We start from the raw sequence: 121,896 nt of genomic DNA, 5'->3' as shown, positions 1-121,896 counted from the left end.
TATATATATATATATATATATATATATATATATATTATAAATCACTTAATATTCAGAAAATGATGTCATAATTCTTTGAAATTTTTTTTTTTAAATTTCTGTTTAAAAAGTTTAAAATAAACATTTTCTTCAGAAAATAACGTATAAAATATATTATGCAAGCGCAGCTTTAGACTTGTTGAGGCCCTATAAGAGGCCTTATCCCTCATTAAATAAGAAGGCCTCGCACCTTTTAATTTATTAAGTTGTCGCCTAATAGCGTGAGGCCATAAGCTGTCTTTTGCCTTATTTTTGTGTAAATCAGGCCTTTCACCACATCTACATCTTATGTTAATCTATCTTTATCATTTACAAGAGCATACTCGATATTTCTAGGATTAATCCTACAGATAGTAAATATAATTTTGCTTAAAAACGAGAGATTTATCGTATGCAATTATTATAATATTGTTTTAAAAAAATAGTGATTCATTTCCTGATTAGAGAATTATCCTAAATTATGTCAATTTATCATGGCAAAACAAGAATTTTGCTTTAAAAAGATTAGGTTTATCTTCTGAACATAGAGATCAATCCTGGAATATGCAACCTTACAAAATCGAATTTGCTGTTGAAGTGATTAAGAAACCATTCTTCAATAAGATGTAAAGTGATATCTGAGTTTAAAATAACATAAAATAAGGTACTTTACCGATATTATAATTGTCTCCAATATATAAACCATACAAACACTAAAAATCTTTCAAATATACAAATTTATACGTAAAAAATGCATCAATGAGTTGTGTAACTTTCTCAGAAAAATGTTAAACTCGTATGTAGCGTCATTTGTTATGAGATTTTATTAAAAAAATTGTTTATATAATTAATTATTATAAAATAAAAAACGCTTCGTTTTGAGGTTAGAGATGAGTTTTACTATAAAAACCAAAAAGTTGTAAATGCTAATAACGAGTAAAATCGTTAAGTTCGACCCCACTCGAGATGTGGGTCCCCCTCTATCTTCCACCTTGGCTTGCAACCATCAAAATTTAATAGCGTCAATAGCCCTAATACACAAACCTTCATGTAGAATTTCAGAAATTTTCGAAGAAGGAGACAGGAGTTATTAAGCTTTAAAATGGGTGAACAAACTCGTGCCAACCCATAGACACATGCGCGCACTAACATCCATACATAAAGAAAAAATCCACAAAATCTACAACTTTTTATATTTCTCGACGTTTCAAAGCTTTGTGAGTTCAAAAATGTAAAAATATTGGAGAGGAGGGTTCATTTCTTTGACCGATTGTCATACTTTTCTGGCTGTTATGTATAACAGCGAGAAAGTAAAATCAAAGATCAATTTCAGATTGACGTTATGACTACAATTCTCTGATACGTCTCTCATTCGTTAAATCAAAATATCTAAATTCAAGTACAAATGTAGAAAATTTAAATTAAATAGCAGCATTTTAAAAAGTTTCAAATATAAACATCGTACAACATATCTTACATGTAACTTATCGTCTCAAAAAACACTATCTGATACTTAGCATTTTCCTGTACATGGCTTATTCCGGGATTAAGTCGTGGTTATAATATGAATTCACTTTCTTTCCAACAATATAATAAAATGAAAAGCTTAAATCGATAAGTTTTTTTCCAATTTTTCTATCAAACATTCGAGTCTATCTTTTGTTTTCTTTTCATCTAAAATGCTACTATATTATTAAAATTGAAATTGTACTTTCACTTGCTGCTTTTAGGTCTTACGGAAATTATACTTCTATTTTTCGAAAAATTGGGAAAGTGTATGAAAATTTTTATATTTTCTATTTCTAAATTAAGTTTTTCTTCACTGTTTAATTACTTGAAAATACCCATTTTTATATGCATATACAAGAATGGACAACAATAAATTTATGGGTCTTCTATGTAGAAAAAAATAATATTTTTGACTGGTTCGGCCTCCTTTACTTCTCACAAACTCTGTTTATATTGTGAAGATCACATCACCGTGTTTCTTTCAAGAACGCAATTGATTATGGAAATCTTCTTAAATTTATATTTTTCTTCTAAAGCTGATTTTTCTTGGATTATGATCCAACGATCAAGTCCTTCATCGATGGATCTGCTCTACAAATTGGATCTACTTCTTGCGAAGCTGATTTTCTTAGATTATTATACTTTAAGAAAATCAGCTTTACAAGAAGTAGATCCAATTTGTAGATCCAAAATTATATACAAAAGTTCTTGAAAATTGTAAACAGCACTTTAAAAAATTTTTCTTTCTTCGCTTTTTTTTCTGATTTTAATTACTTTATCGTTAATGTATATGATATATTTCAAATAAAATCCATCTTTTTATATCATATGTTACTGATTAAATTATTATAAAAGCAGATTAGGGCACAAACTGCACCCCGTTTACAGGCTGGCCGTAATTAAAGTTTCCCTACTCAGATCACTGTATAGCTGTAATCAATGAGCGGATTTACACCAAAATTTGTATACAAACTATGCAAAGGAAGCAGAAAAGAATTTTGCAAAAAATTAGTTCAAAAAACTTCCGTTAGAGGGCACTTTGACATATGTAGTTTGGAATATGACTTATCATGGAAATGTTTGAATTCTGGAAGACCTAGAGGATCATATTGCACTGCACGTGCGAAGCATCACTGAAGAGCAGTTGCGGTCAGCTTCACACTGTTCATCGCTTTCAAATTTTACATTTAAAAAATAAGGCACATATTCAATAACATTTCTTAAACATCAGCAACATTAGTAAATAGTCTCTGCAGAAGGAATTCCCTTGCGGGACGAATAAATGCGTTTTCAATGTGTTTTGTTGTTTTATTGCATATATCTTCCTGTAAAATTCCTCCTAGAAAAAGTTTTTGAACTAAATTTTATTTTCGCAAATCCTTTTCAGCATCTTTCTCATAGTCTGTATACAAATTTTAGTGCCAATCCGCTCACTGGCTACAGAATAGGCAAACTTTAATAATGGCCAAGCTGTACTTATACAGAAGATTATATTTGAAAGTTAAGTAATCAGAAAACTGTATAAAAACGTCTCATTTGTTTTCATTAAATCGAGTATGGATCGATTAAAAACTATACATACTGTAAGATGGCTAATGGGACTTTCTTAAGGCTATAGTGAAACGTATAAGAAGGATGACTAAGATTAAATTAGCGTTTCTTTGTGCTCCATAGCGCAACTTATACTCCCTTTTGAAGCTTATTTCAAACACGGATAATCTGCATGAAAATATGGTATTGCATATTTTTTTTTAAAATTACAATAGGAATAATCTTGCGACAACACATTTCCTCCCCCTGATTAACAGTAAAACCTGATTAAAATACATAAAACACAATGAATAAAGTACAATAAAGCAAAATACAAGTAAAACAAGCTATATAATTAGTCAGAAAGGTCTAGCTCCTGGCTTTTTGTATAACTCTGAGAAACCGTTGCGAATATTTCAGTTTAAATTTATTTATTCTTTATTCTTTTAAGTAATGTGCGTATATCTTAATAAATAATTTAATTCAGGGTATTTAGTTTTATATTTGTCAAAATTTCTGGGAAGGCTGTGAACAGGTCACCTTTGTGTTTATATCGCATCAGTATAGATCTGCTGGGAGTATTCTTCATACAAAACTAAATAAATAAATAAAATTTATTGAAATTTAAAGTAAATATTTGATATTTTTCTTAAATTTAAAGATGTATAAAAAAATTCGCTGTATGAAATTCGTGCTACTCTCCTCTTTCTGTATTAATTAATGTTTAAAAATGTATAAAAGCAATTTCAATAGAAGCGAAATATTTAATTTTTAATTAATGTTTAATTACGCTTATTTTTTCCTTATTTAACATAAAGCTGGGAGGAAAAAAAAAAAACAAATTCAAATACATTTTTCAAGATAAATTCTTCGGTTTGAATGCCTTTGAATAATATAATATATTTTAATTTAATATGAATAATTTTGTAAATTTTTGGATTTTTTTAAAAGTAATTAGAATTTATGTACAGCACGGAGCGCGTGACATATTCATTAAAGTGCAGTTTGTACGGCCATAATACAGTAATTGGTAGGTCTTACTTTAACTAAATTTGTCTATATTCTTCGAATTATCTTAATTAAAATATTTTATTTGTTTGTATAAGGCAAGGCGAAAGGCGAAACGTGGGCGACTTTCTATAGGAAATTGGCCCCTATTTAGGTGTTAAGCACGTGAAGAAACCCGGAAAACTCCACATGGTGAGGAGCCATTGGTGAGGAGCCAAACCACGACCAGTGTTTAGTAATTTTATTCACTCTGCCACTGGTGGGCTAAAAGTTTTTTTTTTTTTTTTAAATATTCTTAATAATTATAACCTACATTATAAAAATTTATTTAATTTTTCCTGTTTTTATAAATCATAAAACAGAAAAGTTTATATAAATCGCTATATTACAAGATTAAAAATAAGCGTAAGAATAATTTTTAAAAATTCATAAATATATTCAATACTTTTATACGATATTATAATGACAAAAATGGTTATAAAACTAAGTTCATTCTGGTGTATTTCGAATAACTTCTCATCCGAAAAAGATAAAATAAAATTATTCATCTTTATGATCCTTTAAAATAACTTATTACAGAACAACATGGAAAAAAAACAGTTTTAAACAAGGTAAAAAAATTCAGATTTATGCTTCCACCTGTCAAGATCTCATATGATAGGATTATCTTTCCCTTCCTGAAATTGATTTCTAGAAATATAACGAGAGAAAAAAATTCTGTGGTTGTCTAGCGCTTCATCTAGAATTTTTTCTTTAAATGTTTTTATCGTAGATTAAATTCACTTATTTCTTTTTAATACTAAAAATAAAAAATATATATATACACAATTTCTCGCTTCACTTATTGCTTTCCTTAATCGATTTTTTTCAACTTTTAATTAATTACGGACCGATTTTACTTTAACCATAAACAATTTTGTTTTTAATATATATTTATGAAGAAAATTTGATTACATGTACAAGATAAATTGATTAAATGCATATAACTAGATCAATATTGTGTATATAAATATATATAGGAGACAAACACATGACTATTCCTATAATATTCTGCATTATATAATTTATATATAGGAGTCATATATATCCGCTTACAGAATATATTATAGTCTATGAACTTATATCTCTAGAATATACTGTATATGAGGTAGAGGACATATTTATACATGTAACAATATATCTAATATCGCCTGTGTAGAGAAAATTGATTCTATATAGGCCTATGTATGCAGAATGTTTTATTTAGAAATCCATTTACGTTTTTCTTAGAGTGCATAGAACAATCTGTTCAACAAAAGAAAAAAAAGAAACCTTTCTTTATTAGAATCGACGATAGAATACTATCGATAAATCCCTTTGGATGAATAAAAGTTGACGTCATTCCAACAACAGATGTGAAGAAAAGAATTTTACAATAAACTCTTCTTAACAACCTCCCACCAAAAAAAAAATTTCCATTCAACTGCAATCAAATCACAGATTTAATTAACATTCGAAGCAATTTTACTTATTGAACGTTTTCTGTGAATTTTTTTATTTTTTTTATTTTATTTTACTTTATCGTCTTTCCTTTCTTGTAGTTGCTACTGAAACAGAATAATCTCTTAGTGAGAATATCATTTAAAGAATGAAAAAAGAAAGATGTACCTGACAGGAAAGTATAAATTAGTTCTAAGGATCCCCCCTGATAAGAAGTTTAAACGCTTTAATATATTCATTCTCTTTCTCCCAAGTGTATCTTAGAAAGGAAGTGATAATTAAAGTCGAAATTCTAACTGTTAATAACTTTTATAATGTAGAAAAGTCTAATTTATTTTGAAGTTTAGATTTTGTGCCGTTGTTTCTTTAAACACTTTCTGTGCTTATAAACTTTAATTATATTCGTAAATTATTTAAAATTCACAAAAAAAGAGAAGAAAATAATTAATATTTCTTAATTTAATGGCATTTTCCTCTAATTCTGAACTAAATTTTAGTACAATTCGTAATTTTTTAGTCGTGGAATTATACAAACTATAAGACACTTTAAAAGCCATAAATTTTCCTTCTGTTGATTGGCTGAAGGCGAAATATACGTAACAATGGATCAATCGCAATTGGTCGAATCTCTTTTTCAAATTCGTATCGTGATATACTTCATCCAATAAGCGGTCAGACTTTTTTTATTTTAAAAATTTCAAAATGTTTAGGTGTTTTTAACCCACCCGAATCAGAAAATTGTTGTACTCTGTGAAAGGTGACATCGAATTATATTGCATCCTGTACAAATAACTCAACATTGTCATATCTAATATAAAATTTAATCATTTCATACGACAGTTTTAAGCTATTTATAACAACAGAAAGTAACTAAATTATATTTTCCAAGTTTTATTACATCCAAGTTAACGCTTCTTGTCGTCAGTGATTAGAATTAATAAAATCTGCGATTTTTCCCACAATACAGGAAACTATTTGAAGGCTTTTAAACCACTTAAGATTGTCATTAAAATTGCAAAAATTTTAAAGAAATGTCTTGAAAAAATCCAAGAAAATTAAATTAAACGAAAATTCTAAAGTTAATTCGACTTTAGAATAATAAAATTAGTAAACTTTTCTATAATAAACTTCCATAATTTAATGATTTTTAGGAAATTTCAAAGGTAATTTTGCATATAATCAGTTAAAGATGCAATTCCTAACGATGAACCACTCACTGTTTGGAATTTTACTTGATTTACGTAGAATAATAATAGTGTAATAATATTTGGATTAATAATATTTACTGAAATCTCCATACTAAATGATCCATTTATTAACTTTTAACTTAGTTTGAATAGTCATAAATTAAAAGATAATTTTGGATTCAATCTCTACATCGAGTAGTTTAGCTTTAATATTTTATTACGCTAACAAATTTCCAAATTTTATGTTTATAAATTATATTGTTAATTAGGACTTAATTAGCAGAGAGCAATTTTATAACATAATTTTAAGGCAAAAATGATCTGGAGGAAGAGTTTTCTAACATTCGGGATTTTATGTTTCGTTAAAATTTTCATTAAACCAGAAAAATCAATATTTTCTATTGTTTTCAAGTATATTTTTCCTGTCTATTTTCGGTTTGTGAGCCTGAAATTATTTAGAATATTTACTCTATTCTCAGATGGCGATCCACTGGTTGGAAATCTACAGAAGTTTTCAAGATTTAGCTTCCACTTCAATACTATTCAGTGCTTTACGAAGCGTTAAAATTACTTTTTCATTGTAAAATCCACGTTTACTGAAATTAATTCACCTAGAATCTTATTTTCTCAGCCCATTTTCGGCTACTGAGCCTGAAAGTATTCGACAATACAATTTACTAAATTCTTGGGTTCGTGATCTACTGGTTGATAAACCGGAACATTTTTCCAGGATTAAATTCTGCTTCAGTGCTATTTAGTGCTTTATGAAGCTTTCAAAACGATTTTTTCCACTAGACAATCCACATTTTCCGAGATAAATTGGATTCTAAAGTATTGTTTCCCAACCGCTTTTTAGTTGGTGATCCCGAAACTAATAAAGCGATACTGTTTAATACACTGTAGAGCTCGCGATCTACTTATTGAGAAATTCTACTTTAACATTGATAATTTTAAACGTGATTAATTATCAAATATTACTTCCTCGTGATATTTTTCTGAAATTTTATCAGATATGATCATTTATCACGTTGTTAAAGTACAGTAAAATGAAATTAATAGTATCATAATTGCAACTAAAATGAATACTTTCGATACAGAATAATTTATTTTCAATAAAATATAATTACTTCCTTGTATAAATAAATATAGAGAGTGATAAAAACTCTTTTAGGAATTTATTTGATAAAAAATACTTCGTAAAATAAGCTTCATAAAATGTTATTATATAAAAAATTCATTATATTAAATTCCATGTCAAGTTCTCGATGCATTTTACTCATAAAATATTTCGTTCAATAAGCTACATAATACATTGTTTTATAAAATATTTACTAAGTTAATGCCGTTCCATTATATATTCTCTGTAGTAAAATATATAAAATTGTATAAAATATTTCTTGCAGTGAGTTTTATGAAATTATTACGTTGTTTTTTATTATTTTTTTATATTAATTCCCATAATATATTGTCTTTTTGTGATAAATATACTATATTTACTTTCGTGTAGGAGAAACAAGAAAAAGAAAGAGGACATCCAAGGTTATATACAACATAAAACAATGGATAGAATCTGCATCAGATAGAAAGACACGGAGAAAAAGGATCAACAAGTCTTCTGTATAGCAAATGCAACGAGGAGAAAAAGAAATTTACTTTCATAAATTTTATATTACACTATCATTATATAAAATACTCTTCTAATTAATTCATCAAATGTTGATTTTGATGGAATAAGGCAATGCAACTTGTGAGCGATCTGTCAGGAGGAAGATACAGCATTTTCTAGACTATCTGTAAAGAAGCAGGGCCATATTTAGGTGTGACACGTGAAGAAAACCTAGAAAACTCCACATGGCCAGCATGTTAGTCAGGTGCGAACCCACTACGAACTGATTAAGTCGAATGATTTTATTCACTTGGTTAGTATAATTACTACCATAAAGTGTTGTTTCTATAAAATATTCCTTATGATTAGTTCTAGAAGTATCCTAAGAATATTTTATAGAAACAGTATAATTAATAAAGTATTCATTATAATATCTTTCCTTATAATATCGTTCCTATGAAATATTAATTATAATTAATCCGTAAAATGCTGTTTCTGTGACATGTTATAATTAATCCCCTAAATGTTGTTTAATGAAAGATTTCTTACAGTTAATCCCATAATCAGCATTATGAAATGTTGATTTGTTAATATTTGCTATAATTATCTCATGGACATTACATTACATGTTTTACACAGAAAATTTCATACATCACCTATAAAAACATGATTTTAAAAAATAAATGCAATAAAATATTATTTAAATCAATATACTGGTTACATTCACCATCAGAAAATGACATTTTACAAAATATTCAATAGAGAATACTTCATAAAATCGGTGTACGAATCGACGTTTCGAATATTTTTTATATTCTAAACGTTGATTCAATCACAAAAACATTAATAATCAATCGTAAAAAATCCAGCAACGAGTTGCGTAACTTTCCCGGCAAAAAAAGTTAAAATTGCGTTAAAAGATTTTTTAAAAAAACTTTTTATATTATTAATTATTACAGAACGGTAAAAAAGCTTAACTTTGAGAGTAAAGACGAGTTGAAAAAATTGTAAATGCTAATAACGAGTAAAATTCTTAAGTCCGACCCCACTGGAGATATGATATTTGACCCCTCTACCTCCCCATATACTTAACCTTTAACCACTAAACTTTACTAGTATCAATTCCCCTGACACACAAACCTCTCTGCAAAATTTCAGAAATTTTCGACCAAAGGTACAGGAGTTATTAAGCTTCAAAAATCATGCCTTTACATAAACATCTACAAGGTGTATCAGTACAGCGGTTACAAACTTTCAGGAGAAATAGAGTACACATAGACGATGGGAAATCATATAGTAATGCATGGTCGGAAACGCTTTCCTGGCGCGGTAGTGACGACACGAAACACAAGAAAGAAAAGACATGAACAGGTTGAGAAAACATGTTTATTATTCTTAGTACAACAAAAATGCTGGGTCGTCTTTGGCTGGTGTACGCGATACGTCAAGGTACTGATGTAGGAAACTCCCGTTAACAGTGCTGAGGAACTTGTTGCACGCATCGTGACAGCTACTGGGAAAGTCCGGGACACGCCCGGTATTTTCGACAACGTTAGATCTTCAATGAACCGGAGATGTGAGGCCTGCATCACGGCCCGGGGTCGTAATTTCAAACACCTTCGTTGATTTTCGCTGTACTACGAATAATAAACATGTTTTCTCACCCTGTTCGTGTCCTTCATTTCTTGTGTTTTGTGTGGTCACTACCGCGCCAGGAAAGCGTTTCCGACCATGCATTGCTATGTGATTTTCCATCGTCTAGGTGTACTCTATCTCTCTCCTAGAAGTTTGTAACCGCTGTACTGATACACCCTGTATATACAGAAAAATCCTCGAATTTATTTGCATTTCTCGACGTTTCAAGGTCACCCGAGTGCAAAAATCTAAAAATCTGGAAGGTCATTTTTTGACAGACCATCATACCATCCCTCTGTTCTATTATATATTGTATAACAGCAGAGAAGTAAAAAATAATTTTCTGAATTGATACTTCACCTCAACACCATTATCTTTAAATCTTTCATTATTAAAATTGGAAGGAAACAAATTAAAATAAAGAAAATTGAAAAAGGATCTTCTATAATTTTCATTGATTTTTACTTTACGTAATAAAACGAAAAACAATTAGCTTACGAAAAAATATGTAGTCTTAAACTGCAATTTTACGTTATACAACATTGAAGAGTACTGCAAATACATTAGATCTTAACGAAAAATCACCGATCAATGTCATTAAAGGAGCTTCTACTGATGTCTTCTAGGAATTCCACATTTTTTTTAGCTTATACATCTTTTTTTTCAGGATTAGTTCGTCATATTGCTGAAATGGCATTCTTCCACTTCCTTTCATTCTCTAAATTTCTCTACTTTATTTAAATCCCTCTTCTCCTCCTTCTGATGCAATTTGACTAACAAGAAAGAACATATAATTTATTTCTATTTTTTAAATTAGTCTAAATTAACTGTTTAAACATCATAAAAAAACATTCGTAACGAGCTAAATCTTTAAAAAAATATTAACATTTTTTTCCCTTATAAATTGCGATTTTTTGATGTGGAAAAGTTCCTTATTTTTTTATTTGAGAAATTCTGAATCACGTGGTTCGTAGTGACAAAAATTCTTTACTTTTTTATATTTTTATTCTGATATAAAGGTGTCAGCCATGTTCATTGACATGGAAATCCACTTACACTTGCCACCGCAGTTAAGAGAAAATCGTTATGTCGAGACTTATAGTAAATAATTTCATACAATTATATTCTGCATATAATAAATCTATACTACAGCACGTATTTTACGTGTTCCGGTATACGTTTATATTATAGAATATTTATTATAATAATTCTCACAAAATGTTTTGTGAAATAACTACAGAAACATTAGATAAAATAATTTTATAACGTTACAATAAGCTTTATAAAACAATGATTCATAGGTTCTATACAGCTCTATAAAATATTGATATTAAGTTATGAAGTACTACAGTCAATCCTATAAAATATTTTATGAAATCTCATTAAAGTAAACATTATAAATCAATATTTTTAAAGCTATTCTCTACAGTAAAACATTGTTTCACCTCTAGAAAACTGTTTTTTACAGCAGTAAACGTTACTTTTTTACATTGTTTCACTTCATAAAATAATGCACCCATAAGTAAACTCTGTAAAACACTGTTTTAAACTCAGAAAACAATGATTTTAAAAATACTCTTTACAGTAAACTGTATAAAACATTATTTCACCCTACAAAACATTGATTTTTTTCAGATATATCTCCTAGTAAACTGTATGAAACATTGTTTTGTTCCCAGAAAACATTATTTTTCAAGGTACTCCTTACATTAAATTTTATAAAACAGTGTTTCATATATTTTCACTTTAAAAAACATTTTTTCATAAATCAATAAAATAAATTTTAGATGAATCGATTCATAAAATACACACTTCATCATAATGTATAAAATATTCATAAAAATATAATTTAATTGATTTTTTTTGTAAAGTACTAATTCTGTATGGTTCTATAAATATCTACGTATATATTTTTAATCGTTCTGATTTTATTTACATAACTGGAAAGAAAAATCTATGGAGAAGTCGAAGTCCATCAAAGATTTTGAAATCGATGCGAAAAGAACAAATGAAAATAGATGTTGCAGACTCATAAGCATTCAGCAAATAACTGAAAAGGTATTTCTGATTTATTCTAATGTCACGTGATAGAGATATTATTTTAAATATATATATATATATATATATATATATATATATATCATTATTAGAGCATTATCAATAGACATGTTACTGATTATGTTATTGTTTAATGATTACAAGATTCTTTCGCATCTTTATGTACAAATTTAAACGTAGAAAACTTGAAAAATACTCTAAAAGTCTCGAATAATGTCCAAGAAAGCCTTTTAAATGCTATTTTAGGACATTTTTAGTAACTGTTCTAGGAAAATTTTACAAGAATAATCAAATATTTACACAATTTTTTTTCGGTTTTACAATATAGATATAAAAGTACAGTTATAAAAACACATTCTTGACCGGTCTAATCGATTTTAATATTTTTGTAAGCCGAAAATTAGAACTTGTATTTAGCGATTGCTGCATTTCTCAATTTCATTATTATCATCAAATTATAGCTACGAATAAGTTCTAAATTTGTACTAATTTATACTACTAAAATTATTTAATTACGTTATTTATATTAATGATAGAAGCTATGTGACTCTACAGTGAAATAGCTTAAACCGAGAATAGCTCGCATAATATTTGATCAATTAATTTGTACGGTCGGAGAAATATTGGAAATTTTTACTTTTTAATTCATTTAATTGAATTTATAAATTTCTCTCTATGTAATTAAATATTCGGTAATCTTGTGTATACGTTAATAACTATGTACAGACAACCTGTAAATAACTGCCACTGACGGAAGAAAAAGCCGTTGTTCGGAGTTATCTTGTATGAATTTCAAAAAAGAAATGTTACCGAGAAAATGGCCGCCTGTTAGAGGTGGCCGTCATTGGAGGTTCGACTATTACAATGAAGAGTATCTGAAATAATGTATACAACCTTCAACCCAAACCTTATAAGTATGAAACCATTGCATGTTTCATTACTGTATTTACTCGGGTATAACTTAATGAAGAGCATGCAGCAATCCTAATGAACATTTCCACATCACATACCCAAGGATGCCAAAGACGGGTGGACACCAATCACGAGCAATTTGCATATTCAATATTCTTTGATTTAGTGCTGCCATCCGAAGCATGCTAATCAGGACTACACGAGTGTTAATTTAGTTATTTACAAAATACTGAATGTTCTATATGACGATCCATTGTTATTTTACGAGGAAAGCGCTCTATTGTGTATCACATCAACGTCCATTACTCGTTGTTAACGTTTGTATATATACACACACACCACCACCACCACCATCTTAGTAACGTTTTATGAAGCGTTTGATCGTCTTACAAATGTTTACACGAACTTATATTATACAAAGTTTTCATCTAAGTTTCGAAAATGTTTATCAACGGAATTATTCACGAGGCGACATCATCCCCGTGTGATCAAGGTGACATACTTATGACGTCACAAGATACGAAATATCCATCATAACTGTCATTTTAAGCTTAAATCGTGTTAAAATTTTGCCGAATATTTCGCTTTTATGCCTCGAATATTTTGTTTAGAAAAATATTAAAGAATTTTTCTGGATTAGAAGATAGGAAAGTGAATTCTTCTGTGAAGGATGTTGCAATACTTTCACATACAAATAATAATAATAATAATAACAACATTCGAAAAGCTTATGGTTTGATATTGTACATCGATTTTCATTATAAACGGAAGTTTAAATTGTGTAAAATGAAATATCGATTGAACCGCGAGAAGTTATAACTTCCTTCCCGTCTTTCTTTCATACATTTCGCCCAACTCTCTTAAAGCGGTGTGTTATAAAACCCGCCATTTTATCTTAAAAATTAATTAAACTTTTAAGGTAGTTTACATAAAATTAAATTACAACTACTACGCCTCATACGATTTTATAAAAAGTTTAACTTTATCTTAAATATTTTTTAATAAAAGTTTTTTTTTAATACGTTCTACGTACTAATTAGCATAGTAATTTCTAATTTGGCTTTCCGATCGATATTATAGAAAAATAAAATTATTATTTTATCTTTCGGCATATTAAAAAGAAAAATTAATTGAAATTTAATTACTTTTTTAAAATATAATAATTTTCTTAAAAGTTTCTAATTGTTGTTTCTCTTAAACGACGTCATTATAAACATTTAAACGTAATAAAAATGATAACATAATCCTTAATTTAGCAAAAGTTAAGTAATTTATATATTTACTAAAAGTAATTAACGTTATTTAAAACGTTAATTACAATTTAATGTAATCTTTATAGTTTTTAAAACTTAATGACTATAGTTTTGCTTGCTGCCATCTGGTGTTTAAAAAAGTAACTATTTCATCAAATTCTTATTTGATACTTTTTAAAAATTAATAAAGTTAATTTAATTATTAATTGCTTATAAAATCGTTAATTATATTTATATATGAGTTTATAAAATAAAACTGTAATTAAATTTCGAAAATTAATATTTTATTCAATATATTAAAAATAAAATTGCGTGTTTTCAAAATAGGAAAAATATTTACTCTAAGTAAATATTTATCAAATATTTTGAAGAATTTTATGTATTTTCTTTATTAATTATTGTATGATTACTTACAATCTTTATCGCTAGATGGCGACATAGCTTAGTAGGCGAATGTTTGAAATTTTTAACTTCGTAATTTATTTAAATAAATCATTTCGGAATTCGTTTACGTATTTTTTAAATAAAATAATTTTCTTTAATTATTCAATTAATTTTACGATAAAATATAATTTAAGTCACGTGACTTAAGTATTAATTGTTTCAATAAATCAAAATAATCGAAATTTTAAAAATAAATACAGAACTTTTTAAAAAATATTTAAATTATTCTAATACTATTTATATAATATTTACGTGAATAAATGTATAATACTACATAAAATATTATTTTTAATTATTTAATATGATGACATCACTAATTTAATTATCATCTGTCATTTAGCATATAAAATTTAATCAGTTTAAAAAAAATAACTAAAAATTCCATAATTAATATTGAAAAGATTTAATTATAATAAAAATTAAACAGTAATATTTCTCAATTATAAATCAATTAAATTAAAATTTTATCATTTAGTTTAAAAGTAAGAAAAAATATATTCTGTTATCATTTTATATTTTATATTATGATTTTATTCCAAAGAATAATTTAATTTTTAAATATTTATATTTTAATAATTTAATAAATAAAATAAATATATCTTCAATGGTTAATCAGTTTATTCTCGTGAGATCATTAATATAAATTTTCGCTAACAGATGGCGACTGATATTAAATTAAATATTAATTAAATTTTATAAATAAAACAATAATAATTATTATTATTTTACTTAATTTTTTCTAATATAAAATTTTACAAATAGTATAAATTTAACCCATTTATAACAACATAAAATTAAGACAAGCTGATTGGCTGGAACAAATTTAAATGTTCTAAATGTTCTATTTTTAACCAATCAGTAGGCGATACAGTATATTTAAATGTAATCCATTAACGATAAACCTGAATGGCATCACGTTTATTCCTAATTTTATTAATAAATTTTTAACGGGATGTATAACATTAAATCGAATTACTAGAAATGGAGGGCATAAACTTTCACATGGAAATGATCCATTAAAACTTTACGAATTTTTCAAAAAAATATATTTATTTTTCGTTTTATTAGAAAAAATGTCTTACATTTACTGTATTTCAATTATGAAATCGATCGGATTTATAAATCTATATTTACTACTAAAATTAACTTTTAATATTTATTTTTTGTAATTCTGTATAAGGTTTAGTAGAGTCATAAATCAGATATCTTAACTTGAAAAAAAAAATTATTAGATGTACAGTACATAATTTTATTTATATTTGTAAAATAACTTGGAGCATTAAACTGTGAAAATGTTGCTTTAAAAATTGCAAACTTATGAATTTTTAAAAATTTTTTGAATTATCGCTGGATGATTCAGTCGTTCAGGCATCAGACTACAGCTCTGGGGATCCGAATTCGGTCGAAAACCCCAGTAATTTTTTGGAGTTTTCGACCGGATATTTCAGGATCCGTACATCACCATTTTGGGCCTGACCGAATCCACGATGGGCACGGAAAAGGGCCTTCTTAATGCTTACAGAACAATAAAGTAAAACAAAAATCTTCTATGAGTAAGGGAAAAAAGCCTTTCAGTACTTATAAAGCAGAATGAGTAAAAAACATTGAATATTTTATTTCTTATATTTAAAAAATTGCAATTAATTAAAAAATGAACTTTTAGTAGCGTTTTTAAAACTTTTAAATTGTTATATTATAAAAAAAGGCAGCATATGATTGATTATGCTTAGAAATTATTATTATTATTAGTGTATAGAGCCTATTCAAGAGTGCAGGCTGAAGAAAGGAGGAGAGAGAGAGATGAGAAAGAGGATGAGAAAATGAGGAGAAGATCTCAGTGGGGTACTGAATAGATAGGATGAATGAACAAGTAAGAGAAAATAATGTTTAAAAGTTTTTAAAAAATTAATAAAAATTCTAAAAATTTAAAAGTTATAGCGATGTCTTCATATTAAAGAAAATTAATTAATTTTTTAAAAACATTATTTTTGAATATTTACAGTTTTTATATATTCTAGCCATTATAAATTATTTTATGTAATAAATTTTCCTATGCTTGTTTTTGTAACAATTTTATCTAAAAATAGAAGAAATAAATGCTTATAAGATGATATTAACATCATATTTAATTCGCACCCGGAGAATCTCTTTATCTACAAATACAAAATTCGTTATAAATTAAATAATTAAAATTTATTAATTATACTTCATTTTTTAAAACTTTATTCCTTAAAAATTAAAAAATAATTAATAATATTTTTAATATATATTTTCAATTTATATAAAATTTTCGCGTAAACAATTGGTATTAATTAATGTATCTTAAACGATAGGCTTTTCTTATATGAATATAAATGATTTTATGTTCTTATTTATTTAATTCAAAATCTAATAAGTTTTCTTACTAATAAATAAGTTAATTATAATAAACAGAACATTTTTAAAATTAAAACTTTAATCTTATCGCTTGTTAATTGTAACGAGGTGCTAGAGATGATGGTGATAAACTACTAGAGATTGTATATCATTAAGAATAATTATAAAATATATTTAAATGATTATCTTTTCTATCTTTTTTCTCTTGTTAAAGATTTAAAATAAGTCCATTTAGGTAATGAATTCATTAAATTCAATTTATTCAAATATCGTTGATTGCATTATTTATTATTTCCTTTGTCAATTATTACAGTAGAGCATCGATTATCCGACTTAATTGGGGACTGGGGTTGGTCGGATAACTGAAAAGTCGGATAACCGAAAAGTATGAAAAAATACATTATTAGTATAGTGTATTAGGACTGGTTTAAATACTATCCTCCCTTTCATGGTCGAGCCAGTGCTGCCAGCTAAAACATGCAAAAATTTAACAAAAATAATATTAAAGTAGCCAAGACATAACCAAATATTGTAGCGCCACATCACTGGAGGACATTTGAATTTGCCGACTAGAACGCATTCGGTTAATCGGGGGTCGGATAATCGATGCTCTACTGTATTTCAAGTAATTTTCATAAAATTTTAGCTGTAATTTTTAATAATAAAAAAAATTAAATAGTTTTTTTAGTTAATTTCCCTTCCTATCTTTAAAAAATAAAAAAATAAATAAATAAGTGAATAAGTAAGAAAAGTCATTATAAATTTAATTTAAAAATTAAATTTTTAAATTCGTTAGATTTAAAATATTCTGTTTATTTATATATCTTTAAATATTTAAATTTAATTTTATTGAAGAATCAATGTAAATAATAATTTAAATTCAAAAAATATATATATTTAAAATAATAATAATAATAATAATAATAATAATATTTTAAGGTAAAGCACGTAAAATAATCGAAACGAGTAGAAATAAAATAAATTTAAATTAAAACAAATATTTGAATATAATTTATAATAAAAAACTGAACATACATTTATTTAAGTTTTTTAAAATTTTTAAATAAAATAGATGCTTTTAAATCCATTACTTTATAAATGATATTTTCAAGTTTACGATTAAATTATTAAAATTAAATTAATTTTAAGTATACAAATGTTAATTATATATACAGAATGTACTGTAAGAACTCCGTGCTGATATTTTAGGGATAGATTCTAGGAGAGGGTCGCCCAGAGGGAAGAGCCGGGGATTGTTCTCCAGCAAAGTACAAACACTTTGAGTTGTCAACTTTTTAAAGTACTTTTATACTTTTTTTTTTAAAGTATAAAAGTACTTTAAATAGAAGAGTTTTTTTTTTAAAAAAACTCTTCTATTAGCGGATTGTGGCAAATAAATGTTGCCAAAATAGACCCTACTGTAATAAATGTAAACAAAGCTTCATCCCTTTATGATTTTGTAGTATGCCAGTAACAATGTTTGTATTCTCCCCGGATAAGGGGTATATCCTAAGTCAATAAGAATTTGGTTTGCAGTATTCATCCTCTTTACAGTAAGAAAAAATATGTAAAGCAAGAGTTTTTTCAATGTAAATTTATTTTGAATAACATTTCGTATTTTTCAAAATTAAACAGAATAATTTACAAGAACTGCTGAAAATGTCCTCTTTCTTTTCCTATTCTCTTCAATTATGATTCCGCTGGATGCGGAATCATAATTGATTTTTTGGCAGGCCAGATCTCGAAAACAAAGCCGAATTCGAAAACGTGTATACAGGATTTTTTTTTTTATTTTTCACCTTAGAATCTATTCCTAAACTATTGACACGGAGTTTAGTTACGCCGTATATAAATTTTATAATGTTAAATTATGTTTTTCTCGTGATTTCAATCGATTTTAGAAATTCACTCCATAAATATTTAAATAATAACATAAAAAAGTCATACATTTTTACTAAAAATATAAATAAAATTTCAGTGGCTTGTATCCTTTTTCTGAAGGAAAATTTCTAAAGTAAATTATTGTTACTTATATTACTACATTTATCTTCAATCATTTGTAGCAGGTGCTTTTTTCTCATTTCTTAATTGCAAAATAAATTAATCTAGAATTGTACACACATATATATATACATAAATCAGTAATTTTTTCATAAAAATTGTACCAAAGAAAGAAAGAAAAAAAAAAACACTAAATAATAGAAATAACAAATTTAGAAACTCTTCTGAAAAATACTTTTTAATTATTAATTAATATTAACTTACACATTTAAAAAAATATTTGGCTTAATTCCTTTTTTAGGAAGAAGTTTCAATAATTTTTACTTGATATTAATTATAAATAACATTAAAAACTTTTTGCGATTTATTTAATTATAACATAAATGATTTAATTACAATTAGATATTGATCGCAATAATATTTTGTAATTAAATAAAATTAATTTTAAAACGATCAGTTTCAAGTAAAGCTACAAAAAGGAAAAATTCATTGATTTCAGCTTTTGTTTAATTGAAATAAAAATTAATTGTAATTAAGAAAATTTTGCTTAATTAAAATGAAATTAAAAAAATCAACTAAAATGAAAGATTTTGTTTAACTGTATCTTAAAATTAATTACAATTAAAAATTTTGTTTAAACAAAACTTTTAATTGTAATTAATTTTAAAATACAGTTAAACAAAATTTAAAAAAATATTAATTATAATTAAAAAAGTGAAATCGATTTAAATAATTTCGAAAATGATTTAATTTAAAACATTTCCGGTTCTCGGGGAATTTAATTATTATTTCTAATGTATATTAATGAAAAAATCATGTTTTGATGCTAAATTTAGTATACTTGATCTAATTAACAGCTTATTTAATGGAGCGAATAGTCAACAACTTTTAAGAGCATTTTGTTAGCAACTTAATTAATGAAATGCTTGGTTAACCGCTTAAAATAAAGGCTATATTAAAAAAAATTAAGAAAAAAATGACGACTAAATTAACTTTTTTTTTCTATCTTTTTAACTGTATTTTCACTCTACTTAAAATATTTAATGTAAAATTTTTATTGTTGGAGGGCGGGGGAAGTATAAATTCTTGAGTTTTTAAATTAATATGCAATTAATGTTTTCTATAATATTTTTTAAAAATTCAATAAAAAATATATATATAATCAACGGCACGAATTTCTTAAAAATTATTATATTTTTTAATAGAATTTCACCGCTTTTTGAAGCGAAGCGCAGATTTTCATCCCGTCTTGATCATTAATCAAAGTAAAAAATCACACACGTTCCTAAATAATTAATAAGAAATTTATCGACATTATCAATTAATCTCCGTTATCGCCATTTTTTAACATTTTATTATTATTTTTTTCAATTAACATGAATATTTTATTTTGAAACACTTTACTCCCAGGGGGAGCGTGAAACTTAAACGTCATTATCACATGACTGAGACGTCACTCGTCACTACTTCTGAAAGCAAAGATGGCGACGGATGCTCGTCTGCTGACACACAGGAGAAGTTTTCTTTTCCTTTTAACATATTTACAACTCAAATGTGTAACGTCAGGTAAGTCGACCTTTTCTAAATACATTAGTTAGCGTTTTTAGCATATGAATAGCTTATACACGTGCTTTTAAAGCCGATTGTGTGGAAAATAATCAATTTCTTCCGGCAAAACATCGTGATGTTCGCATCTTTTGGGTGAAAATAAATAGAAATTTTTATTGTAAATATATGAAATATTAAGGAAATTTGCATTTTTTAGTATCTTTTCGAGGGGTATTATTGGAGATAATATTATTTGAGATTGAGAAAAGGTTTAAAGTTTATTATTTTTAACATATTTTCCTATTATTTTTTAAATAATATAGAATTTGAATGAATAATTCACTTTATATTATAGTTTATATTATAAACAGCATTTTTCTCCTTTTTTTTATTTATATATTAGTGCAAGTAGATCTATACAGCCTACACTTTTCCCTATAATCACGACCAATAAAATGTGTGTTTTTTTTTTTTTTAAACAGGAAAAGGCATTCAAAATTAATTTTTCTACATAATTTTAATTGCATAAAAATTAATTCTGATCTTTAATTGTTATTTTATACTTTGGTTACATTGTATGATGATTATAATCAAAATTTAATTGTAGAAATGTCTTTAAAGAATACCAAATTAAATTAGTTGCTATGACTTAATCAAATTCAGTTATGATTATAAATAAAGCTCCGATTTTATTTTAAAAAGACAATTATAATAAATAAAATAAAGTTTAAGAAGTTTTAAAATAAAACATTATCTTTAATGAAATTGTAATTAAATTACTTTCAATGAATATAAACTACAGAACAGATTTATAAGTATATTTTTATTTTTGTATAAGTTAAAACTGTATAGATTATAAATACATTTAAAAATTAAATATATAAAATAAATTTTTATAGTTTAAGTGACTAAATCAAAGTTATAAATTAATTCAAATAAAATAGGTTAAAAAAATATTAACAAATTCCATTAAGCAGATTAAATTAATCCCAAGTTTAGAAGTAAACAGTAAAGTTAAAAAATATATATATTTTATATATATATAAAAAAAGTAAAATTGTAATGCTAAATTATATAAAGTGAATGCCAAAAGATAAAATTTTTTTTCTTCTTCTGCCAAAACATAAATGACTTTACAAAATTTTATACTGTTTACTCGTAGATAAACTTTTCTGCAATGCATTATTACTTCAATTAATACAAATTATTTTTATTCATGAAGTAAAAATAATAATAATAATAATTATTATTATTGTAATTAAGACTTAAGATGATAAATAAGAATATATATTTTAAATATTCTAAACAATTGTGTATCTAGAAGATATATTTAGAGGGATTAATGCTGCTTTAATGTACTATTAATGATTTAAGAGTTAATTATTTATACAGTAATTTGAATTATACTATGGTGCATTTAGTCACTTAGTTATATATTGATTTAAATTTGTATATACATACATGCAAATAATTAAAATCTGATTTAGCATGGACTTATCTGAATCAAAATGCTTTTAAATTTGTTTATAATTAAATATATTATTATGTGGGATTATTTTAGATTAAATTATAGTGTAAGTTTTCACTATATTTATCATATAGTGTATACAATCAAATTACAGGACATTTATATCATAAACAGGGTTTTAAATTACATATTCAACTGTCAAGTAAGTAATGTTTAATATGTAAACTGTACCATTAAATTCTTGTGAAGTGTAAGATTAGGTAAATGTAGAATTGGAGTAAAAATATTTCATATGTAATAAATAAGTCATTTGTTTGTCTGAAACAAGGAAAGGGTGGCGTGAAGTTCTTCATTTACAATATCAGGAAAATAAAGAATATAAGTAGGCGTGCTTCTAATTACAAATAGTTACTGACCTTGCTGTAATCAAAAATATGTTCAAAGGAGCTTTATCGTACAGGAGAATTAAAGCATTAATGATATGGAAATTATGAGGCTTGATGAATTTCATATTTAAATGTCAACTACATCTCGAGAATTCTCTATAAATCGAGATTCCGATAAAAATGAAGCGGCTGCTGTATTATATTTTAATGTTATCTCCCGTTTTTTGGAACCTTTCCATAACAGCTGCTGCTCGTTATTAGAAAAAATAAAAGAGAAAAAATAGATATATATGAGTATCTTATAACGAATTCAGGTGCTGTTTAAGTGTAAAAAAATTGCTTTAAGTTAGAAAAAAAGTACGTTAGAAGATGAATATTAAACAATATATCGAGCCGAAGGAATATGTTTTAAAATATAATCAACTTCCTTAAAACGTAGTGGAAAAAAGGGGGCGATGGCTGGATTTCATCAATATTATTCCTTGCCCGAAGCATAACAGTTTATCAAAGTAAAAAAGCAAAAAAATAAAAAATAAATAAAAAACGATTTGGAAAAAAATCCATCGTGATGAGATAGTCGATAATTCTCATAAGGGATTTGTTTGCTTGGGTCATTAACTATTGTAGATCGGCCACCCTCCTTTGACAATGGAAATATAATCTGTTATTTTCTAAATCACACTAGTGTCCTAGAAGAGTTTGAAGCACCACACAAAAGTTTCTTCGTGAGATAAAAGAATATATACACCCGAAGTAGCTTCTTCCACGAATGCTTTCTATGAATAAACCAGTAGAAAGTTCAGAACAAAATTTTTCTGAAATAATAATCTTCCGTTTTATTTAATTAGATGCGTTAGTCGTCTCTTCCCCATATTGATCTGCTATTATAGTTGGGTGCGCGTGCCGACATTTTCCCCTACCTGCTGCATTTTTGGACATTTGTTAAATAATATTTTCCGTGTTTTGAAGAGAAAACAATGGAAAATAGCAAAAAAGACCTTTTTTCTAATCGGTTGTTTTGGTTTAATTCGGTTACTTTTACCGTGTTACGTTTGTTTCTTAATTAATATTCATTATAAATAATTCATAATAGGAGGGAATTGTTGGTTAAGTAGAAAACATTAATATTAATCCTGTCTCCAATGTTAGAAATTCAAATTAAGGGTGTATTGCAGAAAAGAAAAACAAATTTTTGTTGTAATCCTTGAGAAAATAACATTTAAAGCAGATCGAAGTTGTTTTTTTTTCCTTTTAAAACATTTTTTGAACACGTGTAACCGAAAAAGTAACATTTTTTAAAGTAGAAGAACAGCATTTTTTTATGTTTTAATGTTAATAAATTGTTTGGATTTCACCCTTTTAGAATTTGTGAATGAAATAAATACACATTTGTATAACATAATGTTTAACAATGTCTTAGTAGTGTTATCTTTTGCTTTCAGCATTGGTAATAACGGAAATGACGGAAGCACGCGAGTTAAGATCCTACAGGAGCTACCACGAAGTGGAAATGCACCATTATACCATCCCTAGTCAAATATCGTTAGCAAGTTGGGAATTCAAAGCTAATGGAACATCGTCGTGCACTTCAAAAAGTATTTTAGTGTAAGTTGCACCCTTTTTTATGATCTATTAGTTACTAAACATCGGAAAAAAACGCGACAATACAAAAAAAAAGAGCAAGAAAAGAATTCCATCATTCAAAATAAATGGAAATCCAATGGATTCGGTATTAGATTTAGCAGCTCGCGTCTGGAAATTGGTTGCATCTGTCGAAACAGAAACAAACATTCTATTATTTCTACGGAATTTTTTCGGTTTGTGTACAAGAAAGTTTGTTGCACAAACTGGCAAACCATTGATTTGCTCGATGATCTTTTATTACCAGTAGTTAAATGTCAGGATTGTGAGGACGGATAGAATTAAACCCGTGATTTATGGAGAGCTTTTCCCGTCTTTTCCTCTACGTTTCCGAATTGGTGACATTTCTCTAGTCGAAAACTCATCCTTAACAATGGGAAACACCGTAAAAGATTTGTTACCGTTTAATTTTAACAGACGTCAACGTTCTGAAATGCTAATTTATGATCCGGCAGACAATTAGCTTATTGCATTCTTTAGTGTTTTAATCTTGGAGAATTTATGCAAAGTTATTAGATTAGTTTGTAAAGAAGTCGGTTTTAAAAAAAGGGGAGGGGAAAGAACGGATAGAAAACGTGATGTTGCCTATTTATTCTGGTGTTATTGTTGAGCAGAGAAAAGCGGAACCATAAAAAATATATAACATGAAAAGGAGCCATTTTGTGTTTGCAGTTTTGTTTGGTAATAGGAAGAAAGAAAGAGGAAAAAAATGGTTGCTCGACTGAAATATGTGCTCTATCGCGTAGTTTTTTGAATAGAATTTATCGTTTTTTTTTTTTTTTGAATTTTAGAAGTGGAGAAAAATTTCATTGGTTTTTTTAGTATTATAAAAGCGCAGAGTTGTTATTTTTATATTATTATTATTAAATTCGCGGAGTAGTTTTTAAGTATTCGCGTTTGTTAGTAAGTTTTTTTTTAGATGAAATTTTTCATTTATATTACTTTTTAAGGTAAAAAATCACAAAAACGGTTAAGTAACATTAAAAAAAAACGTATTTATAGTTTTCTTTTGTGAAATTTATCTGTTTTTTGATATTTTTGACGCAATACGATCCAGGCTATGTTCAAAAAAAAGGTGTTAAATCTAAAAAGAAAAAATACTTTGAAATCTTACTCCTGCCTTTTTAAACCGGGGAGTTAATCTTTTTAGTAGACATCTCGATTGTCTTATTTTTTTAAGTTTCATAAAACAATTTAAAAACCGTTAGCGAAAGCGTTTAAGTAAGAAAAAGACAGATTAGTTAATCTATAAAATTCCTCTTTATATGCGCTACTTATTTATTCTACGTTAAATCTAGATATTAACGTCAACGCTAAAGGTTGTTAATTAGTATTTATCGGCGTATCTAACATTTAAACTTGTTGCTACGAGACGTAATCTTCTAAGTATTCTGCTGTTAAGTCTAATGCACTCAAATTGCTTTCTGCGATGTCTTTTAATGGTTTCCGTAAGGGGAAAAAAGTAAAAAAAGATTTCTAACTTCGCGAATAAATCATGAAATATTAAAAATTCAACATAAAATTAAAGGGAAAAAGAAGAAGAAGAAAAAAAAAAGGTATCGTGACAGTGCAACTGATACTGTTTGAACAAATGGTTGAAAATTTTATCGATTGTAACCAATTCTGTCGAAGTTTTTCTAGTAAGCAGTCAAGGACGTCGTTTAATTTTCTTTATATCGCGCTATCCACTCTTTGTTATGCAAATTTAGGATATAGATTTATAAATAATAAAGCTGGTGTTATTAATTAATGGCCACTGATAACAGTATCAAGTTGCTAACATAATGATGAAAATTGAAATGGTTCATTATGAATTAATTTCTTAAAATGTGTTGTAAATTTTATATTTATTTAATAAGCTGGCTTTTCCTATTTTTGTGGATATCTCTGAATCTTTTGATTGTATATACCACACCCTCTGACCTATTTTAAACATTTCAGACTTAGTACATAATACGATTATAATATGCTGGAAGGTTTTTTCTTATTCAGAAGTTGGAAATACATGTTATGAAAGGACATGACAAATCCATTAACACTTTACCATTTCTGGTTAGTGATGATTAGATTAGAAACTGAATACAAAATAATGACACAATTTTTATTACAGTGGAGAATAATAGGTACAAGAAGGCATTTATTATCCCTGAATTTTTATGCAGCAATGTCTTTTGAAATGTATTTTTATTCTTTATCTCGAGTTTGACACACCTATAAAAGAACAGATCAATGTACTTTGGGAATAGTCAATAGTTCGGAGACTATTTGTTACTATTCTGACAGGGAAATATTCAGTTTTTTCTTCTTTAAATAACATATTCTACATTAATTTAAGTATGAAGAATTTGCTAACTGAAAAATTAATATTAAAAATATTGTTGAAATTCAAATAAATTATATATATAAACTAGCAAAGGTAATCAGGCCCAGAAGAATCGTTTTGCCTGCATTCTGAATATAAATAGACTTCCAAAATTTAATTTTATGTAAATTTGTGGGTTTCTTTTTATTTAATTCATATATTTTTATGGCTTTTAGAGAGGGATGGAAACATATATTTGTGACCCAGACTTCATCTCATTTTTCTCAGTTTTCTTCATTTGATACACAAGTTTAATATATGCTTTTAACTTAGTTTTATTTATCATATAATTTATCTGTTAAGAAATTAATTTTACAGACTTGGAAAGAAATAGGATATGAAAGAAATTCTAAAGAATGCTACATTACATATTTCTATAAAATTAATTATTCACTAAATTACTTGATTATTAATTATTTGTAAATTTAAATAGAATAACTTGACATTATTGATGGATGTCTCACCAACCTTTGGTAATTTTAATGAATACATAAATTAAATGTCTAGAAAAAATAGTGCAGATCAGTATTGAAACAATTCTTGTTTAATACATGAATGTTTAGCCAATTAGGATAAAACTGTTACGAGTATATTATTTAGAAGAAAAAATATTTTTTAATGTTCAAACTGTTTGAACAATTGGAAATAATGGTTGCAAGAACAATAGTTAGAGAGGATTAAAGATAGAAGAGATGATGATAACATTCTATTACAGTTATTGCTCTAGCTTTAGTTATGTTCGTTTTATTACAATGTTTAATGAATACATTCACATTTAGAATTTAATAAATGAAAGAATGATGTTTTGTGTGGGAAGGAAATTAATTTAGCGACGAAAGATGAAAGAAAGTTCCGACTGAATTCTTCCTGTTTAGTTCATAATATTTTTTCCGTCAATTTATTTCCATACTTTTCAACAAGATTTAAATATCAAATATCCTATAATAAAAGCATAAAGTTAAAAGCTTTTTTGTGTTTGTGATGTATTTAAAAATCTGCTTATTAGTACTAGTTTGTAGCATAGCATATATATATAATTGTTATTTGTAACATAAAATCTGTGTAAGTCTTGTATTTTAACTCAAAAAGGTAAAGGTAAAATCTAGTACAGCAGTATAGTAATGTTAATGAAGTCTTGAATTAATTTTTAATTAAATCTGTTGAATAATATAATTAAACTATATTTTGTTATAGGAATTATATAAAAACTCATTGGTAACAAAGATAAAAAGAAAAATAGTTAAAGAAAGTTGTTCGAAAGAAAAGAAAGATCTTTCAAATAACTTTTCTTTACATATTCAATCACTTTTTATTGTCGTAATCTTACTGCAAAAAATCATAAAATTCACTTTTTGGGTTGTGGAATTCGAATACAATATTCCAGTGTTTGTTTTTTATGACCATTCTACTGCTATAAATCATTTTCGATTCAATCTTGATTCAAGAAAGATTTATGATGGTTTCTTATAGCAATAAAGTACCTTCCAACAGACAAACCATAAAATTTATATTATAACATTATATATTGTAGATGTAACTATTGTTTGATCCTTAATTTATAAAAGTTTATTCATTTATAAAAACAAAGTTTTACAGTGTAAGTTTGATTTTTCTTCTTTTTTTAAAATTTTATTCATGAAAATCTTCTGTAATGTAATCAGTAGAACATTTATTCAGTAAATTTTTGGATTAAAATATTTATAAATAGTATTTAAAAGTTTATGAATTTTTAATGTATTTTATTATAATTAAGTTTAATCTCCAAGGATTAGGAAAGAGTTGATTTTAATTACTTTTTATGGAGACAAAATTTTCGAGGATTTAATAGTTAAGTAATTTTTATTATATTCTTTTAAAGATGTTAAATAACTTATTTTATGCTACATTTACTGACTTAGATGAGATATTAGATGTTTTTATTATCATATCAATAAATTTTAAATGCTTTTTATATTTATACAATCAATATTTTGTCGAGTGCATTGTTTACCCTGTATGATATTCATTCAATTCTAGTATTGATTATTTTTATGGACGTTTTTATATTTTGATTTTTTTGAAAAATGTCAGTTGCAGTGGATATCTTATCAATAAATGTATTTTTTTAAAATAGCATTTAAATCTGGAAGAGATATGAAACATAAATAGTATATAATATATTGTTATAATTCGTGTATTTGACATTTTATTGTTATATTTTAGTGCATTCGATAGAGATTTTGGGTTTAATATTTATTTATTTATTTTAGTTATTTTAATATTATAACTTTATTTTTAATACTTTTGAAAATAAAATATAAATTTTCTATTTATATTTTATTTAGGTCTATACATAAAAAAACTTTTAAAAATATTAAACCTCGGAAATTTAAATCAATTATTAACAAAAAATTGAAAACTTTTTAAACAATTGCTCATACTTTATTAAAGTATAATATATACTTTTATTTATTCAAGGATTTTATCTTCATGAATTTGTAAGCTCTAATAAAGTAGGGTTTGGGTCTTGTTTCTTTAGTGGTACATCAGATAATAATTATAAAATGTAATTGAAAAAGTAAATTAATAATTTTTATATAATATAAAATTAATATTTTCATTTATTTTCTTGTGTTTGGCAGTTTATAACATATAAAATGCATTAAAAAGAATTTCAATAAGGATGTAAAAGATAGAAATCTTTGAGAAATAATTTTTGTTTATTTGGATAAACTGAAAATGTTTTTCTTTGACTTCTTTTTGACAATAGCATTATTATTATTATTTAAATATTTTATTTAATAATTTATGATATCAAATTTAATGCTAATCTTTATGTATGTAGCTGTTTTGAATTGAATAATCTTTGAATTATAATCTAAAATAGGAAGAATTTTGCAGCTATTTTGCATACAAAAGCAGAAATATAAAGATCTAGGGTAAGATTTGGTAATGGTGTGATTATAGGCTATAGTTGATTCTCTCCATTACTGTAACCTTATGTTATGAAAAAAGCAGTTTTCTCTGCACAGGAACAAAACTATTCTATTATTTAATTATATATCAAGAACTATCTACACAGGTTTATTAGCATTTTCTCATATTGCCTGCTATCAGATAATTAGATGGAAATACTTTATTGTTTAAGCTTGTAATAATCATTGTGTGGCATTAATATTCATTTAGTTTTAAACTAAATTATTATTATTCAAACATTTTTCACCTTAAAGTGTTTTTTGAATTAAAAATGTTGATATTATTTGTAAATTTTGATATAAATTACGATCTATTTTAAGTAATAATATAAATTATTCTATTTATATAATTTATTAAAAGATGATAAACTATTATATGTATATGCTAATATAGTTTTTAATGTCCTAAAATAATACTTCTAATTAATTTTACTGTGTTAAATTCTACATTTGTATTGAAAAGCATGTATATTAGTAATGTAAATTGATTGCCATTTGGTTAATAGTTCTTATTTATTGATGTATAATTTTATTTATTGTAAATAATAAAAAAATACATTTATTGTTTGGAAGTTGACTGTTTGCTAAGCTTTAATTTAAACAAACATTTCAAACATTTAAAAAAGTTTGTATTTTATTTGTCTGTCTGTTTATTTAACTAACTGGGAGATCAGTTGTTCTCAGTTTCAAAGAATGTCACAGACTAAGGGGATGTTCATAAACTACGTCTGAATTTTTACTCCCCTTCTGTCCATTGTCCCAGTTTGTCCAAGTTTCCATAACTCTTTTTTGGACATCCAACAAAACTCAATTTCCCTCAAAATCTTTATCACTTTATGAATAAAAAAATGTATAAATTGTGTAAAATATAATGAAATAAAATGATCATCCATTTGAAGTTCAACTCCTCCCCTTCCCATTGTTGGACTTTGTTTCTCTTGTCATAACCCCCTCCCTCATTTCCATTGTGGATGTCATTTATGGTTTGTTTGTAAAGTTATGGCAATGCAACACTTGGGCAATCTGCATAGGGGATGCCTTCTGGGTGGTCTTTTCAGAGAAACTGGCCTCTATTTAGGCATTACAGACGAGGAGAAAATCTGGAAAAATTCCATGTGGCCAGCCCATCCGAGCGAGGTGCGAACCCACGACCGAACTCCCAGTGTTCAGGGTACGAAGACCGCTTGGCCACTGGTGAGCCCCTGTCATTTATGGACAGCCCCTAATAGATTTTTCAATTTTTTTTCTAGTAATCATTAAAGAAAGAAATGTATTTTTCACTTGTAACTTTTTATTCATAAGAATAAATTTAGTAACAAAATTAAAAATAGAATTCTTTAAATAAATAATTTAACATGTACAATAAGTTTAAACAAAGGGTAGTCAATATGATTATTGTTAGATTTTCAATGAATAATTTTTAAAGTATCATAAGTAAAGAAATAACAGTAAGACAATAGAACTGTAATTATCTAATTTCTGGGCTCAATATTAGCAATAAAAATGTATTTATCATAAAATGCTTATTTTTATTTTTATGGTTTCTTAGATTAATTTTCCTATACTGTCAAAATTTCATTACAAATAGATAGGAACTAGTGTTACCACCTGTTCGGTTTTCACCCGGACAGTCCGGGAATTGACTCACTGTCCGGGTGAACTATTAATTTTGTCCGGGAATTTCGTAGAAATTGTGAAATTACGATAAAACAAAGTTCTTGCAAATATTTTTATAAATTTACACCATTTGAACAGCGAAAGACCTCACACTCATTGAAACTCATCTGTCATTCCGCCGTGCTACTCTGTTTACGCCGACGTATGAGGCGCAACCTGCCTCTTGACCTTTTTTTTTTCTTTTACTTGTACTGTATGTCCGTACACGTCTTCTATGGAGCTAAATTATCTGTTCTTTCTTTCTTAATTTAGGTTACATACGTTACTCTTACGCAAGTCCCTAGTCCGTAATTGTAACTGATTTAGAATGGCATGAACGTTATTCTTCGCACTGTAAAATGACATTGTGCATGTGTCAGGAACTTCCGTTTGAACAAACCTGACCTACTGTCTGGGTCAGTGATTTTGTAAAGGTGGCAACACTAATAGGAACACTAAGATTTCTGGAAAATTTTAATATGAAGCTATGAAATCTAAAATTTAAATTTTTTATGAATTGTAAAAGATAGTTTACTTACATTCATGTATAAATTCAAGCAAATCATACTTTCATATTTAATCTTTTGGCATTTCTAAATAAAAATTAACTTTTTTAATACTAAGAGTTTGAAAGTTGACATTTTCTACATTCATCTATTGATCTAAATATCAATATCAATACACGTGTAATAAAAATATTGTTTATTTATAACTGTTATAAATGTATGAATATTCGAATTTTAAAAAAGTTTATTTTCATAATCTATGTAAAAGTTATAGATTAACAATAAAGAACATGTCTAATAATTTATTAATTTACAGTAGATAAAAGCTATTATAAATTTATTTAGTTCATTATCTACTGTATATGTTTGGTCAAATTATTATTTTAATATAAAATATATCAATAAAACTTTACTAGTAGTAGTAATAAATTATTATAATTGTATAATCAGTAAAACTGGAAAAATCTTCATTATAAATAAAAATGCTAAATAACAGACAAGTTATTTTGAAATGGTTGAACTAAACTAATCTTCTATATAGTCTAGATCTTTAAAGTATTTAGGTCAGTTCTGACAAACAATAATTACACATAGTTTTCAACTTTGTTGAATGCAGTCAATTAGAAAATGGATATTGATGACATTAAACTTGTACTAAAAGACAGGCGCGTAGTAAAGAAATATCAAATATTTTTTGAAAGTTTCTTTAAAAGAAGAAATCTTCATTATGTGATGCAATAAACACTAAATTGTTATTAGAAACATTTTATTGTTTAATATCTGGATATCCTTTAAAATCGTGTAAAAGTATTTTTATAGATATTTTGCAGAAGCATACGTTTTTATTTTTAGAGAATATTTTATAAATTATTATAGAAGATAATTCTCAATTTATTATAATTATTAAAATAGAAAACTTCAATTTTTAATGTAAATATTTTAATTTACAGATTTATAGTTGTTTTGGTAATAGAACTCTATATAAGCAAGTCTTGGAAAAATTTACTTTGTCTAGCAATATATTTTAATTTGTGAATAATTATTTAACTTTTTAAAACAAACTATTGGATTAACTGCTTTATTTATATAAAATTTCACATTAATTTTGTAAGAATTGTTAGTGAAGCAAATAGCTCTCTCATTTTTTTTTTTATTGCGGCAACAAGTGATAAACCCTGTCATTATTTATAAAACAAATGTAATTGGTCATAAAAGGATTTTTTTATTTGTAGATGGTGTAGTTATTAACACACCCCCACAAATGTTAAAAGGTCATTTAGGAAGAATTTAGAAATAATTTGCAGTTTATAGTAATTATATTACATTGAAGGTGTTAAAGCAGCAATCAAATATAAGAAGTATGTCGTAAGAAACATTAAAAAAATAATATGTAAGAAAAAACGTAAGTGGATTTTATTAGAAGGAATTCTGATACTTTTAATCTTATTTTTGTTTTAAATAACTTCGGTTAAAAATGCAGTTTTTTTTATTTGTTTTTGTTTATGTAATGTTAATTGAAGATTTTTGAAATATTAATTATTTTGTTTCAGTTTAGTAATAAATACATTGTGAACATTGAATCATATCTGTATAAAGTCAATGTAAAAAATCTTCTTAGCTTATAATATAAAACAAAACTTTATTTGAAATATATAATTGGATTCAGCTTTGTTATTTTACAAGTTATTTTTTTAATAAAGATAAGATGCAATATAATAGAATATCAGGAATACCTGCCAGAACACAAGTGTATTGATCAAGTAAAAATTTATTTAGATTTATTTTTAAAGAAGTGGGCTAATGATTTTTGCAATTTAAGCTACCAGTTTCAGGTCAAAACTTGATAAAATAATAGTAATATTGCAAAATTCTTAAAACATCACTAATTCTTTAATGGTATTTTAAACTAAAGATAACAGCTTAAGTCATTGATAACAATGTAATTCCAATAAATTTGTTAAATACCAACAACTTGTTCTATATTTGCCAGTATTAGTTTTAGAAGTTGAACAGAACACAGTTTGTCTTCCAACTGAACTAGTGATGACATAGATACTTACTTATGTCATCACTAATGGTTAAACAAATATTTTTACATACTAACTTACACTCTTTCATCTCTCCTTACAAACATATGTTTTAAATGCACTTTTTCTGCTTCCATTATAAAATAATTGAGATAATTCACAAAAAAAGGTATGAACTCTAAACATAGATGCTTATTATACATTTATTTTCATAGCTTAACCTTATATATATATATATATTTATAAATAAAAATATAAAAAAACTCATCTATTTTGCTTATTTGATACGTATACAAAATCAATAAAAATTAATCCAGAAATTATCCTATTTTTATGATCAACAAAATTGTAAATATTTGAAATTCAACATAAGTTAATAAATAATTTTTTTTAAAAAAATATTTGGATTTTCTTATCATGTCTTTATAAAATCAAATATTTATATTATATTGTAAAGTATTGTAAACAAAGTTGTAAACAGAGAGGGAACGAAAGAAGCGCTGACCTTGCTAATTGCATCCATGTGTGGTCCAGTAATGGACCACTTGCCCAATGGTGAACTCCTGGCCATAAACAAGTGGGTCGGAATATCAGCAGACATAAATGTAAGCTTCACTCATCCGATAAAAGCGGACCTGAGTGAAAGCTGTTCGTGCCAGGAAGATTTGTAATTGGTCGGAAATTTTCATCCAAAAAATCCTTAAATTCTGGAGTGAACAGGAGAGGGAAGAGAAGGGCAAGAGACTGGTAACATGGAAGTCTCAGGCACTTGGGAAGCCCGCTGAGCTTGGAGGGAGCATATGCCTCTGGTAACTATCTCGGGGATAGGTAAGTGCTGAGATTGGACAAACCGTGCAGTTGAACCACTCCACAGGCTGACTTGAGGCCTCTCCAGAGTTTAATAGTTCCTGAGAGCCAATCTAGTACGTGAGGCACCACGCTTTGTGTATCCTGTATTTACTGTGTTTTCTAACCTGTATACTCTATATATATATATATATATATATATATATTTTGTAAATAAACTGTAAATATTGTCTATCTTGAGTGTGAAGGTGTGCTTTCAATGAACCTGAATCACATCTATATCGAGTCATGATAATATGGCAAATCAACTCAACTCACGAGATGGAGTTTGGGGAAGAAACTTCACTTGTATATTTTTTGGCATATAGTGCTTAAGGTTCTTTTGAATGTCAATGTTAATCTATTCCATAGAAATTGTATTTTAGAATGAAATTTTTTATTGAGTTCTTGACTTTCTTCAACAAACAAAAAAATAACTTTTCAGAGCAATCAGTAACATTCAAATATAAATTAAAATATTTTCTTAATACTCAATAAAATATATTACACTACTTGTATTAATGAAATGATATTTCAGCAACATTTTTTTTGCATGTCCATAGTTTTTGATTGCTAAAAATATTAATTAACGATACTTTCATATCCTTATATAGTCTGTGTGTATTATTCATCATTTAATTTAAAATAATAAATTTTAAATTCACTCATTTGTAAAGTAATAATTTTTGTTCACTTACAGTACGCTGCATTTTAATGATAGCTAGAATATTTGGTACTTTATTCATCAGTATAGATACCTGTTATATATAGTAACCGAGTAGGAAGGTCTAAAACAATATACAGTAACCTTTTTATTTATTTTTTCTACAAGTTCTCATCTAAGCCACATTGAATTAATTACCTTGATATTCTGTTAATAATAGAAAGAAAAAAATAGCTATTCTTCTTCCTGTATTATTTTGCTAAATGAAACCTCTTGATGAAACATTGCGTATATTTTATTGACAACTCATTAATTGCCATATCTTTCTCTTTTTTTCACCTGTTATTATAAAGACCTATTTTTATATATAACATTATTGTCATCTCTTTGTAATCAGAAAATCAATAAACTTATTTCAGTAATAGTATTTTTCATCTTTATTTTATTAATATATATATTTTTTGGACAAATATATAATTTTTTTAGTAAAAAAATTTACTCTGAAATCTCAAATAAAAGATGTTCTTTCATAAAATTTTAAATTGTCCTTTTAAATGCTTATAAATCAAATATACAACAAATAATCAGTACAGAGTCGAGAAATTTTTTGTTTAAATACTTTTGAGAATTTTATTTCCAGCTTCAGAATTAAAGCAGATTGAATAAAGGCAAGCTTCACCGACTTCTTGATTACTGGTTAGATATAAAATTTTAAGTTTCTCTTCTAATAGAATTTTTCTTTTTGTAAAAGTTTTCGAATAGTTCTTTCTTGGAATTATGATCTTTTGTAATGTAATATTTTATTGGATACAATAAATTGTTGTATTGTGAAGGACAGTTGAATATAAGTAATCTATCAAACCAGTGATATTTCTCTCTTTTCAGCTTATATCTGGATAACTTACTATCATGTATATCATTTTTTTTTTTTTTTGTATAATTTCATCTAATCGATATATTGAAACACTATCTGAAATCTCACTAATAGTTATAGTCTAATTCTAATCCACTAAATAACTTAGAATATAATAAATTTTACAGGATTTACATTATATAAATTTTTATTTTTGTAGAAATTCAATTACATCAGCATTTTTACAGAAATTAAAATTTAATATTTTATTCAAGAATTTTTTATCAATAGCTTAAAAAGAAGTAATCTTATGTTTTTTGAAACAGGATTTTATAAATCTACAAACGAATTACTTTCAAAAACTTTTAAAATTGAACCAAAATTAAGTTTTAGTGTTTTAAAGATAAAAATTTTCCAATTTCAGACAAGTTATGAATTCTTTGTGCAGAAATATTATTTCTTTGAATGAAAATTACTGTATAATCTTTCCACACAGAAAAAAAATTCTGATTAATTCTGTAATGTTACATAAAATTTTTTCAGTTAATTATAATAAAATATTGATAAAGTCAATATATCTAATTATAAATTATGAGAATTGTAAATTATTTTAAAAAACATTATAATATATTGATTAACCAATTAAGAGATTTTTAACTTGAATATATTTATTAAATATAATTTTATAAAATTTGATATGTGAAAACTTATTTGAACTACTTTAAATATAAATGGTTGTTTGCGTATAGTTTTAAAATATTCTAATAGTTATATAAAAGAACTAGTAACTATTCTAAATTCATATAAGTTGGAAAGTTTTGGATTATATTCTGACTTAAAGTAGAGCCGTACTGTATTTTTATTTTTCCCCAGAGCTACAGTAGTGATACCATTCAATCTTCCTTTCATTGTGTCTGTAGTATGTTCACAGGATAAGTTCAGCCAAAGTAGTAAAAGTAAAGTCACTTGCTTTAAGTGACATGGCACAACCCAAAGGATTTTATGTCATAAAATACCAAACAAACAAACACTTGCATTATCACAAGTTTTCATCCCTATAGAATTACAAAGAAATATTTTCTCATCTGTCTCACTTAATCATGTCTTTTCTAAATTGAAATAAATGTTTTTTAGTTTACTTTCTATATATCAAAATAAATGTGTCCTTATAAAAGTCAAGGTAGATGTGACATAACTAATGATACAAGTGTTATCATTGTGTGGAGAAAGAAATATATGAATTCTAACTTTTTTATAGTCATATATTTTATACTTTTATATGATTATTTATGTATGATTTTATCAATTTTTTAAAAAATATTTAAATCAATAAATATTTTTTCTTTAAAGAAACCAAATCATATGGATTAGATCAAATAATCAAGAATAAATTGTTTTTTGTAGATATATAAAATTACATTAAAAGTTTAATGAACTTAAGAATCACTTTAAAGAATTATTTAGGAAAAAATTGTATGAATCTCATAAATTTTTAATATTTTTATTCAATTTTTGATTAGCTTATATAGCAATGACCGATTTAAATATTCATAATAAAATCCAATATTTTTTTAAACTTTAGATTACTTATTTAGGGACTAAATTTTTAAACTATGAAAGTTATTTCTTCCATACATAAAATCTTATTCTTCCATACATAAAATTGTATATATAAATAATTTATAATATATTATTTTATTTAAAATTTATAACATATAAAAATCATAAAATTATTTCTTTGATATTTTCAATATATTTTTTTTATTTATTAAACTTTTTTAAAAATATATTAAAACTTTAAAGGTTAAAAAGAAATAAATAATCGTTGGTTTTTACATCTATAACCGCATTTAATCAGAGACGAAGCCAGTAGTTAAATGCAGTTATAGATGTAAAAAACAACGATTATTTATTTCTTTTTAACCTTTAAAGTTTTAATATATTTTTAAAAATTCTAAAAAAAGAAAAACCACACCATTGATATATTTAATTATATACAGGGACAGTGAAAACGAAATGGCAGAGATTGGATAGTTGGATTTGCATTTAAGCAAATCACTCGGACAGGTCAATTTTATTCTCGAGGGGGACATTTCGGAAATCATGCAAGGAAAAACAAATTTATCCTAAAATTAAGGCTTATAATGTGTTATCTGTTAACTCTGTCGCAGTGGCATAGCAAACATAACTGGCGCCCGGGGCATAACTGGCACCTGACACTTTATTGGTGCCCTTCTCCCCCCTCCAAAAACACATATAGTTTGTCATTTGGGCGCCCCTCTGCAAGTGGCGCCCGGTACATGATACACCCCCTTGTAACCCCCTCAGTATGCCACTGCTCTGTTGTTTTGTTTTTGTCGGCCCACCCTGTATTTTAAGTATACAAGATATTTTTTTAAAATTTAGTTTTATTGCATTTAAAACTAAACAAATGAAAGAAACAAATATCAGTATTGAACAAATTGAAGAAAGATGCAATATACAAAAAAATAAATAAATATTTGTTTTATCATTATCATTGTTGTTGCTATTGTTGTTATTTTGGCTTCCTCAGTTGTAAATGTACGGAATGAAAATAAAATTAATAGAATTAGAACAGTATGAAAACATTCATTCTGTTTCAGTTTTGTTAATTTTATTTTACTTTTTCTTTTAATTATTTATGCTCAAGGATGTCTTTAATAAAAAAACAAAAAGAGCAAAAGCACTTTTTGTATTTTACTTCAAGTTCCAACATTGATATTTATATCAAATTACAGCATGCCTTATTCTTCCATACATAAAATTGTCCTTTTTTATTATTGATTATATATTAATATTTAAAATGAAATTATTAAATATGTAATGTTACAAGTTACAAGTTAACTGTTTAAAGTGGTATAATATTAATTTAATGATGTTTTTTGAATTATTCTAAAAGCAATTAGTTCAAAAAATGAAGAAATAACAATGTTTTATTTGTGTTAATACATTAAAAAATCAGCAAAACAACAATCAAGTTAAATATTTATATATAACAATAAGGAAAAAATCAATAGTTACATTTTTTTTATATTATGTTATTTATATAAAGCAGAGAAGTTTTATATTTATATAAGATATTAATTTCGGTATGTTATACGTATGCATCAAAATTTAAATATTGGGCTGACATATGGTAAGGTTTTGTTCTTATTATGCATTAAACTTGACATTGAAATTTAGCATAGGTAAATAATAGAGATGTTTTGTTATTTTTTTGATTATATACTTTTATTCTTAATGAACAACACACAACACTGAGGTGTAGTAAAAAATGTACTCTATGAACTGATGACTGGTCTGCAGTGAAAAACACAAGAGAAAAAGTTCACCACTAACATTTTCAAACTCCCCTGTTTTATGTTCCATCAGAAATTCTGTTTAGCACCTGAAGAAGAACTTGGGCATTCTTGTAAATTTGTAATATTTATTTGCTTATTATGTTTTAGATAACGTGAGTAAAAACTATAATGGAACTATTTGTGTAAAATGACTTTCTAAACATTACTGGCATATTTAATAATAATTACATTATTTCAGAATACTCTTTCTATAATATTTCACAAATTGCAAAACATTTTTGCAATTTGTTCTTATCACTCAATATCTCTGTTGCAACAGTAAAGGAGAATCATGTAATTGTTTCTTATGATTACATCAATCAGTTATTTTTTATTTTAAATTAACTTTTAGAATTTCAAAGATTGTAAATGATTGTTGCAAATGAAGATAGTATATTTATTAAAATTTATCACTTCTTTACAAAAACAATATTTAAGTACTGCACTAGATGAAACAAGATTAAAAGTAAAAGTGTTTTAATGGCCACAAAAGCCACACTTAAATGTATAACATCTAAATAAAAAAAGCCAACAGAAGAGGGGCAAAGACCCGAAACGCATCTTGGCAAATGAAAAAACAGAATTAAACAGATGTAAAGAAAGTCTTGTGTCATTTATATCATTTATATTACACTTCATTGTGAGAAATAATCAACTAAAATAAAACTTAAAAAAACATTGCTTTAGTTGTCTGGGCAAGCCTTTAATCTAACTCAGACAACTAAAATAATTGATATATGAGGCCTTCATCATTTTCTAAGACTTGAGTGGAACATAAATGAGAGAATTCTGAATAATTTAATGAAAATGAGCTTTATATTTTATAAAGTGCATTTTTTAAGCAAACATATGTAATAAATAAATAACATTTCAGTCAATTTTTAAATTATTTTAAAAGCTGATTATTGTATTTTGATGTTTAAAGAAAAAAATAATAAATTTTGTTGCATTTCTCAATATAGATAAGAATGATTCTGATTATTTTTTATTTTTGATAATTAACATTTTAAATCACTGAAGACTTGCCTGATAATAGATTTTAAACTATCAAACTTTGACTATTCATCTTGTTATTCTGTCATCTGAACCAATCCAACCCAGCAGTTGTTGGAAATTCTGGAGTGTTTTACTAATTAAAAATTGTTTGAATAAATCAATATTTTGAACTAGTTTCTTGTCATGAGCTAAGAATATTTTAACCAGTTTTTAGAATGCCAAAGTTCATTTTAATTTAACTTACTATTTGATATTCAATAAAATAGTTTGAAACCTAATTATATTTTTGTCAATTAATTTCAGTTGTGATTTTTGTTGTAATTATAAATTTCAAATAAATGTATTTATCTGAATTATGATTTAAAAAATTTATCTAGTTAATCGAAAATTATTATTTTGTTGTTATTTAATTCGGGCTTAGTTGTCTGCGTGTAAATACGACTAGTTTTTTTAATGAAAGTAATGTAGTTTTTTTGTTATTTACTATCAGATAATAAAATTTGAGAACAATATTTTATTTATTAATTATACTAACAGTAAAATATGATATACAGTATTAATAAAAACAAAAAGAAGAATTGTAATTTTGTACTATCCGGAACCTATAACCAGTGCGTAACACGTATATACTATATATATAGCACGGTTCACAAACATTTTCGAGCTATCACTTCGCTCTTCCTCAGGTTAACTGGTTTCCTGGTTTCCTGGACTGGTTTTGCCACCCCTTACTGATTAGTTCGTGTTCGTAAATAATTGTATTATGTACGATTATAGGTTCTGGATAGTATAGTTTTCACCCTGGTGCTGAAATCAGAGGAATTTTCTGTTTTTTGTAATTTTGTACAGCAGAAATCCTAGTTTTTTGCTTAATAAATATTTTTGGATATTTGTATTTCTCCATCTTCAGATTACACTTATTTTCAAAAAATGTTTCGATCTAAATATTTGAATAGCTGCATTTTAATATGTTGTGGATATATCAATTAACTGTTGCCATGACGATACTCGTACGTTTGAATTAAAAAAACTTTTGAAAATAACTATAATTTGAAGACGGAAAAAGACAAATATGCAGAAATATTTATTAAATTTCAACTCAAAATTCATTTTAAAATTTAAATATTTATTATTTATGAAGTAAAAAATAAGATGTCTTCTTTATTTTTGGTCGATGTATTATTTTTAAAAGGTAGAATTTTTGTATTAATTTTATTTAAACTAAGAAATTGAATATCAGGACCAAAACAAATAATTAATGGAGAGAGAAAACTAAAAGGAACAATATACCAATACTCGTTAAAGAAGGAGCTTCCTCAAATATAAATTGAATTTAAGCTGCAAGGAATGAGAATCTCTAATTTTTTGTCCTGAAATGGTCAGACCATTTAAAAGTGCTTAAGTTTTCTGAAAAGTTTTCACTGTGAGATAAGCAGGAAGAAAGACTTTTAGTTTAAAAAAAGTTTTATGTGATTACAGTAATCTTAACAGAATTTTAATGACGAAGAAATAAAATCATTTTACCGCATTATTTTTCTAATGAATAGCTTGTAACTTAAACTAGTCAAAAAAAATTTCTTGTTAAGGGAATAGTTTTCTTGTCAAACTATTAAAAATATATTCAAAATAGGAAGTGGAAGACAATATTTTGTTGACAAAACAGGAAGTTTGGTAAGAAATAGACTTACCTACTTGAATAACATGTATTACAAGGGATATGATTTTTATCTAAAAAATTGTATATTTTTATATTTATATATAATAAAAGTGAAATAAATTATGTTACTGTTATGTGTATAAATTTTTAAAGATAAAAAGTTGTTATTTGAACCTTTTTCTTTTTAATTTGTAAACTAAAAAGGACCATTCTTAAGAGAATAGGCCAAAATGCATTTTATGAAATAAAGGTTAGGCATTGCCTTTCTCCATAAAAGAGTTTTCTCCATAAAAAAAAAAGGAAAAAGCATGAACATTATTATTAAGATCATATGGTCTACAGAATATTAAAAGAATAGATATAGTAAATAAAATAATATAAAGAAAAATTCTAATTACTAAATATCAAAGTAAAGTACTGTACATATTTAAGAACAAGTTTTAAGAAATGCAAAAGCAAGTTTTAGGAAGTAATGATAATCAGAATTTCACTGGGCTGCAATTTGAAAAAAATTATAGACCTATAAATTTCCATTGTCATCTATCTGTCTTTCTTTAATGTTGAGAATGGAGTTAGATAGATGAACTTGGAGACCAGATATGGAAACCTTAGGGGAAGGAGGTCCCGGTTAACTATATACAAACTTCCAATGCAAACAGAAAGTCATGTTATTTCAATTTAAAACTTTCCCTGAAAACAGTTAATAGATTACAACTCTATTGTTAAAGGAAAAGTATGATGTACAGGGGCAAGCCGCTACTAATTTGAGGTGGATTAAAAATTGCAGCTTGGCATTTGACAATGTCACGATAAATAATTGCTCATTCATAATGTATTTTTTATTCAGGGATAAGCTGCTGAAGTTTATGTCATGATGAAAAGCAATATTTTAAGTATGAATTGTATAAATCTTTTAAAGAAATGTTTTATCATCATTATAATTATTTCAGCATTAATATTCTGCTTTTGAGTATTGAACACAAGACTGTATTATTTTTTAAACACTTGGCTTTTTCCACCTTTATTTATCAACTAAATAAAGGTTTAATAAAGGTTTAATAAATAACAGTCTTGTGTTCAATACTCAACACAGTAAAACATGGTTTCAAACAGATTCTGTTTTTGTTTGTTTATATGAAAATGCATTTTTAAGGAAAAATTACATAAACAAAGAGTTTGCTTGATAAGAACATTAGGAACAGTTCTGTTTAATGGCTTGGGTAATAGAGTAAGAAGATACATTATTATCTATTTAAAACCCTTAGGAAATTTATAAAATTTGTAGTTTTGTAATTGGATATCAAGCAATTTAGCAGAATCAATTTCTTAATGAAGAAGCTTAAATAAATATGAAAGAATTCATTCGTTTAGTTTTGACAGTCTTTATATATTTATATTGAAATGTTATAAAATAAAAAAAAAATTAAATTCTTTGAACTTCTATAATGTTTATATTCCTGAAATATGTATAATTCATGTTATTGATAATTTTCTTTTCTTGGAATATTATCAGGCTATACATAAATTTAAATGCAATAAATATTTTTTACATTTATAGTAATAAATTTGTATTTGTTAATGTAATCGTGAAAATGATAAAACAAATCAAAAGTTTTAAAAATAATTATTAGGAATTAAAATACTAAAATCTTTGTTATTATTTTTGAGATATATTAAACAATATTAAATAATAACAAAGTCAACAAATAAGAAATTTGATTTTAAATTAAAATTCTGGTTTTATAATAAAAAGCATGATATATTTTATTAAAATAAAACACCTTTCACTGTTCCAGCACAATATTTAATCGTTTAAGAACGTTTTCGACTGACTTGATCAGTTGAAAACGTTCTTAAACGGTTAAATTTTATTTCTTTTATAGTAAAATTTATTTATAATTTTTTTCTTTTTAATTTGATTATACTGATACATGCAGAAATAGAGTTGTGACATAAATTTTAATAAGAAGAAAAAATGAATGTAGGTCATAGTAATTGTGCACTGATGCATGTGCTTTAAATTCACAAAAAACTGATTGAAATTGCTATTTTGATTTTATAACTTTGAGTGTTTTTTTTTTATTGTTAATATGAGAATGTTATTTTTCAAGTTAACTTTATTATTGAAATTGGCTTTTTCGTGTTATCAGGAAGTTTATTTGAATAGGAAAATTTTAGAGTAAAATCATGTGATTCTGTTGTAGATTATTATAAAAGTATTGCTGTTATTAATAAGCATATTTATATACCATAAATACAGGGTGTTCATAAAGTCTGTGTGCAATTTAAAAAATTCATAATTTTATTAGTATTTGTGATAGAGAAATTATGTACAATGTATTGGAAATAAGAAAATCTATATATTTTTATTGTTTCATTGTATTTTATTAAGTTTCCACATGTCCACCATCATTAGTAATACAGTTTTGGACAAAAGGCATAGTTGCTGAATTTGGGGTTTTCAGTTCCCCAATATCTGCAATTATGCCTGTTGACCGTGCCACTAATGTGAAATGTTGTTTCGTCAGAGAACATTAAACTATTCACAAATGCATTGTCATTGCCAAGTTTTTCATTGAAATGATGGCAGAAAGTTAGTCATGCATGATAGTTCTCTTCTAACAACATTTGATGCAATTGAATTTTGTAAGCTTTGTAATTTTACTTAAAACTAGATATAATAAGCTTTCTAATACTTTTTACAGATTTTTTCTATCACAAATAGTAATAAAGTTATAAATTTTTAAAATTGCACATGGACATTATGGACACCTTGCATATTATAGTATAATATAAATCTTTCTTTTTTTATATGCTAATAACAACAATATTTTTATAATAATTTACAACAGAATTAAAATATTATTTTAGTCTGAAGATTTCCTATTCAAATAAATCTCCTGATAAGATTAAAAAGCCAATTTCAATAATAAAATAACTTTGTGAGATTTTATGTTAATGTGAGAATGTTACTTCTCAAAGTTATAAAATCTAAGTAGCAGTTAGAATAATTTTATTGAATTTAAAGCACATGCATATTATATACAATATAATATGCATGTGCTTTAAATTTCAAATATAGTTTTTCAAAAAGGATGGTGTAAAAGTAAAGTTGATTTATTTGTATCTGAAATAACATACAGCACAAGTAATGACATGAAAAGATAGAAGAACTCACCAAATTTCACATACACATTACAAGTGCTTGATGTGGGTGCCATTGCTTACAGTGAATATCAAGATGGTAGTCGAGTTCTGCTCAGACATCCAGCATATTCTCAAATATCAATTCCACTATTTTAGAGATACGTTGTTTCAGGTTGTCCAGGTGCTGTGACATTAGAGACTGATACACATTGTCCTTGATGTATCCTGTCAAAAAGAGTCTCATAGTGTTATATCCGATGATTTGTGGAGGCCAAGCAGCATCGGGAAATCATCGCTTCTGGCATAGTCGATCCAATGTTCTGTCAGGGTGGCAAACGTCCAGGTGAAAATGTGGAGGTGCACCATCCTTCTGAAAGACTGTTGGGAAGATTTAGAAGATTAGACATAAGCCATTCTGTTATCATGTCTAGGTAGAAGTGACCAGTGATGATAGGTTTTACAAAAATGAAAGGACTGGTACTTTTATTTTTGTGGAGCTATGGTACACGTACGTACATAGACAAGAACTTGAGGCCTGTCACTTCATTTCCTTCTGTGTCTGTTAAGTTACCATATTTACGATACTTGCTAAAGGCCTTTTTTTAAATCCATTCTTTTTGAATAACCCTGTGTATATGTATATATCAATTTCTTCAAAATTCTGATTGTCAAAATATCATTCATTCTATGATATTAAGTTAATGAAAAAGCATATTAATTCCTTTTTTTTTTTATTTATAAATACTAATTATTTTATACTGTTTTGTTTTGTAATCAAGTTAGTAAGAATCAGATTTAATAGGTTTGGTTCAGTTACATTATAAATTTCTTGAATTACTATAAGAAATTTATTATAAAAATAATTTTGTTTTGTATTTTAAACATTGTTTTTTCTAAATTTTATTGGATTTTATTGTAACTTATTGTGTTGTTAAGCGGATTGCAGTTTTATGCTTTACAATATTGCTTTATATTTTAATATAGTATTTACCTGTTTTCATGTACAGTACTGTACATTCAGTACTTTATAGGAAATCAATTATCCATGATGTAAGAAAGGTACACTTTGAAATGCTAGATAAAATAAATCAATTGTTTTTAAGTGCTTTAATTAAATGAATAATAGCACTAAAAGAGTAATTAGTGTAATAATTTATATATTAAGCAAGAAAAATCACTAAAGTTAATTAGTTTTTTTAATTTAAAAAGAATATAAAAATAATGTTATTTTTAAATTATAAAAGATAATTAAATTTAGTAATTTTCTTGCGTAATAAATTATTAGATTAATTAACTATTGAAATTAAAGATTTTAGTTTTGTAACATGGTTGAAGAAAGTTATTTCTAGTTGTAAATGGGTTATAATGGATTCTATTTGTCTGTCTTTTTTTTTATTTAAAATATTTTAATAATATTTAACTATTATAAAAAATTGTCTATTGATTTATTTAAATGAAAAAAAAAAGGAAATGAAGAAAAAGAAATTTATTTGTTTAAAAATGATTAATATTTTTCAAATATTTATACAAAATTTCATTTAAATGTAAGTATCCAACTGTGAACATTAATATACATAAATGCAACTAAAGCTCAATCCTGTAGTCGGTCAAAAATACAAATAACTAATTATTTTTATGATTTAATAATCAGGAAGTTTGGATTTCAGATTGTGTTTTAAAATTGTTGTATCACATTAAATTATCATATATTATCTAAATTGTAATATAGCATAATATACTGCATATTACAGCTAACATAATTCTAATAGTAATTGTAACTGTTCTGAAAATTATTAAAACTATAACATTGCATTAAAACTGCAGCAATGTAGATTGAATAATACAGCATTTCAAATGCCAAATATAAAAATTGGCAAATTAGCAAATATCGGCTGGAAAGAAAACTCGTCAGCCAAATTGAATGTCATCAATTTATATGTAGAACTGTTCAGCTTATCGCTATTTAATATTTTGATATTCTGTTATATTTTGATAAGAAATTTAATATTATTTTGACTATTGTTTACTTAAAATTTCAATATTTTATCTTGATGTAATAATGCTACCATTACTGATGAAAGTGTAATCCTATAGTAATAAATACAGTTGGTGATTGGTTAACGAATAGTTTGGACTACAAACAAATTGTTGAACACTTTTGTGAAAGTTTTTATGTTTGGACAACAAACACCTCACAGAACAAACACAAGAAGCGATGTAAAATAGTGAATACTGATTGGTCTTCCCTTGTCTTCAGGCAACACTTCAAAACTTTTCAGTGTGTGGGAGACATTGGCATCGATGCTCAATCCGGTATATACTGATCGGATAGTATTCCTTCAAACTTTGAAACTTTCCCTTATAATTTGAGCCTTTTATTTTTCTTACAGAAATAATTTTTTTATAGTATTTTCGAGACTGTCTGGCAGGCACTCGTTAAGTTTTGCATCCGTTTTTATTTTTAAAAGGTGAGAGTATAATAGCAAAGGTAGAGAGTGGGCAGACGATGTCTGATGTTGCTGGGCAGTATGGCTTGAACAAGTCTACAGTAGGTTGCAGTTCAATCTTATCTAAGAAAGATACAGTATAATCAAGAAGACTCAAGCAGTTTAAGGAGTAACATAAATCACATCTGAGAAATAAAGAACATTGAAGAGCTCATAATGGAACCTGAAATGGATCTGACGACAGAAGAACACCAAGAAACTCAGCGAGATATGTTTTCTTCTGAAAAAAGAGGATTAATGCCAATATCTGCTATTAAAAATCTTTTGAAGAAGTGGGAGGATGTCAGAACAATGGTCTTAGAATGGCATCCAAACCAGGTTGAGGTTAATAGGCTTGGGGATCTATACAGTTACAATGCTATTAATTACTTCCGAAAAATCCTGAAGAGAGAAAAGCAGTTGACATTAGACAGATTCTTTAACCCCCACAAACAGAAAAAACATGACTAATAAAAGTGCAAGACTGTGTATATATGTATTTTTATTAGTGACAATCGCTCGTCATGTTTCTCCCTATCCCAGACACAATGCCCTTTGTTTGATGCATTCCCGAATGTTCCATCATCCATTAGACCCAGAGGGGGCAATGAACCCCGCGGGGGGAACAGGAGAACATAAAAGGTGGAAAGGCCAACAGAGAGAGGAGTTTTTCTTTCCATCAGGGGACCGAGCTGGACGAACAACAAAGTCAAGGAAAAGGGAAGGTTATCAGCGATCGAGATCGAGAGTGAACGAGCACTAGGAACAAAGCTTCTAGAAGGACTCGTCCATCCAATTAATTGTAAATCATATTTGGTAGATATATTAATTGTATGTAACTTACGCATATCAGGAGAAAATAATTGTCACGAAAACCGAGAAAATCTTGTAGTACACGTCGAATTAATGTTAACTCAACTTTGGGTTTAGAGAATAAATCTTACAATTACACATAAATAAATGTAGTAAGAAAGTATATATTTTTTAGTTTTTGTAGTTTCCAGAACGAATTAATCAAATTCCCATAAAAACCTATGGTAAATCGATAATCGATTAACGAACAATTCGGATAGTGAACAAAGTCTTGGAACGGATTATGTTCATTAACTGATCATCCACTATATTTAAATATTTCATACATTATATATTCTGTTTAAAAATTTGTGTGTGTATGTATATTTTATATATTTATATATTATATATATTATAATAAGTTGAAAGACAATTTCTTTTGACTGTCGTACCTGAGGATAGCCCATTAATTAGATCAAAAATGTTAGGGTTCTTTTTTAAAAATCTCACTGCTAAAGGTGCATTATGTAATTCGGATTTTGTAAACTGTTTACATTTTATCATTATGCAGCATACAAATCTATATTGCATCTATTAATCTGTTATCTTGTTCAATTAAGAAAAAATTATATATAATCTTCTCTTATTGCAGACTCTTCTAGAAAATCTGAAAAATATTAAAATTAAGACTTAGAAGTCTTAATAGTATTTTTCAATGTAAAAATATCTTAAGTTATTTTTGTTAGTACTGAATTTCTTGTATTTTCATTTCATGGAACAAGAATAAAAATTTATCATTATATTTATCATGATATTATCATGATATATCATGATATTTACATTAATAAATATTTACTGTTTTATTAGTAAATCTTTAGATGATAGGCTTATTTGATTTTTCCATAAAATATGTTCTATTTCCTAATCATTTATGAGATAAATTTAAAAAATTTAAAAATATTAAAATCAGTTTTTATTAACTAGTCTGTTAATTGAAATATAAAAGAAAAAAGGACTTGACAGCTAAGATTAATTTTTTACAATATAATATACACTATAGAATAAGTTACATCATTAATTAAATTAGTAAGGAAAAACTAATAAAACACATTTGAGGAACTGAAACAGAATTCTAAATCAGAATCCACATATATTTTTACACTTGGCTTTAAATTATTAACTAAGGATTTTTCATAGCAACAAATAGAGAAACAAATGACATAAGTCTCTACATTGATTATTTATTTAGTATTAGTACTACTGCAAATAGTAACATTTAAAAATATCAATATGCTTCTAAATATTTTATTACTTGGTAGATATTGTTGCTATTCTGCATTAGTTATTACTGTAATTAAAGCCATAGTGACATTGTAAGTGAAACCATAACAATGGAATCTTGTAAATTCATTTAATTTTGTGTTGTTACATCATTTACATATTACACATGTTTGCATCAAATGGTTACAAATCAAAATATGACTTAAAAATAATTAACTTCTGCATTCTCTTCGTTTGTTTCTAATTAAGTGTCAGGGCAACGTAAATGCACAATTGTGTGGATGGGCTGAGTGGACAGAGTGGACAGAATTGCAGTTAGGTGCTTATACTTTGTCACATTTTAGTGTGGATCAAGTAAAGTTTAGAGCAAAAGAAAGATTGAAAGTATTCAAGTGGGACATTTTTTTTGGTATGAATAAGGTCCACAAAGAATTAATGATAGTATGCTGTCTATTATTAAAACAGGATGTTATAAATTACATAATTTTTCATAGTATTGCCCTAGAGCAGCGGTTCCCAACCAGTGGTCCGTGGACCACCAGTGGTCCGCAAGAGCTAAAATATGGTCTGTGAAAGATTTAAAACTTTTATTCATTCTAAATTATTATTCTCACATTGATACAAACTGAATTTAATTTTTACTAAAAATATCATGTTTTCTATTCTAATCGTACTGTTAAAGCATGTTACTCTTGAGTTTAACGATTACTTATGTTAAAAGTTTTGATTAAAGTTTATTTTTAGATTAATACAGTTAATTTTTTTTAAACCTTGTGGTCCCTGCTAACAACAATGAAATCAAAGTGGTCCCCGGTAAAATAAAGGTTGGGAACCGCTGCCCTAGAGAAATTAAAGTTGCCTGCATTAGTTGAAATCATTTTTTCAACTAATAAATACACTAATAAAAAGTAAAACGAATAAAAGAAATGGGCATAAATGACAATGATCCCCTTAAAAAAGCAATTTCTGTTAACAATGGGGGCACAGAAGGTTTTGTCAGCTGGACATCTGGCCTTAATAACCTTGACAGTTTGAGGCAAGTGGGCAGAAATATTGTCGTCTTGAGAATGTGAGATGGATTTTCTCCAATGTGACTAATCCTCTCTGTCCATCCACCCATCTAGTGTATGCAGACTCATAATTTATAATACAGGTCTATTTTTTTTCACTATCTGCTCTGCCTGCCCTATCCATTCTCTTGACTGCACACTTACCTTTCATAGAAATTAAATCAGTAACAATCAAACAGATACAGATAAAGTCATGTAGCTTAATAATCATATTTTAATTGTCTGGTTTGAAAAGTTGAAATAATTTTTCTATTAAAATGATAATTATTTGTACATACTGTATTATGTTCTTGAATAAAAATAATCATTTAATTTTAAATACTTTTTGAGAAATTCTATGTCCACCGTCAGGAAACAAACAAATAATTAATTTAATTCATCAGTTATATTATCAGTTTATTCCCAAAACAGATCATGAAATTTCAGAAGTGAAATTCTAACTTCAAAATTATTAAAATGAAGTTGTACAAACAATAATGATAAACTGATATTTTAGTGGTTTCTTATGTTATACGTACAAACCAAATCCTGTTTTGGATAGTTTCATAACTTGAAACTACTATTGTTTTGAGACTATCCAAACAGGACTTGGTTTATAAACATATAAAATTTCAAAACAGTTTATTGTATTACATTCTTTTGTATTAGTAATTCATTTATCTTGTAATGTAAATAAAATTCAATCAGATATTTTGTGGTTTCAATCTTATTTAATTAAAAATGGCAAGATATTAATATTTTTTGATTTAAATTATCATGTTCAAGCCGATATTTTAAAAAAAAAAGATGAATGTGCTTGCAGTTAAATTTTTAATGTTATAGCATATTATATTTATTTACAAGCAATAATAAATCATTTATTTTTATTATTATACATTATTAAAAGAATGTATATTAAAAATTGTTAATTCTGTTTTCTGGTCCTAAAAATCTATTGAATTCTTATAATATTTGTAATAATAATCATTTTAAAAAAATATATATTTTGTGACAAATTTTGTCAATCTTACAATATTCTTCTTTGTCAACTTTAGTTAGTTCTATTTTGTAGACTGCTATATAAAGGTCTCCTCTTGATTTATCCAGATATGTCACATAACTGTCATATTTATTCACCGTACTCCTACAAATCATCAGATTTCATCCCTCCATCTTTTATTTAGTTTTTTCCTCCTGTCCTCACTGTCCATAGGTCTCTATTCTATTATCATCATTGTCTATCTTCTGTCTAAAGTTTCTCCAGCCATCTCCTTTTAGAAAGCTTGATATGAATTATGATATTAGTTACTGTTTTCAGTCTTTTTTCTTTTAGACTTATTTTATCATCATTAAATATTTTCCCTTATTTACCATATGCTAATCAGCCAAGTTAAATGTTTTTAATTTCTTTTCTTGATATCATCAACTCTATATGTTGAAATACCAATTGTTATGTAAATATAGGAGTCCCTTTTAAGTTTCGGATTAAAACACTTTTTGAAATGTCTTCATCTCGTCAAAAGATTGATTTCTTTTCAAACACTGCAACAGTCAGAACATGGAATGCCATTTAAATTGAATTGGTTCCTTTTTAGTGCTAAAATTTAAAGGTATGATGAGATGAAGACATCTCAAAAAGTGTTTAACCAGGAACAAGAATTTAAAAATGTTTTATATTATATAAATAAATAACAACTAACCCATTACAAAGCTATACATCCACAAGAGCCGAATTATCGGGCTAGAGTTGGCTATAATAAATAAATAATTAATAAGACAATTTGGCACTAGATTTCTAGTGCCAAATTGTCTTATTAATTATTTATTTATTATAGCCAACTCTAGCCCGATAATTCGGATCTTGTGGATGTTTTATATTATGTAGTGATTTAGATCTTGGTATTTCCTTTTAATTTCTTTGTCTCAGTCATTTTTCATATTTATTAATCTGAATTAGTATAATTTTCTACTCTTTCTATTTCTTTGTTTAATATTTTGATTGCTTTTATCAATATGTGTTTATTAGTCATTATTTTTAGTCTGCCTTTATTTTAGGCATCATTTAGCTCTTTTATTTTAGTTTCTATATAAAGAATGTTTTCTGCAACTGCATCATCAACAAATTTGGTATGTCTTTTACCATTTATTCTGATCCTTCCATATTTTTAATCAAGATTTTTGGAAAGTTCCTCCAAAGCTGCTTTGAACAATCTCATAGAAGTAGTGTTATCTTATCTGAGAGTCTCTTCTCAGTTTCATAATAAATAAATATTTGTATTATAAACAGTAATAATTAATTTTATTAATGTTGTAGTTGAATGTTTAACTATTTTCATATATTTTTTGTATTTGGAATAAACAATATTGCAAGTTGTTATAGTCTCAATCAGATTCAGAGTTTCATCTGTGGCATGTGATCTATATTCTGCTTATCATACAAAACTAACTTGACAATTCAGCAAACTGGAAGTGCTGCCATTATTTTTTCTCTCTCATTTTGAAGACTTAATCCATCATTTAAAGTACTTACAACACTTTTTATTTAATAATTTGTCATAATATGCATATATTTTGATAGTTATATGTTTATTTCGTATTTTACTAATTACTTTTGTATTTAAAGTTGTTTGAAATGAAAATTATTCCAATTTTGGATGATAATAATGGCAGCGCATCTGTGGTACCATTATGACACAATTCTATCATGCCTTTCAAAATTTACTTTCTTAACTTTTTTTAAATGTTTTAATTAAAATTTTTGTATTATATACATTTTTCCCTAATATACATATCACACATATCCAATCAATTTCACTAACTTAAACACGTACTGATTTTTAAATATTTGTATAAATATATTATTATATTAAATATTATAAATTTTATAGGAATATAAATATACTATATGTAACAAAAACACATTGTACATTTTTACATTGTAACTTAAAAGGAATTTAGTATAGACAATACAGTATATCATGTATACGTTAGTGATGTGATTGCACTGCATGCTTACTAGTATAAGAAAATATAGGATAGAGTAATTATTTATATATAGTTTATGGTTACATAAATTAGTGATATGTTAATAATTTTGCAAATTTCAAGCTTATGCAATATCTGTAACTAATGTTTTGCACTAATAAATTTATTAATGAAGCGAGCTTGGTTGTCTTTTGGTAATTTTAATGATTAAATTATTAAAATCATGATTAATGTATTTTGGTATTACTGTATAGTTAGACGCTATAGTCATAGACTTATGCTACGAATATTATGTAATCATTAATTAAATTCACTAGGCTAAATTAATTATCTAACCTGATAATTTTCACAATAATTAGTAATATAACTTTGATCTATACATAATAGAATAAATTATTTAATATATTTGCGTATTGTTATAATTCACTCGTTCAACAAATGGAGACTTTTTTAGTTAACTAAATAAAGTTCTAAATGCATGTTACACAAATTACTAAAATCACATCGTTATAATGATGAAAATAATGTTTTAATGAAAACTGATAATAAAATAATGTAAAACTATACATTGAAGTTTTAAAAATTGAACAAAAATAAGAATGTTCCAACAAATTAATTTTTTGGCTGAATTTTGAAACTGACTTTTACTACAATACAATACAAATAGATTACAATTTACATTTGAAAACAATTACAATAAAAATTAATGCTCACAATGTAACTGATGTAAATAAAAACTACAAATAAAAATCGACTTAAAGCAAATATTGATACAGTCAAACACAAGTACATGCTCAAATTTTTTCCTGAAATCAGCTAGTTAAAATCAGAAATAGTTAGATAAATGCACTATTTACATATATTTTTATATTATTTTACAGTTTATTATAACTGTATGATTTTGATTTTGAAAAAACTTAAGAATAATTTTATAACTTTCTTATTAAAACAAAAATAATTAATATGTATTTATATGAATTTTTAATGTTTTTTTTCTTTTACTTGCAGTATAAATTACGGTATGCTGAACACTTAACCGAGAATCCTGTTGATTAAATAAACTCTGATTTTATTTATTACTACGGCAGCTTACTAATTTATTAATTTAGAAGTTTCAAATATTAATAGCGAGGTTGAGGCTGAAGTTTTCAACGCGAAAACGTGTATGTCGGACGTTTGGCGTCGCTTTCCTGTAAGCCTGGAAGTTTGGCAATGGCCTTTGGAATGTCAAGCATGATTCCACTGACTTTCCAAACACCACTGCCAAGCTTCTAAGCTTACGGGAAAACAGTGCCGAACATCCAATGTACACATTTTTGCGTTGAAAACTTCGGCCTCAACCTCGCTAATAATTAATAAATATGTCTTTAAGTTTTGTTATTTTAATTATTCATCTATATATATCATATGAACAATTTTCTTGCTTGAAATTCGTTTTCTCTTAAGAAATTATTATTATTATTTTTTTTTTTTACAAAAGTTGTTTTTATTTAAATTATATTCAAATTTAATAAATAAATTTTTTTTTCTGATTTGAGTATCTATAAATTGTAATAACTTTCCTTAAAGCAAAAAAGAAATATATCAATTGATTATAATTAGAACAAATTGCAAATTATTATAATTGATTTTTCTTAAATAAATAAGTTAAACTTTATAATTAATTAAAATAAATTGTAAAAGATGAGAAAATTGATAGAGGGAAAGAATAATAAGTCTTCATTAACTTTCATTAGAATTAATTAATTATAAATGGAAGACATATTAGAAATTAATTTATATTTAAATTAATGTGTATAAAGAAATTTGTAAATAAAAATTTGTATGACAATAAAAAATGTTAATTCATCTATATTATATTTTAAAATATTTTATTTACATTAAATCATTTCTAAATAATGGGTTACAGTTTTTGAAATAAAAGAAAACAAATTATCAAATTGCAAAATCTTATAAATTTATAAATATAAAATAAAAGCAAAAAAATCAATTTTTTTATGATTAAATACATATTTTACCATATATATTACTATATAATGACTATTATAAATATATTATTACATATTATATATAATAATGTAATGTAAGAAACTGTAATAGAAATACCATATGACGTAAAAGACACAACTTTTGTCCAGAAAAAAGGCTAAAAAAAAACACCCTACATCTTATAAGTGAAGTTTGTTTGTTTATTAAGTTACGGCAACACAACACTTGGGTGATCTGCCTAGAGGGATGCTTTCCCGGAGGTCTTTTTATGGGTTATTCAGGTGTTACAGACATGGAGAAAACCTGGAAAACCAAGTGGCTAGTCCATCCAGGCGAGGCACAAACCCATGACCAAACTCCCAGCGTTTAAGGAATGGAACTGCCTGGCCATTGGTGGGCCATATATAAATGAAGTAGTGATCTCCCATAGGCTAAGGAATTCCCCAAATGGTCTTTAATAACTTCTACCTAGCCCAACTCTCAAATAAAAAGTTATTGTTTAATTAAGCACATTATTATTTGTATTATTCGTTTTTGATATAGCTGAGCAACTTTTGCATGTATTTATGTTGAATATTTTAATGGTAAATTTAATTGTGAATATCTTCTTTTTAAATTTTTTTTTTTTCTTAATTATGACTTAAATAAAAGTGTGCATTCTAATTTTACTTTAACTAGAATACAATAAAAAAATTTGGGCCTGAGTGCTAAACGGACTGTATGGCTTAAATACAATACTTTTTTTCTAAATATTCTGAAATGGAGGTGCATCTTATATGCTGTAAAATACAGTATGCTTTACAGTTTATAGTTTTGCAGTTATAAAATTGTAGCATTTATTAAGATATATTTCTGGATAAATTTTTTGTTTTCCTATATTTAAAAATCATTACATTTATTTTCAGTTACTTAAGATATGGAAGTTTTCCTGTGATCAATCCAGATAATTCAACTTTCCCTGATAAATTTGTTTTGAATCAGTTGTTTCAATATTCTGTGACTATGGAAACTAATAAGATTTCCACTTTTCTTAATATTTCAACACCTTGGCCTGGAGATTGGTTTGCAGCAGCTTTTATTAATGACAGCTCTCAGCAAATAAAACAAAAGGTTATCTTTTTTTATACATAATAATTATATGTTGTGGATAATTTATTTTTTAAATAATTATATATATCCAATATAAAATGGCATTTTACGTGTGCACACCCTCATTCACCACTCTTGTGCACAGACACACACATTATATATGTATATAATGTACATTTGTAATTTTATTGGAGATAATATCTTAATATCATTAAATAAATATCATTTAGTGATAAATAGTCAGTCAATAGCAAACTGAATTTGATGTGTCATTAATGATACATCAAATTCAGTTTGCTATTGATTGACTAAATAGTTTATTAATGATTAAATAATTGAGATTAATATTAACAATGAATAATGACACACCTATCTACAATGCCAAATTATTCTAGTCATAACAAAACTTATAATCAATAGTAACTTGATATAATCTGGTTAATAATAAGCTAATGTTTAATATAATTTTCATTTATATAAATTTAATTATGTACACTCAAACCTCTTTCTGTGCGGTCTATTTTTGTGCGATTTTTTATACGTGCAATGTGTTTTGTGCAATTATTTTTGTGCAGTATACCAATTTGATTAAAATTCATATACCGCACACAAAAAATCACACAAAACAAATCGCACAAAAATAAATCGCACAAAAATAGACCGCACAAAAAGAGGTTTGAGTGTATATTTCATCTATAAAAATCTGTATTCTTTAATTCGAAAATTGTAATATGCTAGTATATCCTTAAATTTTGTAATTCTTATTATAATTGAATTAATTTTAATAACTTAACTTCACATTGCAACTTATTTTTATAATAATAAGACATCAATTTATTATTAAATAAATGCTGAAAATTTCTAAACTTAAATCAGTAAAGTTTCCAATACACAATAATTTAAGTATTTGTCTAAACCAATTAAGTTAGGACAGATAAGTGAATTATTCTATATTGGAAACTTAAAGATTTTTTATGAAGTTAACAACTGCTACTTTACGACTGGTTAATATTAGACAAAAATAAACGCTGCAAAAACCTAACAAACCAGCAAGAAAACTATACACAAAGTGCAAACGTTTTTATGAATTTTTAGCATTTGTTATATACAATAAACATTGGTATTTATTCAGCCTGTAACATTATTCAATGGCGACTTTTTTCTAATCTCATATTTCACTTGAATGTATTCTTCTTCAGCAATAGTTTGTGTAATAAGTAATAAAAATGATCTTTGATTAGTTTGATTACTTATAACATAACCTAGACTGAAGAATTTAACAATCGGAGATTTTATAATCTTTAATTGTTAATTTCTTAAGCATTTGCCACAAATAAATTTATTTGTAATTTGAGTTGATAAACTTTAATTATAGAAATTATACATTTGTACAACAATTTACTATAATTTTAATTTTATTTCAATTTTACTTACAATATTTTTAACATTAATTTTGTTCTTTATCATAGGGACTTTATAGGCCTTGTCAAGCATGGTTAGCATCATTATTACGAGTAAATATAGAAAATTCTGTAATTAATGTAGTTTCAAATGAAGAACTCTATCAAGAGATTTCAAAACCTACATTTTATAAGTAAATATTTTTGCTGTATTATATATTTCTACTTACAGATTTTTGTTTTTCAGAAATAACATATTTCTAAAGTAAATTATCAGTTGAAAACTTTAAATTTATTATGTTATGTTAACAATAAATTAATTTATTTTTAGATTTTATGCTGGATTTAATACTTGGTCTACTAGTATTGTTATAAAAGACTGTAGTTCCAGTTTAGACAACTGTCCAGTGATGCTCTTAGCACGTCCATTTGCGCTTCCTTCAGCAGAAAATACAACACTGAATAGTTTTTCTGTGAATTGTAGTACAGTAAAACTATGTAGTGCCAATATTATACCTGCTGAAGAAAATTTTAATTATATATTAGTACATCCATTGTTTAATGAGACTGTTAATTTTACCCTAGAAGTAGCATTAACAGGTAAGATGAATCTTTACTTGTATTATTTGTTCAGCTTCTAAAATTTATATATATTTAAAATAAAAATCACTAATAAATTAATTTTTAAGACAAGAGGAAATACACTATATAGTGCAACTAATAAGCTATTTTATGCTGTTTTATAAGTAATTACTTCATTTAAAATTATACTATTTTCTGTGCCAAATAACATTCCAAAAAAAGTAAAATTTGCTATTGATGTTTTTCCTGTATGTTCTGGCATTCATCCAGGGCCACTGTTCAAAATAATTTTTGATTTTAAATGATTCAAAAAATGAAAAACCTAACATGAATTAAAGAAAATTTATCGATAAATTATAGATTTTAATAATGAAAAATAAAATAAAAAGTATTAATGAAAGTTTTCATATTTATTTTATTTGCAAATAAAAATCTTAAATGATAATTCATAAAATACTTGTAGAGAGAAGTTATAATTGTGTGTAAATAACAGCTTATTGAGCTATTACAATTTAAAAGTTTTCTTTGATTGTCTAACAATATTATATTGCTATTATACTCTATTACAACATTCTATTCTATCATAAATTTTCATTTATTTGATTCTGTCCATTTAACCCTACCTTCTACTGGGAATTCAATATTTATAACATTGTATCATCAAAGCTATATATTTATAAAATTAAACAATTTTACAATATTATAATTGTAAAATATAAATAAAAGACAATATATTTAATATATGATTGATTTGATGATTAAGTATTCTAATTTTTTATTTTATAATTAGAAAAATATTGAAATTATAAAAGTTTTTATGATATAATTGTAAATCAGTGAAGTGATATAAGAATTAACAATTTATAGACTTCTCTTAAAGTAGCAGAGTAAATATACTACTTCCTTATATAAATGTACTGCTGTACTCTTTCTTCAATTGCAATTTCATGTAGTATTTTTTCCTGACTACTATTTGTTTTCTCTGAAGTTCAAGTCAGGTGTAGCTCAGTTGATAAAGTATTCTGAGCAATCATTTTTTACAATAGTATGTTTTTAGTCACGGATAAGATTTTTATATAAGAAAGTAAACCTTTTTTACTGAACTTATCAATTAGATTTATTTTAAAAAATTATGAAACACAAAATTAGAATAGATTAGAAATTAAAATTAATGTCAAAATAATACATACACGCTTTGTTAATTACATAGCAAAATTTTATTCAATCTGATGGAGAAAAAATATACAGATCTATTATTTATTAAAATGTATGGTATAAAATCATTCATGATGATCTAATTATTAAATAGTTAATAATTAAAAGTATTTAAATCATTTCTCAATCAAATTCCACTCAATTATTAGAATTTAGATAGATAGATGAAATGATTTAGTCGTTATTTTCTCGAACTGTCTTCATTTATATTCATACTTATTTTTAATAATAAAATGTTTTTTTTTTTTTTTAATTTTATGGACAGGGAGATCATATATGATTACAGAAGAATTATAATTTTGAAAATTGTCTTGATAAAGTTCTAAAATTTCTGACAAATTTGTAAAAATTCAGTCACAGATATTAAGCAAATTAAATAACAAAAATCAAAAGAAAAATTGAAAAATTTGTATATTTATTTTTAAAATGCATGAATAACTGACAATGAAAAACAAAAATCTCAAGCTTATCATATGAAATCTGATATGGTAATCTTTAGATGTTTGCTTTTTATTACTATTTCTTCATATATAATATATGCATAATATGATAAAATATTTAGTTTGATCTATTCTTTTGATATTCTAGTTCTGTTTGTTTCACATTTGTGTGTATATCCAGACATAAAATATGCACATTCACCTACACCTACATATACATTATATATAAGTTGTTTTCTGTCTTAAGTAGGTAACAGATTAATGAGTGAATTCTTGCATTTATTGACTGATTTTTTTTTACACATTCATAATTCATGTTTGTTTCCTTTTATCAAGTGTAACTGGATATACAAAGAATGTGTAATTTTAATGTAATATTCTTCTATAAATAAGCTATTTTTTTAAACTTTTAATTGAAGAGTGATTTATTTAAAGGGTTCAATTTAATTTAGTTCATAAAGTATTAAATTACAGTATAGCACTGAAGAATAAAAATAATTTTATTTTAATCTGAATATATCTTCTGAAGCTCAAGCTAATGTTTGAAAATGCTTAGGTTAATATATATTTTTTAGGTATTTTTTTTTATATGTTAATAATTAATTGAAAAGTAATTTCTATAGTATTTAAAAAGTATATAGCAATTTTTATAATTTATTATTAAAATTAAAATAAATAATCATTTGATGATAGCATTTTTAAAAAATAAGATTAATTCTTTCATTAAAAAATTTGATTAATTAATTTAGATAGTATAGATAAAATTAAAAGAACTTTAGAATTTCAACAGAAATTTAATTAAACGAATACTTCCAGCTTTTTTTTAAAGCCATTTTATAAAGTAAAAAATGCTCATTTTACTTAAGTATTTGTTAAAATTCAAAAGGTTCTTTTTAATATTTTCTACTCCAGTTAGAATTTTGTTATATAAATAAAATTATTCAAAAATCTAATTTCAAATGTAACTTTTTCAAATATGAATATTCTATCAGGAATTTAAAAACTAATTAAAAATAATAATTGATTTAAAAATTTTTAAAAAATATATTAAAACTTTATGGTTATAAAAACAATAAATAACCATTGTTTTTTACATCTATAACCATATTTAATCAGAGACAAAATGAATACAAAGTTGTGTAGTGGCTTTGTCTCTGATTAAATATGGTTATAGATGTAAAAAACAACGGTTATTTATTGTTTTTATAATCTTAAAGTTTTAATATTTCTTTAAAAAATTTTAAAAAGATAAACCACACCATTGATATATTTAATTTTATATTTTAAGTATACAAGATAAATAATTGATATTTGGAAATTATGTACTTCAGGATAATAACATTCTTGTTATCAATATACAAGACAATCAAGAACTGTAAGGCAGTTAACTTTAATGACTCTGATTCCCTCTTATAGAACTTTTGATCTATATCATTATTTTAATATTTACACCTTACTCTTATTAAAAGATATTGTAATTTTACATTTTATTACAATTTTACATCATTACAGTAATTTTACATTTTTACCAATGACTGCAGGAGTATAGTACTGTACAGCACATTGTGGACTTCTGCAGTCAGGAAGTGTTTCATTTTTGAATTTAGTTGATGTTCAGTTTTGTAATTTTTATTCTAATTTTACATTCATTGTAACTTACCTGAGGATGTTCATTTTAAATTGATAAAAATATTTATATCAGTAAATATTATTGTAATATTAAATTGGTGTTGGTGTTTGAGTGAGTGTTTTTATTAAAAAAATAACCAGTTTTTGGAGTGGAGACTTATGAATGATTTTATTTAAAAATTTTTCATAAAGTTAATAAAAATTAATAGAAAAAATAAGCAATTATTTTTACGAGTAACAATCCTTTGCTAAATTTCTAGGATTTTACAGAATTAGTATAAAAATTGTGAAAGAATCTAGTCTAGAGAGATCAATCCATTAACTCTTGAAATTTATTAAATGATGTTTTATTGAATTAAGAAGACACTTTAAACATAATCAAATTTAATTACTTATTTTTATAAATTACGATATAGTTCTTAGTTAGAAGAATTATTAGAATGTTAAATTTCACAACAGTTATTTAAACTTTTTATTTAAAATAGAATTTCTTTTAAAAATTGAGCTGCTGCAGCCTTTCTTAAAAAAATCAATTTAACTTAAATAGCTGAATTGATGTTTTTAATGTACTTCAGGTTCTTCAGAACCATTTGTAAGATTTTGTGAATTTTCTAAACTGTGTACTGAAGAACCTGAAAGACTTTGAAGAGTAAATAATTAAATTGTTTAAATGATGAGGTCAGATTAACTATCCGGCTAGAACTTGTATAATTTAGGCTTGGTTGTCTGTGTTAAGATAGTAAAAAAAGGGGGATAATAATTATTATTGTTGTTGTTGCTACTGTTGTTATTATCATTGTTGTTGTTGCTACTGTTATTATTATCATTGTTACTGTTGTGATCTAGGTAATTTTAATGTTCTTTAATTCTGCTATTTGTGTTGTGGGTATTTCCCCACAGATGGCACTCTGGTTCTATGTATAAAAAACAGAACCCTTTGTTGTAGCTGACCCCTTTTTCTTTTGTGTGTAAAAGAAGACGTGTGTTAAATAAAAGTGTTATACTAAAGTGATAAAATCTAGTTCTTTGTCCCTAAAGCATTAAAAACTTGACAGTCTGTACGTATCAATTCACTTCTTGAAGAAAGGTCATAGAGACTCAAATTCTAAATGAAAGTGGAGTCAGAGAATATGTCTAATATAATTTTTTTTTTCTTAAAAATAAAATATACTGTAAACTAAAATTAATCAAAAATATTTTTTTTTTCTAGCCTGTGAATCAAGATTATTAAAAGAAATAAGTGATGTAGCTTCAGAACTAGCACCAACAACAGAATTACCAGAAGAAAATAAAACTATTTTTTCATCTTTTAATCATTCTAACATACTTTATGAGCCGCATTATTTTTTCTATGAACATAACAAAGCTCAAGAATTTTTATTGTCATGCTGGCCTCAAGTGACCTTAACAAGAGAAACAGAGCCAAATCATTTCAGTTTTCAATATGTAGTTTTATATAATGACAATTTATCATATTTTATGAATGTCTCAACATTCATTCCAACATTCACAAAATTTCCAATTGAAACTGTGATCGATATTGGAGGCACCTTGGCTATAGAAGTAATTTTTCCTTCAATGAATGTATGTATAATTATATATTATTCTACTTTTTGTTCCTTTTTTTTTATTTTGTAAACAAATTTAATTTATTATTTTTATTTTATTTTCAGCAGAATATGACAACTAATATGACTATAGAAATATGCATACAATTTGGTATTAGACCAATATTTAATGAAAATGGAAGTTGTCTCTCTGCCATGTCTTTACAAGTTAATACTAGCTCACGGGATAATCGGATTGCAACCATGTTAATACCATTCCCCGAAATTGGTACTTGGTATATTAGTCTTTTTCCTCGTTGTTATGTTCAAGATGATGATTTTAACAGGTATAATCAGTTATTTTATTTCATTATTAAAAATAAAATTATTTACATTAGTATATACATTATTAGATATAATAGATTTGAATCTGTCTGTAATATTTTAATACCAGTATATATTATTTAATGGTAGTACCATGATTTAAGCAGAGTAATGGACATATATATTAGGTTATGACAAAGTAAGATTTTATTTATAAATAATGCAACTATAAGTATATCAAACATCCCAAAGCTTGATATATAACCTAATGATCACCTTAAATAATTGGACTATTATTCTGCTATTTTAATGATTAATACTAAGTAATTTGCTTTTAGAGGTAGACAGTAGGCACCTTCTCTTATGTAAATTAATAATTATAATTTAAATAATTTATTAAATAATTTAGAATCATCTAGAAGAAAAGAACTGACCTGGGGCAAGGCTTGAACCCTCAACCTGAAGTAGAGATTCAGGGTTCAAGCCCCGTTTGATTATGTATCTATAAATAATGCTACAATATGTATAATGGATACAGTAGATAATGCAATGATGTGAGAATTCCCTACATGTATAACAAATACAAAAGATAGTGTGGTGACATGACAATTCTTTCACTTTATAGACTAACTTAAAAGTAAATTCTACCTACTTGAACCTGTAACTGGTGCGTAAGAAGTTTATTCTTCTAAAACTTCATATGCACCAGTTACAGGTTCAAGTAGGTAGAATTTATGTTATACAACCCGGTGTGCGGTTTCTGATTTATAACTTAAAAGTAACAGAAGTTAGAATATTAAAGAAAGAGAACAAGAGATATTAAATAGGGTAGTCCAAACATAACGTAAAAAGTTCAGTGAACTGTCAAGTGACAAAGCATTACTGTGTGATTGCCATTACATCTTGAGACTTGTAGCTTCATCCTTTGTTATTTGATGACACATCACAAATTTTCAATCCAACCAGTCTTGGTATATTTGTAGACATACCTTACATTGACGATCTCAGTCAGTTTTATATCTTTACACAAAATCTTCCTAAATAGAAGTAGATTATGTTCCTTGTTACTAAAAACTGTTTTTACAATGTTATCCACTGGTTCTTTCTAGAGGTCAAACTTACGGAAAAAGATGTTTCTTTCTGGTTTCTTTACTTTTATACCCTTTGGCTCTCTAACAGTCAAATTTGAAGTGCATGGTTGTTGTGAGTCCATCCCCTTCCACTTTCTTTGCTCTTCAGACTTTCTCTTAAGCCAGTTTCAGGAGCACAAAAAGATGAGGGGGGAAAGGAGTCATGGATAGCATACAAGAAGAACTAAATTAATTAATGTGGTAACTATAGGCACATACAACATATATACTACAACATATACTACAATATTATAAACAATTGTAATTATTATTTATTCCAGAATACTGAATTTAATATTTAGAAAGACTAATAATTCAATGTATGAAAGATCTCAATGTTTAAAATTCAGTAGACATTAATATGAAAGTATGTGCAGTATTTTTATTGTATTTACATTTTTGAATGCACTGCTTAGTACATTCAATTTTAAATGTTAATCTTCAACAATATTTTTAGTATATTAATACAAAATATACTATAAATCTTATATATAAAATTCTCGTGTCACAATGTTAGTTACCTTACTCCTCCGAAACGGCTTTACCGATTTTTACCAAATTTCATATGCATATTCAGTAGGTCTGAGAATCGGCTACTATCTATTTTTCATACCCCTACACCATTTCCCCCTTTCAAAAATATATTTATATATGGATTAAGGCTTTTATGTCCAACAGATGGCGCTAACTTCCGACGACCTAAGTTTGCTTTTCTGTCAGGCATTCTGCTTTTCTGTGAGAATGGACTGAAGCAGATCATTTTCTATCTTCTATCTATATAAATAAAAAATATAACGTTCATTTGTTCCTACCGATTCCTTTGAAATTTTGACACAACGTTGCATTCGAATAAGCACGTGTTTTTATATAATATACATGTCGAAATTCCCCCCAGTGGGGGGAGATGGACGGGATTAAGGCTTACCGTGAAGAACTCGGCTTCTATTATACTATTTTACATGCGGTTTTTTGCGTTTTTAATTGCGTTTTAATAGGTTACGTCAACAGAATATACACTAAAAAGGGATTTTTCGATATTCCCCAGCGGGAAAAGCGACGGGATTAAGGCTTACTGTGAAGAACTCGGCTTTTATTATACTATTTTAGATGCGTTTTTGATTGCGTTTTAATAGGGTACGTCAAGAGAATGTACACTAAGAAGGGATTTTTTGAAATTCCCCCCCATGGGGGAAGTGTTATACATTTATAATAGATACATTTTGAGCCACAGCAACGCGTGGCCGGGTCAGCTAGTGATATAAATAAATATAGTGACCAAATTAATTTGAATAAAGTAATCAAGTTAATTAGTCAGTTATAAATAAATTCATATGCATAATATTGAATAACTATCTGTTGATATTCTCTTCAATATTATGCATATGAACTCTAATATTAATATTAACTTAATTCTAAGAAGAAAAGTAATTATTTTACTGATTTATTGATCAATATTTCTATGAATAAATTATAAATATGTAATGGACCAAATATCAGTAAACTAAAATATATATTAAGTTATTTTAAGAACTGTTAAGATAGGTTTTGGAACAGCTTCATGTTATTTGTAATTGAGTTGTTTCCAAGAAAACAACTAAATCATAGCAATTCCAAATTAATTTTAAGCATTATTGAAATTATTTTAAAATATATCTCAGTTAAGTGATGTTTGGGCCACTCAATAGATTGTATTTTACACATTCTTTTATCATAAACTGAAAAATTCAAATGCTCAACAAAAATTCAAATGGAAATGCTCAACATTATAGATAGCCTTTTTCTTCTATCAGTTATATTTTTGGAACTAAGTGTTCCAAAATTAGAATGCAATTATACATTTTGATAAACCTAGGCCTGAAGCTGGGCTGTACTGTACATCTGCCTGAAAACACTTGTCTAAGCATTAAATATAGTTACTGAAAGAAAAAAAGTTGACTTGTTCATATCAAATTTTTTATTATATTGCTGTTTATTTTAGTGATGTTACATATTTTATCTTTATTGGTGCTTACCTCAAGTTCATTTTGTGCATTGTTTCTTCTCATTGTTACGATCCTGATATACTTGGGTATACAGGGTACACGGTTGGGAAACAGGCGATACAATATAAAGAAAAACAAAGGACTTCACACTTTCTCATACAGTGAGGTATTAACAAAGATTTATTCCTGGACCCTACAGGCTTATTTATATACATACAAAACTCTAGATAACATGAACATAAATTTACAAACTATTCTATTACCTCTCTGCGGGGTAACAAAATTTTTTATAACACCACAAATCGAAAACCTTAACAAAACAGTCTTACATGTGTCCTTTTGTAGTTAATAAATACCCAATTCATACACGTGTCTTCAGGCAGGCCTTGGATGAAAGCGGATTGCTTCACACATTCAAACGGCCTCCAATCTTCTTCTTATCATACACGACGATCTCCGACGAGTTCAGTCCGAAGGCCAACAAAAAGGTGTCGTCTCCAGTGAAGCTCCTCCCTTTTATATCATTGTTGATGTCATAACTTGCATACGTCAACTTTCACATAACCAATGAGAGACTCGTGAGTTTACACAAAAGGTGAACACTCGACACAAACAAAAACGGACGCGAATACAAAAACAAATTATACAAAATTATACGAATTATACAAAATATACAACCCAACAAAAAAAAAGTCTATCATCTGTAATGCGGAGAGAAATACGGTTACATTAAGTGATAGATCACTACATCATTTTTTCATAATTAAGAGATTTTGCTATTATTTTATAGGAAATTGTCTATGCAATTCATCTCTACTTGATAATATATTTAATTTAAATGCACTTTAATTATAAATTATTGAAGTGCTAAGTTTATTTATTTTCATTCTTATTTTGTTTTCTTTAAACTTTCATTTGTGTTAAAATATGTAATATCATTTATAACATTTATAATGTATAAATTAAAATTATTTTATATTTCAGTACTGTTGTGCCATGCGATAACAGCAATGTTTCAGTTTTTTTGAATATTAAATCAACACCTTGTAATTTAAATGAATGTGGAAAACATGGAAACTGTCACATTTACAGCAGTGGAGGTTTGATATATAGTTCCTGTCATTGTGTTGCAGGTATTTATGAATTCACTAGCATATTATACTATAAAATTTCAGCAGAAAAGCACTTAATCACAAATGTTTTCAATTTTGTTTAAAGGCCATCTTTATGGTACATACTGTAGACTCAAATTACTGAATGGCTTTTAGTAGAACATGTTATAGAATTCAAAACTAATCAAAAGTTACAATTTTCCATAAGTAGAACATTTAAAATGTACATCATTTAGAAAATAGCCAATAAATTAATGAAATATAAAATAAATAAATTTATATTTATATTTATTTATTTATTTGTGGAACTAATCTCTGCACACAAAGCTAGAACTAATTTAAAATCGTAGGCACAAAAACCTTACACACGCTGTTTCTAGCAATCAAATTAATAAGCACAAACGTTTTCGGCCGTTTTGAAAGGCCTTCTTCAGGTGCACTGAGGTCGGTTGGAAAGTCGGATAGTAAATGTTTACATGACGTCATTGTTTATGAGGGGTTTCCTCTAACAAGAGACGTCACAGCAAAAAAGGTTTAAACGAAACTGACCTTGGAAAATACTTTAAGATTAGCCAAGCTGCGTGAACGATTGTCGAAGATATGCGAATTGTGAAAAGCGGAAAAAGAAACCTGATAAATTTAGAAAATGCACTAGAGAACGAAATGGACAAGGAGAGGGTGGATCGGCCTATTTAATTAAGGGGGTTATCAAGGAGTGACTGCCAGGCAGGGGAGAGCGAGTCTGCGTCCCTGCTGTTAATACAGTTTCCTTTGAGGGACTCAGTAAAGATTTCTATGGCTTCGATTGTTCTAAGTTTGCTAGAGTCAAGTATAGGAACCGGTAATCCTAGCATCTTGCCATTTGGCCGTTATACTGGGTTCACTTGCAAACTGGGCTAGGGTGGAATTGAATTTTTTTTTTTTGTTGCACGCGTCGTACCTATGCTCAGCTATCCTTTTGGTAAGCGATCTGTTGCTTGAGCCTATGTACGTTTGTGCTTATTAATTTGATTGCTAGAAACAGCATGTGTAAGGTTTTTTGTGCCTATTATTTGTGGAACATTGTAACTTTTGACTGGATTCAAACTCTTTATGTTCTAATGAAGCTACAGTAGAGCATCATTTATTTGAATCAATTGGGGATTGGAGGACTGGAGTTGTTCAGATAACTGATTTTTCGGATAACCAATTATGTACGAAAAAATATATTAACCTATCCAATGTTGAAATTTTTCTCCGTTGCGTATCACTTCGTGTTGAATTTTCATTGATTTTAAGCCTAACGAAAATTTTTATAATAATCATCGAGGCTATCGTATCGTTAAAAATTATTTCTTTATTTTGTACAAACAAAATAAATATATTGAAAAATATAAAAACAGAAAAATTATACTTTAGAAGTTAATCTAGCATCAAAAACGTTTGATTCAGCACGACACAGTCTGACTGGAAAGTGTTCAGTTAACCGACGTTTCAGTTGACCGGTTTTCAGATAAACGATGCTCTACTGTATTAAGCAGTTTGTTAATTTGAATCTACAGTATGTAGCCTGAAATGGCCTTTAAACAAGATTGAAAGCATTTGCAATTAAATGTTTTTTCTGCTGGAATTTTCTGTTTTTTTATATTATGCTGGAATTTTAGTATGCTAGTGAACTAGTGAATTTAGAATTATCCAGTTTACAATATTATGTGGTATTTATGAAAAAAAAAATGAACAATGAATAAATATTTACAAAATTAGAGAATTTAAAAATATTTAACGTAATTGTAAAGTTTTTTAATTTTTTTCTGTTAGGTTGGAGAGGCTGGGGCTGTACAGATGGTACAAAAGCATTTTCTAATGCTGATCTTCTTGTTTCTGTACTACTGCTTACGTTGAGCAACATTTTCTTTTTACCTGTCATCGTTTTAGCTCTTTATCGTCATTATTTTACAGAAGCTTCCATTTATGCAACAAGCATGTTGTTTTCTACTGTAAGTTAAACTTGTATATAAATTTTAAAGTAAAATCAGAAATGTTTTTATTTTGTATAGTGTAAATAGTTTTTAATTGTATACTTATTTAGTGTAATTATATTTTTAATTATAAATTTGGAATATTTTATTATGTGAATCAATTAGCTAACATATCATAGACTGAAAATAGTTGATAGTATTTAAATTTTTCATGGGTGGTTTGGTTCAGATATGTTGGGCTCTCCTTCTCATCATTTGGTCATTCCATTGTGAATACAAAAGGTTATAGAGCAGACAGGGTTAAAATGTTTCATAGTAGATAAATTTATTGAAGAAATTTATTAGTTCTAAGTTATTTAATAATTGCAAAATAAAATTACAATACTTTATATACAAATTATAGATTTTTTTAATTTGTAATCTTAGGATTATTCTGTAAACTGAAAATTTTACAAATAGCTGTAATAATGATTTTTTAAATTAATAACAGAAAAATGTAACCATAAGTGTAGAGACATTAACCCTGACATTTCAAGTACGTCAATATGTACTTTTCTGATTAATACTATCTGGCACTCATACTAACTCTTGGCTGTTCATCATGCTGATAAGAGTTGTGATCACCAATATCAGATAGTTTAACTGGAAAAGCATCAGGGTGAAAATAGACTTCTAGAATTTCAATCTCTGATCTGAAAATTGCATTTTTTTGTTATCATTTCAATATATGAGATTTAAATTTATAATTGGATTTTTCAGGTAAAATTCTAATTTATTTTAATTATAAATTTTATTTTATCTTAAAATTTAATTAAAAATTTAAAATAAATTTTATTTATTTTTTCATTACAGTTTTATCATGCTTGCGATTCAGAAATATATTCCTTTTGTCTCATGAGGCTCAGTGTATTACAATTTTGTGACTTTTATTCAGCCATACTCTCCATATGGGTGACTTTAATTGCTATGGCAAAACTTTCTCCCACTCTACAGTCTCTCTGTCATATGCTTGGAGCTGTTGGTTTAGCATTAGGTGTTGAATATGATCGAACAGGTCTTCTAGTATTTATTATACCTGCTGGAACAGGATTAGTAATTATTATTATATCATGGGTAAATCTTATTGTCATCTTATTATTATTATTATGTTTAATTTTAAGTTAAAATTAACTTTTAGGTAACTTATTTATTAAATTAATTTTATTAATTAATATTAATTCAACTGATATATGTACTATTTATGTAATTTTATTGTTTTACTTTTTTTTATAGATATGGCAGTGTCACCAGCAACATGCCTGTTATCCAAGAAAACGAATATGGTTTTTATGTTTGCTTCCAGGAATTTTATTGGCTGTATCCGGTTTAATAATGTTTGCATTTTTTGAGACTGAAGAAAATTACGCTTATGTCCACAGTGCTTGGCATGCTACCATGGCACTTTCTGCCCTCTTCCTCTTACCGGAACGACGTAATCATAAAGGTAGGGAAGAGGCTATTAACACCTGTAGCTATGTTCGTGTGGAAGAATTAAGTGACATAAGTCCAACACAAGAATATGGAGTATATGAACATCTTCTTCCTCCATCACCATAGTTGTATTTTAGATTTATTTTACAAATTAATATATATATAAAAATATATTTATATATAATTTTTTAAGAATTAAAATATAATTCTTAAAAATATGATTATAATAATAATTATAATTAATTAAAAAAATTTTTGAGATTACTTTATCCTTAATTATACATTCCAAATATTTATGAATACTTTAATATTATCAAAGTCATATTTTGATGATAATAGTTTTCATAGTTATAAGAGAAAATTTATTTTAAGAAAATTTCTCTTTTGTATATAGAATAATATTATTACATTAATCCATTTTCTATATTTGACAACATTACAGTGATTTGTTGATTATATAAAAATCAAAATTTAGAATATTTCAGTTAATTCAGATTGGAGATGTATTAAAATAGATAATCATTCATCAATTATAAATGAATTTCAAGTACACATAGTATTATAAAGTTAAAATTTTTATTTTAACTCATACAGAATCATATTACAAATGTATTATTATTATTATTAAATTGTCTTATCAGACAAACATATTAAATGTAAATCTTAAAACATATCAAATAATTTAATAGAAGAGTTTAAAAATTTAGTTTATTTTTATCTATTTTGAATACAATGTAAGATCAAAACAACAGATTGAAATAGACAATAATATATAATGGGAGGCATAATTCAATAACTTATTATCATTAGTTTCTCAAGGCTATTATATTTTCAATATAAACCAAAACTGAAATAATGTATAATTAAGAAATTAATTGAATTATTTATTAAAACAAATGTAAATGATATGCCTAATTTGGAATCTAGATATGTGAAATAATTTTTTTTTTTAATCTAAGAACAAATTAGAATCTATTCTTATTAAATATCTTAATATAAATTTCAATATCTTCTAATATATTTCTTTTAATAAATTGGTTAAAAAACCATATTGAAATACATTATGAAAGTCAAATATTTGCATATTAAACAAGAGATTTTAAATTTTAAAAATTTAGTATTTTTATTCAATAGTATTTCTTTAATATAATAGGAAAATTACGTGTTGGTTTAGTTATTCCATATAAAATATTATTATTAGTAATTTAATTACTCAAAATTAACAGATAAGTAAATAAATAATTGTTATTTTGTACATTGTAATATAATTTTTGATATATAAAATAAAATTCTTCGATGAGATGATTTTACAGAGAATATAGATTATAAATATTTCCAGTAGACTGCTTTTTCTATTGTTGTTATAAGTTTTTAAGTTTAAATTAATTTATTATGATAATACTCTGTATACTGTATAGATTTTATTAATTTATAATAGAATTTTGTTTATATTATTATGTTAAATGTTAGCTATTCATGTTATACTTTTTTAAAGTTATCAAGTAAAATGATGAATTTAGTAACTATAAATATTTAGTTTTAAATTTTATTTTTGTATGTTTATTATCACAAATTTCGTACGTATATTATTATTATTTTCTATTCTTATATGTTTATATATACCCTTATTTTATGCTGAAATGAGCTCTTCCTGAAATTTTTTCTATTTTGAATATATTCTTATGTTTTTCCTTTTTTTTAGATGCTTATTTTCATCACAAAATTGATTCATATAGTTAATTACAATCATAGTGTATTTAAAAATAAAATTACTTGGTTTTCATTCCATGCCTATCTTGTATTATCTATTTCATACTAAATAGATATATATTTAAAATAAAATTTCAAAAATTTTAATATGTTAATAAATTATTTGTTAAAATTGTTGATCACCAACTGTTAATCTAAGAATTTTTGCATATTTTTGAAATGTTTTAAATAAATGAAATGTAAAGACACTCCATGTCAAGGAATGATACAGAATTAACAGCACAGTTGTTCATTGGCATGAAATATATAGAAGTCATATATAATGACAACAAAAGTTTATTCAGAAATTTCATTTATCTTGACAACAAAAACTATTATTAAACAAACACACAGACACGAAACAAATAAAACAGCTTATTAAGGAAATCAATGTTAAAAACTCCTGAATACAATATTTAGGTCCATCAAACTAATTCTCATTCATTAATGCACATTTGTATATTCTGTGCATTGCATTTCATTTTTACTCTCAACTTTTTTTGTTTGTTTTGCTTTGTATAACAGTAGTTTTTATAATCAGTTTTTTTGGGTTGCAATTTGAAAAAATTGTAGATACCTATATATTTCCACTGTCATCCATATGTCTGTCCTTTGTTAATCGCAAGAACAGTGTTAGACAGATGAAAGTCAAGACCAGATACAGAAAGCTTAGGAAAAGCAACCCTGATTTACTATATACAAACTTTTGGTTTAGACCAGAAGTCACTTGAATTCAGTTCAGTTGAATGGCATTACTTACACGACTGGCATGACTGTTGTCAGGAAAAGTATGATGTACAGGGGCAAGACACTACAAATTTCAGATGGAGAACATATATTTTAAATTGAATAAATTAAGAATAGGATTAAAAGTTGTAGCCTGGCATTATGATAATGTCACAATAACTAATTGCTCATTCTAATATAAATTATTTTTCATAATTAGTACAGGCATGACATAATGGGTACGTTCGTTAAGTCAAACGAGTTAAATGAGAATGACGTCATCGTTATTCTTGTTTCGTTAGACTTTTCGAACGATTCATTATAACTAAATGGCTGTTTCTAAAATCGAAGATATGAATGTTGCTAGTGCAGCCTTATCCAAAATATTTTTCTTAGGTTGCTTCGGATGGACAGTTATTTTAATCATTTCACTTTTTAATTCACAATTTAAACACTCAAGTAGATCTAGAAACATCGATATCGTCGGGTGCCATTTTCTTAATGAAGTAAACTAACTCTTTCCTTCATGAGCTTCGTTGGGGTTTTGTTCGATACACATCATCACTGCGGAGCATGCGCACTGAGCGAGACTACTACTTTTCGAACGATTCGTTACTAACGCATTTAACTCGTCTGACTTAACGAACGTACCCAATGTTTGAGAATGCCATAAGGAAGTAAAAATGCTAAATTTATATAAGTAAATGAGAAGAATATAACAAATTTATAATTAAAATAAATATAAATGTAGTTTTGAATTTTTCATGTTAAGAGATATAAAGATTATTACAATAAATTGTTATTGCACATATAAAAATGAAGTGTTATTTAATGGAAATTTATAAGATTAAATACATAATTTTTCATATGTATAATTTTTATATAGTTTCATATTAGTTTAAAATGGAAACTAAAATATATCTTGCTTTATATACTGTAAACTAATCTAAAAATCAAAATTTTTCAATTTAAAAAGCTTATGTTTAGAATATATATAAGGTTAATTTAGTTTGTTATATATAAAATTATGTAATAGTTTATAAATGTTTAAAAATGCAAAACTTATTATCCTGGGTATTAACAAACAACTGCTAAGTTTAGGAAACATTTATTTATCATAAAGATTTCCTCAGAATATTATTCTTATTTAAAATTTATATTTCATTATTTTCAATTTTTTACGTAAATAAATAAATTGATTACGATTGATAAGATAAAATTATAAGTTTTTTTCTTTTAATTATTATTATTTAAAATTGAAAATATAAATTAAAGTAAATTACCCATATTTTCAAATTTTTCCTACAAAAGCACAGGTTTGGATTGAATGTTCTTAACAAAAATAGGTTGTTGAGAATCACATTTTATTATAAGAATAACTTTAGATCACGAAAAGATAGTTTTTTAAATTATTCAAATGTACACAGTAAGATTTACAAATTATTTAAGATTTCTTAAAATATTTATAATTATATTTTTCATAAATAAGAATTGCCATTCAAAGATCCAGAAACATTTAAAGTTTTTGTTAAATCTTTGAAAAAATTATAAGGTTTTAACATTAAAACAATTAAGAATATAATACTACATCAAATGAAATGACTGATCATATTGAATCTGTCAAACATTGGAATTAAATTATTGTTGTAAATTCAAATATATTTAATGGTATATAATAATGCATTTTCTCAACTATAAGTTTTATAGATATTCTGTTATTAATGTATTGTGTTTTTTATGTAAGTGCAGAGTGTTTCGGACAATGATTTTATATTAAAAGTGATGATCTAGAATCTTGTTAACCATAAGTTATTAAAATTAAGATTGATATATTTTGAGTATCAGTATGAATATAATTATATTGAGCCAAATTGATAACAGTTTTGTTCTAATGATGAAAAAAGAATAGTTATTAAAAATGAATTGAAATTTAGCACTTATGAAGTGTTAAAGGACAGAATATGTTGTGTTTGATAATTGATTAATTTATCATAGAAAGTATTTTTTTTTATACATTAAACAAGAAGATTTTTAACTTTAAAAGAATGTTTAATACTTTTAGATTAACAGTTGATGATGATATTCTCCCCCTCTCGCACTCTGTTTCCATTTATTTTATCGTGAACTAGAATAAAGCTTGATTTATTCAATTTATAAATTATATATAATATTTTCTTTATTATTACATAATATAATAAGTTCCATACATGTATAATATATAATACTCTTTCTTAAATATTACTTTTATGTATATGAATTATCAGTTTATAGTTTTAAATTAATTCATCAGAACTGGCATTAGATAAAAGAAAACCAAGTAATTTTATTTCAAATAATTTTATATATATTTTGCAAAGTACATATTGATATTCCAAAACTTTGATAAAGTATTTAATATTCATTGAGGTGTTCACTACTTTTAAGAAATTAAATATATAACACATTTCCTTCTATCTCTATATCAGAAATGAAATATGTATGTTTATAAACTTAAATTCATTTAGAAATTAATGTCATAAATTTTGTTTTGCTGATTGAATATTGTAAGCCAGTGTCACATTGAAAATGTTAAAAAGGCAATACAATCTCGTGGAATCAAAAATTATAGACTAGCTTTCACTCATGCATTGCTCTACTAGTCACAGTCCCTATTAAGAAACATATCACAGTTTCATGACTTCATAATGATAATTGTCAGTCCTTTTTTATGAAGAAGAAAACTCCTTATATAGCAAAACATTTTCTGATATTAAGATTAAACGAAGTAGGAGTATCTACACTATAATTAAATATATTCTTAAGGAAGAGTTAGATACATGGTTATTCTTAATCTTGTCACATTATCTAGTCATAAATCCTGAAATATTTTTCAAAATAACATATTTTAGAAAATGTAATAATATAATAGCACATCTATCACCAATATTTCTATACACCATATTTGAAAATAGCAAATTAGGAAGCATATCCTGCAAAATTCTTAAAATAACAAATATATCTTTGGTAAAACATATCAGTGATATATATATATATAGCAAAGAATGCTCAGTATATTTCATATTTTTTAAAAATAAAACAGTCCGCCGATTTTATAAAACTCTTCCGTCCTATTTGTTATACTTAAGCGAGATAGAACATTTATATATTTTTTGTTTATCAGGCACAATTTTTTTTAAAATAATAATTTCTTATATTAAACAGATAGAATTCAGCACAAATTTGAGTGCCTTAGAGTTTTTGTGAATTTAATACATTATAGACAAATATTTAAGATAATCTGGTATCCATTTTGATGATGTTTTACACTTACTATGTAGAGCAAATTAAAGTTTTTCTTTTGATATTTAGGATATAAATTATTCTGGCAATAATTATCTGTGATAATTGTATTCTGAAAATATTTTACAATTGAGACAAAAATTAAATTTAGAATATTTTATTTTAGTGGATATATTTTATGACTGAAATGCATAATTGCAATTCTAGCTAATCTGTTAACCTTAGATTTTAGTAGTAATATTAACTATTACAGCATACTTAAAATATATATATACTATTAAATTTCTTTTTTCAAGAATTTAGAAAGATAACAATTGCGCAAATTGATTAAGAACAATGAATAGTCAAAAATTGTTAAGTTGAGGATTAAGCAATATAACGAATAATTTGAGAAGTTATTCCATTGTTGACTTTATTAATGAAATTAATTAAGATTCCACAACCCAAACAAATTGCAGTTTATATTGTAATTAAAATATTTTTGGAGTTCACTCGGTTTGATAAATTATTGTAGATTTGTCACTTCACATATATAAAATGTTTTGCAAATCTCCAGAAACGTTCTGTAAATGTTAATTGATAGAATTTTCAATTAAATTTTGAGTTGCTCTTTCAAGTTCTTCAAAAAATGCATGTACATCTTGGAAAAATATATATGAATCTAACATTTTTGAATGTTATCAATACCTTGATATTTTTAATTCATATTGATTTGTCATCTAGTAATACTGTTATTTAGAAGATGATTCAATAAATTCCTGATTGTATCACTTAATTATTCCTGTAAAACTGTGATGAATCATGCAATTATACATCAAACTGTAATTTTCCACAGGTTTGTTTTTGTAAATTGAGATTATGATTCTGAAAAAATAATTTGAAGTACATTTTTACACTGAGATATTCAGCAAGAAAATATAACATTTTGTACAATCATAATAGAAATATCATTTTGATTGTAAACAGTGGCAGCTCATGATAAGTGCAGCACCCCAAAGAAAAATAAAATGACAAAAAATGGCTATGTAATTACTACATAGTAATTATATAAATTACATGCAGTTAAATTTAATGCTTTTTATCAAAACCAGTGCCGATCAATACATCATATGAAATCGAAATGATTTATTAGGGTTGAGTACTGTGTACTCTCTTGTGAAAGTACCTTATATTAGACAGCTATAAAGCAAGAGTTGTAAAGTGAGTGATAATAAAGCAGGTGTATACTGCACATAAATGTATATCATAATGCCTAATACTTTCATAAAATAAAATTTAAATAGCATACACCAAATGCAGTAAACAAGTATTATTTTTATATAGCACACTAGTTATAAATTACCTTAATTAATTATTCTTAATTACTAAAATATGTCGAATAATGAACATGACAAATTAAAATTTAAGTATTTTCATTACAATACAGTAGAGTCCCATACAATGTGCAAATGAAGCAAGCAACAACCCTTGAATTTTGTCGATCAGAGGTATACTTTTTTTTTCAACTTGTAGGCCAAGGTTTAAACTTTCATAAATCATGTGATAATGCAGGTTTCGATAACGCGATTTCCGATAATGCGTAACGAATCCCCCACGTTGTATGGGACTCTACTGTACATTCATTATATCTTCAGGAACAAACGAATAGAATTGCAAGTAATTTACAATATATATATATATATATATGCTTTAAGATATATGCACCACACTAAGATATGTGTAATAACAAATACAGAAGCAATTTCCAGTGTGTATAAACAAAAAACGATTTCTGCACAAATGTTTTCTAACTCCTAAGTTGTTTTTTAGGTGCGACAGAATGGTTACCCGATGGAATGTCTTTCGGAACAAATGCAAATTTATAAAAGTTTTTAAAAGAATGTAATTCGAACAACCATTTAGACTATAAATATAAACTTAAAGCTGTGCATAACTATCAATCAACTAATGACTTTACACCAGAAATTGGTTCTGTGTTTGTTATTATATATAAACTTTGTATATCCACAACAGTAAAAAATAAAATTTTAACATAAACATTAAAAAGCAATTTCTTCTGAACACAATACAGTTTGTATCATGTTCGAACATTTTTCTACTGTCTAATATTAACATTTAAACTGTTTTTAATGAACATTGAAAACCTATATAAAATATTAGTGAACATTGCATAAAGAACAAAAATTTAGCACTTAAAACTATTAAATATTGTATTAATAATCTTAAGTCATTTTTATTAATCTTATAAATATTAACTCATTACTAACTGACAAACATAATTTATAATGACAACAAATACCACATGTTATAAATCGAAGAAAATTAATTTTTCACAGATCCACATAAATATACTTTTCTAGAGTCACAAACATTACAACTTACTTTTAAAGTATTTTTGGATTGAAAATGTCTATCTTTATGGAAACTTATAACAAAAAAACACTTTTTACAAAGGTTTTTACTAAAGTTAATGTTACCCTAGGTATACAAAATGGAGGTTTGTCTCTGACTCCAGCACACAGAAGCAAGGAAACAGTGGGGACAGACGTTTTTCTAAACCTAATCTATTCTAATAATTTAGTTGCTAATAATTATGGTAATTTATTAGAATAGGTTAGGTTTAGAAAAACATCCGTCTCACTGTTTCCTTGCTTCTGTATGCAGGAGTCAGAGACGAACTGCCATTTTGTATACCTAGGGTAACATTAACCACCACTTTAAAGCATTCAAATGCACTGTAATGTTCAAAATGCTATCCAGCAAAAGCAGACAAATATTAAATGTAGTTTTAGAAATATATAAAGCTAGAAAAGGATTCAAAAAATTTTATGTTGAGAAATTTGATAATTCTGCTTTATTTTTTTAGGTTTAAATTGAAAATGTCCAAATAAAAAAAATATCATAATATTTTCAAACACAATTTTAATATTAAATATATATATATTTAAACTATAAACTGAAAAAATAGTTAGTTTTATATAGATATATTTTAAATTAATTAAAATATCATGTTAAAATGACATTTTGCTAGTATTGCAATTACGCATGCTCATACTTTTATTCATAATTTAAAGTTTTCAATTTGACTTGTTTATAGTTGTAAAGTATGTGATGTTAAAAAACATATTTTGCACTTAATGATAATGATAGAGCCGTGCTTTTTATTCATTATGCTTGTATTAAATACATTTTTTTTAAAATAAAATAATCACATTTTTAATGATTGTTAATTTTAATATTTAATTCGAAATAGAAAGTAAGTCATGTATTCTATTTATATATATATATAAAAAAGACAGAATTGAGTAAATTTTACATTAATAAAAATAAAAATTTATTATATAATAATTAGTCTTTGCTTTCAAAGTATTAAAATGTTTAGATTTATAACATGAAGTGTTAAAGAATTTGGGCATTATTCTGTTTAATTCACATTATTAAGAAAAATTATAAGAATTGCCATTTAAAATTTTCTTAAAATAAAGTAAAGAAAGCAAGTCAACTTAAGGAATACAAAATGAACATATTAATTAATGCCCAAAATCAAAATCTTCAAAAATTTGTATATTGTACTGTACAAGACACAATGAAATTCCTTTATGTCTTTCATGTATTTTAAAAATTTCTGTTTTGAAATTCAACAAAAAATTAAATTCCGAGATAAAAATATTAATCTGAGACAGGTTTTTAACGTGTAATTAATTATACATTGTAAAGGAAAACTATTGGTAAACTTTTGGCATTTTATCTTAATAATTATTCTTAAATTATTATTATTTTAAACATCAGAGATCTGTTGTTTATTGATTCTGCCTGAATTTAAATAAATCAACAGATTTTAAATAATTATTTAAATTGATATTAGAAAATAGGCAGAAAAAGATCAAAAATGTGCAAATAAAATAATAATAATAAAGGCATACTTATAATAAAATGTGAAAATAAATCTTGTTTGAAAAATTAAACATTAACCATGCATATGCTCAAATGTTCGTGTTTACTTATTAATAATCAGATTTTCTTTTAATCAAAAGCTAGAATAGTTTGAAAAATAATGTTGATATTTTACTAATTAATAAATATTATGATGTTTTATTTACTTTTGATTTGTAAATTATACAGACATACTATGCTTTCTTTTTTAATTTCAAATAAAGAATAGAATAATATGCTCCATGAATTGAAAAGTATGAGCTCAATATTCAATACTGTACTTAAATAAATAAACATTAATCTGGTAATCTGTATATGAAGGTTGAGACAGTTTTATTTATAAATGAAAGTCAATATATAAATAAAACTATTTTGACTCCTGATAAAGATTATCCTAATATTTATTTTTTAAATTTAAATGCTATGTTTATAAAGCTCATACAAAACATTTGATTAATTTTATGTCATAAATATGATATGTTACGTGATTTTCACACAGAAACAGAATACAACTTGCGTTGTAATTAAACTAAAATGGCATGAATTAAAGTATTTGTACATGAATAGTTTTATTTGAAGTATGGATCAAGCATTTTATATGATTTTATTTTAATAATAATGTAAATTGTTTCTCAAGATTTCGATCTATGTCACTTGAAAAGTACACTATTATATCATGTGATCTGATTATTAAAATAAATACATATGTATATGAATTATTTTACACTTATGAATTCATATCTGTGACTATTAAACTAGGTTGTGTATAGAAAATACTGTTTTTCTTGTATATTTACTATAGAGAACAATTATTAATTCAACATCTGTCAGGGATTTTATATTAAATTTTTTGCTTTCTGAATGAATTGAATGGTCTAATTATTTATGGATTGAACATTTGATAAATAGCTTTACATGAGTTAAATGAATGTATTGCAAATGATGATTGGTTCAACTGCAATCACAATATAATTAATGTATGATATTTAATAATTGATATTTAATGATGTATTTGTAAAATGTGTAATGTTGATACTAGTCAGTTATTGTGTAAAATTGTGATTGAGCTCAAGTTAATTATGGTAAAATCTTTTATATCTATTATATATTACTTGAATATAAATTTAAATGATGTTATCAATTAAAGTAGAACATCAGTTGTCCAAATTAATTGGAAAATTAAATATTAAAATATTTGAAACTATCTGAACAAATTGAACTGTATGTACATTATAGTTTTATTCTTTTGCTTTGATTCATAAAAGGTGACAGGAAGACATTTTTAATTGATATTTCCAAATTTTTATTTGCCTTTTTACATATTAAATATATTGTCTTAATATAGTTAATATAGCATTTGAAACATTTCAGATTTTTTTAATAAGCTTTATACATTTGAAAAGTTTGCGCACACTTTTATATTTTAATAATTTCAAGCCAACATGCACTTGAATTCAAATGTTTAATTAGATACAATCTCATTAAAGTAATATTTAGCTTTAATATGAATTACTGATATTAAATCTAAACTTGAGACAGTTTGGATGAACTCCGACTGAGCTGTAATTAGTAGCATGCTACTGATAATTATTAAACATATACGGTAAGCCAGTGAAATAACTTCATTCCACAGAAGTCTGCAATGCAGGAGAGTGTCAGAGATCTGGGACCCGCACTGCTTGAACAATTTAAACAATAATTATAAAGTCACTTATTATTACTATGAAATGAAAACTCAAATAAAAAGCTTATTCTTGCAATTTAAAAAAATGATTTTTGAAAATAGAATAGTTGATGCTCTTGAACATTTTTTTGTGAGTTCAAAATTATAATTAAGCAATTGATAGGCTTATTAAAAGTTTTGTGTGAACCATATCAGAAAGTAATATAAACTCTACATGAATTATAAATCCAAAAACTGATAGTTGACAGTTCCGTCAGATGAACATTAAAAATTAATTCTTTCTGTCTCCCATGTTTCTCTTTTAGTAGTATTTGAAGGGAATAGATTAAAGAAAACAAGACAAAAGTTAATAGTTTTATTTTGTCTATAAAATTAATAAAATCACTTCAAATTGGAATTATTTTTGTATTGAATTTTAAAATTGAATTATTAAGAACCTAATTAAGTACTATTCAATAAATATTTTTTTATAGTTACATAGAAACTGACTATTATTATTATTCAAATCAAATCAAATTTATCAGTATAGGCCTCAGCCTGTTACAAGGGGAGTTAATCTACTTACAAGTAGCATAGCAAATATTACAAGAACAATTAAGTATCAAAAAACTTTATAACATAGTTATATAAATTGCAAATAAATAGATAAGTTGCCCGATGAAGTATTTTATACATCGCTTCTACCGAATCACATTCATTTAATCCGATAAGATTGTATTTTTGCCTTAACTCTAGGCTTTTTTCACATTTACAAATCAAATGAAATTTGGAAAAAGACATATAACATCTTGGACATGAATTATTCTCGTAAGTGTACAATTTATTATCAATCATTAGAAACCTAGAATTAAGTCGGAGTTGAATAAAGAGTCTCTTTATTCTAAAAGGCAAATTCGAGAATATATAACTATTATTACTTGGAAATAATAATATCGGACTATAACTGTTTTGAGATATTCTTAAACGAGTATCTTCTATGTCTCACGAATGAGAGATATCACGAACATTCCAAATAAGTTGTCAATGTACTTCTTCAAGATCCGACGAGAGTATAAATGGTTCAATCAAGCAGCCAAAACCGTTTAACATTTTTGAAATTAGCGAAACCCAGTTATTTTTTGATGGTTTCTGTATAGAATTCTTATATAATTGATATAAAAGACTGAATGTAATACCACCACTCTCTCTTAGCTTAATTATTAACTTTATACATCTTTTTATGACGCGCGCCATAGGACTATATCTACTTGTCTCCAATCTTAACACACTTCCCGGAGTTTTGTAATCCAACCAAAACAGTCTACATAAGAATTTATTCTGTATAATTTTTAGCTTCTGGACTTTGGAGAGATACCATAAAAGAGATGCATAACTCACAGAGTTAAAAACCAAGGCTTGAAATAGATTAAACTGGGTTTGGATTGAGCCCAAATGAGTCTTGGCGCACAGCTTAATAACACCCTGGATTAACCGATTGGCTTTAACCATCATAGCTTTAATCTGTTTTTCAGACGAGAGCAAAGATGAAAAAATAACTCCTAGAAATTTTATTTCGTTGACCACCTTAATCTCTGTATTATCAATAAAAAAAGACATATTTTTCTTAGGAAGTCTTGAACCATTCCTGAATATCATTATGTGAGATTTCTTAGGATTAATTCTCAAATCCAATTGAGAAAAGTAACTAGTTAATAGTCGTATTTTCTTTCTAAGAGCGACCGCCGTCGGTGCTAGAATAACAATGTCGTCGGCATACAAAATAGAGTGGACCACAGTAGTACCTATCGTGAATCCATCGTCGTCATTATCAAAAATATCATTAATATCATAAGTATAAAAATTAAACAAATAGGGAGACCAAGGGTCTTCCTGTAATAAGCCTCGATCGATCGAATGAAGACATCCCTGTACACCATTATATCTACAGATCATCTGATAATGTCCAAACAATAGAACTATTATTATTATTTAGAAAGTGTGTTGTCATAAAAAAACACTTAAGAAGTTTGTTTGCATTTCTGATATTGTTATAAAGTTAGTTTTTAAAATTGCTTTAGAAGTTACTTCTGATTTTTTGTAAATCAGAATTGAGTTTTTTTAATTAAAATGCACATATATTCCTAAAAATATTGATGTTAGTAAATTAATGAAGTATAAATAATCATGTTAGGAAGGCAAAATCAGTTAAGGCACCATCATATCACTCCAGGAATCCAGGATGAAGTCCAGAGGAGTAAGTGTGTCCTGATTATGTCAGGTTCCATCCTTCACCACTCATCTGCTTTCTTACAGGGCTGGCCAAACTATAACAAGCTTGAATAAAAGATCTTGTTTACAATGAAAAAATGACACTGTGGGCCTGAAAAAGTGCACAAAGAGTAGAAAGAGCAAAAATAAAAAGAAAAATTTTTACACTTTTGCACAAAATTTTGAATTTTTGGATAACTGATGTTCTTCTATAATACAAAAAGTTTGTTAAAAGTTTTATATTGGCCATTTCTTGAAAGTTAATTCAATAACAATGTTGATTAGAAAATTTACTGTACTTAAAAACACGATTTTAGGATTTTTTAAATATAAATTACTTTAATAATTGTTGATTAATATGATAACAGATCGTATTTATCAACAGTTATTAATATCAATTTTAAATAATCTCTATAAAATGAGCAATGAGATTGTTTTAAGAAAATTTAAAACATTCTAATCAATTTTTTTTTAGATTTTATCATCAATTTTTTTCAAACGTATTGAAATTTTGACAGAGAGTATCAAATTCTAAAATGTTTTGCTGTTGTTCAATGTTTGGAGAAATATAATTAATAAATAATCCATTGCTACAATAAAAAATTAATTTTTTGTTTTAAATTACATATAAGTTTTCATTTATGTTCATTTGTATGCTGTTATAGACATGCAAAAGGTTTGTGAATTTTTAAAAAAATACCTGTAAGATATGATTGAAATATTAAATAATCATTTGCCAATTTTTGATTATTCAGAATTATTTTTAAAATATATTATTTACATATTATTTTATTAATAATAAATAAATATACATAAATATTAAGCTTTGTTTTCTTGTATATTTTTTGTATTTTAAATGTTTAATTAGATTAATGTAGAAGACAATTTGATATAAAATAAATGTAATGTAATTTAATATTATTGTTAAGTTATTAATTATTTTTATTAACACATCTTTATTATATATATACATAAATTAAATGTACAAAAATTTGTTTTAGAATCTTTCTAATGATTTTTTTTTTTTTTTTTTGACAAATATTAAAATTCAAACATAATTTCAATCAGTTTTTTTTAAAATATATATCTTATTATAAATAAATATTTTCTTATAAAATTTTTGAGATATAATTTTGTTTAACTAATTATATATTTTCTCAATATCAATAAAATACAAACGCAGTTAAATTATGACCAAAGCAGTAACGCAGATAATTTTACATTATTTGTAGACTCTGCTCAGGAAGTGATGCAGGTGCATTGGAAACCTCATGGCTCTTTCAAGTTCCTGCAAGATAATGAGACTGATATGCTCTGATTCTACCTAGAATAGGCAAAAATTTCCATTTGCAGTCTACCTGGATTATCTTCCAATAATTGAACAGGAAATTGTGTTTAGATATAACTTCTGAACTAAATTGTAATGAATGCCTTTAATGGTGCTGTAGATAAAACAAAAAAACAAATATTCAAATTTTTAGAATCTTTATAAATTTTTCGAATTTTGAATTCTAATTATCAGCATGCATGATCAATTTTCCACGATCCTTATTACTGTATTATTATTATTACTATTATTATTATTATTATTATTACTATTATAATTCTGTATAATTAAGCAATTCAGTTGATTTTGAGCAGAGTTTACAAATTTTATTTTCCTTTGGCTTTATTATTTTTTTTTTCTAATTTATTTTATAATTAAATTTATTCAAGTTCAATATTTTATGAATTTTTAAAACTATTATAATAAATTAATTTATTCCTTCTCTTTACATATAATACTTAATATACAATAATTTCATTTTTGAATTCATTTCTAAGATTAATTTTTTTTTTTAAATATATAATATATATTTTCTCATCTTTTAATATAGTGAGATCATTTAATATAATTGTGATAATAAAAATTAATGATGTACAGTTGAAAATCTGAAAAATTAAGATAATATTCTAGTCCAGTATTGATATATATATATTTGCACATAATGTCGAGTCAAACAAAAGTTAAAAGCTATTTTTTCTAGTTATATATTTGCAAAATATTGTAATATCTATATATATATATATACAGTACATATGTATATAAAATATTTAAAAAAATAATTTTATTAAAGTTTTCCATTTGTAAAACTTGCATTGAGCAAGAATCAGCTGTTAAAATAACTTCAAAACTTCACTCGCTCACAGTTTAAAGTTAGGTTTGTTGTTCAAATGTGTAAAAAATAGAAAATATTTCTTAAAATTATGTTAATTGTTAAAATAAAAATACAAATTATCTTGTGCCATATTATTAAAAAAAATTAATAATAATTTTTTAATAGAAAATAATTAGTAATTTATTATATTGTTGTGTTTTAGCTCAATTTAAACGTTGCTGTTATTGTATTTAAATGTTATTTGGTCACAATATGTTTCAATTATAATAAGTATTTTTTCAATATATTTACAGAAAAATTTATTTAAAGCTTGTTAAGTGATATATTTTACATTTATTTATTTATTATTATTATTATATATTTTGTAAAAATTCGGATATATAAGAATAAGAAGTCATTATACAATTAATCGCTATTGTATAATTACTACATTTCATTATTGTCTAGTCCTAATTGGAAAAATTTTGATAATGCAAATTAAAAGAATTCTAAAATTATATGAGTTTTCTTTAGATAATATATACTTACATTTCTTTCATAAATATCCTATAAAAATAATTTATCTACATAATTAATTTTATATAGTTTACTAATTGTCTGTTTTATAAAAGAAAGTACATTTGGTTCTCATAAATTCATGCACCTTAGGAACAGATTTGGGGTCATTATATAATAATTACTCATTTTTTATTAAATTTTATGTAAATCATAATAATTAAGACATTACATTTGTTAAAATATAGAATTTTCTTGATCAGATTTTAATGATACATTAGAATAGAGATATTGAAGATTTTTTAATTGGAGGACTTTCATAAAGCTGCTGTTATATTACAGGTTGCATAAGTGTATGCATAAAAAACATATAGTACATTCATTATTTTAAAAAAAGAATAGATGACAAGAATTCCGTAATTCAAAATTTATGACAAGAAAATTAAACTTATGCCATTTTATATTATATCATGTTGCATTAGAAGCCAACAGTAGGTTGCATGGGTGGTCTGAACATCATTTTTTCTCCATCTGGATTAAAAATCTTTGTGGGATTTGTATTAAATGATTTGTCATTGTTAGCACTGATCTTCAACTTTAAATATATACAATTGCTCTAACAACTTTGAGAAAGTTTAGAAGCATTCGTTTTATTTCTTACTGTAATTGATTACCATCATTGTTCTTTTTACTTTCAACTGAAAGGAATTTTAACTACTAGTTACTACGATAAATTTAAAAAATTACTAATGAATCTGTCAAGTATTCAGTTTGTATGTTTGCTTTACAAATGCAGAAATAATTCAAATTCTAGAAATAGTGTTGGAATGATAATTAATATTGTTTTTATTGTCTTGGAAATTTTCCTTACACTGTACATGCTGATATTTATTTCACAGCATAGTAATCAATTTGAAGCGAAGCGAAAAAGAGAGACATTAATGGTAGAAGATTGATGGAATAGGTAGATGAAAAAGTATGTTAATCTATTTAGGAAAGGGATTCACAGACAAGTTTATTAGTAACTTAAATTTAAGTAAATCAGACTTAAATTTGAAACTTGTTTTCACTTTCAAATTTTAATTGCTACCAAATTTTCTTTATTGAAAGCAGAAATAGTAATGTTATATGTATATCATAGCCAAGTAACTTCCATATTAATATTGCAAAAACTTTTTTAATCAGTCAATATATTAAAAGATGTATTTACTTCGAACTTCTCTCCATTATTTATTTAAAATGGAAATATTTAAGGGTTAAGCATTTATTTAGATGAGTTATCTTTATAAACTATAATAAGAAATTCATTATGTAAAATTGCTAATAGTTTTAACAAATTAAAAATAAAATTGTTTTCCTAGCGAGAAAATGAGAGCTTCTTTTACAATTTATGTATTAACAATGTCCCAGTCTTATAAAGTAGGAAATTCCAAAATCTCAGAATACTGAAATTATTAGTTATGTAAAACTGAATTTCAGTTTTTTGACAGCAGAAGGTATTAAAACTAAAAGTTTAGCATTTTATTATTACTATTTTCGTAGACATAAATTGGCTAGATTGTATTTATAATAATTACTTCAACAAAGTAATGATTTAAGTGGGTAAAATTTCAAATTAAACACATTCAATGTGACTTTTTTTTCAATATTTTAATGCCCGTTCCCATGTTTTCTATACCTAAAATAATTTGATTTTTGTAGCCAGATTTTCAGTACTCTAATGTAATATTATAAACCAAATGAGGGGTATGAAATCTGTTCCTTTTTTTGCTTTTGAGCAAGAACTATATTTTGGTCACATATTGCTTATCTAATTAGTATCAGAAAGGGTAATGCAATTTTATTAACATCTCATCCTGCTTATCTTGCAACACAAAATCCTGTTTTTTAGATGAGTAATAAGAATTTTTGGTTTAGATTTACTTATGGTATGCAAAATGGCAGCTCGTCTCTAATTCCAGCAAACAGAAGAAGGGAAACAGTGGGGACGCACGTTCTAACCTAACCTAACCTATTCTAATAAATTACCATAATTATTACCAACTAAATTATTAGAATAGGTTAGGTTAGGTTAGAACGTGCGTCCCCGCTATTTCCCTTCTTCTGTTTGCTGGAATTTTTTTTTTTTTTTTTTTAACTCTTTCCGCCCTGTGGGCACTAAGAGGGCCTCTTTTAGTAGGCCCATTATGGGTTCGGCCAGGCCCACAATGGGGCGACCGGGTGGTGAGGGACGGGGCCCGACATATTCGAACGGACCACCCCCCGAAAAATTCCTGGGGATTATTCGACCCGTTCGGATTCGATCCCGGGTCCCCCAGAGCGGTTGGCTGCCACCTTTACCGCTCGGCCATCCGGCCGTTTGTTTGCTGGAATTAGAGACGAGCTGCCATTTTGCATACCATGAGTAAATTTAACCAATTTTTGAAGTTGAATTTCAAAAGAATCAATTGTATCTTTCAATATTTCCTGCATGCATTGGTTAGCATTGTTTATTTTCATCTTTATTAAAGTAAACAATGTTAGATAAATTGTAAGAAGAAAAGTAAAAAATTAATTTTGTGGATTAATTGCAGAAAGAAAACTACATGGAGAAATGTTTCTTATGTTTCTGTTATCAGATTTCTACTTATTTTACTTTAAATATTAAAAAAAGATAACCAAGCATTCAAACATTTGTTTTTTCGTAGGTAACTATCATTTTCAATTATATAATGATTAAAAATATTGAAATGCGATTTATGAAGATTTTCTTATATTGATTTTTCAACAGTTGGTATGATAAATTGTAAATGAAAATTCGAATTAAAAAAAATTAATTATAAATGAACAGTTTTTAAAGATGTCAATCTTAACAAACAACAATAAATCAGAATATAAAATTAATTTGTGATTTTGATTTTTATTTTCCAAAATTTAGAAATTTAATATCATAATACTGAATTTTAGTAAAAGAAATTTAATGTTTAAATTTTAATTTTAACACCATCTTAACGACACAGTAAATGGTATTTTAGAAATATCAAACAATAAACATTAAATTTTTAAGTTTAGAAACTTAGATTGAAGACATCATGTTTATAGAATTTAAATATTCATTACATAGAACAATTGTTGAAGACCATCTGCATTGGGTGATCATCTCTTCTAATTCTCTGAGATGTTGCTAAATGGAAATTTCATTAAATTTAAAATATGAACAGAAATACTTTTATTAAAATACAGTAAATAAAGGTATGTATTACATTATTTTTAATTTTATGCGTGGGTATCGAAAAAATCTCTCGTTCTGTCAAAACTTTTTCAAAATTCCAAAGCATCGCCAATTCATGATCCTTTAAAGAAATAAGAAATATGTAGGTCTACAGTATTCAATAAACAAAAATGTTTTTGAAATCCTATTATGGCACAACAACAAATTTGTCGTCGTAATTTCTTTCACTAGAAGAAAATAAGGGTGTACTATAGATTACTATCTATGGAATTTCAGGACTTTGATTATATATTGGAACTCAGGGGACTGAGAAGAGTTCAACGGTACCCTATTTTTGGACCGGAGACGAAAAATAAAAAAGTTATCATACTTTTTCACTTACCATACTTTTTTAATGCTCTCATGAAGACGGCACCGTAGTTGCTAGTATTGCCATCTTGCGGTAAAGTGCAAACCGTGACATCGGACTACGGTCATCTCCCGGAGGGTTAAACACGCGATACGAGAGCGGAGAGAGCGACGCGACTTCCGATCATCGCGCGATCGCCATTTCGGTTAATGTTACTTAAGGCAGAGAACATGGCGGCCCGACTGATCTCTCGTATGGGCGCCACCACACGCCGCCATGTGCTAAACTAGTGATCGATTCACGGTAGTTCTTGAACAAAGTAAAAAAAGGAGGAAACGTCTACTAAAGGCAATTTTAACGGCAAGCGACGGGACTCCCGATCGCGATAGCGAGGCCGACTTAGCGGAGAGCGACGCGACTCCCTATCATCGCGCAATCGCCGAAAAAAGTATGATAACTTTTTTATTTTTCGTGTCCGGTCCAAAAGTAGGGTATCGTTGAACTCGTCTCGGTTCCCTCAGTTCAGATATATACTCAAAGTCCCGAAATTCCATAGATAGTAATCTATAGTATCCCCGAAAATAATTTAATTATGCAGGAAAAACTTAATGAACTACTCTAACAAGAAGTACGAATTTCGATTTCGGATTATGTAGTTAAATTTCGCAAAGTTTACTCTGTTAGAATTTAAAACTCCGAATGATTCAAAGTATTATGTTTCTTATGCGGCTCTTATGAATTATCTACGAGAATTTTTAGTAATATACAGCCATATTCCGATATCTGAATTCCCGATAACGAATTATGATGTTTATGTGATTCGCGGATATCGCGATAAGTACTGATCTCGAAATTCTGAATTTCTTCCAACTTTTCCAGTTGGAAGAAATTGCGTTAGTAAAAGTGAAAAGCGAAGAACGACGCCCATTTGTTTCAGTTGTGTTGTCTGTTCTTCTGCAGTGGCGCAATTTAGTGATTTTTATCAAAAGATTTCAGTGCGATTTTGCGAGCTTATTCGTAACATTTCATATATCTTGGTTGGCGCGGCATTTGGTTGGGTTTCTATAAAAATTCAATTGTCTCTTTTTGGTAACGCAAAATGTCCTTGTTACATAATTAGACAAACAATCTATCGTTGTGCCCGGCATTGTGACGATCTCTCAATAAATAATCGCTCAGAATATAATTTGGCCAATGTGGAGGTCAAAATACATTGCTAAAAATATTTGTAAATATTGTAATGTAGGTAAAGATCGATTCATTACAACTTATTGAAATATTGTTTAGATACTTATATAAGATTTGTATATTATTCTGCCAAAAAATCTAGACTATTCCTATTTCAACACTTAATATTTTTGATTTTTTTACGCATCATCTGTGTACAAAGTATCGAAAAGTCGAGCATATCAAAATATTGATTTGTGAAAATTGTGTAAAGTTATTTTTGTTTTGTCTCCCGCATCAAGGTGACTATAGTGACCTCTGACTATTAAGAAACTGAATTTTGTGTGAGAGTCATAAAATTGACAGCAGTACAGCATTGTTCACTGAGGAAGTGAAATGGTTTTTTTCCCCACGAACAACGGATTCTCGTTGTTGAGCATTATTTCGTCATTTGCTTTTATACATGTGTTGTAGATGATTTTCATAAATATCCAGATGGTACAGTTTTTGCGAGAATTCTTTGGCGAACGTCTTATTTCTGAAGGATTGTGGCCCCCACGATCGCCAGATTTTTTCCTCTGGGAAAAAATCCTCAAAGGCGCCGTGCATAAAAATAACCCACACACAATACACGAACAAAAGAGGAACATTATAACGGCGATAGCCAGAATCAGTTTTCATGTGCTTCATAATGTCACATCAAACGTAGTAAAAAGAGAGAAATTTTGAAAATGATGTAAAAGATACTGCAAAACTGCAAGTTGATGCTTTTAATGTAATCTCAAACACCTGTAATCTAGTTAAAATGAACCAATCTAAATATATAAAATTACTTGTCCTGACTAACTGATTGATTCATCATCGCCCAGATTAAACCGCTGAACCTAAAGAGGTGAAATTTGCTACATAGTTAGGGTGCGACTATGCAGACGCGAATTTAGAGCGAGCGAGAGGTTGCGAGCGATTTAGTTTTCGCAAAGGAAAACGATGCACAAGCGAGAAGCGAGAAATAACGCTGGCGAGAGCGAATTTCTGGTTCTCGCATATATCTGACAGGTTTTGATATTTATCGCGTCTCGCCTCTTCTCGCCACATATTCTCGCTCGCTCGCGTCTGCATAGTCGCACCCTTAGGGTACGTCATGAAAGCGCACACTAAGGCCGCGACTCCACTAGCGCAAAAACAACCGTAAAACCCCTCACCGTAAAGCTTTTGATCACGTGACCAAGATATTTTACGCCTGAGCAGGTCGTAAAACCAGCGTAAAAGCGAGTTGAGCAGTGTTCGACTTTCGACGCGAATACGGCCGTAAAACGGTACCATCCACCAATCAGAAGTTAGTGAAATCTAGGTCATTGTGACACGGTGCGAAAATGGCGGAAAACGAGCTTTTGTGTATGTTCTCTCGTGGCTACTCTAGAATAGATCTGGAAAGATTTATCGAGAACATCCGAAAGTATTCATGTATCTACAAGAGGTATCCCGATTATAATAATGGATGCCTAAAACACGAGATATGGACGGCCGAAGTAAAATCCTTGATTTCGAGGAGTATATAATAAAAAAGCTATGCTTATAAGTGCTGTATATTATCTTAGTAATACAATAATAAACTATATGAAAATAAAGATATTATTTTTACTACATTTGTAATTATAGTACAGAAAAAAACTCGTAGAATATAATCATTGTCATTATATCGATATATCACGTATACAACCGTAATCGTATCGTCGCCGTAAAAACTTCACTAGCCGGACCTCCATCGCAATCCGAGCGCAAACGCAAATAGGTCAGGTGATTAAAAGCTTTACGGCTAGGGGTTTTACGGCCGTTTTTGCGCTAGTGAAGTCGCGGCCCAAGAAGGGATTTTTCGAAATTCCCCCGATGGGGGAGAGGGAGAACATTAATCCGAAGAACGGCTTCTATTGTACTATTATAGATGCGATTTTTTTGTTTTCAACTACATTTAGTCTTCATTGAGTACTTAGGTGTATTAAATTGATAGCATTTCAGACGTTATAAAAATTTTTATATATTTCGATTTTTTAACCAGATGTTCGAACCATTCATTATTATTGCCTTACTGTCCTTTAGTTTCTTATTATATATTTTGTCAACGTGGACATTAATTATTAATAGGAATATGAAGCATTTTAGAATTCAATACAGAAACCAATTATTGTCGGGAATTGGATGCTCGTATATCGTAAGTTTTATAAATATATTGTAATAATTTAATTTTAATTTTTAATTATCTACCTGTTATTTTATAGTTAAACATTATCACCATTGTAAACCTGCTGATGAGGGGCATGATAGCCCGAAACACAGACGTGAATCGACGTATGTGTACAGGTAGCTTAATAAAGAAAGTCTGTTTTCATTAAGAACTTTTTCTTCAATTCTTGCGTAAAAGCTTAAAACCAGTATAATTGTCCTATTAATAATTAATGTCCACGTTGGCAAAATATATAATAAATATTCGAACCGTTTTAAATTCGAATTTGTTATTGCATATTGGTTCGATTATAGAACGATTGTAAACGTTTCAGAAAATTGATCAAATTGAAAACAGTTCATTTGATTCTCAGCAATTTTCATCATTCTCAGCGGTAGGTGTTATATAACAATTACTATGGTTGTTGAAATACTGAATATAAATGGCGTTTTCTTGCAAAATCGCTCTGGCGAAGTCGCGGGTAACAGCTAGTTTGTTATAAGAAGAAACATATTCAACTGTCTTTAACAGTCGTCCTCAGGTTATGGAATGTTACATAGAACAAAACAAAAACCAAAATTTAAATAAAATAGAACTCGTTAAATTCGTGCTGGTGGTCTCGTGCAAAAGAAATGAAATTAAAATAAAATACAAAACAATATAATGTTAGATAAAGTACAGTGCATATATAAGGTATAAGTACAAATAAAAATAAAAATCAAACTGAAAATAACGAAAAATTAAAATAGATGATAAAATGTTCATAACTTCATAAACAGCCTTCCATGCATGCGATACTGAAGGTATGTCCTTAAAATTAACGGCGAAACCTTGTTTTACTCGTTAGTCGCTTTGTAAATTTCGAGATTGCAATTTGAGCTGTACAGGAGCAGTTGTGCTATGTAAGACGCACATTATCAAAGGCCATTCGGACGTCATTGTCACGTGAGGAAAAGCCATTGTGCACAAACCCTTCCGTGATGTTCCTTTAGTCTAATATTCAATGGTCTGCGGGAAACTCCAATGTACTCGTATTGCCGATTTAAACTGTTATCAAAAATAAAAATTGTGTAAACGCTAGATAGTGAAAATATCTCACACAACTCTGCTATTCTTCAGCAATTTAATGTTGGCTAGCTGGAATATTTCTTCATAGGTACCATAGAACACCCTGTCAAAGATGGCAGATTGTTGTAATAACGTGATTGTTTTCCTTAAAGATCAGATTATAAACTTTGTTTTTACTACCTTCTGTATTTTTGTACATTAACCTCACGAAATGAAATTGATTCCTAACACACGTGTGTCACTTTTTGATCACATCTTTGTATAGTCATTATTATATACAGGATTATTCAAAAGTCAGAACAACGTTTCAGAAATTTTTCCACGAACTCTATGCTATATCATGATATGCGCCAATAGAAAGACACGCTGTCCAAGTTTCGTTTTCAAAACAGAACGGGTAGATTTGGTGTGTTTGTTCGTATGGATGTGTTTGAACAGTGCCTAACGTCTCAGGTTGAAGGAGATTGTAATGACTTCATTTTCCAACGGGACGGCACTACCCCATTTCCACCGACTCGTTGGGAGCTACCTGAACCACAACTTACCATAGCGTTGCTTGGCCAGACAGATGCCAATGACGTATCCTTGCTGCGTTGCTTGCCACACTCTCCTGTTATGACATCTTTTGACTTTTTCTTGTAGGGGTTTGTAAAGGATCGGGTCTTTCTTCCCCACTGTCTACTGACATGGCCAATCTCAGAGCGCAAATTACCGCCGCTGTCGAACTGATCAACGGTGAAATGTTATGCTGGGTATAGTTTTTGTTAACTGTTTGTTTAGTTTAGTTATGGCAACGCAACACTTGGGCGATCTGCCTAGGAGGATGCCTTCCGGGAGATCTTTTAAGGGAAACTGGCCCCTATTTAGACGTTACAGACGTGAAGAAAACCCGGAAAACTCCACATGGCCAGCCCATCCGAACGAAGCGCGAACCCACGACCGAACCCGTGTTCAAGGTACGAAAACCACTTGGCCACTGGTGAGCCTTTTTTATTAACTTTTTCTGCCCGTGGGCACTAAGAGAGCTTCTTAGCCGAACCCATAATGGGCTTGCTGAAAAGCCCACAATGGGGCGGCCGGGTGATGAGGAACGGGGCCCGATAGATCCGTCTGGATTCCATCCCGGTACCTCTAGAGTGGTAGGCTGCCACCTTTACCGCGCGGCCATCCGGCCGTCGACCATCTTTGGTTAGAACTAATTAAGATAATTTATGGCCTCTCAAGACGAATTGGCTTTAGATTGAAATTCAGCTTGCAATAACCTTTCTTTGACTATAACCACGAATGCTCACTAGTAGCCAAATGGATAAAACCACTGAAGGCTGGTAGTTGGTCATGGGTTCGCACCTCTCCAAAGAGCTGGTCACGTGGAGTTTTGCGGTTTTCTTCACGTTTGTAACACCTAAATAGATGCCAATTTCCTCTAGAAAGTCCTCCCAGGAGCATCCCCTCCACAGATCGCCCTCGTGTCGCATTGCAGTAAACAAACTATGACCATGAATACACAATTTATATTTTGTGCAATCAATAAGTCCTCGAGACTAAATTACTCTAGATTCGAACCCACAATCTGAAAGTTCCTGTATCATCATTTTTATCCAGTCTTAAAATTTAAGTGGGTTTTACTACAGGCAAATTTCAATTGGCACTCGGTCAGGCAATTAGATTGTTGCGTTTAAACAAGAAATTTTTACGACTTCTGGATGAGAAGGTAGAAATAATTTTTCCTAGACTAATTTTAATTCTAATGTACCAATCGGATGTTTCTTTCAATTTCTTTTTAAGGCAGATATGTGCATTTGTTTTAAACATTTCCAGAACAACTGTCCATGTAAAAATTTTTGAATTTAAATTTATTGAAATATTTGTCCCATCAAAAGTTATTTTTCAATACCAGTAATTTATTTTTAATTAAAACATATTACAATAATTATTTTAATCGAAAACAAACATCGTACACCATTCTATACTGCTGCCCATTAAACTTGCTACGCCATAAAGGCGGCACGCAACAAACGCGAAATTTGCATGAAAGGTACAACATGCTGGGTGCTCTGTACCTCAAGATTATCTATCAGTTTAATCATGTCTTTTTCCCATTATGCTGTATGTGTACAAGAAACTCGATTCTGCTATTTGTTTTCCTTCCTGGTGTAGCAATTTTAATGGCCAGCAGTGTAATAATTTACGCTTATAATCGTTGCTTTTTATATAATTTTGTGTCCATATTTCAAATATTAGTTCATTGTATTGTACAGAAATCAAACGTAGTAATCATCACTTAACATTTTTGAGCAAAGATACAAGTACAGTATGTATGTAATCATTTATAATTATCGTTGTCGATTTTTTTCAGATTTTTCTGATAAGTACATTCAACGTGCTTTTTCGAACCCATTACTGTATTTCATTTTACTGTAATAAATCAAAATATATTCTGAGATTCACGACAGTGAATCACTCAGCTTGTGAGGCAATATAGGTTTATTGTATTAGATCTTTAATCTTAATCTTAACGTCACAAGAAGGTGTCTTCTTTGCCACCGAAAGCTCATTCAACACAGACAGCGTCGAATACATCGCATTCAGACACTGTAAATGGATATTTAAAAACTATTATTTATAAATTATACGTACAGTATAACAAAATATACTGTCATAACTTACTCGAATGAAGAAGTTCTTATTAACATAGAAGAATCCTCCGATGTCTATTCCAAATGGAGTTTTATCAAATCTTTTCATAAAGTTTAGCATCTTTTGAAAGAAATAAAATTGTTTTTTAATTAATATACTAAATATATAGACCTATGGAAATGACTGGAATTTATTTCAATTACCTTCAGTTTAGTTTCTAACGGCAGTTCAGCAGAACACAATTTATCGATTTCAACGAACTTGTCATACAACTGAAAAAATTAAAGTTAATTTCATAAATAAACAAGAATTGTGTAATTGGTATATAAAGCTTTTATACACTATATCGCAATTAATGTAAAAATTATATTGTAAATGCAAGTCAAATGCACATTTCCCAATAAATCAGAACGTTTTACTAATTTAGTTATCACGTCTTTTTTCTTAAAAAATTGTTATCGTATATTCGGAATGGAAACAAAGATGCTCACCAAGCTTAATGCTTTATTACAAGGGAACGATTAAATTTACAAATGTAAGTAAAATACCATTTCAATCATTATCTCCAGCCTTTCATATCGCAATATGTTCAATGTATTTGCCTCTATTTCAATGAACTTTGCATTCAATAGCAAATTATGGCCCGTGCCGAACCTACAGTGGCAAAAATATGTGACGGGAATACTTGTTTTTTCTAATACAGTTATTGAGTGTGTGTTTGACATAGGAAAGTAAGATACAAACAGGAATATTTCTCCTCTTAAAAACGGAGTTATTAACTAGTTGAAACTAGTTTTTACTGGATGTCATTGTTATAATCCGTTTTGTCTAGTTAAAACTAGTTTTAACTCAAATTCATTTTTGACTAGCAGTAAATTCTAGTTATAACAATGACATTTAGTAAAAACTAGTTTCAACTAGTTAAAACGCGTTTTAACTAAAAACGGGTTTTTACTGTAACACGTATATCATCAAGCCTTTCAAGAATTTATTGAGCGCGCTTAGGCCTGTGTATTTAACCCATTGTTAACATTTTTTTTATTCAAGAGAATTGAACACTCATTCACCAATTGCGATACAAAGCGTTTTATATTTTCAGTGATTAATCATTTTAACATACTCTTACTATAGAATAACATATTAATTTATTGTTTATAAATGTGTTATAACTACCATTAAAAACTCATATTAATTAACGAAAGTTTTAATTTTATTTTTCAAAAGAATTTTTAAATCTAGTTAATAAGACACGATAGAATTAAGTTTTAACTTACCAAAGATGAGAACCGAGATAATTGGAAAGATATAACTATAAATGAAACAACGAAAGTCGTTAACAGAATAGAAGCTGCAATACGCATTACATCATCAAGTTCAAAGAAAAACACTGCGCAGAAGATGAAACTTGTCTCATACACTCCGAAACAATATACAGCTGGAAGATATGCTTCACAAACTAGGTTTAGTTCTTGTATATAAGTCCATAAATCCCAATAAGTTTCGATCAAGGTTTCCACTTTAGTCTTTAGGAAAATGTCATCTTTTCTCAATTTATCGACTACATTAGATAAACACATGAATCTTTTCGAGAGCATGACTGCAGCTGCACCTATAACAAGTATACAGCATTCTAATTGTCCAATTACATAAATGCACATTAATGTGATATTTAGGTTACAGAATGCCAGCTCAAACTGTGAATTAGTTATTTCTTTTAAAGTAGGATAAAGAAACAAATCAATTACAGTAATAACTGTAATTAATAAAAAAAATAAAACTATAAGACTAGCAATAGAAAATATCTGAATAACATCTGTCATTTCTTCCTCTCCTTTATATCCACTGTTATTTCTAGGTAAATAAAGTCTCTTCCTTTTAAACAAACTGAATTGAAATACTGTAAAAATATGAATTGTTACTAAAATAAATTTTATAAGTATTTGATTGTTAGGGAACATTCGGATCCATCCGACACACACCAAATTATCCGTTATCTCTTGAGTAGTAAGTACTACATTAGTCCACAGAAATATCTCGATAGCAGTGGCGTGCCGTGACATTTGATGATAGGGAAGCTGTGTTTCTGTAAGAAGCCGACTTTCAGGGGCAATCAATTAATTGCGCGTCAGGGCCCGTTCGTATTCGTTTGTTCGATAAGCCAGTAAAAACCGTAGACTTATCTAAATGTATTTTTAATAGATTATCTGACGTACTTAATAAATAAAAAAGTTCAATATAATTACCTCCGTTATTAGATTCAATAAATTTCCTACGCCCTCTAAATGCCAATTCTCGCTTTGAGAAAAAACATATAACATCTATTAATTTAGATATATCTATTAATTGTAATTATCTTATAATTTTCAATATTTATTTTATATTGTCTACCAATGTTAAATTCTATTCCTCTTTGATTTCCAAATTGCTTCAATTTTACGAAAGAATCGTCATTCGTCATAAATTTTATCGTCAAAATGTCGAAATTTTTTGTTGACGTATTTATATTTAATTTAGGCATTGGTCTTTTTCTTTTAATAATGTTTTCTTTTTCATTATATGGTCTTGAGCCAAAACTTTTTTAAAATAAATTTTTGAATCACTAGCCACGATATAAGGGCTAATATTAAAATTATCAGAAAAACTTACTTGGTAAAACAAAATGTGTGACGAATATACATACCTAGTACAAAAAATTCTTCAATTGTACGAATATACTTTTAAAGAAACTTATAATTAAATATAACTTTGGGAAGAAACGTACATAAAAATAACAAAATGTTCTTTACTTTTTAAATCTTAAAACAATCCACTTAGTGAAATACTGTAGCTCCCTACGAGTGGCTAATGATGGAATCAGAGACGGTCCAGGTAGGTGTGTCCGTGCCAAATCCCGAGGGTGCCGATACCGGTCAATGTCAAATGCCTCTTTTGTCGCGTCACTAGTATATTAGTACCATTTTAGTACCAGATGTACACGGAAATCAGTTTCCCACTGTACTGAGCAAGTGACTGGTTCGGTTAAGCTTTTGTTTAAGTAAAATTCTGGCTTTTTCAGTAGGGTTTTATTTATGTCCCTATTCCCTAATCTCTTAATTATTTAACTACTTCTTAGTAGAAATAAGTCAAAACCAGTTACTTGTACTTGAATATCTGTAATCTTGGGAAAACATTGGAAAGACAAATTTTTATGACAACCGATACTTAGATCGTAAATTTAAGGAAAATAAATTCTAGAGCATTTTTTGTACCATTGTACGTCTCATTCATTAAATTTGGTTGTAAATGATGATGCCAAAGTAACAGTTAATTTTTTAACATTATACAAGAATTGTACACGTTTTTTCTGCATTCCCTTACAGATGGGACATACTATAATCGTAATATCACCGGTTTAACATTGAAACCCCTAAGTAATATAAGATGGGAGAGCGAAATAAATATATCAAATATTTCAATGGATTTTTTTAAACTCCTGTCAACTATACAGAACTATCGTAAAAACATGCCAGTAAACTCCTATCGGTTGGGTTAAGTTATAAATCAAGTCTAGGGTGGGCAACCTTTTTTATAACACGGGCCAGAATAAATTTTACGTTTTTCCGCGGGCCGTAGTAGTTAATTGACGCCTTTTTGTGACTCGTAATTTTTTTAGTCTGCAAATATGAAATAAATAAATAAAAAGTTTATACTACATTTATTTCTCTTATCGTTTTCGAAAATTACAAAGAATTGGAAAATTAACTATTAATTAGTTATTTTTCCAATTTAATAATCTATTAAAGATCTCGCGGGCTGGATAGAAACTTTTCGCGAGCCGTAGCTGGCCCGTGGGCCGGGGTTGCCCGCCGTTGATCTAGTCTACTCGTGATTCACGTAATCGGGCGAGGGCGGCCGAATATCTAGCAGGCAGGCGGCTAAACAGCCCACAACCGGTCCGGGATATAAAATTAGAAGCATTATGTGTGAAGCATCCACCAGCTAAACCGGGTGACGTTGGTGTTCTGTAAAGCGCATGCGCCAATGCCTATAATCTGGCTGCTTGGAAGTTGACAGGCAGGTGGCTAACAGCCCACAACCGCTCCGGGATATAAAGCTGTACTCTTTACGAGTGTGTCGCTTCTACCAGCTAAACCGGGTGAGGTTGGTGCACTGTAAACCGCATGTACTAATGCCTATATAATCTGGCTGATTGGAGACTGACCCGGTTTCGACATTCCTTCCGCCACCGAATTATTCAAATATACAATAGCAATGTTATCGTTTTTTTTCACATGTAGTATAGAAATTTGTAAAAGATACATAATGCAGTTATAATAAAATATTAATTTTAATTAATTCAAAGTACGTTAAAATATGAAAATTTATATTTTATAAAATACAAGGGAAGGTCATTAGAAGGTGGAATCGGCGCTTCCATCGCTTCCAATGATGGCACGCCACAGCTCGATAGCAGTTTGGTACAAAGGATATAATTCCGACAGATATTTTCATTTTTCTTCAGACTTTTCGCAATTGCAATACATCATTCTAATACCAAATATCTCTAATGATACGAGAATTGGACGTAGAAAACACACAAAGCACAAACTTCGCTTCGGATAACCTGGATACATGTTTTTCTTTTAGTATCGAAGGATGTAATGTAAATATGACGAATTTCAGATCTGGATTCAGTTATAGCCTTCTATTCCAAAATATTTCGTTAAAGAAACTAGTAGAAGATATTACGCAAACAATTGATTTCGCTGTTCTGTTGCGGTCATGTAAAAGAAACTACATTAGTGACCTTCATTATGGATAAATTTATTATGCAGATGCATTAGATGCTTTTAAGTTATCGGTATCATAGCTTTACTGTTTTAATACTGACGACCACTAATTGAGTTTTCGTCACGTGACTTCAATATCAAATTGAAATCGATCGTTTGCTATACAAAAACATCAGTTTGTTGTAAGGAAAGCTGTATTTGGTTTATTTTAGGGCTGGCAGTAGCGCTTTATAGCCTAATGGGGCTTGAGTAAATTTCAATTAGGGTGCCGCATGTACAGTGTTTAGTTCAGACATTTTTTGCGGGAGGAATTTTTTGTGTGTATCCCCTCTGTATTGTCTAGTATTCGACAGTGTCCGTGCAGAAAAAAAGCTAAACAATTTTAGATAAAATTTTATTAAAAACAAAACAAATATATGACATTTAAGAACAATTAACTGTAACTCATAAAAAATTCACTTAATAGAATTAGTAAGAACCGATTATCTCGAATGGGGTTTCGATATAGTATTTTCATAAACTCTCCGGAATTTTAATTTAGATAAAATGATAATTTTATCTAAATTAAAATTTTTCCGAATTCCCCCCCCCATTCCAGTTAGCGAGGTTCCACTGTATAAGGCGTAAATACGAAGCGCTCATTATATTTTTGCCATGAAAATGCTTTAATTTCTTTTTATACCACTCGTCCAGATTGCTAGATTGTTATCAGTGGTTCTTCCTGTTCCGTTTCTAACAGACCCCTACTAGTAGTGCCATTTGGTATTGATGATCCTCATATTTAACATAAAAGACTAAATTTTAAAAGGTTTCCTGAATTCAAAGCCCTGAAACTATATTAAAGAACATTATATAAAAGGGATGTAAATGAAAATTTTTATGGATAAATAGTAAAAATTGAGAGAGGGTAGAGGGATGAGGTCCCATATTTACGAATAACTCGGGCTCTAATCTCACCTTTTTCGATCCTTGATTACAATAGATAAAAATAAATCATTTTAAAATTAAAAAAAATCATTTAATAACTATCAAAACTATATTTGAAATATTTTTATATCTAAATAAAAGTTTATGTTTACAGATATTGATATTATTATTATATTTATTTTAAGCGAGATAGATTTTTTGATGTCATTAGTCAATAATAAAAATAATATTTTTCCAGGAAAAACAGTTCGTAAATATCAAAGAATTAAATTTGATTTGGTGGGTGAGTGGCATATATTACATTAATTAAATTCTAGTTAACATTCAGTTTTTGTTTAAATTTCAAATCTTTTAGAATTTAAACGAGTTTTATTCTATTTAAATGAACGGTTTATTCATAAATTAACCATAATAATTTATTAGAAGATATACAGTTGTAATTTTCAATTTAATTTGAAATTATGTTAATACATCATATTAATTAATTTTTATAGTAAATAAATTTAATTTAAATTATAAATTGTCTATTTCTCATATATTTTAATAATATAAAAATGAGATTATCAAATTTTAATTATTTTTTTATATTCCTTATATGTTATTTTATGCGTTAAAATTTAAAATAAAGTGTAATTATGAAGTATTCCAAAAAACTTATATATTGCCATTAAAAACATAATTAATATAATTTATGTATAGTTATTTTAATTATAATAAATATTAATTTTTTAATAATATAGTAACATATAGTAATTAATAAAGATTTAATTTAAATTGTATTAGATTCAATTTCTATAATTGATTTTTTTTGGCTAAATTTGCCTTTATGTATTCATCTTTTGTATCAAACTGTGGAATATATAGGCCGTGAGGCTGTTATGGACTGTTAAGTTTGATTTATCAATTAAACTGTAATGAAATGTGTGTATAGAGTTGTGAAATTCATAGTCTGATTTCTTCCCAATTATTTATTACAAAGAACCAACGAGCACATGATCTTTTTCAAACTAGTCGAATGCTCTTATTCAAATGGTTCTACCATATTTAAACCAAGTATATAGGTAATCTGGGTCTCCAGCTATTAAGCTTTCACCTATGGTCTCTACTTTACTTATCTAACTCAGTTCTCGAGATTAAGGAAGGACAGACAGCCTGATGGACGAAAGTGGGAATTCGTAGGTCTACAATTTTTTCAAATTGCAGCCCAATAAGTACCCTCCAGTAACCGAGTGGATAAAATTACCGAAAGAAGAATGGCCACATGAGTTTCCTAGGTTTTCTTCACGTTAGTAACACCAAAATAGGGGCCAACTTTACATAAAAGTCTTCCCGGGATACATCTTCCGGTTAATGTTACCCTAGGATCCAAAATGGCGGCCGGGGAAATTTTTCCCTACTTCGGAGACTGCGACGAGGAAAAAATTTTCCCCTGCATTCAAGATGGCCGCGGTTCCGGCCGCCATCTTGAATTTCTCTGCAGACTCCGCGGATTTTTTAACAGAAATAAACAATAAAAAACGACAAAAAGAGGCGTTTTTTACTCACTTTTCGATTGTTCGATATTCTGAGTATGATCTCCTCTTTGGGGGTCGACGAAATTTTTCGAATGGTTGACTGTTCTATGTTCGACGGCTACTCCTTTTATGTCGTCAATGTGCATATATCCTTTCCATTCGTCCGTTATTATCGTACTGCCGGAATTCACGTATTTACAAACGATCCAATTCACAGTGTTTTCTGATCTGTCGTTCACCTGACATATGAAGCATTTCTTATTTTTATCGCAATGAATGCAAACGGACTCGGTCGGCTGTATGCTTAATTTTACAGCAAAATTCGATGCGTTATCGATACGGGGAGGCAAACCTAGCTCCGAAAAGTCGTCTTCCATTAACTTGTAGAAATCACGGGAAGTGCATCTCGACCAAAATTCGTCGTTGCAACTCAAATCGGCAAAACTAGTCATTATCGAACAATTGGCAATAAACTAAACGCGGGGAGGTAAGGAGAGGAAAAAAACACGGTCTTTCCTTAATTTCTGATTACTTGGTTCTCTAACTTTTAGGATTAAATTGTAATAAAAGAAATAACAATACTTACTAATACTGGAGGAATATAATAATAATAAATATTCACCGATAGCAATTTGTGTGCAAATGAAATATCGTTACGAAAAAAAAACACAGCAATTAATCCAATACGCAATTCGTCGCAACACAGCAGTAAACGATTCCAACAGGAAACTAGTCGATTTGCATAAAATTGCCCAGAAATGAACAGAAATCACGTCGCAGATCATGCATTTGCATATTCGTTCGTAACACCCCTACGAATTTCCCGCCGATTTTACTCTCGCACGACGTCACGAAAAGGCTCCCTCTACCGTCGCAAATTTACACACTACCGTCTCCGTTTTGAGGTTACAGAATACTCGGCAACGTCGAACGCAGGGTAGAAACCGAACGGGGAAAAAATCCCCACGTCGTCGACGTCTCGACTCTAGGGAAAAATTTTTTCCCAGTCACAGTCTCCGAAGTAGGGAAAAATTTCCCCGGCCGCCATTTTGGATCCTAAGGTAACATTAACCCATCTTCCTTGGCAGATCGCTTATGTGTGGCATTGCTGTAACCAAATGCCAAACTAATTTTAATACTTTTTCTATTAACGCGATATTTACGAGGAAATGCTTAACTACCAGGAAAGCTGGACATCCCCGATTTCATCTCCCTTATTAAACTCATAAGTTCATTCCCCCAAACTTTCTTCACTGATACCTCTTAAAATGTTCTAACGTTCAGCCAAATTAACGCCTAAACAGAAGCCAGTTTTCCGTAGAAAGTCCTCTTAGCCTATCGTCCATCCGTTGCATTGACTTATTCCACCAATCCAAATTATAATTATATGATTAATTACAGTTGTATAGTTTTATAGTAATATACTATTTTTCCTTCGGGTAACAATCGATTCTAAAAACTATTTATCATCGTAAAATCTAATATCAGAATATTTTTCATACTATTTAACACAGAAAACGAGTTTTATTGACTCACGTAGGAAAGAAAATTGAGAGACATTTTAATACGCGACATTTAAATTAATGATGTTATAAATTTATTTCGACATTAAAACTTTAATATCGTTTTTCAAACGTAATTAAGAGAAAATATTGAAATATTGAAATACATATAAAAGAGTGCAATCTATATTTTATATTATTAAATTTTTTAATGCACTGTAAATTATATTATTCCGCCGTTTAATAGAATAATATTTAAGCAAACAGTAAAATATTAACGAACCACAATGGTGGATCCTAACTAGAATTCGATCTAGAGTCTCATAATTTATCACTTAACCTCTTCTCTTTCCTTGAGTATTGGCTATATTTTATTTATACTATAGTCATAGTACATAAACTGTTTTAATCTACGCATGTGGACCTCGACTTTTCCAAAAAAATGATGAAATATTAGTAGGATGCTTTGAGGGGAAAGTCTTGAGAAGTATCTTTTGTAGTATCAAAGGAAGAGACAATGGGGAAGAAGGAACAACGACGAGCTATGTAGAATGTACAAAACATCGGATATTACTAAATACATCAAAGTAATTAGCCTAAATTAGACCGCACGCATCATGATCATGAATGAAAATAGCATAGTTAAAGAAACACTGGTGACAAAGCCATAGGGTAAGATAAAAAGAGGACGACCAAGATTCGATTTTAACTTGACAGAATCAACAATCTATACGTAGAAACTATTGGTATTTTTAATACAATATTTTATATAATTCAGTTGGTTCTCTTATATTTATTTCGTGGTAACTTTTACTATTTTTTAGACAATAAAAATTAACAATATTTTAAAACATTTAATCTACAAGATAATGCATTAATCAGTGTATCTCTTAGCGTATCTCTTAATTTTAAGCGTTTATTAAATAAATGTCTTTTTGATTCATTTTCAATGAATTATAAGTAGATTTGTAAAGCTTTATTAGTTGACGATAAGGTCTTTATCTTATCAGCTAGATTCAACCGTAGATTTAACGCGACTTTTACTATTTAGTCCGTCTGTTTGGCTTCTCTCTTCGTTAGAATCAAATATTAAAATTGAATAACATTATAAATTATTTTACTACATTTTAGATAGGGTTAGCCTATTAATTCATCCTCTCCTCGTTAGAATTTGAAGGTTTCTCCATTAAAAAAAAAAAGACTGGAACCGGATAATTTACTATAATAACACGCGCTTTTTTACGTTATAACGGAGAAAACACGCGACACCATTCATATAAAAAGATGCACGTGAATTTGGATTCATTCATACTATTAATTACTCACCTTCATTCAGAATAATCACTCTTTTAACATTATTTAACGCACATTTAATTTAATTTTATTGACAAAAAAATAATATACTCATACATTAATTTATTAAACTATTTTTTCTATATAATTTTATAGGTATTTAATATTTTATTTCCAATTTTTTTAGACTGTAAGGAGACATTTTTGATGTACAGTACATACTTTTGAAGATATTCGTGAAAAACAACCGGAATAAGACATGACATTCTGTTTTCCTGTTGTTGTTTCTATATCCTGTTTTTTTACATAGCCAAATTGATAAAATTCGAATATATATTATCTTAATAAATTCCTATCTTTCTTAGAAAATGCTTAAACTATTTTAAGTGCGAGTAATAAAAGGAAAAAGAAAAAAAAAATTAATAATAAAACTGTTACTTTCAGCATTGGAAACTACAGCGCCCTCTCAAAAATCTCATGTTTTACAAGTCAGAAATGTGGTTCGCCGTCTTTACATGCATGTTCATTACTCTGCTGTCTTCTATTGAATCATACAACCTAACCGTCCTTCACACTAACGATTTCCATTCAAGATACGAAGAAATTAATAATAAAGGTGGAAAATGCAAACCGGAAAAATCATGCTACGGTGGAATTGCACGACAAGTAACAGCGGTAAATTTATTATTTTTTCTACCTCCTAAGCGTGACTCACGCGTAACTTTTCGTAATGTAAAATTTAATTATTGGCTGTATAAAAATTAAATGCAACGTATCCTGTAAGTAAATTAAGGATTTTTCTTCTAGAAAGTAGCATTTTTTTTCTGCTAATAATCGTGCGTATTTTTTTATAAATTTAGGTCAGAAACATTCGTAATACCGAAGAGAACGTTATATTTTTAAATGCCGGTGATTATTATCAAGGAACTGTTTGGTATACCGTTCACAGGTGGAGGGCGGTTGCCGAATTTACTAACAGACTACACCACGATGCTATGGTAAATAGTATACACCCTTTCCATTAATACTATTTAACCTATATACTCGAAAGTGAGTTGCTAATATTTAAAAATATTTTGTAATTTAGATCATTTCGATTAAAATTTGACATAGATTTTTACATTTATTTATTTTTTAAATCGAATATCTTAACCTGTTTTGTATTAGATTCACCTTGCAGTTTTCAATTAAAAAGCCTAAAAAAAAAAGGCGTATGGGTTCGTTCAACTATAAATATTTGGCAACCTACTTGACAATTAAGTAAAGACAATTAGTTAAATTAAAAAAAAATAACTTTAATTTTTTAAGAAATTCTAAATTAAGTAGTAAGTAAACATATACAGATATTGTCATCCCTCCTTTAAAAAAAACGTGGAAAAGATTTACATATTTGGCAGGTTTTATGAGTTTTCTGATGCGAAAAGAATAGCAATTAGGCTATTTTCAACACCCTGTGATTATCACAGCTATTTATATTTATGAGCTAAGAAAGGCGTTAAGAAACGATTAAATTTTCTACAGGGAAAAGTATATATATATATATATATATATATATATATATATATATATATCCTGTAATAAAAATCGATAATTAAGAACAGATTTTATAGATATATCAATAATAATAATTATAAAGTTTATTATTTATAAATAAGATATTTTTGTTGATTATTAAATTAAATATTTAGAATCTGTGGAATCGATAGGAAATCTAAATATTTAATTTTTGTGGATAATAAAAACGGTAAATTTTATTAAAGTGTAGAGTTAAATCTCTAGAAATAAACCTAGAAAAAGACGTTTTTTTGTTTTTTTGGCTCGGTTCCTAAATATTTTCAGATTTATTACTTATCATCTTTTATTTTCGATTAACTAATAAAGAGAAAAAATTGATTTTTATATTAAATTTTCTGTTGGTGATTTATAGGTAATAAACATTACAATTTACTTTTGTATTTTTAAAGTTTATAATAATAATTAATAGACATTAAATGGACCTTTATTACTTTTTGTAAACTTCTTTAAAAATAAAAATGATAAAGTTATAATATTTTTACTATACTCTGTGGACGTTGTCAAAGGTCATGGCCTTTGGCAAGGATTAGATTGGATTGATGAAATAAGCAATCGCAATACGTGGGCGATCTGCCAAGGGGGAACTTTTCGTGTGAAACTGGACCCTGTTTAGGTGTTATGCAGGTGAGGAAAACTTCACTCGACCACAAGTGTTCGGTGGTTTTATCCACTCGGTCATTGGTGCCACCCCTTTGACAAGGACTACAGAGTATTAGCATAATAAATATATCTATAAACGTGAACTGCATACAGTATATATATATAATTTGACTACAGAATACAGAAATTATTATTTTACCTTCACAATCTTATATAAAAAGCATTTAGAAAAGAAGTTGCAACAGGAAGTGGATAATTAATAAATTTACACATCGTTGATTTGTAATTAATGATTTGAAAATGAAAGGATAATCCGTGCATCAATGAAACAATATATTTCGTTTCCTGTTATAAATGTTACGTATTCGTATGATAATCAGATAAATGACATTGAAATGAATGATTTTCCTTACTCTCGCTAATTTAATAACATTACGCATCGTTGAAGGGATATTTTACGCCCGTTCACTTCAATAATTTATACACTTATAAATATATTTTTCATTATATCTAAGCATTTTAATTATTTACAATTGTATGTAAATATATGCTTAAGATTATAGTAAGAGACGAGGAAACACGCGTGGAGTACGAACCCTTAACTATATTTAAATGATAAAATATGAGAAATTGTAGGCATAGAATTATAATTTTACTTCATTAACACACGCTTTACTTGAGTACAGTTATAAAAATAGGCATTGCTATACTATACAGACCTTATAAATTATAATTAATTATAGAATAATTATTACTTTAAAGCATGAAATGATATTAGTTTCAGTTAGAAACTAATGCAATGACTAAGTAACGATTGAAGTAAGTGATAAGTTTGCTCGCAGTTAATAATCTAACTCTAGCGTGTGGCTGACAAGATTCATTTCGTTGACGTTCATACCATCTTAAGTTCCAAAAATAGTTTATTTCGAACATTTGGTCTCCACAAAGGAAATGAGACATTCGTGTAGAATCTGTCACGCTTATCCTAGTTATCTATTATTATATGGTATGTAGCACAAGTCCCTATAAGGCAATTCTACACGATTTATCAGGAGGGGAAAGATGTGTTTCACATATTTAATTTCTAATTTTCGTTTCGTTTATTAGGCTTTAGGTAATCACGAATTCGACGATGGAGTCGCTGGATTGGTACCTTTCTTGGATAATGTAACTTTCCCAATAATCAGTAGCAATATAAATATAAGCGGGATACCGGAATTAGAAGGGAAAATAAGAAAATCTGTAATTTTAGATGTAGGAGGAGAGAAAATAGGAGTCGTGGGATATACCACGAAGGATACACCAGAATTAGCAAAAACAGGTCAGTGTGAATTGTCCTCTTATGATTAAGATTAGTGACGTAATATTTAATCAAGTTTACGGCTTTTTACGGATGGATTCTTGTTTAATTCAAAAGAAAAAGAAAAAAAAAACGAGTTTTGGAATCGGGACAATGTTGGCTTTTTCAAGGACGTGAATTAAATTCTTCCTGTTATTTATGTCAACAAGTTTTTTCCGGTAAAATCGGTAGCCTTTTGTGACACCCATTTATTATATTCTGGCATATGCTAATTATTTAAATCGCTATTAATTCCCGATTCACGAAGAGGTTGCTTATTCTTAATTATGATGTTTATGCCACGTGTAACTGTGGTGAATCGTGCATAAATTTCAAGACCCGAAGACCTTATATTTGACTTTTGACCTTATATTCTTACTTTAAATTTTATGTCCTTAGAAGTAATTAATATGAGAGATAATAAAAAAGCATAAAACAATAGAATTGACTGGATGGTTTCTACGAATATTTTTATTTTTCGTAATCAAAACGTTAATTTAAAGAAAATTTGACTAATCAAAACTTGTTTTATACATATTTGTTAATATTATCGAGTGGAAAAAATGCCTCTAACTTGCTTAAAATCGTTAATTTTTCTTGTAAAATACTTCGAAAAGTCGAATTAATTTATAAAGTATTTAATCTTTTATACATTTTTCACATTTTTATGATGTTAAGTTTAAGAAATATACTTTTTTAATTATATATTTATGGTTTATGAGGTTATTTTAATCCTACTTGGAAGTATTTTAACGACTTATTTTCCTGATAATAGGAAGATCTCGTCTTGAAGGGAGGATTTAATTATACAAATAATAATAAAAATTGTAGTATTTTTCTGCATTTTATCGATTTATATATATATATTAATTTTATTTTATTTTATATATAACTTAAAATTCGTCCTTCACTTTTTATTAATATACGACGATAAAACAAATAAAGAATTCTAGGTAGTTGCTGTTTAATTGTGTAAAAAGGTTCTTTCCAGGAAATTTTCCTTTATGACAAAGTAAAAAGGTTTTATTATTTATTTGTTTACTTTTTTTTATTTTTTTACTTAACCGTCAAGTAAATTTAAACTTTGTCATGTTTTATGCACTGAAAATCAATAATTACATTTCTTTGTATGTTAGGTCCTGTTACTTTTTTCGATGAAGTCGAAAGTATTCGAGAAGAAGCCGACATCTTACAACAAAGTGGAATAAATATTATTATAGCTGTGGGTCATGCCGGTTTCTTGAAAGATAAAGAAATTGCCGAAAAAGTTCCATCAGTTGACGTTGTAGTTGGGGGACATACTAATACTTTCCTCTATACAGGTATAAATCATGTAAATTATTATCTATTGTTTGCTTCAACTGTACAGATCTATGATTTATTAATGCAAGAAAGTAGATTTTGTACTGCACGAATATGATTTTATCCGGAAAATATAATTAATTTTGGTTTAACTACATGTAAACTAATTCCTAAATAGACTGTCAAATAAAGGATCCAATTGTTTTATATAAAATTAACAAAAATTAGTATATATTTTAAAAAATTTAAAAACACGAGTGTCTTTCAATAGAGGGAGAACATTTTTTAAAGTTAAAATGGCGGACATGTTCTTACTTTACAGGATCTTTTCTGATAGGACAAGGAAATCCTCCTATACCGTGTCACTTTTATCTTCCCTGTGGGTGGCTAGTTTATATTTCCTGAGATTTCTTTAATTTATTAACATTTTATATCGAAATTTATTAAATACTTTTAGTTTGAATTTGAAAAATTATTTTAAAACACAAGATAAATAGTAAGTGTTTTTTCAGGCGAACCACCTATTCCACAGTTAGTAGAAGGACCTTATCCAGTGGTGGTAGAAAGATCAGACGGTTCGAAAGCCTTAGTAGTTCAAGATTATGCCTTTGGATTATATTTAGGACATCTGAAAGTGACTTTCGATGAAGCAGGGAACGTAATATCGTGGGAAGGAAACCCGATCCTTATGGATGAAACGATTCCTCAAGGTCATTTTCTTACAATTTATTAACTTTGACAAGGTTTCGGAGTCTTCTTAAGTTATTATTATTATTTTTTCAATTTATATTTAGATAACGAGACTGCAGAAGTTGTGGAAACATATAAAGAAGTAGTCGATAGGCGAGGCAACGTTATCGTAGGGCAAACTAACGTTTATCTTAATGCGGATCGTCCTTATTGTCGCATGCACGAATGCAATTTTGGAAATGTAATAACGGATGCAGTTTTGCGTTTTTATCTTAAAAAACCAACCGAAAATCAATGGAATACCATCGCAATTTCGATTTTCAATTCTGGAGGAATAAGGGATTCCATCAGCGAGAAAGAAAATGATGGTATAAATTTTAGTCTTTTGTAGTTATTTTCTTTTAATTATTAATATCTGACTTACGTATTTATAGGAAATATATTAATGAGAGATGTAATGAATGTATTGCCTTATCTTAATACCTTGGACGTTGTGGATATTTATGGAAAATATTTGATAGAAATATTAGAAAGATCTGTTTACGATTATGGAAATAATCCCGAGGATCCTCCTGGAAGATTCTTACAAGTTTCTGGTAAGTTTATTCGTTATCGACTTATTTTTACCTAAAATAAACTCGTTGAATGTGAATGAAGGAAAGTTTCATCACTTCAATTAGCAAAATTAAATAATGTCTATTTTAAAAATGTTTATTCTTTACTTTTAAGAAATGAATTCTGAATTAATCTGAGTTATTTGTAAATTATATTTTCATAGCATTTTATCATTTATTCGAGTCAGAGCATCTTTCTCTGTCTCTCATCCTTTTGACCCCATTGCGGATTGGGCCAACTTACAATGGGCATAAATGTAGTCAGACAAACAGCCTGTAATGTGTTAATAAAGAATAAAAGATCATTTGGGGACGACCATCTCTAATTGATTTATAATTGGGCTAATATGTGGGCATTGTTTCATGTTAAATTGTCATTATGTTCTCCATAGCTTAATTATGATTGAGAATTAATTATCTTTCTTGCGTAATTGTTTCACCTGATTTTCTAGAGAAATGCTGTAAAGAATTAATAGTTATTAATTGTTTAAATGGAAATACTGTATTAATTGATTTGAATAGTAAGAGAGAAACTATATGAAAGTTTATTAGTAAGTGAATATTTTATTTACAAATATAAGAATTTACTTGAAGACATAGAAAATAAACAGAACAAATGAAATTGTTATAATGTAAGGAATACAATGAAACTCATACTTATTCGTGTATTGATTCTATGAGAGTTCTCATTCTTTAAACAGAAACCAAAAACAATGATATATTAAAAATATGGATTAAGTTAGTGTAACAGGTTTTAAATAGAATAAAATAAAATAGATTATAAAGAAAGTGTAAATTAGTAATCAATACATAATCGTTATTCATTTTTAATTTAAATTTCAGGTGTTCGAGTCACATACAACATTTCTCAACCTCCTGGCCAGAGAGTACACAAAGCTTTAGTTCATTGCACTTTCTGCAGGGTTCCTCGTTACTTACCTATAAACGAAAGTAAGATATACAGAGTAGTGATGCCCACTTATCTAACTCAGGGAGGAGACGACTACAAGATGATTCCCGAAAACACATTGCGCCTATTGAATACAGGTTAGTAAACATTTTAGAAATTTATTTTTTATTCTCCGAAACCGTGTTTTATATAATTTCTTTGGCTCTCAAACACAAAAATGTGCTACTACTTAAACACTTGGCATTTTCTCATCTTTATTCAGTTGATAGGAGTATTACTACACGTTTCGGGCTCACGCTGCCCTTCATCAGCCAACTAAACATTAAAAAGAGTATACATTAAATTTTTTAACAAAGTAACATCATACAGAAAGGCTTTTTGTACAAAAATATATCTAAATGTACAAATTCATTCGCGAGACGTACCATTAGATTCCTTACAAACTCGAAAGGCGTACACATGTATAAGAGTAAATGCAGTTTCTTACATCTGCCTAGATAAATTTTTATACTCACTTTTACAAAATTATAATCTAATCTATTTTTACAACCTACCTTAAGTTTTACTATTACACCATTTTGATTAGTGAGATTCAGAATACACTTTTCTCGACAATGAGATCAAAAAAGGCTTCACCAACGATATAAAATTCATGTACATCTGGTTTAGAAACAGGTAATTGATACATAAGTACGCAAACCATATACGAATATATTAAACAGGACATTACCTGAGAAGCAAGTTCTAAATTACAATATACAATTCCAATATTGAATCTTGCTTTTACATAGACGTGATATATTTTACGTTTTTTTTTTTTTTTTTTTTTTAAAAAAAAGAACATTAACTAGTAGACTTAGTTAAGTTCTGCTTTACAAATTATGGTTAATGTTACCTATGGTGCCAAAATGGCGGCTCGTCTCTGATTCAAGGAAACAGAAGAGAGAAAACAGCAGGGACTCACGTTCTAACCTAACCTATTCTAATAAATTACCATAATTATTACCAACCAAATTTTTAGAATAGGTTAGGTTAGAACGTGCGTCCCCGCTGTTTTCTTTCTTCTGTTTCCTTGAATCAGACACGAGCCGCCATTTTGGCACCATAGGTAACATTAACCCAAATACACATGAATATATTACAGAAGTAAAAGTTTTCGGCCCTTTATAAGATATTTTGTTTCCTTACAGTTTTGACTACCGCAATGCGGTCTAAATTTGCATATTTTTAAAACACGCTGTAACCGATTTTACGATAACCATTTACTATACTACGATCATAGCCAAACCAAATATAATTTTTAAATTAATATTAAAGTTGTTTTATAAGACATTTAACCAATTTTCATTTATTTTTAAACTCAAATTTTTATTAATACAATTTCTGGCTTTTAAGATTTCAAAACTTTCCTTAAATTTCCTGCTATATGTGTTTTGTTCTTTATGTAAAATTTCAACAATAGTCTTACCTATATTACAATTATAGACTCTAGTATACCTTTTAAACACAGCCGTTTATTGCTAATATTCGAACGTTTTCGGTTATTTTTAATAACCTTTCTCAAGAACAGTTACATTCGAATGCGGTCGTAAAAATTTGAACACGTCGCCAATCGTAAACGAGCTTTTGAAATGGTTCTATTCTCGATCTCCTAACGGGAGGTTTACAAGCCAAAAAAATTATAAAAATAAATCCTTAACTGATTCCTCAGCTTGTCCGTTGTTATACGTATTATATTAGTATAACACCCATAAGCAATTTCCTTGCCTGTTATAATGAATATCGCGTTCGTATATAAATCTGCTGTCGCCGGTTTTCTTATCTGGCGCTACCTTTCCTGCGCTACACCACGCTGTTTCTCCATGCCGATGAGATCTTGCTGGCTTCCCTAAAGTTAATAGCCTGTCCTTTGTAGCTGGTTTTGAAGATATTCCATGCTTCCGCATACTTTAGATGTTTTTTGCTGTAAACTTTTTGTATGAGCTTTGCTTTATCTCAATCTGCGTTTACTTCTTGTTGGTCTGCCAGAATATACGTTGCCAGGGCGGTGTTAGGATGTTCGAGTCTTATGTCTCTTTGGTGCTCGGTAAGTCTTTCTTTAAGGGATCTTCCTGTTGCTCCCACGTAGTATAATTCGTTTTGTCGTCGGTTATCTATTACCGGGATTTTGTACACCCCTGGAATGAGGTGTAGGTTCGGTACGTCTTTGTCGGCTCTTAGCAGTTGATATATTGTCGGGTTCCTTTTGTACACTATTTTTTTGTTTGTGGCCGCTCCTATTCTTTTGTATACATCATTTAGTTGTGCTCTGTATTCCATGATTGTACACTCGTCTGCTTTTCTTCTATTTGGCTCTTTGTTGTTAGGCGGTTTGAGGTTGGAGAAAGCCTTGCTGTTCACCCCGAATGACTTAGCTAACATGTTAATATATTTCAACTCTTCGTTTCTATCTTGCAGCTTGCTGCAGTGCGTGTACGCCCTTGTCACTAGTGCCCGGTAGGCTGCTAGCTTATATGATACCGGGTCGTGGGAGTTCCAAGGTATGAACCATGGGGTGTATGTCGGTTTTCTGTATACTTTAGTAACAACTCCATCTCTGGCATCTATTTGTATATCGATGTCCAAGAAATGTACATTTCTGTCGTTCATTTGTTCCAGCTCAATTTCTAGCCCGAAGTTGTTGCTGTTGATATCTTTTACGAAACCATCTATGTTTGGTTTATTCTTCCATATGACGAGAACATCGTCTACATATCTTGCATAGATGAGAATGTGCTGTGCGTATTTAGGTATGATGTTTTCCTCTAGTGTTCTAAGTACCATTTCGCATAATAGGCCAGAGATAGGGCTGCCCATCGCTACTCCTCTTTGCTGCTCATATGTGACGCCATTAAAGTTGAAAATTGAGGAAAAAGTGGCGATATGTGCTAGTTCCAATATTTGTTCCCTCTTCCTTTCTGCATTACTAATCTTGTTGAGTAAAAAGTCCCTTAGGTGGCAGAAGCACGGCTCCAGGTTTATGGACGGGTATAATGCTTTAAAGTCTAGCACCGTCATAACGCACCCTTGTTGTAAATGCATGTTTTTCATTTTTTGCAGAAGCTCAGTGGGGTTTTTTATGTTGAACTGATGCGGCGAGCTATGTGCGCTTATGTATCCTTTTAAAAATCTCTCTAGTAGTATTGTGGGCGAACATGCTTTGTCTACTACTGGTCTTATACTTTTGTCATTTTTGTGTGTTTTGGCGAAGCCGAATAATTTGGGGACCGCCGGTGAGGATATTATTATGTTCTTCATCTTTAGTTCTTTCGCCAAGGGTGTAGCTGCAAAGCGTTTTACTCTTGCCTGCATCCTTTCTAGGGCTCTTGGGTGCGCCCTTACGCAATTTGTATCCGTTATGTATTTACTTAGCATTTCGTCATACGTATCTTTTTTCATGATGACCAAGTCCTGAGATTTGTCCGCTCTTGCAAGGATATAGTTATTAGCTTTTAGCCATTTTTTGCTGTTTGCAATGCTGTTCCATATTAGGCTGCCATCGTTATTTTTTCGTTTTTCCTGTTTGATTTTGAGTGCAACTTCCCATCGGAACGCTTCTTTTTTTCTTTCGCTTAGTCCTTCAATAGCATGTTCGACCTCCGGTATTATTTTCTCATACGACAGTGCTGGTCTTGGTGCGTATTTAGGGCCATATTGGTAGGCTTCCTTGATACATGGTGGAGGTATAATGCCATCCCAGCATATAATTTTAGGCGTGAGCTGCGGCTCTCGTTTCTTTACTTGGTGCCTTTTAATCCATTCTATTTTTTTTCTTGTATCTAATGGTAGCCCTTTCAGTGACTTGGTTCGCTAGGTTTAGGACCCGTTTGTTAGCGTCTTCTAACAAATGTTGGCTTACATTATGCATTTCGTTTTCTATCTCTATCAGCTTTTTAATCAGGAAAAATCTATGTCGTCGCGTGGAGCGGATGGCCTTTCTTAAGCAGATTACTCATAGCTTAGGTAAAATCGATTCACAGCCTTGTGGTAGGTGTATTCTCCATATCGACATGGGAAATACCTTGCATTTTTTGAATTCCATCAGGAAGCATCCGCTCCACGCGACGACATAGATTTTTCCTGATTAAAAAGCTGATAGAGATAGAAAACGAAATGCATAATGTAAGCCAACATTTGTTAGAAGACGCTAACAAACGGGTCCTAAACCTAGCGAACCAAGTCACTGAAAGGGCTACCATTAGATACAAGAAAAAAATAGAATGGATTAAAAGGCACCAAGTAAAGAAACGAGAGCCGCAGCTCACGCCTAAAATTATATGCTGGGATGGCATTATACCTCCACCATGTATCAAGGAAGCCTACCAATATGGCCCTAAATACGCACCAAGACCAGCACTGTCGTATGAGAAAATAATACCGGAGGTCGAACATGCTATTGAAGGACTAAGCGAAAGAAAAAAAGAAGCGTTCCGATGGGAAGTTGCACTCAAAATCAAACAGGAAAAACGAAAAAATAACGATGGCAGCCTAATATGGAACAGCATTGCAAACAGCAAAAAATGGCTAAAAGCTAATAACTATATCCTTGCAAGAGCGGACAAATCTCAGGACTTGGTCATCATGAAAAAAGATACGTATGACGAAATGCTAAGTAAATACATAACGGATACAAATTGCGTAAGGGCGCACCCAAGAGCCCTAGAAAGGATGCAGGCAAGAGTAAAACGCTTTGCAGCTACACCCTTGGCGAAAGAACTAAAGATGAAGAACATAATAATATCCTCACCGGCGGTCCCCAAATTATTCGGCTTCGCCAAAACACACAAAAATGACAAAAGTATAAGACCAGTAGTAGACAAAGCATGTTCGCCCACAATACTACTAGAGAGATTTTTAAAAGGATACATAAGCGCACATAGCTCGCCGCATCAGTTCAACATAAAAAACCCCACTGAGCTTCTGCAAAAAATGAAAAACATGCATTTACAACAAGGGTGCGTTATGACGGTGCTAGACTTTAAAGCATTATACCCGTCCATAAACCTGGAGCCGTGCTTCTGCCACCTAAGGGACTTTTTACTCAACAAGATTAGTAATGCAGAAAGGAAGAGGGAACAAATATTGGAACTAGCACATATCGCCACTTTTTCCTCAATTTTCAACTTTAATGGCGTCACATATGAGCAGCAAAGAGGAGTAGCGATGGGCAGCCCTATCTCTGGCCTATTATGCGAAATGGTACTTAGAACACTAGAGGAAAACATCATACCTAAATACGCACAGCACATTCTCATCTATGCAAGATATGTAGACGATGTTCTCGTCATATGGAAGAATAAACCAAACATAGATGGTTTCGTAAAAGATATCAACAGCAACAACTTCGGGCTAGAAATTGAGCTGGAACAAATGAACGACAGAAATGTACATTTCTTGGACATCGATATACAAATAGATGCCAGAGATGGAGTTGTTACTAAAGTATACAGAAAACCGACATACACCCCATGGTTCATACCTTGGAACTCCCACGACCCGGTATCATATAAGCTAGCAGCCTACCGGGCACTAGTGACAAGGGCGTACACGCACTGCAGCAAGCTGCAAGATAGAAACGAAGAGTTGAAATATATTAACATGTTAGCTAAGTCATTCGGGGTGAACAGCAAGGCTTTCTCCAACCTCAAACCGCCTAACAACAAAGAGCCAAATAGAAGAAAAGCAGACGAGTGTACAATCATGGAATACAGAGCACAACTAAATGATGTATACAAAAGAATAGGAGCGGCCACAAACAAAAAAATAGTGTACAAAAGGAACCCGACAATATATCAACTGCTAAGAGCCGACAAAGACGTACCGAACCTACACCTCATTCCAGGGGTGTACAAAATCCCGGTAATAGATAACAGACGACAAAACGAATTATACTACGTGGGAGCAACAGGAAGATCCCTTAAAGAAAGACTTACCGAGCACCAAAGAGACATAAGACTCGAACATCCTAACACCGCCCTGGCAACGTATATTCTGGCAGACCAACAAGAAGTAAACGCAGATTGAGATAAAGCAAAGCTCATACAAAAAGTTTACAGCAAAAAACATCTAAAGTATGCGGAAGCATGGAATATCTTCAAAACCAGCTACAAAGGACAGGCTATTAACTTTAGGGAAGCCAGCAAGATCTCATCGGCATGGAGAAACAGCGTGGTGTAGCGCAGGAAAGGTAGCGCCAGATAAGAAAACCGGCGACAGCAGATTTATATACGAACGCGATATTCATTATAACAGGCAAGGAAATTGCTTATGGGTGTTATACTAATATAATACGTATAACAACGGACAAGCTGAGGAATCAGTTAAGGATTTATTTTTATAATTTTTTTG

General features: G+C 27.8%; 2 protein-coding genes across 4 annotated transcripts in view; both read left to right on the top strand.

Annotated features, from left to right (window-relative positions):
* The first annotated feature begins 11,887 nt into the window (after positions 1-11,887).
* On the top strand, positions 11,888-87,819 carry LOC136973337 (transmembrane protein 8B-like). Of its 3 annotated transcripts, XM_067268071.1 has the most exons (14): positions 11,893-12,030; positions 16,396-16,509; positions 20,427-20,582; positions 23,861-24,023; positions 56,577-56,781; positions 58,230-58,354; positions 58,492-58,760; positions 63,237-63,610; positions 63,700-63,920; positions 67,994-68,142; positions 69,919-70,097; positions 70,932-71,192; positions 71,352-71,562; positions 86,400-87,819. In XM_067268071.1, the coding sequence occupies exons 3-14, from the start codon at positions 20,498-20,500 to the stop codon at positions 86,483-86,485; spliced, it is 2,328 nt and encodes a 775-aa protein (XP_067124172.1). In that variant the 5' UTR covers positions 11,893-12,030; positions 16,396-16,509; positions 20,427-20,497; the 3' UTR covers positions 86,486-87,819. The 3 variants fall into 3 exon arrangements, with proteins under 3 accessions (XP_067124173.1, XP_067124171.1, XP_067124172.1); XM_067268070.1 differs by lacking the exon at positions 86,400-87,819 and having other exon boundaries at positions 11,890-12,030; positions 63,703-63,920; positions 71,352-71,853; XM_067268072.1 differs by lacking the exons at positions 23,861-24,023; positions 86,400-87,819 and having other exon boundaries at positions 11,888-12,030; positions 71,352-71,856.
* Positions 87,820-108,866: 21,047 nt separating this feature from the next.
* The window catches only part of LOC136973336 (snake venom 5'-nucleotidase-like), a 14,876-nt gene continuing 1,846 nt past the window's right edge, over positions 108,867-121,896 (top strand). The window contains exons 1-8 of the mRNA XM_067268069.1: positions 108,867-109,154; positions 109,340-109,477; positions 111,762-111,975; positions 113,130-113,315; positions 113,808-114,005; positions 114,090-114,353; positions 114,420-114,581; positions 115,443-115,646. Of these exons, the coding sequence (XP_067124170.1) occupies positions 108,957-109,154; positions 109,340-109,477; positions 111,762-111,975; positions 113,130-113,315; positions 113,808-114,005; positions 114,090-114,353; positions 114,420-114,581; positions 115,443-115,646 (1,564 nt within the window). The 5' untranslated portion in view covers positions 108,867-108,956. The remainder of the gene's footprint in view (positions 109,155-109,339; positions 109,478-111,761; positions 111,976-113,129; positions 113,316-113,807; positions 114,006-114,089; positions 114,354-114,419; positions 114,582-115,442; positions 115,647-121,896) is intronic.

This window comes from Centruroides vittatus, unplaced genomic scaffold (genome assembly GCF_030686945.1).
Source record: "Centruroides vittatus isolate TY-2023 unplaced genomic scaffold, ASM3068694v2 contig_3146, whole genome shotgun sequence".
Taxonomy (NCBI): domain Eukaryota; kingdom Metazoa; phylum Arthropoda; class Arachnida; order Scorpiones; family Buthidae; genus Centruroides; species Centruroides vittatus.
Note: the sequence above shows the minus strand (reverse complement) of the source record. Positions and strands in the feature narration are given on the sequence as shown.

Bases quoted from the DNA above. Each gene is read 5' to 3' on its own strand.
- LOC136973337 (XM_067268070.1), top strand. From the start codon at position 20,498: ATGGCGACGGATGCTCGTCTGCTGACACACAGGAGAAGTTTTCTTTTC. The intron at 24,024-56,576 runs GTAAGTTGCACC...ATTTATTTTCAG, and splicing joins ACTTCAAAAAGTATTTTAGT to TTACTTAAGATATGGAAGTT. The intron at 71,193-71,351 runs GTAAATCTTATT...TTTTTTTTATAG, and splicing joins TAATTATTATTATATCATGG to ATATGGCAGTGTCACCAGCA.